The sequence below is a fragment of the Erythrolamprus reginae genome, chromosome 6 (assembly GCF_031021105.1).
Source record: "Erythrolamprus reginae isolate rEryReg1 chromosome 6, rEryReg1.hap1, whole genome shotgun sequence".
Taxonomy (NCBI): Eukaryota; Metazoa; Chordata; class Lepidosauria; order Squamata; family Dipsadidae; genus Erythrolamprus; species Erythrolamprus reginae.
Genome location: NC_091955.1, coordinates 80,426,345 through 80,570,523, shown reverse-complemented (window position 1 = coordinate 80,570,523; position 144,179 = coordinate 80,426,345). Strand labels below are relative to the sequence as shown.

The 144,179-nt window shown below is 41.4% G+C and overlaps 4 protein-coding genes across 20 annotated transcripts in view; 2 read left to right on the top strand and 2 right to left on the bottom strand.

Moving 5' to 3' along the window:
* The window catches only part of FGD4 (FYVE, RhoGEF and PH domain containing 4), a 160,056-nt gene extending 144,841 nt beyond the window's left edge, over nucleotides 1–15,215 (top strand). For all 7 annotated transcript variants that reach the window (XM_070756430.1, XM_070756433.1, XM_070756434.1 and 4 more), the window contains 6 exons: nucleotides 1,840–1,870; nucleotides 2,676–2,771; nucleotides 5,277–5,402; nucleotides 8,274–8,414; nucleotides 12,451–12,591; nucleotides 14,762–15,215. In XM_070756430.1, coding sequence (XP_070612531.1) covers nucleotides 1,840–1,870; nucleotides 2,676–2,771; nucleotides 5,277–5,402; nucleotides 8,274–8,414; nucleotides 12,451–12,591; nucleotides 14,762–15,031 — 805 coding nt within the window. In that variant the 3' untranslated portion in view covers nucleotides 15,032–15,215. The remainder of the gene's footprint in view (nucleotides 1–1,839; nucleotides 1,871–2,675; nucleotides 2,772–5,276; nucleotides 5,403–8,273; nucleotides 8,415–12,450; nucleotides 12,592–14,761) is intronic.
* Nucleotides 15,216–27,942: 12,727 nt separating this feature from the next.
* Nucleotides 27,943–73,851, bottom strand: DHX58 (DExH-box helicase 58). 10 transcript variants are annotated; one of them, XM_070756361.1, is made up of 13 exons: nucleotides 73,744–73,851; nucleotides 66,281–66,470; nucleotides 64,578–64,779; nucleotides 59,040–59,230; nucleotides 55,916–56,032; nucleotides 54,568–54,694; nucleotides 48,475–48,666; nucleotides 45,448–45,704; nucleotides 40,286–40,435; nucleotides 38,762–38,923; nucleotides 33,798–33,988; nucleotides 29,902–29,998; nucleotides 27,943–28,366 (listed from the first exon to the last, which is right to left on the bottom strand). In XM_070756361.1, the coding sequence occupies exons 2-13, from the start codon at nucleotides 66,446–66,448 to the stop codon at nucleotides 28,184–28,186; spliced, it is 2,037 nt and encodes a 678-aa protein (XP_070612462.1). In that variant the 5' UTR covers nucleotides 66,449–66,470; nucleotides 73,744–73,851; the 3' UTR covers nucleotides 27,943–28,183. The 10 variants fall into 10 exon arrangements, with proteins under 10 accessions (XP_070612462.1, XP_070612459.1, XP_070612460.1 ...); XM_070756358.1 differs by having other exon boundaries at nucleotides 73,714–73,815; XM_070756359.1 differs by having other exon boundaries at nucleotides 66,281–66,467; nucleotides 73,714–73,795.
* A 7-nt stretch (nucleotides 73,852–73,858) lies between these two features.
* DNM1L (dynamin 1 like) lies at nucleotides 73,859–129,049 on the top strand. 2 transcript variants are annotated; one of them, XM_070756370.1, is made up of 19 exons: nucleotides 73,867–74,170; nucleotides 90,228–90,375; nucleotides 100,841–100,887; nucleotides 103,706–103,777; nucleotides 106,357–106,443; nucleotides 108,395–108,557; nucleotides 110,835–110,955; nucleotides 112,164–112,295; nucleotides 112,608–112,814; nucleotides 114,415–114,535; nucleotides 115,406–115,561; nucleotides 117,614–117,703; nucleotides 119,214–119,306; nucleotides 120,218–120,274; nucleotides 120,495–120,572; nucleotides 122,642–122,809; nucleotides 124,307–124,416; nucleotides 126,087–126,246; nucleotides 127,753–129,049. In XM_070756370.1, exons 1-19 carry the CDS (start codon nucleotides 74,069–74,071, stop codon nucleotides 127,807–127,809), a joined length of 2,169 nt encoding a protein of 722 aa, XP_070612471.1. In that variant the 5' UTR covers nucleotides 73,867–74,068; the 3' UTR covers nucleotides 127,810–129,049. The 2 variants fall into 2 exon arrangements, with proteins under 2 accessions (XP_070612470.1, XP_070612471.1); XM_070756369.1 differs by lacking the exon at nucleotides 120,495–120,572 and having other exon boundaries at nucleotides 73,859–74,170.
* A 1,908-nt stretch (nucleotides 129,050–130,957) lies between these two features.
* YARS2 (tyrosyl-tRNA synthetase 2) lies at nucleotides 130,958–138,892 on the bottom strand. Its single transcript, XM_070756357.1, has 5 exons — nucleotides 137,987–138,892; nucleotides 134,440–134,607; nucleotides 133,567–133,722; nucleotides 132,412–132,582; nucleotides 130,958–131,401 (listed from the first exon to the last, which is right to left on the bottom strand). The coding sequence occupies exons 1-5, from the start codon at nucleotides 138,817–138,819 to the stop codon at nucleotides 131,230–131,232; spliced, it is 1,500 nt and encodes a 499-aa protein (XP_070612458.1). The 5' UTR covers nucleotides 138,820–138,892; the 3' UTR covers nucleotides 130,958–131,229.
* Between the last annotated feature and the right edge of the window lie 5,287 nt (nucleotides 138,893–144,179).

Sequence of the window (144,179 nt, the reverse complement as noted above, 5' to 3'; positions counted from 1 at the left end):
ACTAGCTGTAGTTAATGCTGTTAATTGAATTCTATTTATATTACATACCGTGGAATAATAGTTAATAGTCATGTTTGTTTATAATTAGTGGATTGCAGGATGCTTGTCTCTAGGATGTGAAGAATTTCTTTAGAGTCCTTCCCGTAGTACATAATCTCTTCTGTTTTTTAATGAGCACAAATAAAAATGCTAGATAAATATTTGTAACGCCAGCTGCATCTTCCTTCTTATGTTACTGAGTACACGCCTTATACTGATAAATAGTAATCTTCTTCATCCCCGTAAAAATTGCATTAGTTTGCCCTAAGGATTTTCTTTACCAGAAGAATTTGTCTTTGTTTGATTTCACTAGAGTGCAAATTGATGCTTGTGGTTATAAGGTGCATTTTGTTATAGAGATGATTGACTTCTGGTGATCTCATAGAGCCATTACTGCAACCCTGTGAGAAGAGGAGCTTAATATTTGATTAGATCTATTTATACAGTCTCTGTCTGTACTTCCGAGTCTTAAATTGCCCAGAGTATTACCTTACTAAACCTCCCATGTTCTGCCAGTTGACACAGATGATAAGACTGATTTTTCATCATGCAAGTAGTGATGGGCGAACCAAACCCACACAATTTGGGTCCGTACCGAATTTAGCAGTGTTCGGTATGTCGAACACGAACCCAAATTTTTTTCAAACTTCAGGCAAAGTTCTGAGTCGTGTTCGGTGTTCGAAGCTTTGACGTCACTAGCAGGTTGCTAAGGACTCCAAGGTGATCACTTCCTGGATTCCATGGAATCCAGGAAATGATCACCTTGGCGTCCTTAGCAACCTGCCAGTGATGTCAAAGCTCTGCCCCCAGAATCTCTTCGTGGGAGGGATTCCCCGTTCGGGTTCAAGTTCGGGTTCAAGTTCGGGTTCGGTTCGGGTTCAGCCGAATTCATCACTACATGCAAGGTATACCATCAAATAATTTAGCAACCAATTATCTGCCATGATGATTGGGTGAGTGGGCGTGGCCATAGAAGGTATGGCCAGGAGGTGTGACAGACAGCACTCTGCCTCCTACACCCCCTTGGGAACACAAATGGCTCATGGGGGGCACCCTCCACACATCCCTCCACTTTGGGCCTAGTCAGCCCCCCTGCAGCCTCCTAGGAGCAAAAATGGGCCCCAGGGGGTCCTGCCCCCCCCCGGACTCATTTTGGTCCTAGTAGACCTCCCTGTACTTACCTGCGAGTCAAAACAGGGCGCATGGGGACTCCTGGAAGGGTTGGGGAGAGGCTAGCGAGAAATTTAACAACCAGTTCAGCCGAAGTAGTGTGAACTGGTTGAATCCCAATTTCCTTTCAAATCTTCACATCCCTAGTAAAAAATCCTTTCATTCTGCAAACTTAGATAATATGGGAGCAATCGCTCGAGCCCAAGCTTACATACAACTTAGAGAGGAGACAGGAATGGAAAAGAAACTGCTAAGTGGCTTTTATGTAAATGGCCTGTTGATGAAAACTATGGAACTTCTTTGACAGATCTTCTTTTAAAAGCAATTTGTACTTAGACACTGTACATATTCATGAGGTTGGGTTTAGTTGTGAAGTTCAATTGGGCAGGAAAGTGTTATATGCTGTATGTGGTGACAATGTTCACTTCTCAGTACAATTCAGATCCCATAACTAAAACTTTAAATGACTTTATTTCTGGAGGGTTTAAGGGAAGATCAGAGAGGAGAGAAATCCAGCCCTGGATTGACCAGAACAATTTACTAAGTACCTTGCCATGTAAAATGGTTTTATAGCTTATGAAACAGTTTCTGGATGTGCTTTTAACCATTATCTCTAATTGTGTTCTTTAGCTCTGAACAAGACAAAGAAGAATGGATAAAGGTAAATAAACCGAGCTTTTCGTATCCAAATATGCCATAAATGTGCTATGATTGATGCAACTAGGCAACGTGGCTATACTTCGGCAGCTGTTGTCCCAATTCTTTTGAAATTATACTTCCAGTGTTTGTTCATTTAAAAAGCTAGTTCCTGGAATCAAGCATGCATTTATCTCTAGTGTTCATTTTGGTCTGTCATTCAATTATTTATTTTATTTTATTTATTTTATTACTTAGATTTGTATGCCGCCTCTCTCCGAAGACTCGGGGCGGCTCACAACACGTGGAAACAAATCATAAATAATCTGATAAATTTAAAATTTAAAGATTTAAAAAGACCCCATATACTAACAGACATAGACACAAGCATACCATATATAAATTAAACATGCCATGGGGAAGATGTTTCAGTTCCCCCATGCCTGACGGCAAAGGTGGGTTTTAAGGAGTTTACGGAAGGCAGGGAGAGTAGGGGCAGTTCTAATCTCCGGGGGGAGTTGGTTCCAGAGGGCCGGTGCCACCACAGAGAAGGCTCTTCCCCTGGGGCCCGCCAACCGACATTGTTTAGTTGACGGGACCCGGAGAAGGCCCACTCTTTGGGACCTAATCGGTCGCTGGGATTCGTGCGGCAGGAGGCGGTCTCGGAGATATGTATTATGTATTCTTCCATTACGTTGTTGTGAACCGCTCTGAGTCCTTCATGATTGGGTGGCATAGAAGTCAAATGAATGAATGAATGAATGAATGAATGAATGAATGAATGAATGAATGTTAAATTTGATCTTCCTTCTCCATTTCATTGATTCCAGGCTCTTCAGAGTACTATCGATGCTTTTCAGCAAAGAAATGAAACATTCAGAAATGCAATCGCAAAAGAATACGATGACATACCTATTGAGGTTTCTGTAAGTTGAGTGTAACTTTTGGATTGTGTATACAGTACTCCTATCTGTTCAGATTAAGAATCCATATCAGAAAATAAGTCATGAAACGTATTAGTTTGCCATTAGAATGCCCTTTCAGTCATGTAAATGCTCATATGGGCCTATTTTTATTCACTGTGCTGTAAAGTATCAATATGGATAGACTTGTCCAGTGATGTCTATCTGAGAGATGGTCAGATTTGCCAAAAGAAGGAGAAGAAAGGGGTGGAGGGATGCAGGCATAATAGAAGAAACAGGGATCTTGGAGTTCTAGTGGACAACCATTTAAATATGAGCCAGCAATGTGCAGCAGCTGCCAAAAAGCCAACACAATTCTAGGCTACACAAATAGAGGGATAGAATCAAGATCTTGTGAAGTGTTAATATCACTTTATAATGCCTTGGTAAGGCCACACTTGGAATATGCATTCGGTTTTGGTCGCCACGATGTAAAAATGATGTGGAGACTCTAGGAAGAGTACAGAGAAGACCAACAAAGATGGTTAGGGGGATGGAGGCTAAAACATATGAAGAACGGTTGCTGGAACTGGATATGTCTAGTCTGATGAAAAGAAGAACTGGGGTGACATGATAGCAGTGTTACAATATCTCATGGGCTACTACAAAGAAGAGGGAGTCAAGCTATTCTCCAAAGCACCTGAGAGCAGCTCAAGAACCAATGGATGGAAACCTATGAAGGAGAGAAGCAACTTAGAACTAAGGAGAAATTTCCTGACAGTTTGAACAATTAATCAGTGAAACAGCTTGCCTCCAGAAGTTGTGAATATTCCAGCACTGGAGGTTTTTAAGAAGATGTTGGATAACCATCTGTCTGAAATGGTGTAGGGTTTCCTGCTTAAGCAGAGAGTTGGACTAGAAGACCTCCAAGGTCCCTTCCAACTCTGTTATTCTGATAATAGTGTGAGTCAAATACATCAGGGCAAAGTGGCATCTGTCATCTACATGGCAAAGATATTTATTTATATATCGTTTCAATTTATGAGGCTGCCCCAACTTCAGACTAAGTTGAAGCTTTATTACATCTACCAAATTATTACTTCTAAAAATGTATTTTATAGGATTCCTATTATGTATGATCAAACAATTGGATTTTGTTATCCAGGGCTTTACCAACTCACTTCCTTTCTTCTCAAGCTGCCTAATCTTTTGGTTGCTTCTATAAACCAGTGTGCTCTGAAATAGATTACTCTAAAATTATATCTTTGATGCTCATATTTGCATGAATTCATATTACAAAGTCTTTGTCTTGAGTTGTATTTATTTCCCCCCTGCCTACTTTTTATACTACAGAATTATTCCCCAACTTAATTAAAATAGTTATTTTGAGCAAAGAACATTTCTTTTGCCCAAAGCGGGAGAGTTGTCATTTAAAAAAAGACCAGTTAAAGAAAGACAGCAAGTAGAGGAAAAAAATAAGATTTAATCTTTGAAATGCCTCTGAATATAAATGAATGGTGGGAATGGCTGCTACAAGGATTTTTAAATCGTAGCTATTATCAGAAGCTATTATCAAAATGATCATATACACAATTTCTCAGTGTGCACATGACTTTATTATTTGAGGTAAACGTCAAAAACCTGAAATCAGACAAGCATGTATTGTGCTTTTCTGCTGTTAACAGACACAAATAAGTTATAAATCTTTCGTTCCCATTACTGTTCAGTCACGATAAGAGTTAACAAGAGATTTGTCTTTTAAAAACTCTGTGTGACTTCCTGCTCAACATTTCTTATTCCTTTTTCCATTGCAGTTTTTTTTATTTAAAAAAAACTAAATCAAAGGATAATACATATGGTAATATTTGGAAAAGAAGCATTTCTTTAGGGAAAAAAATGAAAGAATTCCAGAGGGAGACATAAAGATAATCCAGAGAGGTACATACTGTAAGCCCAGTCTATTAATTATTCAGTCAACAAACACAACTTTAAAAACATTTAAATTTACACTTCATTTCTAATTATCATACAACATAGCTGCCTTTTTGGTTAATCCATTTGTCCTGATCTTTGCAGAAATTCTCTTCATCTCTCTTCTTCCACATATAAAGAGTACTGTGCTCATTTGAATATTTCTCCCTAGTTTAATGTCTACTGCAGTTGTGAGATTGAAGCCCAGCTGCCTGAAAGTTAGGATTCCAAATAGCTATTTCTTTTTTTTTCTTTTTCTGCAATTGCTAACGGAATTTGTATATGGCTATTTTAATCTTTGGCATTCCCTGCCTTTTCCTATCTCGCTGGATTTGATTATTGCTAGCAAGGGAAAATGCAAACTAATCTTGAGTATCTTTCAATCCTAAAAATTATGCAGCTGTTGTTTATGGTAGCACCCACACCTGTTATTTAGTTTTAAGATTAGCCTGTCATTCCACTGGAGAGAGTAAGGGGGTGGAGAGAGTAAGGGGGTGGAGGGAGAGTGTTAATTACCTTTTCTTCTAATAAGAAAATTTATTTTTTTCTTCCTTGGAGACTGCTGAGCTCGGGAAGAGAGCCCCAAGATGGATCCGAGACAATGAAGTGACTATGTGTATGAAATGCAAAGAGCCATTTAATGCACTAACAAGGAGGAGACATCATTGCCGAGCTTGTGGGCATGTAAGCACAAAGCCACATCTGCTGGTTAACAGTTGCTGAAGCTGCCAAAAACTTGTTCACAAACTCCATCTGGTGATTGCTTTTAAATGCTGTTTTGTTTCAGCTGACACTTGCCATGGCAGGAAGTCAGAATTTGTGAACCAAATCTGTGCCACCTCGTGGCCAACGCAGGAAAAGTTTCTGTAAATGGTTCCTTTTAGCAACTGGAAGGTTAAATTCATTTTACATTTCATTTTATTGCATTGCTGCTGGTGTCCTTTATAAAATATCTATTCTGAGCTGCCATAGGCTATTTGATCCTCTATTGCAGGGCTGTCAAACTCACGGCCTGTGGGCCAGATTCATCACTCATTGGCCACGCCCACGCCCGGTTTAGCGAAGAGGGGGAAAAAATCCCAATATGTCATGTTATGCCACTGTGACATGAGTGTGACACCCCTGCTCTATTGGAATCTCTAATCATTATCCTTTAATGATAATTTGCAATCATTCAGCTAGATTTAGGTTATCTTTAGAAATATTTTTCAGTATACCAATTTTAATCTCTACCCTGTTTCCCTGAAAATAAGACGTACCCCGAAAGTAAGGCATGTCAGAGGTTTTGCAGAATTTGCTAATATAAGGCACCCCCCGAAAATAAGGCGTAGTCAAGTTTACATACGGTACGGTGGAAAAACATATGGTACCATTCAAAGCTGTTCATAGCGGTACCGTAATAATGTGGCGGCCTCTTCCATCGCTTTGTACTGTCCAGTACAGCAGACACAGTCTGCTGCTGTCTCACCGCAATTACAGTCTCCACTACAGTGCGTAGACTGTAGTTCCTCTGGTGGCCGGAAGCTGCAATAGCGGGAGTATACTGTTGTACCATATAAGTGCCGTCATTTGTGTGTATGGGTGCCATACTGACAGGTACCGTACCGTAATCAGTGTACCATACGGTACACTTTCTTTGGGGGTGTCAGCTTTTCTGCCTGTGAATTTGTCTTATTTGAGAAATATAAGGCACCCCCCGAAAATAAGACGTAGCACAACGTTTGGAGCAAAAATTAATATAAGACAGTGTCTTATTTTCAGGGAAACACGGTAGTTGAAAGAATTTTATTTCAGATAGGTTTAATTGTGTAATTCATAGATGTTAAGTTACATATTCATATTATTGTGCACAGCACTTTTGAAATACAGTATTTATTTTGACTGCCCAAGTCTAGTGGTACTTTGGTGAACATGTTCTTATGCCCATAAACAAACCTGCATTCCTGTATTAACCACAATATCGATGTTCATGATATGTAACAAAATGAAATTCAATGGTGAAAAAAGTAAGGTTCAATATTCATGCAAGAAAAACAAAATGCACAGGTACACTATATGTAGTACCTTGCTCAATAGTTGTAGCGGTGAGAGGGACCTTGGAGTCCCAGCAGACAACCATTTAAATATGAGCCAGCCGTGTGCAGCAGCTGCCAAAACAGCCAACATAGTTCTAGGCTGCATTAACAGAGGGATAGAATCAAGATAACGTGAAGTGTTAATACCACTTTACAATGCCTTGGTAAGACCACATTTGGAATACTGCATTCAGTTTTGGATGCCACAATGTTAAAAAGATGTTGAGACTCTAGAAAGAGTTCAGAGAAGAGCAGCAAAGATGATTAGGGGACTGGAATTGGTTATGTCTAGTTTTAATGAAAAGAAAGACTAGGAGTGATGTTATAGCAGTGTTCCAATATCTCAGGGGCTGCCACAAAGAAGAAGGAATGAGGGCAGGGCAAGAAGCAATGGATAGAAAGTAATCAAGGAGAGGAGCAACGTAGAACTAAGAAGAAATTTCCTGACAGTTAGAACAATTAATCAGCGGAACTATTTGCCTTCAGAAGTTACGAATGCTTTTAAGAAGAGATTGGATAATCATTTATTTGAAATGGTATATGTTCTGGTTTCTGGTAGAAGTTTAGTAATTACAAATAACTCTCATTAAATGCATCATTTCATGAATAAAGCAACTCCATTTATTTCTCTGCTCTCCTGTTATTTTCAACACATTCCAGACATCACTCGGTCCGTTATCTCTCTCTTAGCCGCATTTCTCACATTCCTTTTCCTGCTTCACTGAGACAAGATTTATTTCCTAACTACATAGCTTTAAAAAAGACAGCAGCACTGACTAAATACAATACAAAATACTTGGCTTACTTTAGCGTGGCGAAAACACCTCCATATTTCCTTTCAGCAACGTTGAAACTCCACCCTTCTTCTCCACTAGCCGCCTGACGTGCCAAATACCTCACTACAGTATTTAACTCATTCCTCTCCTTAATATCTTCTTCCAGACCTTTGCTCTCTACGTTTCTGAATCCTTCTGAATTTAGGATTAACCCAGTGTGCGGCTGATTCTCCCTCACTAGATCCTAAACTCATAGCCCCATCCTGTGGCTGGCCTCCCACCTGTTCTACTACCTGTAACCCTGGGCCCCCCACTACTTCATAAACACTATCTGAATCTGAATCCTCAATATCTTCATCATCCTCCAACTGATCAAGCGTATGTACAACAGTATAGAGCCATGATGGTGAACCTATGGTTCACCATCAGTAGTATAGGGTTTCATGCCTAAGCAGGGGGTTTGACTAAAATACCTCAAAGTTTTCTTCGAACTCTGTTATTTTGTTATTCTTTGAGTGATGGTACTAAATACTTGAAGATTCCTATTTTAGAATATTGGATGGATTTCATGTGTGGTTACTATCATTGTAAAATAAATTAATCCTTTATTTAAAAAATCTCACCATGGCAAACGGTGTTTAGAAATGGTGTTTGGAAGCAAACTGATGTTTAAAGTAACTGAGTGTTTCCTTATTTTTCTTAAGGTGGTTTGCTGGAAATGTTCTGATTACAAAGCTCAGCTTGAGTATGATGGCGGTAAGCTGAATAAAGTCTGTAAAGATTGCTACCACATTATAACAGGCTGCACTGATAGCGAAGAAAAGAAAAAAAGAGGAATCTTGGAGGTAGGAAATTTAAAGAATTAAAGTGTAATGGGTCTTGCTTGTTTTATATTGCTTTTCTTACCTTGCCTGTCCTAATGTTATTAACTTAAAATATTTTAATAAAATGATTTATTAAATTAAAAGTAAGATCACACGTATTCTAATAGTGCATCCAGTTTTGATCAAAGTATCATAAAATGAACATTCTGGAAAGAGTGCAGAGAAGACTTACAAAACTTTTGCCAGCTCATCTGTTTGGAACCCATATCGCATCTCAGACATTAACACCCTTGAAAATGTCCAAAGATACTTCACCAGAAGAGCCCTTCACTCCTCCACTCGAAACGGAATACCCTATGAGACTAGACTTTCAATCCTGGGCCTAGAAAGTTTAGAACTAAGATGCCTTAAACAAGATCTAAGTATTGCCCACAAGATCATATGCTGCAACGTCCTGCCTGTTGGCGACTACTTCAGCTACAACCACAACAACACAGGAGCACACAACAGATTTAAACTTAATATTAACCGCTCCAAACTTGACTGTAAAAAATATGACTTCAGTAACCGAGTTGTCGAAGCGTGGAACTCATTACCGGACTCCACAGTGTCATCCCCAAACCCCCAACACTTTACCCTTAGATTATCTACGGTTGACCTATCCAGATTCCTAAGAGGTCAGTAAGGGGCGAGTACAAGTGCACTAGAGTGCCTTCCGTCCCCTGTCCTATTGCTCTCCTATCTCTCCTATACCTTTCTTCTATAACTATATCTCTTCTTCTATTCTTTCATTGATATGTTCTATTACTATATCTTCTTTTCTATTATTTCTTAGATATATTTTACTATGAGTATCTCCTCTATAACCTTCATCATGTATTTTACTATGTGTATATAGGTATATACCCACTAAAACCCATCATTGTATATTGGACAAAATAAATAATAAATAAAATAAATAAATAAAAAAAGACCAACAAAGGTAGATAGCAGGCTGGAGGCCAAAACATATAATGAACTAAGAACATAGGCAATATAAAACATAGAAATTCGTTATGTCCAGTCTAGTGAAAAGAAGGACAAGGGGTGTGTGTTACATGATGACAGCGTTCCAATATTTGAGAAGCTGCCACAAAGAAGAGGGAATCAAACTGCTTTCAAAAGCACCAGAAAACAAGATAAGAAGCAATGGATGAAAACTAATCAACAACCTAGAACAGGGGTCCCCAAACTTTTTACACAGGGGGCCAGTTCACTGTCCCTCAGACTGTTGGAGGGCCGGACTATTAAAAAAACCCTGCGGTTTTCTTAATGCCGCCGCCTTGAGGGAGGAGGAGGAGGTGAAGTGGAGCAAGTCCCCAACTCCTTGCCGAGTTTTCTCTTTCTTTCTCTCTCTCTTCCTTCCTCTCCTTTTCTCTCTCTCTCTCTCTCTCTCTCTCTCACCAGCATTCGTGGCGCGCGAGCGCGGCTCTTTCTTTCACCCACCGCCGTTGCCTCCAGCCAAGCCGGCAGCAGTCGCTGCAAGTTCCTTGGGCGGGTTCTGCCACTTTCTAATAATCTCTGCACTTTCTACGGCCGCCTGGCTGGGCTGCCCAGAGGGAGTGGCAGCTCCCACCCAAGGAACCTGCAGCAATGGCTGCCGGCAGGAGAAGGAAAGGGAGCTGCGGCCGCCCCCGCCTGCTGCGGAGGGGCGGGTGCCGAGCCTCTCGGTTGTGGCCTCTCCGCCCCCATCCCCCTGCCAGCCCACAAGGGGATGGGGAGTGCGCGCGCACGCGCAACATTCAGAATAAGAAATACCTTCACCATTCAAAAAAAGAAAAACTTTAGCCGGCCTCGCACTTTCGTCGCTCCCCGCCCCCAACTCCAACGCCCGGCTCCATGTAAAATCTCGTGTGCTGCCGCAGGCCGGATAAATTGCCTCAGTGGGCCGCATCCGGCCCCCGGGCCGTAGTTTGGGGACCGCTTACCTAGAACTAAGGAGACATTGCTTAAGGCTGAGAACAATTGACCAGTTTGCCTTCATAGTAAAGTTAATCCTTCTCTTATAATTTTAAGCATTCTAATTTCTATTTGTTAACCATTGATGAAACATTCTGTGTGTCCCTTCTCTTTAATTTCAAATGTTAATCTGTCCATTTCTGCACATTCTAGTATTTTTTTAATTATTATTATTATCATCTCTTCTGTAGGGATCTCCACACTTTTCCAATGTTATGTAAATAGAAACATAGAAGTCTGATGGCAGAAAAAGACCTCATGGTCCATCTTGTCTGCCCTTATACTATTTTCTGTATTTTATCTTAGGATGGATCTATGTTTATCCCAGGCATGTTTAAATTCAGTTACTGTGGATTTATCTACCATATCTGCTAGAAGTTTGTTCCAAGGATTTACTACTCTTTCAGTAAAATAATATTTTCTCATGTTGCTTTTGATCTTTCCCCCAACTAACTTCAGATTGTGTCCCCTTGTTCTTGTGTTCACTTTCCTATTAAAAACACTTCCCTCCTGGACCTTATTTAACCCTTTAACATATTTAAATGTTTCGATCATGTCCCCCCTTTTCCTTCTGTCCTCCAGACTATACAGATTGAGTTCATGAAGTCTTTCCTGATACGTTTTATGCTTAGGACCTTCCACCATTCTTGTAGCCCGTCTTTGGACCCGTTCAATTTTGTCAATATCAATACAATTCTAGCTGCTGTTAAGACATGTAGTACCTTTGCTACTGGTTCGGGAAGGTGAGTGCGTGGGTGCGCAATGCTTCTGTGGATGTGCAGAACCTTCTGCACATAAGCAGAGCATTTTTGCTGACACCTGGGCAGGTGGGTAGAGCTTATCATCTCTACCAGTTCACCTGATCCGGGGCAAACCAGTAGCAACCCACCACTGTATAGTACAGCAACAAAAATATTTCCGGTTTTACATCTATATGTTCCTTTATCATTTTTTGCTAGTATGTATTTTTGTCCAGTATGCTTTGGGCACGTCCACCACATGCGATAATAGACATAGCAACTTTCAAGAAGCGTGTCATAAGAAGCCAGAGGGAAGAAAAAGCCTTAGGGGTAGTGATTTCTGACAGTCTCAAAATGGGTGAGCAGTGTGGTCGGGCAGTAGGAAAGGCAAGTAGGATGCTTGGCTGCATAGCTAGAGGTATAACAAGCAGGAAGAGGGAGATTGTGATCCCCTTATATAGAGCGCTGGTGAGACCACATTTGGAGTACTGTGTTCAGTTCTGGAGACCTCACCTACAAAAAGATATTGACAAAATTGAACGGGTCCAAAGACGGGCTACAAGAATGGTGGAAGGTCTTAAGCATAAAACGTATCAGGAAAGACTTAATGAACTCAATCTGTATAGTCTGGAAGGCAGAAGGAAAAGGGGGGACATGATCGAAACATTTAACTATGTTAAAGGGTTAAATAGGGTTCAGGAGGGAAGTGTTTTTAACAGGAAAGTGAACACAAGAACAAGGGGACACAATCTGAAGTTAGTTGGGGGAAAGATCAAAGGCAACATGAGAAAGTATTATTTTACTGAAAGAGTAGTAGATCCTTGGAACAAACTTCCAGCAGACGTGGTTGGTAAACCCACAGTAACCGAATTTAAACATGCCTGGGATAAACATATATCCATTGTAAGATAAAATACAGGAAATAGTATAAGGGCAGACTAGATGGACCATGGGGTCTTTTTCTGCCGTCAGTCTTCTATGTTTCTATGTTTCTATGTTTTGTTTTAAGCTACTTGATGAGTTCCCTTTTGATGTCTTCTAAATGGCACTTTGAGTTAAATGAAGAAAATTTTCGCTAGAACTGATTGATTATAAAATATTTTGTGAAAGGTCAGCAACTCTTCCATTTCATGCTGTTTTCTCAAGATTACATTGCTTCCATGTCATGCTTCTTTGAGGAATAGTAAAAAGCCGTTCTCTTTCGTTTTTGTGACTTCATTTGCTATTGTTTTATTCCTCACCAATTGTTGCCTGAGAAATTATGAACAACTACAATGATCTTTTGGAATTCTTCAACCACTTTGCTTTTAACTCCGCAGATTGAATCAGCAGAAGTGTCGGGAAATAGTGTGATATGTAGTTTTCTGCAGTATTTGGAAAAATCTAAAACGTGGCAAAAGGCTTGGTGTGTGATACCTAAACATGAAGCCCTTGTTCTATATATGTATGGCGCTCCACAGGTATGTAAAAATGAATGGAAGCCACACCATAGCAAAGTTCGCTTCCCTCCTTAGATTGATATCTCCAGGACCGCCTTCTGCCGCATGAATCCCAGCGACCGGTTAGGTCCCACAGAGTTGGCCTTCTCCGGGTCCTATCGACGAAACAATGTCGTCTGGCGGGACCCAGGGGAAAAGCCTTCTCTGTGGTGGCCCTGACCCTCTAGAATCAACTCCCCCCGGAGATTAGGCTTGCCCCCACCCTCCTTGCCTTTTGTAAACTCCTCAAAACCCACCTCTGTCGTCAGGCATGGGGAAATTGATCCCTCTGGGCTGTTCCCGCTTTGTGTATAGTATGTATGAGATGCATGATTGTCTTTTATATTAAGGGTTTTAAAATGTTTTTAAGTGTTGGATTTGTATTGTTTCTGTTGTGAGCCGCTCCGAGTCTACGGAGAGGGGCGGCATACAAATCTAATAAATAAATAAATAAAATAAATAAATGATATTGTATGTACCTTTCGTTTACAATTTTGCAATTGATTCCTACTCTTTCTGAATTTACAGAGGGTGATATGTGATGCAAGTAGATGTTGCTGAAAAAAAAGTGACTTATGATCATTTTCCACACTTACAACCAGTAGCAGGTTCCTACTGATACTGTTGATGCCATCGCACTGGTAGTGAAAATTGAGCTGTGCACGCAGCTCTGAGCATCCGGTGTGCATGCGCACGAGAGTGAGATTTTGCTTCTGCGCAGGATGCAATATCTCGCAAGCGGACGCACATGTGTGAGAGATTTTGGGAATTTTTTCCTTCTGCGCATGCGCGGAATAAAAAAAAAAAGCCAAAATCTCTCTCTCACACACACACATGCCCCATTGTGAGATTTTGCTTCCTGTACATGCGCAGAAGCAAAATCTCTCTCGGATATGCGCATGCATGCCAGAAATGTGGAGCTGTGCACACAGCTCACTAGTAGCAGCCAAAGAAGCAACCGCCACCTGCTTACAACCATTGCAACATCTTCATGGTCATGTGATCAGAATTCAGACACTTCATATTTATGACATTTGTAGTGTTCTGGGATCATGTGATTCCCCTTTTGCGACCTTCTGACAAGGAAATAGTTCAACTGGAAGCCAAGCTCACTTAACAGCAGTGATGGGCTACCAAAATTTTCACTACCACACTGTGGGCGTGGCTTATGCATTTCCGGTAGCAAAATTTGGAGCTCCACCCGAGCACCCAATTTGCACTGAAAGATGTTGAAACAAAATGCATAAGCCACGTCCACAGTGTGGTACCGTGTTTCCCCCCAAAATAAGACACTGTTTTATATTAATTTTTGCTCCAAAAGTTGTGCTACATCTTATTTTCGGGGGCTGCCTTACTTAAGTCTACAGAGAGGGATGGCATACAAATTTAATAAATAAATAAATAAATAAATTAAAGCAGCTGCCGCAAGATCTGAGGGGACGGGTGAGATGGAATGGGAGTCGGGATCTGACCCGCCCCTCCTGGCCGCCAGCTTAACAGCCTCCCAGTCTCTACCGTCTAACCGCTCCAAGCTGCAGGAAGGGTAAGGCGGGCTGCAAACACCCGCAGCTTCGGGGGCTCCTTTCCTCAGCGGTTCATTTTGTTACCTCTAGGCAGCTGCACCAACGTTTTCCTTCCCGGCGGCGGCAATGGTGGCAGCTTCGGGGGCTCCTTTCCTCAGCCGTTCATTTTGTTACCTCTGGGCAGCTACACCAACTTTTTCCTTCCCGGCGGCGGCGATGGCGGTGGCTTCCCTTCGAGGAGCAGCAGCGTCGGGAACGTCACATGATGAAGGGAAACCGCCGGGAAGGAAAAGGGAACCGCTGAGGAAAGGAGCCCCCAAAGCCACCGCCATCGCCGCTGCAGGGAAGGAAAAAGTTGGTGCAGCTGCCTAGAGGTAACAAAACGAACCACTGAGGAAATGAGCCCCCGAAGCCGTATGTAACCTTGACTACACCTTATTTTCAGGGGGTGCCTTATATTAGCAAATTCTGCAAAACGTCTGACATGCCTTACTTGCGGGGTACATCTTATTTTCAGAGAAACACGGTAGTAAAAATTTTGGTAGCCCATCACTGGTTAAGATGCTTCCTTTTTGGGTCTCCTCTCAAACGTTGCCTTTTTAAAAGTGACTTCATTTCTGTTTCCATAGGATGTCAAAGCCTCGGCTACGATCCCACTTTTGGGCTACGCAGTAGATGACACCCCAAGAAGTGCTGATCTCCCGCATAGTTTCAAATTGACTCAGTCTAAATCTGTGCACAGTTTTGCAGCAGATAACGAAGAGCTGAAACAGAAGTGGTTGAAAATCATCTATTTAGCTGTTAAAGGTGAAACACCAGATTGCTGCAACGATTCACAAATCAGTTTGGAGGATCAGCAAGAAAACGCTGCCAAACTGGAATCCACCAATGGTCTGTAAAGCTGTATTTGTCCCATTCCTATTGGGGTTGACACTACTTCCTAAAACGAATCTGAAAAGACGCTAGCCTTTCTGCCATGTTTCTTAGCACTTTATGTTGGAAAAGAACAAAAGAGTCCATATCGTTTTAGAGACATTGTCCTTAACGTTTATGTTATTTCAATAAAATTAATGTACAGAAGCATTCCATATTTTCTTTTGATTCAATTAATGTCTTAGCCAAAAAGTCATCAATATTAACCTAATGCTGTTATTTCCAAGATTGTACAACATAATACTACTGGGGATGGTACAGCTTTTTCATAATGAAGTTGAGCTCTTGGTAATTTTCTATGAATCATATACATGTGTTTTTAGATATACCTCCACATTGCCAAATAGATGTGTAGTGAAATTTAAAGTTAGATTAGCTTACTGCATCTAAATTCTCGCACTATTTACACTGATGTGTATATAAAAAATATAATTTTTTTGTTTGTGAACCAAACAATATCCAGAGTATCTAAACATTTCAAATGATCTATTTAAAAAGCTAAATCTTTCCTGTTAATTTTTTTTATTGAACAACAAGAACATTATATACTGTTTGCAGGGTATGTTTTTACAGGAAAATGTACTATACTTGATTTTGATTTATCTCCATGATACTAAATCAGTGCTTGCCTATGATTTTTAAAAATGAAGCATGCGTCCTGTAGAATTTAAGCAGAGGATTCTGAATTTAAGAGACAATTGGTAGCTTGTTTATATAGAATAATATTGGTATTTTTATACATCAATACAGAACTGGAAAGAGTAGTAAAAGCATGTACTGGGTATATAGATTCTAGCTGTGGTTTGAAAAGCATAACTTCTCAGTTCTGTTACTTTGGGAAAGTGGTGCTACATTTCTAAAATTATAAGTGCTTTAGTCATTATCAGCTTAATCTTAAACATTGTCTTGTGATATCTCTTTTCCCTTCATGTTAGAATTTAATACAGAGATTTGAATATTATGAATCAGTTCGGACTTTGCACTAAGTCATGATTAAAGAAAATTAAATATGTTGTTCATGCATTACACTAAGCCATAAAGTAGTTTGTTTGTTTTATGTGATATGTAAAGCCAACTGTAAACCATGATTTATGGCTTAAGATGATGTGGGAACAAGGTGTACTCAATAAATTGTGGTTAAAACCTAACCATATCTTAAGAGTTACAGTCGAATCATGCTTTGTGCAAAGAAGTCATTTTAAATTAACAAAGCATAATTAAAACCATTAATATTCATTGAAAGACTAGTGCATTGAAAAAATGCTGAATAGACTAACTATGTCTTTATGTATTTTGAGGTTACACCAGTGGCAGGGGTTCTAGCATAATTACAACAGATTATATGATGATAAGATATTCCAACTGACCACTTAATAACTCCTCATCAAGCCATACACATCTCGCTGCAGTTAACCTCACTGCTATTATGTGTCCCAAAACTATAAAAATGGGAACCAGATTGGTTAATATGCACCACACTTACCATGCATGATCATATAACAGAACATGATTTTAAAGTTGTGCAAAGAGTAATGTTTCTGCAAAGCTGGAAAATACATGTTTACACCTTAAAATTTCCTGAAGAAATACTAACTTTATGCTGGAATTTCCCGTTTTTTCTTGGTACGTTCCTGCTTTTTTCAGATCAATCGAATGCCGATCTGCTGATCGACAAGAATTGATTGACCCAGCTTGTCACCCCAGCCTGGCATTTTGGCTGCAAGAGAGCGACTGGCCCAAAATCACCCAGCCAACTTTCATGGCTAAAGCAGGACTAGTTCTCTAATTTCTAGGCTTGCGCTTTAACCAGAAGACCAAACCGACTCCCACATCTTATGCTGTGTATCATATTCTGTGCTTAGGAGTTTTATTTAAAAACTTAGCTTTATTTAATTCAGTTGGAATTACTTCCTAACTAAAGATGCATAGACTTTTACTGCTGATTTAAGCTTTGCAATATCCAATGAATAATTAAGCTAATATATAATAACTGTTTTATTATACATTACTAGTTATTCAGAACATTTATCTTTCATTGCTGTAGTGGTATGCATGCAACAATCATAAACCAGTACTGTGGGTAGTTAAAACTTACTGGTGAAACAGCTACTGTCTAAAAAGACATACTGGTAATTAGTTGAAATTTTCCACATTTTAAAATACTGAACATATAATCATACTGATTATGATCCAAAGTTTTATGTGAAGATGTGTTCTGGGTTTCTACATTAGATTTAATTGTACAATCCCTTTTGCTGAGCATTGTGTAAAATGCCACAACAGATGTAACATAAACATGGCAATTCAGCATTTCTCTTGCATCTTTTCCAGATAACAATCAGTCAGTTTTTTAAATCTGGTGGCCCAGATGCTGATTGATAGCAATGCTGTTCCATTTTCCAACACACATTTTTGTGGGGAGGGGGAAGTGAGTGCAAATTTTAAACTACCTTTTTTTTCTTTAGCTGAAGTCCACTTTGAATCAAACACAATTTCTGTTGTCAAGAAAATTTTAGATGATCATGTCTATAAATTGCCATTTTTTGATTTTCATGAAGCTAATTTATAGCTTCTATTTGGGTTTTTTCCCATCCAAGTACTCTTAGCTTCTAAGATCAGACAAGATTGGTCAAATGCTTAATCCCTCTCCCTAAAAGTAGTCCAAAAATTGGCCTTCTCTTTAGGGTCACGTTGTACCCTTGTAGATAGGATTTGCTCCAATACAATACACGCTTGCTCTAATAAATAAAAACAGGGTTTGTTTTAATGTCGATTAAACGTAAAATTAAATGTATAATTAAAACACATATCCCCACAGCCAGGGTCTGTCTTTCTGAGTTTGGAAGGAAATTAACCAATTCAATGTTGTTTTGCTTTTGTAGATGGAAAAGATATAGCCAGGTTTTTTTTACTACTGGTTCTGTGGGCGTGGCTTGGCTTGGTGGGTGTGGCAGGGGAAGGATACTGTAAAATTTCCATTACCACCCAACTCCAGGTGAAGGATACTGTAAAATCTCCATTCCCTCCCCACTTCAGGGGAAGGTTACTGCAAAATCTTCATTTCCTTCTGATCAGCTGGGACTTGGGAGGCAGAGAATAGATTGGGGTGGGGCAGAAGGCGGTCTGGGGGTGGGGCTATTCCAAATTTCAGCTACCAGTTCCGAACTGATCCAAATTTCAGCTACCAGTTCTCCAGAGTTGGTCAGAAGCTGCTAAATCCCACCACCTCTGGATATAGACATACAGAAAATCTACCCTGGTTTATACTCTTGTGTAATTTGATGATCTTTGGTTTTACCATATGCCCAACACCAGAACTGAGCAATTTTACAGATCTGGGACAATCACGTAAAAATTAGTTTTTAGAGAAGCGAATAGTTTATATTCAATTTCTCATGTGCATGATTTTAAATGTTATTTGAAAATATAATCAAAACTTGAGCATATGACAGAAAGAAAATTGAATTTACTTTTCAACTCTTGAGCCTTTGGGGCCTATCTAAAGTCTTAAGCTCATAGTGACATTTCTGTTGCCCTTGAATAAAATTGTCCGCCACTCTTTAATTCAAATGTCCTTTTTTTCAAGGATATTCATAACTTTATGTCTTCTAAAGAATATTCAACAATGTTATATTGCTTATTAAGATACAAATTTTGTTTCCCAACAAATAATATATTAACCCAATGTCCATGGAGATCCTCAATCATCCAGGTCATAGTTACGTCTAAAATATTTTTCCAAAGGCAACTGGATTTTTTTGGTTTTTCTTTGAAAATGATTTGCTTCTCATCCAAGAAGCTTCTTCAGTTCTGATTTCAAAGAAAAATCAAGAAAGTTCAGTTGCCTTTTGCAAAGCAGTTTTGCGACATGCCAACCCAATATTCTTTTATTCTGCAAAAGAAAGGTTGTTTTTTTAAACAGCACTTACATACAATTATTTAATGGGGTTTACATGGAGCAAAATGCTCACACATATTCTATGTTGTAAAATAAATGATAGGCAACCCTTTGCGACCCAACCATGTATTTCTCCTTCCTTTGAAATATTTCCTTGATAGAAAACGTGCAGAATACAAAACAATTCTAACATGAGCTAAATGCAGATGTTAAAAAGCCCTCAATTACAAAGCTATAGTGGTTCTCAGCATTTGAACTCAATCTATGATTTGCCTGTAGCAACTGCATTCTATACGTACTTGTCTCAGAAAATCAACCTGGAGGGTGAACTTTGGGCTTCTAGTTATCTTTCAGGAAATAGGGTAGCCTGACTTCTGGGAATCATATTTGAAAGCAGGCTTTCTTATATTAAGATAAATGATCTCTTAGAATTCACATTGATCTCAGTTATGCAGCATACTACCTCACATGGGCTCCATTGGAACCCTTGAGGAGTGGATAAGGGAGAGATTTCCTTTAACCTCTCCCTCATAGATTAATAATAAAAAGCACATGATTAGCACTTAGGAGAGAGTAAAGGCTGTGTAGGCTTAAAAAAACAATGTAGAAGAAGTGCTTCGGAACTCGGGTGGGACAGTGGTGTGCTACTACTCCTAAAAAAAATACCCCCAACTTTTTTTCAAGCTTCTCATGAGTTTGAAAAAGATGTGCCGCAGCTTTAAGAGTTTCCTTAGCCTTAACCATGTTGGCTGGGGAATTCTGGGAGTTGAAGTCCACACATCTTCAAGCTTCTAAGGTTGAGAAATATTGCCTATTCCTTAAAGGAGCAGCACCCTTTTTATTTTTAATTTCAGGGTGAAGGCTGCAAAGTCAGTCCACTTTAATCAAGAGCTAAGAAATAGTGCATTTCTTCAAAATAAGTTTCAAAATGTGCATAGTCCTAAGAGAGAGCACTTTCTGGATGCTGAATTTCCTAAGCACACACTCGGAAAAAATGAATCAATGAGATGTATGGTACTTGAATGTTATTGCAATGTGATTGAAGTTGTTAGATTCTAATGTAAAGCACAACTAATGGTAATTTGAAATGAAGATATGATAAAGCTATAACCTAATTTTTGTAGTTTAATTTGACTCCAAAATCTTTTTGTGTTTCCCCCATCACCACCTGAAGTATTTGGAAAGAAATGAAGAGATATAATTAATATTGGTAATACAATAGTTGTACAATTCCTTCCCTTTTCTTGCCTGATTTTAATTTCTATATTTCTTTCTGCATCATATTGCTTTCTCTGAAAATAATGTACATATGTAAGTAAGCATTTAGAAAATGATCGATAATCCTATGCTTTTTTCTCTCAACAATCCCACAGGGTAAGAATTATTTTACCCTAAGTAGATATTGTATCACTAGGGACAACTTGATTTTCTATTTATTTTTATTGGTTGTGTCTTGTTGCTTTTTAAGTTGCTATTTCTTCATATGGAATCTGTGTTTAGTTCCTTCAATACAGTCATCTTGCAGGAGGACTTTAATAATAATAATAATAATAATAATAATAATAATAATAATAATAATAATAATAATAATTTATTAGATTTGTATGCCGCCCCTCTCCGAGGACTCAGAGCGACTTATGAATGCAGAGATGGGTCTTTGTGTGTATTAGCTAAGGCAGGGCTCTCTAAACTTGGTCACTTTCTGGGACTTGAAGTCCACAAGTCTGAAAGTTACCAAGTATGGTGACCCCTGAACTAAGGGATGTCTTTTTGGAACCAATTCTCTCTTGTTTTCTCTGGCTGCTTTTAAATTAAAGTGTGCATTAGCAGAAAAACCATTTTTTTCATAAAAATTCATTTGATAAACTAGCCTGGCTTAAAAGCACACATATACATTCTTTGCAACCGTTTCCAGATTAAAGTTCTTTTAAAATAGGTTGGTAAAACGCTTCAGCTTGTAATCATTGCCTGTGAAATTTCTATGAACTTGGTTTGGGTGCTTTTGCAGATTTGAGTTGCTGCTCTTTCTGTGAAATCCCCAAATCTCTCATTTTTTTAATGTAATAATCTATCATTCTGATATGTCTGGTATTTAAATGAGCAACCTTTATAATTCACTATACACCTTGGTCAACAGCTGAAAGAGATACTTTTAAGGTCCCTTTGCTTTCAGTTGTTAAGCATTTTATTGACATGCTGTGAATTGCAATTGAAGATCGAGCAGAAATTCCTCTTAATGCAGGAATGGAAGTTTGTCTTAATGGCCAGTGTGATACTGGAGGAAGGATCAGAAATGATTATAGTTTATGTCTGTAACACTGCTTAACAAGGCTAGTGGAGAAGGGGAGAACATGTTCCATGGAGTGACATTAAAAGCTGTGTCTGGCTCTCAGTTTGCTAATTATTTAGTAAGGAAACTTATTTTTGCATTGGCCAATTGCAGAATTTAGTATGAATTCCTGACTATTTTTATGCCAGCTACTCTGATGTTTAATAAATTAGTGTTGCATAATGAAAGGAAGAAAACCCAATATGAATTTATTTCAGTGAATGGGTTCCATAGCAGGTTATAGTAAGTTACCAGCAATTCTGAATATTTTCATTTTTTCCTATTCTCTTTCCTATTCCCAGCCCAGCCAATACAGCCAGTATAAAAATAGAACATTTCTAGAACATTGTTGATTATCACAGCTAATTATATAAAAAAAAGATGTGTGCATGTGGTATATGGTATGTGGTGGAGCATGTTTTTTAAAAATGCATTATTTAAACATTCCCTGCATTCGTGGAAATGTTTCTACTATCTGTTTGTTATTGCTCAAGCACAAATAAATTGCAAGATACATTATTTTTCTCTTTTCAATATGTTCAGTGTGAATCTACAGATGATATAATGATTTGATGTACGTTAAAATAAACACTGGACATCATTTTGACAAAGTTAGGTAAATGGCTATCAATGAGAAAGCCACTTTGGTTAGGTGCAGCGGCAGATTGCTCTTACCTGCAAAATCCTGCTATGCAAGCACACATATGCGTGTCCCCAGCGCGATTTTGCTTCCGCACAGGAAGCAAAAATGTGCCAAAATCTTGCAACGGGACACGCACATGTGCGAGATTTGGGCAATTTTTTGTTTCCGCGCATACGTGGAAGTAAAAAAACCCCCAAAATCTCACATGTGTGAGTGTCCCCTCTTAAGATTTTGCTTCTGCGCATGTGCAGGAAGCAAAAAATATCAGTAGCAACCCACCGCTGGTTAGGCCAGTCTCCCTGAAAAACAGCTTCTGTGTCACAAAAGTTATTAAAGCACAAGGCAGCGATGGGCTACAAGCCGGAACGCTAAATTGTGCTCACCGCCGTGGCTCATAAGTTTTTGTGGGACCAGTGCGATTTTGCTGCTGCACCTGTGGAGGTACCAAATTGTGCATAGAGCCGCAGGTAAAACCTCACCGAAACACGGGTGCAATTTTGCTACCTCCACAGGTGCAGTAGCAAAATCGCGCTATTTCCGCAAAAACTTACAAGCCGCAGCAGAGAACACAATGTAGCGTTCCGGCTCGTAGCCCATCGCTGCCACAAGGATTCCAAATGTGACTATCACTTTTAAAAACAGCACTTCTGTTCATATTCTCGGGTATAAATAAATAAAATGGTCTGTAATGCAATGCTTTTTTGGGATAGCTTTAGCACTATTGACTTATTATTCTTGACCTTTAAACAAAGTTATGATCTTAGTGGTACTGTTAGAAATTTTCATAATTATAGTTTTGATAGGTTTGTAGTAGTACACCACATTGCATGTAGTAGTACACCACATTACAATTCCTTTCCCCTCTCTGGAATAACCCCTTTTATCACAAGGCTTGATTTATGCTAATATTACAGAATCAAATAAACTGGAAAGTGAGTAACCAAAGCAAGTAATTGATTTGCCTGTAGAACGGACCATAGTTACAAGTGTCTCAAGTGCATAAAAAGGTAGACATGGGAGCCCAATATTCATTAATAAGCACTTAGATTGTTAATGTGAATGAAGACCCACCACTTGAGAATCAGAGAAGAATTGTTACATTTCATCCCTTTCATTTCATTCTTCATTCTTATAAACTGAAACATTCATGTGTGCACATACACATACATGCTGAGGTATCAATTTCCTTTTCTTTCAGGCTGTATTATAATTATTTGTAGAGAGATTGTGGGCTAGCTTTAAATGTTTTACATTTACAATATTTTTTGCAGCATAGTTTAACATTAAACAAGTCCCCATTGTATATATTTTCAGCCTCACTTTTAAACTTGTTTCAAGAGCTTGCTTAATTTGTTCTGCTCCCATCACTAAAGAGTAGAGGTGCAGTTTTTGCTAGTTCGTCGAAGGGGGAAAAATCATATATGGGGCTTTTTGTCTTTGATATGGGATTCTATCAGATGCGTACAATATTTGTGGTAAATCAGCAAATCAAGTAGATTTCCTAGCGAAAAACAGGCTGATAGTAATTTGTATTACCCACTATAGCAAATCTACCTTACCTTTTCAAAAAAAATGCTCAGAAGTATTGTGGCCAGTCCACATCCCGTGCAACTGGTCACAGATTCTGAGGATCAAGAGACAGTTGTGGCGTGGTACTATAGGGCCGTGAACCTGGTACCCAAAACCGATAGCGAAGAGGTCAGATAGGATTTGGTATTAGAGGCTAAAAGCCAACCAGAGCCTTCTGCATCACTGAGGTGCACAGGGGTGACTCAGGAGAAGAGGAGGAGCCTCTTCTTGATGCTAGGGCACACAGGGCTGCTAGAAGGCAGGAGGGGCTAAGCAAGAGGAGGTCTCTTCGTGAATAAATTTGTATGACAATTGGCCATGCCCTTAGACTATTTAAAGTTTAACCACATGATGCTTCAGTGCAGAAGACAATTTCATTTTGTTCCAGTTTTCGCTCGTCTCTTTCTCTCTCGGACATTCTTGTTGGATTACAATTTACAAATTGGCTAATGACATCCGGGCTGCCTGCCAAGCTATCTTAAGTTTCAGAGAAGGAGATCACTTTGATAAAGTAATGATTTGTTTGTTTTGTTTTGTGCTTGGACTCAGTTGTTAGGGCGCTAATGAAGCAGCTGGTTCACAGGCAAACTTATTTCTGATTTCCTGAAATTTTTAAAAATAAACCCCACTGCTAAAAAATATTAGTCATAGCAGTTTGATGTTTTAAATCAGTGTGTGTGTGTGTGTGTGTGTGTGTGCATATTACTTGGAGGGCTCATCAATGGGGCAGAACAAGAAGCTCTTCTGTTTATAAATTCACTATATTGAGTGACGATAAAGGTAAAATCCTAGATTTACAAACATTCGTTTGGTGACTCTTTGAAGTCACAATAGCACTGAAAAAAAGGACGTGTGATATTTTTCATACAGCCATGGTCACGAGATCGAAATTTAGGCATCTGGCAACTGGCATGTCTTTCTGACAGTTGTATTGTCCTGGGGTCATGCGTATCACAATTTGCAACCTTCGCATCCAGATTCCGACAAGCAAGGGGGAAGCCAGATTTGCTAAACAGCTACATGATTTACTTAAATTAACCACCATAGGGATTCGCTGAACGCAAAATGAGATACAATAACTGCCTCGCTTACTGACGAAAAGTTAGAACTCAATTGTGCTTGCAATTTGAGGACATCTTGCATGATAGTTTAATAGTTTACAAGATTTGTATGATTATAAGCAGGAAGGGCCTGGAGTGGGAGACTAGATGTGTATAAAAGTTATTAACTATCTTATTCCAAACTCACAGAGTATTGTAGGCCAGGGGTCTACAACCTTGGCAACTTTAAGACTTGTGGACTTCAACTCCCAGAATTCCTCAGCCAGTAAACTGAGGAATTCTGTGAATTGAAATCCACAAGTCTTAAAAGTTGCCAAGGTTGCAGAGCTCTGTTGTAGACTTAAAGGTAGTGGCAATTATACTTTGAATGCTGCCTGAATAATAACCAAGTCAAGCTTAGGTGACAGTATCATCATCATAGACAATGCTTGGGATATATGTCTATTTATTCAAAGAGTGATTTCTAGAAGGGCTTTTTCACTTTTTCCTTTACCACAAATAGATTCTAAAATATATAGGGGGGAAAAAAGAAAAGAAAAGGTAATATTTAAATGGTGAATGTGTTTAGCTTTACCAGTTGATAATATGTACATGTATGTAAAATATTTGCAGATATTTGTATACATTTCTGTAATATATGTATATTTGGTTAATAATGGTGGGAGCTGGACTACTGTAAAATTACGCACTTTAATTTCTGTTTGAAAATTTTAAAGAAATTTGTAATCCTGTAAAATAAAAGCAACAATCCATCAGTAAATGTTTTGCAAGTTTCATGTTGAGAAATTTGTTTATGATATTCTTTTAAAAAATAAGACTGATCCTATTAATGGTGAAAAAGAATCATGTGTAAACTGTAGGCGATGCTATAGTTTGTTTTCAAAAGCAAGGAATAATTTGGTCTGGGTAAAAGACAAAGAAATATCTTATTTCTTAAAAATATACTCTGCATAACAGCAGCCAATGCATAACAATTGGTTTTGGACTAAGACTGGGAAGGCCCATATTCAAGATTAACCTCAGGAAAACTCAACTCATAGAGTGGCTGTTGAGAGGACAAAAGATATGTTTCTGTCAAAAAATTTCAACTGAGATGCAAGAAGTTTTGACAATTATAAAATTACAAATTTGATCACTGCCCTGTTTTTCCTAATTGGAGCAATTTACATAGTTGTTTTTATTAAACAATGATTTACCAAATATGATTGAGTTGTTGCAAAATCTACTTTAGAAACCAAGTAAGTAGCAGATCATGCAATTAGGTCATTCTGTGACAGATGGGAAATATGTGTTACACCCATTCTTCACTTACATACTCTTTAGTACAGTAATACCTTGTCTTACAAACTTAATTGGTTCCGGGACGAAGTTCTTAAGATGAAAAGTTTGTAAGACGAAACAATGTTTCCCATAGGAATCAATGGAAAAGTGATTAATGCGTGCAAGTCCAAAATTCACCCCTTTTGCCAGCCGAAGCGCCCGTTTTTGTGCTGCTGGGATTCCCATGAGGCTCCCATGCATGGGAAACCCCACCTCTGGACTTCTGTGTTTTTGCAACGCTGCAGGGGAATCTCAGTAGGGAAATCTCAGGATCGCAAAAATGAGCGCTTCGCTGGCAATAGAAGTCCGGAGGTAGGGTTTCCCAGCGAAGGGAGCCTCAGTGAAATTGCAGCATCACAAAAACACCGAAGTCCTCGAAACCCCACCTCCAGACCTCTGTGTTTTTGTGATGCTGCGATTTCACTGAGGCTCCCCTCGCTGGGAAACCCCACCTCCGGACTTCCGTTGCCAGCGAAGCACCCATTTTTGCACTGCTGGGATTCCCCTGCAGCATCACAAAAACACGGAAGTCCAGAGGTGGGGTTTCCCATGGAGGGGAGCCTCATGGAAATCCCAGCAGCACAAAAACGGGTGCTTCGCTGGCAACAGAAGGCCTGGAGGCGGGGTATCCCAGCAGCGGTGGTGGGTTTGTAAGGTGAAAATAGTTTGTAAGAAGAAGCAAAAAAATCTTAAACCCCGGGTTTGTATCTCGAAAAGTTTGTAAGACGAGGTATCACTGTATTACCAAAATATAACCTAGCTTTCACAAATTTGTCATGGATTGCAAGGCCTCTGTTTGAAATCCAGGTAGAATCTCTGTTTATCTTTTTGTGGAGCTGCTCTGTATGAACCTTCTCTTCCTTGTCATTCTCCAAGCATTTCTTACTTGTAAATTGATTTTCCAAATCAGGAACCCTCCTCACTCAACTTCTAGTTCATCTTCCTTCCAGTAAGCTCCCAGTCCTGCGACTGAGTACAGTGGTACCTCATGATACGAACTTAATTGGTTCCAGGAGGAGGTTCGTAAGGTGAAAAGTTCGTAAGACGAAACAATGTTTCCCATAGGAATCAATGTAAAAGCAAACAATGCGTGCAAATCCTTCAGGAAAATCCCAAACTTTAGAAGGGAGGCGAACAGAGGGCAGGGAGGAGCAGCTAAAGGGGGCGGGTGGAAGAAACAAGGCTAGGCTAAAGGGTGAGTGGGAAGGAAGAAAGGCAAGGGGGGCGCCCCTCCCTTTTCTTTCTTCAAAAGACACTCTTTCAGTGCCTCTGCAAGCACGCTGTTCTCTGCAAAGTCTTTCCCCCTCCAAGCCGCCCCTCCCTTTTCTTTCTTCAAAAAAGGAGGGAAAAGAAACCCCTTCACCCCAGCAGCAGCGGCTTGGGTTCGTAAGGTGAAAATAGTTCGGAAGAAGAGGCAAAAAAATCTTAAACACCGGGTTCGTATCTTGAAAAGTTTGTTAGAAGAGGCGTTCGTAAGATGAAGTACTGTATTTCCAAATAGGGAGTGTTCAAAAGCAGCTATGGGTTTTAACCTCTCCATAATTGAGCTGATTTTTGAATCAGTTTCAGAACGACACAACCAGATTGATTTTCTGGTTGTCTCTGGACACTAGTTAAGTTCTGACAAGAGTGAGGACTGCTAATTTCCTGATTGTGACAATACTGTACTTCCCACCTTTCGTCCAGGTGGCAGTTTCAGCCTAAATTAAGGGAAATAGATAAACTGATAAAGAGTTTATCTCTTTTGTCCTCTCAGGAGAAAGCAGACATCCTAAATACCAGCTATCTGGACTTTTACATGTCTTGTGTAAGAGGCGATGGTTGGATTACTCTAATTATGACGTAAAAATGCTTCAAAATGAGTTCCAATTCTTGCAGCCCCAAAAGCATGAATTTTGTTTGGAACTTGCCATTTCGGTCAATGTTGCAAATGATAACCATGTTCTTTCAAGGCATTCCCAGAAAAAAACCCAGTTGCAAAGAGGATGCCACGTACACTTCCCAACTCAATTCAGAGCTTTAATATGAGAAAAATGATTATGTAGCCATTGCAAATATTTCATTTTGCAAATTATTATTATTTATTATTATTTAATAAATCAGCCTGCAAATACATTTAAAGAAAAAAAAGAAAAAAAAAATCCCAGCATTCAGGGTTGGAATTAGTGTGAAGAGGTACAAGCTGGTCTACTTCAAATTATTCTGAATGAGAAATTTGTCAATGGGATTGCTAATTTTCATTAGATAAGGATAAGGCTATATTTGTTAGCCAAAAGGGGCATGTTCCATTATTTTGAATTATTCTTCGCCAAGTTTAAACATAGTACTGCAATATTCAGTATAATCAAAGGCCTTGATTTCAAAAGTAACTTTGCTCCATTTTTTGAGTTTCTGTCGGCCAAGGGGAGTTTCCACCACAAAATTTTTAATGGACAACATTGGAAGTGTGAAATCCCGGTAGATCATTTCCATTCCCCAAATCTGCAGGAACAGAAATACAGTTAGCCTCTTTACCAGGTTAAGTAAGTCACAAGCATAGATTTCTACCTTTGGGGAAAATGTCAGTGAACTATAGAAAAGTTAATATTCCAGTGTTTGGCCTGCCCTGGTTTTACCAAAGTTTACAGGGATAACCCATCCTTCCTTCCTTCCTTCCTTCCTTCCTCCCTCCCTCCCTCCCTCCCTCCCTCCCTCCCCTCCCTCCCCTCCCCTCCCCTCCCAGAGCCCACAGATTCACTGCTAGAGATTCTCTTCAAGGATGCATAGCATTTAACAGGAGAGATGTGCTTTGCCCCTATCCCATTTTTTAAAATAGTCTGAGAGTTCATGTTTCTTGGATAAACTATAATTGCTGGGTTCACCGAAGATGACAAACTAAAATAAAATGAAATGCATTATGGCTGTAAGCATAATCTCGACAAAAGACAACCAAATAGTTATCTACCGAGTTCTTGTGCCAAGCTAAGGCGATGCAAAGCTTTCCTAAATGCACAACCATCAAGTTGTGGAAGGCTACCTGAGACCAACTGTGTTATATGAAAGCTTAGACAAACGTTCACTTCACATCCTGATTTCCACAGGTCAATAAAGACAGAGCCCACAGACTGCCTGCCTGTTAAATTCCTGTCCTTGATTAACAAGAATCCCCAAACAACAACGACTGAGTTCTGCCACGAAACAAATTAAGGTCTAATTAAGGAATGGAATATTTACAGAATCTGAACCTTGGGATTTCAGAAATAAGTTTGATTTTAAAAAAATAAATTCAAAATCTATCTGCCTAGTCCTTCCCATTGGCCGGCCACTTTCTCCTCTCTAACGTTATCTTTCTTCACGAAAACAAACAAAATACAGTGGAACCTCGGCTAACGACCACAATCCGTTCTGGAATGTTGGTTGCTAGCTGAAATGTTCGGTATCCGAAACAATTTTCCCCATAAGAAATAAAGGAAGTAGATTTAATTGGTTCCCAGCCCCTGTTGACTCACTATTTCCTTTATTTCTTATGGGGAAAATTGATCCTTCGTTTATCGTTCCACGACCACCCGCAATAAAGAATTTTTTTCTCTCCCCCCCACATACATTGTCCTTCACTCCCCCCCTCATTACCATTTTTCCTCTTGTCTCTCTGCCTTCGTCTCTCTCTGTCTTGTGGAGCAGCAAAGCGTCTCTTTTGAGGATAGCGGTGGCGCTATCCTCAAAGAGAAGCCGCCACCAGGATCAGCAAACTCAGAGCCTGCCTCGTCATAGCCAAAGTGACGCTTTGCTGTTCCCCTGGCGAGGAGATGAAGGCAGAAGTAAGGACAGGGAGGGGAGAGGGAGGGATAATGTGTGTAACATTTTGAATAACCACCAAAAATTTCTGTTCGGTATTCGAATTTTTGTTCGGTATCCGGTGCAAACTTTTAATAAAATTTTTGGTTGTTATCCGAAACGTTTTCTATCCAAGGCGTTCGTTAACTGAGGTTCCACTGTAAGTATATTTAGGGGGGTGGGAGTGAGTTCAAACTACTTACCTGTCCACATTTCTCACAACTGATGGAACTGCCCGGCTTCCAGTCTCTGAATTCGCGGTGAAGTGTCACACAATCGAGTGATTTTTTGTAATATAGGCTGCATGGAGAACAATTGGGCATATCTGTAATTTGGAGTGTGCAATTCTTAAAAAAACCCCCAAGCCCTGACATATAGTTTTTGGAAGGGTATTCTTTGCTGACCTTTCTCTTCCTATGTTGAGAGTAGTGTCTCTGTACACATATGGATTTACGTACAGGTAACATTTATTATAGTTGGCCTCAGTCAATCAGATGTATAGACTGTATTTGGCATTTTTTGTTCTGCCTGACGGGGCCGGTTGAACAGCAAGGAAATACAAACAGACTGGAGGCTTCCGAAACACAAAATATGTTGCTTTACAAATTGGCTGAGAGCCACAATGAGGGCAGAACAGGGTCTGTTTATGACCCAAAGGTCAGGGTTAATGACCAAGCCATAACAACTGTCTCAAACCGCCCCCAAGGTTTGTAAAGAATGCCTCCAAGCTCGGCTGCAGCAAAACTACTCACTCTATTGTTCAAGAGCTACAGTCTTTCGAAACACAAGTATCCAAAAACTATGTTGTTTTCCAAGGATGCAATACAGTGTTCCCTCGATTTTCACGGGGGATGCGTTCCGAGACCGCCCGCGAAAGTCAAATTTCCGTGAAGTAGAGATGCGGAAGTAAATACACTATTTTTGGCTATGAACAGTATCACAAGCCTTCCCTTAACACTTTAAACCCCTAAAGTGCAATTTCCCATTCCCTTAGCAACCATTTACATCATTACTCACCATATTTATTAAAGTTTATTTAAAAAAAATTATTAAAGGCAGATGAAAGTTTGGCGATGACATATGACGTCATCGGGCGGGAAAAACCATGGTATAGGGAAAAAACCCGCAAAGTATTTTTTAATTAATATTTTTGAAAAACCGTGGTACTGTATAGACTTTTCGCGAAATTCAAACCCGTGAAAATCGAGGGAACACTGTATGTTGGTTTAGAAACGAAACTCCAGGTCTGTTTCTTGTTCTCTGTTAAACCATGAACGATAACTTCTGCAAAGAGCTCTCCCACAAAACTTCCCCCTTTAAGCCTGCTTCAGCATTCCCTAATTACTCCCAGCTGTGATTAGGATCTTCTTCTGTGCCTGCGCAGCTGCTCCTGTCGTCCCATAATCTTGCATACCTGGACATTGATTAATGAGGAGGGGGTGATTAATGGGGTCATTAATCACCCCCTCCTCATCCAACCCAGACGAGGCTCTATCTGGGGGTTTCACAGGCATTGCAGGGGCCTCCACCTCTACTACTCCAGCACCTTCAGCTTCCATCTCTCCTTCCCCCTCACTGTCTCAACCCTCCGGGAGCCACACAGGTCTCCGATGCTCTGACAGACACAGCTCATCCGGTTCAATATCTGTTATCAGAGGAGGTGGCCGTGAACCAACCACAACATTTTAATGGACCTGAGGTAGGCAGATGTTGTGTTGAAGATATGTGAGCTGTTCCAAATAAAGTAAAGAGCCTTCTCTATGGCGGCCCCGGCCCTCTGGAACCAACTCCCCCCAGAGATTAGAATTGCCCCCACCCTCCTTGCCTTTCGTAAGGTTCTTAAAACGTACCTCTGCCGCCAGGCATGGGGGAACTGAAATACTCTTTCCCCCTAGGCCTTTACAATTTTATGCATGGTATGACTGTATGTATGTTGGTTTTATAATAAGGTTTTTTAACTGTTTTAATATTGGATTGTTATATGTTGTTTTTATTACTGTTGTTAGCCGCCTTGAGTCTACGGAGAGGGGCGGCATACAAATCCAATCAATCAATCAATCAATCAATCAATCAATTAAAAATAAATAAATAAATAAAGTTATCTTTTGCAATAGACTGGTGGTGATTTTGCCATTGCCAATGGTGTCTGTTTAATATAAATGGGGCTGTACACACATCTGATTAGATACTTGGATTGCAAGCACGTTTTCCCTCTAGAAAATTCCTGGGGAATCAGTCAACCAGACTCTTGACTGAACTATCTTCAGGGTACATAGCAGACGACCTCAGGAGGGCCACAGAAAGAAGGAGCTGAGGTCAGTTTATTTCCTAATTCTCTATACATTAAGCAAGAAATGTTATTTCTGAAACTGAAGCACAGGACTAGCTTTGCTCTTCAGACACTGGATAACAATTCTCATTTCTCCCAGCTCTCATTCATGACAGGCAATTCCATGATTTATTTGGAGGCCATTACCTTGAAGAAGGCTGCTGCAGAGTTGGGACAAACTTGTTACTTAAATGAAGAAAGCAAGCTATGCTTCCCTATAGAACTAAAAACTAGAACTTAAAACACACACACACACGTTACTAAAATGGAGAGATTAAGAAATGCAAAATACACACAGACACTGTTCTGTCTGGGTCACTCCGGAAGCTAAAACCAACCCAAAAAGATAAGCCAGACACACCGGTAAAAGGCAAAGGCAGTTTATAGAATTCAAAGAAAACACAGGTAACAGAAAATGTCCTTACAAACAGGAAAACGCTGGAACTTCAAAGATATACAGGATTCTTGCTGCCAACACAAAGCTGTAGATAGCAAACATACGCCTCCCACGAGTCTTCCAGACTGCTAGGCCACAAGCCAAGATCAGAGACGCCGAGAATCAAAGCAGGTCACCGCAACTCCAATTGATAACACTCCACATGGCTTCAAGGGCTTGCCTGCCTTTTAAACCCTACTGATGAGGACCACACCCCAGCCCAGCTGTTTCTCATTCAATGTTGGTAATATTTCTTTAACTGCTGCTTTCTTTGCTCTGACCGTCTCTGTCGCATGTCAATGACAGCTTGTGCATCATCACCTAATGATTCCAAGCTACTGGCTGGGGAGAGCCCCCCCGTGGGGCTCTCATGCTGTTGTTCCTCATCCCATTCCTGACTGTCCCCTCCCCCGTCCGACTGCTCAGCCCCCTCCTCTTCGCTGTCCTCCTCCTTCGGGCATGGAGCCAGCAGAAACGCAGCCGGTCCCTGAGTAGCCTCAGGCTGAATCACAACAGACACACATATACATAATTTCATAGTTGTTTACAGTAACCTCTAAGCGGTTTATAGAGTCATCATATTGTCCCAACAATTTTATCAGTCTTGGAAGGATGGATGGTTGAGCCACGGGGGCATAGTGGTTAGAGTGTAGTACTGCAGGCTACTTCTGCTGACTGCTAGCTGCAGTTTGGCAGTTCAAATCTCACCAGGCTCAAGGTTGACTCAGCCTTCCATCCTTCCAAGGTGGGTAAAATGAGGACCCAGATTGTTGGGGGCAATATGCTGACTCTATAACCATTTATAGAAGTCTGTACAGCTCTGTAAAGCAGTATTTTATTTATTTTATTTTATTTATTTATTAGATTTGTATGCCGCCCCTCTCCGTAGACTCGGGGAGGCTAACAACAGTAAAAAGACAATATGAACAAATCTAATATTAAAAGTAATGTAAAAAACCCCAATTTAAGAAACCTATCATACATACAGACATACTATGCATAAATTTTATAAGCCTAGGGGGAAGGGAATATATCAATTCCCCCATGCCTGACGACAGAGGTGGATTTTAAGGAGCTTACGAAAGGCAAGGAGGGTGGGGGCAACTCTGATATCTGGGGGGAGTTGGTTCCAGAGGGTCGGGGCCGCCACTTAGAAGACTCTTCCCCTGGGTCCTATTGCTATTGAGCCAACCTTGAGCAGGTCAGGCGTGAAGGAAGTTAACTCCACGGCATTTGGGAGAATTAGCCAGCAATACCGCATTCTAACCACTGCGCCACTGTTACAAATAGAGTCCAAAAGCACAGAGCAACTAGTCACTTCTACTTCCCCTCACCTGAAGTTGGAATTAATGTTGATGTGGTGCATATTCTCTACTTTGCGCAGGTCACTGGCGGAGCAGACGGCCTGGTTGCAGTTTACGCAAAAGAAAAGTACACTGTCTGGATCGTGTAGGTGACGCTGCTGCTCAAGTTTGACGTCCCGCAATTTCCTGCTGATCATGCCTTCATGCTGCAATTTGTCAATCTATTGGAAAGAATCAAGAATCCGTGTTCCATGCATATGAATATGTGGTATGTTGTGACTTGCTTCTGCAGGTCTCCAAGATTGCTTTGTGATGGCAGGACTAGTACCCTGTTTCCCCAAAAATAAGATGTACCCTGAAAGTAAGGCATGTCAGAGGTTTTGCAGAATTTGCTAATATAAGGCACCCCCCGAAAATAAGGCATATTCAAGTTTACATACTGTTCTGTCTGGGTTTTCCCAGACCTCCACACCCACTGAAAAAACAGCCAGACACTCTGGTAAAATCCAAAAGTAATTTATAGCAGGAAAAAATAAGCACAAAGGAAAACCTGTCTTCACAGCAGACAGGTTACAATACTTTACAACAGGGTCCTGATGTCCAGTCAATTCCAAAAGCTTCTTGCTGGCACCCCCCCCCCCCCCAAGGTTTCAAGAGTCCAAGGCACAAACCAGGATTGTAGCCACCAAAGTTCACAGACAGGTCTCACGAATCTCCAAGATAAAACTCCACAAGCCAGGAAGGGTGGGGCCGCCTTTTATCCTTTCCCAAGAGCACCACACCCAAACCCAGCTGTGACCTCTAATGCTGGAAATATCTAGCCAATTGCGTTCTTCTCTCGTTAGCTCTCCTCTGTCGCATATCTATGAAGTCACTAGCATCTTCCCCCAGGGAATCCAGGCTGCTTGCTGGGGAGAGCTCCCCCTGGTGGAACTCTGGCTGTCCTTCATCTTCAGCCTGGGATTCAGCTTCGTCGTCAGTCTGCCCCTCCTGGTCCTCAGCCTCTGAGCTGGACACCGACAGCAAATCAGCCATTCCCGGAGGGGTCCCAGGCTGAACCACAACACATACGGTACGGTGGAAAAACATACGGTACCATTCAAAGCTGTTCATAGCGGTACCGTAATAATGTGGTGTCCCCTACTGGCCCCTTCCATCGCTTTGTACTGTCCAGTACAGCAGACATAGTCTGCTGCTGTCTCACGGCCATTACAGTCTCCACTACAGTGCATAGACTGTAGTTCCTCTGGTGGCCGGAAGCTGCAATAGCGGGAGTATACTGTTGTACCATATAAGTGCTGTTGTTTGTGTGTGTGGGTGCCATACTGACAGGTACCGTACGGTAATCAGTGTACCGTATGGTATACTTTCTTTGGGGGTGTCAGCTTTTCTGCCTGTGAATTTGTCTTATTTGAGAAATATAAGGCACCCCCGAAAATAAGACATAGCACAATTTTTGGAGCAAAAATTAATATAAGACAGTGTCTTATTTTCAGGGAAACACGGTACTCCCAGTTACGATTGTTAAGCAACAATCATGGGTTGTTCAGCAAGGACCTCCTTGCAATTTCCTTCCAGCTTCCAATGAGCAAAACCAATAGGGAAGCCAGCAAGAAACTGAAAGTGCAGATAAAGAAAATTAGGGACTGTGCCGAAGCAGATATGCTGACGCTTAAAATCAATAATAAAGAAGATTCCGAATATTATAAAAGAATATATATATATATATATATAGATAGATAGATAGATAGATAGATAGATAGATAGATAGATAGATAGATAGATAGAAATAGATATAGATATAGATATTATATATATATATGTAGATTGTTCTGAGTTCGGATTTTGCCCCGTGTAATATTTTGAGTGTGTATGCGACGTTTCGGTGAAATCAAATTCACCATAATCAGGCTGAAGTTTTAAGCTTCGTGCTGCTGTATATATGGATATACCGTGTTTCCCCGATAGTAAGACACCCCCGATTGTAAGACGTATCGGGGGTTTCAGGGGGGTCGGCTAATATAAGCCGTACCCCGAAAGTAAGACGTATGTCTTACTTTCGGGGAAACACGTCCAACTTCCAAGAAGGCAACGGGGCTGCCTTTGGGCCGAGCTCCCCGACTCTTCTGCCCGCCCGAAGCAATTCGAAGAATAATTTTTGCACCAGAAACGAAGAAACTCCCGGGGGGGGGGGAATTACCCCGCCCCTCCCTATTCCAGAACGGTGCCCACCTTGGTCGTTCAAAGAAAGCTGCAAAGGACGAGGGGGGAAACCCTGGCCCCACCCCTCCTCAGCCTTTACATTAAGCAGGGACGGGGGTTTCCCGTGCTCACTCACCCCCCTTTTTAGTGCCCAATGGAAAGTCCGGGGGCAGCTCCCGCGACTCCCCTCCCGTGGCTGCTGTTGAGGCGGCAGCGGCGTCCACCTCCGGCGCGCGGCTCTCTCTCCATTCTTCTCTTTCCCCCTCTCGGGCTCCGAATGCGGCGGCGGGAAGAGGAAACGAGGCGCAAGGCAGCGGCGCATACGTCGCCGCGTCTGCAGGAACGGGTGGTGGGGCGCCATGAAGGGCGGCACTTGAAAGCCACCACGGCGCCGTTGTTGTCCTCACGGCGCAAAGCCACACAGTCCCGGATCGCTTGGTTCCCCGGCCAGCAAGCCAGCTGCCTAGGAAAGCAGCGCATTTGAAAAACGCTTTCCCAGGCAGCCGGATTGCTGGCCGGGGAACCGGGACAACAACAGCGCCGTGGTGGCTTTCAAGCGCCGCCCTTCGTGGCGCCCCACCACCCGTTCCTGCAGACGCGGCGACGTATGCGCCGCTGCCTTGCGCCTCGTTTCCTCTTCCCGCCGCCGCATTCGGAGCCCGAGAGGGGGAGAGAGAAGAATGGAGAGAAAGCCGCACGCCGGAGGCGGACGCCGCTGCCGCCTCAACAGCAGCCACAGGAGGGGAGTCAAGGGAGCTGCCCCCGGACTTTCCACCAAGCCCAATGCCGCCAGCCCACATGCCTGCCTCTCCCCGCGGCGGTGGCGGTGGCGGTAGTGCTGCCCAGCGCTCCGGCGTTGTCCGGGCTTCTCCCACCATGCGCAGCCCAGCAGCTCGCTCCGGCTGCCGAAGCTGCGCCTCCCTCTCTCTCTTTTTTCCCCCCTCACTCCGGCCGCTTCACCTGGAGGCTGAGCGCTGCTTTCCCGCCGCCGAGGGCTCTGGCATCGTCTGCGGGGCTCCCTGAGGCGCAGGGGGCAGTGCGAGCTCGGCGTTCAGTCCCGCTTTTTGGCCCTCGCCTTTTTTTAAGCCGGAGACCTCGGCTCGCTTTCAATTCGACGGCGCTGGCATGGAATCCCAAGTCGTGCCAGAAAGCGGGAACTTTTGCGGAGCGCTGAGCAGCGCTTCTGGCGGAGAGCGCGGGCGGCGTTTGGGGGGGATAAAAACTGCTCCCGGGTGGAGACTGGTCAGAGGCGTATCTCCCCTCCATACAAAGCCCGAAACTTAGGAGCCGGTTCTGTTATGCAGCGCTTCCGAAAGTCTGGAGCACCGCGTGGAGGGGTTCCTTGCGAACCAGGGCCTGGAAAGCTGCCCTTTCTTTCGCTGCTAGCCTGGCGGGTTTCTGCAACCGCCTATGGGAGCTTCCTGTGATTTATATACCGGCTTTTTCTCGAGTTCAGTTGTGAACCTTTTAAGTGCGCCCCGCGCAGCCGGGCTCTCAGGCGGTGTCACAGGCGGGCAGAGGAAGCGGGGCGCTCTCGCAGTTTGAACGCGGGAGTTCGAGATGGCGATTTGTGGGTTCCCCTGGCTTCGCTTGGCTTCCCGCCCCGCCGCACCTGCGGATGAGGAAAGCCCCCTCCCCTTCTCCCCCTGGTTCGTAACATTAAGCGGGGCGGGATTTGACCATCTTTGGCTGCTTTCTCCCGGCCACCATTCCTGTTCCCTTCCGATGGGGTCAACTGGCATACGTTTCCTTAAATAGCGATGCATCTACTGGGGATTTCCAGTCCCTTCCTCCGGGAAAGCGTTTTTCAAATGCGCTGCTTTCCTAGGCAGTAGACTTTGCTGGCCGGAGAAGGGAGCGATTCAGGACTGCGTGGCTTTGCGCCGTGAGGACAACAACGGCGCCGCTTAGAAGCAACAGTGGCCGGTGCCCTCCCACCGGGGCCCCAAAAGCTCACGCCATCACCGCTAGGAAAGCTCCAATATAAGACATACCCCGAAAGTAAGACGTAGGGGGGCTTTTGGGGGTAAAAAGAAAATAAGACGCTGTCTTACTTTCGGGGAAACACGGTATATATATGAAGTAGATATAAAATAAAATAAAAGGGATGAATTCATAAAAGTAATAAACTTTTTGAGACAAATTATGAATGATTTGATATATATGAAATGTGTTACTATCCTTTGATTGACTATAAGCGGTTGAAAATATAACAAAAATGTAAATTAGGTAAGTAACTGAAACCATTTTTTTCTTTATATTCCCGTCCGTATTAGCCATTGAATTAATTAAATCTTAAGATGTAAAATTTATTAGATTTGTATGCTGGCCTTCTCTGAAGACTCGGGGCAGCTCACAACAATAATAAACAGTCTACAATTCAATATTTAAAAAACAATTAAAAACAATTAAAAAACCCTTATAGTAAAAATAATCACACAATCCATTCAAACCGTAAACAAACCAAGATAGTTGGGGGATATGTCAGTTTCCCCATGCCTGGCTACAAAGATGAGTTTTCAATAATTTACGAAAGGCAGGGAGGGTGGGGGCAATTCTAATCTCGGGGGGAATTGATTCCAGAGGGCCGGGGCCACCACAGAGAAGGCTCTTCCCCTGGGTCCCGCCAGACGACATCGTTTAGTTGACGGGATCCGGAGAAGGCCAACTCTGTGGGACCTAGTTGGCCGCTGGGATTCGTGTGGCAGAAGGCGGTCCCGAAGATAAGAACTTTACACCACTGGAACTATCTAAAAGACCACTTTCTTGGCCTTTCCAGGAAGTTTGTTTACCTTTTGGCGGTATTCTTCCTCAGGCATCTTCTGCACCCATTTTATGGCACTCTCCATCAGGATCTCCAAAGTTTCATTCAGCCTCTCACGGGCCACCTCCTTGCTGTTGGTCTTGGCCAAAATGGAACAGATGCTGTTTGGGGCCCGGGCACGGCCTCTGGCCTTAAGAAAGAGAAAGAAGAGCATCTGCATTTAAAGCCAAAAGCATTCACCCAATACATTCACCCGCATTCAACTCCAAACCAGTGGGCTCCAATGGCCACTGGTGTGTGTTCCACTTGTCTTCAAGAACAGGGGTATTAAACTCAATTTCATTGAGGGCAACATCAGGGTTGTGTTTGACCTTGTGGGGTCGGGGTGGGTGTGGCCAGCACAATGTCACTCGTGTCAGGGGCACCTGTGGTAGCCAGAGCGCTCTGCCAGTGAAAATGGGCTCCCAAGCTTCATTTTTGCTTGCGCTGGCCTCCTGCAACCCTCTACCGGGGAAAAAAGTTGGGAGTGTCACCAGCGGCCCTCAGGAGCTCCATTTTCACTGGCAGAGGCATTGCGGGCCAGTCCTTCGCTGTTTTTTTCCCCCCAGGAAAAAGTTTTTTCTTTTCATACTAATCACATATGCAATATAATATATCATCAATCTTAAAGTACAATAAAGCCCTACATGGCATCAGACCAGAATACCTCTGGAACTGTCTTCTGCCGCACGAATCCCAGTGACCAATTAGGTCCCACAGAGTTGGCCTTCTCCGGGGCCCGTCGACTAAACAATGTCGGTTGGTGGGCCCCAGGTGGAGAGCCTTCTCTGTGGTGGCCCCGGCCCTTTGAAATCAACTTCCCCCAGAGATTACAACGGCCCCCACCTTCCTTGCCTTTCGTAAATTGCTAAAGACCCACCTATGTCTCCAGGCATATATGGTTTATGCATGGAATGATTGTGTTGCATGGTTTTAATGTTGGGTTTTTTAAGGGTTTTTTTAATATTAGATTTGTTATACTGTGTTATTTTATTGTGAGCTTCTCCGAGTCCACGGAGAGGGGCGACATTATTATTATTATTATTATTATTATTATTATTATTATTATTAATATTATTGTTATTATTATTATTAATTAGATTTGTATGCCACCCCTCTCCGCATACAAATCTAATAAATTATTATTATTATTATTATTATTATTATTATTATTATTATTATTAAAATACAATAATACAATTTTTGAATTGGGTATTCATAATCCGTCCAATGCTACCTCCTGTACATTTGACATTTGGATAAAAAATTAAAAAATAAACAGTTCTTCACTGTTTTCAGGGCAGTCCCGCATCCCAGATCTAAGCACCCGGGCTTTGAGTTTGACACCCCTGCTCAAGAACATTTATGGATCAGTCAAAAACTACCCTTCAGCTGAACTCTTATTTTTCTCAAGGACTAGCAACACTGCATTAACAACACTCTTCCTTTTCTTTCCCGACACATTCTGCAGGTGTCGTGGTGCATTTGAATAAGGTTCTCAAAATTGACTGACCTGCATCATGGCAATTTCATTCGTTAACAACCCGTAACGGATTATGATATTACACTCAGGGATGTCCAGCCCTTCCTCAGCCACACTGGTGGAAAGAAGAAGGTTGAGTTGCCCCTTTCGGAAGCGATGGAGAACATCTTGTTGTTCTTGCTGAAAGAAAAACCCAAGACAAAATTAGGCACCTTTTTTTAAAAAAAACCTGGAGTGAAACTGGGATGCTCAACCCCAGTAGGCAGAAGCGGGCCTCTTTTAAACACTTTTACCAGACCTTATTCAAATACAGTAATACCTCGTCTTACGAACTTAATTGGTTCCCGGAGGAGGTTTGTAAAGCAAAAAGTTCGTAAGACAAAATAATGTTTCCCATAGGAAACAATGTAAAATGAATTAATGCGTGCAAGAAACCCCCCCCTGCAAAAATGGCGCTCCGCTGGGTGCTGCCGCCCGGCTGTCGCCTTTTGAAACAGCCAGGGGGCTTCTCGGCGGCCTCCCGAACCCGAACGCCAAACCCGAACTTTTGCCGAACTTCCGGGTTCGGTGTTCAGGAGACTGCTAAGAAGCCCCGTCGCCCGGCTGTCGCCTTTTGAAACAGCCGGGGGGCTTCTCGGCGGCCTCACGAACGCCGAACCTGGAAGTTCAGCAAAAGTTCGGGTTTGGCATTCGGGTTTGGGAGGACGCTGAGAAGCCCCCCGGCTGTTTCAAAAGGCGACAGCCGGGCGGCAGGGCTTCTCGGCGGCCACCCGAACCCAAACTTTTGCCGAACTTCCGGGTTCGGCGTTTGGGTGGTGGGTTCGTAAGGCGGAAAAAGTTCGTAAGAAGAGGCAAAGAATTTCCGAACCCCGGGTTCGTATCTCGGAAAGTTCGTATGACGAGGAGTTCGTATCACAAGGTACCACTGTGCTCTATAGACCAGGGGAAGTATGGCTGGCTGGCTCAGGAATTCTGGGACTTGAAGTCCACAGGTCATAAAGGGGACTGGTATAAACTATATATAACAAGCCTTTCCTTTTTTCTTAAGGCATCCTGTGCCATAGGGTTTCACTGCAGTGGTACGTTTCTGTCTTGCCAAAAGAATAGCATGCCGAATTTGATTAAATTGTCCTTTTCTGTTACTGTATTTACTCTTCGTTTGCAGTAACCTAATAAAAGGAGCCGGGGTGGCGCAGCAGGTAGAGTGCTGTACTGCAGACCACTGAAGCTGACTGTAGATCTGAAGGTCAGCGGTTCAAATCTCATCACTGGCTCAAGGTTGACTCAGTCTTCCATCCTTCCGAGGTGGGTAAAATGAGGACCCAAATTGTGGGGGCAATAGGCTGGCTCTGTTAAAAAGTGCTATTGCTAACATGCTGTAAGCCACCCTGAGTCTAAGGAGAAGGGCGGCATAAAAATTGAATAAATAAAATAAATAAAATAAATAAAACAAATCAATACTTTCAATAGTATTGTATAGGAATATAATGCAGCATAGAGTGTTATGTGGCTGCACTTTGCTAAGATTTCCTCTTAGGAGCTGCCCAAGGAAACCTTGGTGGCAGTAGTGGGTTCCTACCAATACAGTCGATGCCATCAAACTGGTAGCGAAAATCTCGCGAGGGAACAAATGCGTGCACGATATTTTGCCAATTTTTTGCTTCCACGCATGTGCGGAAGCGAAAAAATCACTGAAATCTCGCATGCACGCACATCTTGGTGGGCAGAAAACCAGGTTTAAGGAATGGCTACCTCAAGAGGTGATGTGTCCCCAGCAGCATAGTTCCCTTTAAGCTGAGCAGTGAGCCCTGGCTCACTTAAAAATCATCATCAACTCAGAGTTTTTCAAACCTGCCCAGAAGCCGAGAGGGAAAGAGTGAGAGGGAAGGAGAGAGAGAGGCAGAGAGGAAGAGAGAGAAACAGATAGAAAAAAGAGAGGAAGGAAAAGAGAAAGAAAAAGAATGGGAGCAAGGAAAAGAGAAAGAAAATCAAAATCTAGTTTGAAACTAGCTCAACTAATTAAGTGGCATTTTGATACTGATAGAGTTGCCCTATTATGAGCTCGCTGTTATAGACACACAGTACAGTATTTTATTTTGAAATTCTCTGAGGCAAAACAGGGTGGGTTTTTTATTTGTTTGTTTGTTTGTTTGTTTGTTTATTATTTCTGTGCCGCCCAGTCCTGAAGGGACTGCCACTCAGACACTATACTTTCCTGCCCCCGCCCCCCCAAAAAAATTAGAGGGAACACTGCCCAGCAGTGCTTACAAATTAGGGCTGTGCAAGATTGCCAACTGACAGGCAAAAGGCTGTGCTTTAAAGTACGGGGAAGTGCAAATGTAACTTCTTGACTATGTTGCATCAAATGAAATCCTGTACATGTGACCCAATATTACAGATTATTTCTCATAAAAAGAACTTTCACCGCACATCACTTCTACAGCTATTATTGCTGCGGGAATTCCTTGATACAGTGTATTTAGCTACAAGGCCACAAACCATGAGAAATCAATCCATCCTGCTCTTTTGAGCATGTAGTGGTATGTGAAAATGACGTTGGGGGACTGGGCAAAGAGACCTTGCAAAAGGAACAATCAGATAACGAAACACCATAGCTCACAGCTGGATAGCGGATGAGACAAAGACCCTTTCTAGCCTGTGAAGAAGGAAAAATATACTTTTTAGACTCACAAGATTCTGTCACGGTAGCAATAAAGTAAAATTAATTCATCTGGTTGTGCTTTCTTATCCAGTCTGCCCTGCAAAGCCTGTTTTAGCTTAGCCATGAACTTCCGAAAACTACAGAACATATTTACTATATTGCTTTGGAAATACCCTGACAAAATTCCCCAAGTCATGTGTTTTCTGAAGTCCTAAATATTTTTTTCCCTGTTTAAAGAATGCAGAAATGAAATGTTTTAAGACACACCTTTTTCCTCTCTAAAACAGGTAAAAATTTGAGTGTGTCTTATACTGTTGAGTTTAGCCTTTTCAAAGCTTTTTTGCCCCAGCCCTAATTAGGTGCTAACAATCTTCCCAGCTCTTATCTCCCAGGCTCTTTCATTGTTACTCTATGCCAGAGGTCTTCAAACATGGCAACTTTAAGACTAGTGGACTTCAACTCCCAGAATTCTCCAGCCAGCCATGCTGGCTGGAGAATTCTGGGAGTTGAAGTCCACAAGTCTTAAAGTTGCAAAGTTTGGGGACCCCTGCTCTATGCTAAGAATGTTTTCCGAGCTTTAAGTCTTTGCAGGTTTTTTTTTTCATTGTTTTACTTGCTCCAAATGTTTTTTTCCATCCCTAACCAGGTGCTACCTGGTTGCCAGCTCTTTCATTGTTGTTCTCTCCAAATAATATTTTTTAAAGCCCTAACCAGGAGGTAAAATAATGTGCTGAAGCTGACCAGACGCTAGCCCCTATTTTCCTCCCCAAAAACTAACATGTGCCTTATATTCTGGTACATCTTATTCTCCGAAAAATGTGGCATTTACTTAACAGGGCTCTATTCCACATTAAAACAGTGAAGATTTCCCCCCAAAAAAGTTTGGCATGATACAGCATTAGACATGTCCCCATAGTGATTTTAGCATTAATTTCACTTTTAGAATTAAGATAAGGAGCAAAGAAAGAACAGATGCTAAGATGCTGAGCTTGTTGATCGATAAATCGGCAGTTCATCAATTTGAATCCCTAGCCTAACAGGGTGAGCTCCCATTACTTGTCCCAGCTTATGCCAACCTAGCAGTTCAAAAGCACATAAAAAATGTTTTTAGTTATACTGGCCACATGACCACAGAGACGTCTTTGGACAGCACTGGCTCTTTCATTGTAACTCTATGCTAAGAATGGGTCCCGTCGACTAAACAATGTCGTTTGGCGGGCCCCAGGGGAAGAGCCTTCTCTGTGGCGGCCCCGGCCCTCTGGAACCAACTCCCCCGGGAGATTAGAACTGCCCCCACCCTCCCTGTCTTTCGTAAACTACTCAAGACTCATTTATACCACCAGGCATGGGGCAGTTGAGATATTCCTTCCCCCTAGGCCATTACAAGTTATGCATGGTATGTTTGTGTGTATGTTTGGTTTTATAATAAGGGTTTTTAGTTGTTTTTATTATTGGATTGTTACATGTTGTTTTTATCATTGTTGTTAGCCGCCCCAAGTCTACGGAGAGAGGCGGCATACAAATCCAATAAATTATTCTTATTATTTGGTTTTGTAACGGAGATGAGCACTGCCCCCTAGAGTCGGGAACGACTAGCACATATATGCGAGAGGAACCTTTACCTTTACCTAAGGAGCAAAGGCTTTTTCTTGTCAAATTAGCTCTCTGTTTCAGACCAGATTCCTACCTTGGTCATACCAAACCAAAATTAAACGCAAATAATTTTTCTTGGCTGTTTTCTATACTGGATTTGGGAAATAATATTTACAAGATCAAATGGAGGCAAAGGGTAATGTTGCGGGATTCAATCACAGAGTTTAGTTCTTTCAAGATTTCTGACTTGGGCAGGAGCCCTGAGGATGGGCTCCGGCGTGAGTCCGAAAGGCTTGGAAGAACCAACCTCTGGTCCCAATAACCAGCTCAGATTGGATCCTGCAAAATCAAATGAAATTATGATTGTGGGATATCCTTTGTCCCCTTGCATACACCCTTATGAATTGGCTTTCAGTCTTTTCGGGGGGGTCTCATTCCAATTAGACTTACAGAAGACCTGGGAATGGGATACACTGAGAGACACTTCCCCCTAGGCCTTTACAATTTTATGCATGGTATGTCTGTATGTATGATTGGTTTTTATATAATGGGTTTTTAACTGTTTTTAGTATTGGATTTTGTTATATACAAATCAATCAAATCAATCAAATCAATCAAATCAAATCAATCAAATCAATCAAATCAATCAAATCAATCAAATCAATCAAATCAATCAAATCAATCAAATCAAATCAATCAAATCAATCAAATCAATCAAATCAATCAAATCAATCAAATCAATCAAATCAATCAAATCAATCAAATCAATCAAATCAATCAAATCAATCAAATCAATCAAATCAATCAAATCAATCAAATCAATCAAATCAATCAAATCAAACAAATCAATCAAATCAATCAAATCAATCAAATCAATCAAATCAATCAAATCAATCAATGATGGAGGATTTTCCACATTTTTTTTTTGTAAACTTACCTGCGTCATGTGTTTTGTCTGACTGCTGGAACCAGCCCCAGTCAGAACATCGGACTTGATCCCAACTTCACACAAAGCCTGGTTATCCAGGACCCACTTATGAAGTGAATAGGCACTCTGGCGTGTCCAGGTGAACACGATGCCCCGTGAGCTCTTCAGTTCTTGGAACTGATCTTGCAGGACTTGTTGCAGCTTGCCAAGTTTGGGGTTCTCGTAGCGACTGTCTTTAGCAAGGTCCAAGAGAGACAACCTGTTCTCTATAAACCAAAGGCATGGGGTGGTCTCAAATAAGGATGAGCAGCAGGAGAAGCATTCCTGAATCTGACAGGTATCTATAATAATTCTTATATTTATATCCTATATCTCAGTTAGCATTTAACTCAAATGGTTAACATACATGGTGTGTTCCAAAAGTAATGCAATTTTTTTTTTAAAGTAATTTATTGAACAAACACTTAAAATTCTTCAAATACTGTCCTTGGGCCTCTACACATTTTTTCCAGTGACTCTGCTATGCCTGGAACGCGCCTTGGAAGGCGTCTTTGGGGACCTCTCGCAAGGTCTTCGTCATGGCTGATTGGATCTCTTCTATGGACAAAAAACACACTACAACGCACTACGAGTCCATGAGTTCCTGGGCAAACATCAGCACTGATTTATTTATTTATTAGATTTTTATTACTTTGGGAACGCACTTTGTAGGAAGCAGTGAATAAGAAAATGGAAAGCACATGAACAACAACAAAGCATAACCTAATATTAATATAGAATGCAGTAGATTATATGACAGTAATTGCCATCACAAGGAGTCTGACTTACAACTACAATTGGAACCAGAAGGTGCTAAGCAAGAGGGTTAAATGTTTCGAAACCTATTTTATGACCTTTCTGCCACAGTTGTTAAGTGAATTATTGTAGGTCATAAGTGAATCATGTGATTATGAAGCGAACCCGGCTTCTCCCACTGAGAAGAATCAATCTTATTGGAAGCTGGCTGGAAAGATCACCAATGGTGATCACATGGCTCCAGAACACTACTGTAAATACATGCCAGTTGCCAAGAGTCTGAACTTGGATTATATAACAGTGAGGCTGCTATGACAGACCGGTCATAAGTTACTTTTTCCAGTGCCCTTTTAACTTTGAACAGTCACTAAACATATGGTTGTAAACTGAGGATTGCCCATAACTAAAGTGACCAGATTATTACCTTGGTAAAGCAGGACACCATTCCCGGGGGGGGGGGAGAACACAGATGGACAGACGGCGGCATGCGCCCAAACTCACGCAGGCTTCTGTTGCAGTATAGCAAATTATGTTAGGATAGGATTGTATTAAATCTGGATTTCTAGCATAAAAATATATATACTCTGCCTGACCCTGATTCTATAAAACCCAGGACAAGGAAGGGCAATAAACTCGCCTAATCTGCATTCCTGGGAAACGGGGCTCAGAATAAACATCTCACTATAAACAAAGCTTTCACAACTCTGGACAGGATATTATAGGATCAAAGGGGGAAATTTCATTGCCTGGAGCACACAAACAGCAGGGCAATTAAGAAAGATTAAGCCAGATAAAGAAGAAACCTTCAGAGAAATTAGGTGCGAATAAACATCTGCTTTTAGGAAGTTCCAAGGAGATTGTTTCTTGATATCTATGGGAAAGGAAGAACTCAAAAGGTTACGTTTGAAGCTGTATGGTTGATGTATCATTTTGACATGTATATGTAATTATACCCTATTTCCTTATGTTCCCAAATAAAAGGGAGCGCATGGCTCTACACCATGTCACTTCACCCAGAGAGAGACAATGTGCCCAAGCTTTCTTTCTAGGATTCGCGTTCGTGAGTGACCCCACTGGGTTGCTCTTAGCCTCTTTTGAAGGCATTGCTTTCATTAGGACTCAGCAGCATCCACAGGCTTCAACCGGGGCCCTGTTGTAAAGCAACCCATCACTACTTTTTGGCAACCAGAAAAAAGGTAGAGGTTTGCCCAAGCCCCGCCAGTCAAAAACTGTGACCGGGTTTGGTAAAAAGGCAAATTCAAAGGTGAAGATCACGGAAAGGAAGATCTAAACCCCAGAGGCTTCTTGGGCAGACTACAGGCAATCCCTACTGCAGAAGGCAAAGGGGTTGCCAGATGCAAACCGGCTGAGCAAACGCTCTGGAAAGTGCAGAGCGTTTAAGGGATCCCAGAAGGGGAGCAGATCCCTTCTGAATGAAGCCAGCTTGCAAAAAGCACCGATGCTTAGGCGAAACAATTGCTGGGAGAGAGGGGAAAAAAACAAACAAACTTGGAGGTCGGATCGGTTGTTTCCCGAACTTACGAGAGAGAGATTGGCGCTCGTTTAGTGGAGCTTCGCCTGCTTTCCCGAGATTGGCACTGGCAGAGGAGGCAAGAACCGAGCGAGGAGAAGGAGGAGCCAGGGCCACCAACCCAAGCCACTCCCATCTGCGGCGCTGGGAAGAGCTGCTTAGAGTCAGTCTTTCTTACGGTCTGGCCCCCCCTTGCTCGGGGAGCATGCTTGGAGCCCGGAGCTACCTCCTCGCAGCTCCAGGCGTTGGTCATTTTTAAAAAATTGGGCCTTTTTTTAAAAAAAACAGGACACGGGACAAATTGCCCAAAAGCGGGACTGTCTCGCCAAAAGTGGGACGTCTGGTCACTTTACCGATAACTAAACTGCAGGCAGTTCCAACAATGAAAAGTTCCTTCAAGTTTTTAGTTGTGTAACCAGCATCACCATGATCATCATTGTTGTTAATAAAAACAACAGAGTTGGAAGGGACCTTGGAGGTCTTCTAGTCCAACCCCCTGCTTAGGCAAGAAAACCTAAGCCACTTTAGACAAATGGTTGAATGAATGAATGAATATCTGGGCAACCACATTGTTATTTTTCAGCTAAGGGACAAATGGGTACCTAGGAATTCAGTCTGAATCAGAAAAATGACACCATCACATCCACCACAGTGAGGCTACCCCATCCTTTCTTTTTCCACTAGCATTTCCATGACTGACAGACACTTACCATCAAAGAGCTGGAAAAGAAATTGTTCGCTTTTTTGTGTTAATTTCTTAGTAGCACGTTCTATTAGGTAAAACTCATCCAGTATATTGAAGGCATCAATCATGCGCACGGTTTCGTTGATCATCAGGGCGTCATTGTATTTCCGAAGATGCAGGGCACAAACCCGGGTTTTGGGGCAACATTCTTTTGCTCCTTAATATCACAAAGAGAGCAAATGTCATGATAATCACTGTTCTAGCTAGCACAACTAACATAGGGCTAGAAGTGGGGGAAAAAATAAAAAAGATATTAAGTCTGTCTCTGAACATCTCTTTCTTCCAAATTCATGTATACAGGTAATCCACAACCTCAGCCCAAAATTTCTGTTTCTGAGACATTTGTCAAGTGAGCTTTCCTGCCAGAATGGTTAAGATTCTCAACAGCTGAATCATATTGTTAAGTGAATCTGGCTTCCCCATTGACTTTGCTTGTGAGAGTGCTGCAAAACCTGCTCACATGACTTTCAGGACATCGCAGCCATCATAAATATGAGTCAGTTGCCAAGCATCTAAATTTTGACGACATGACCAAGGGGATGCTGCAATGGTCATGTGAAAACTGGTCACAAGTCATCTTTTCAGTGCCGTTGTAAATTTGCAGAGTCACTAAATGAACTGGGTTTTTTTTTTAATAAAGTTTTATTGATTTTTATTTTTTTTTACATAAAACAAACATATAACAGTGCACAGTGCATGTGCCCATCACCTAACAATAACACACACCCCATCACCCCCGCCACCCATATAAGAGGATTCAAAAAAAATTTAATTATTTATCTGTTACTCCTTGGCTCTATCTTGCGTCAAATATTACTAAAAGAGTGATTTCAATTTATTTTTCGTATTTATATCACAGATTCTACTTAACATATAATCTTTTACCTTATTCCATCGCACCATCAACTTCTCCAATTTATTCTCATCAAAATTGTTTAATCTTATTTCCATAATTTCAAAATGTATGTGGTCCACCATGTACCAGTACCAATTTTTTAATGTCCATTTTGTAGAATCTTTCCAACCTAATACCATTACCGCTTGGGCACTTTCCAATGCTGCGGCTTTGATTTCCTTGAATTCTCCTAATTCCCTATATTTAATTAAAATTGCTATTTCTTTTGTAATTATCCAGTTAATGTTTAACATTTTGTTAATTTCGTTCTGCACTAAATTCCAAAATTTCTGAATTTCTGCACACTCCCAGAGCATATGTATAAAAATTCCCTTTTCCTGGCACCCATGCCAACATTTACCCTTCTCTTTCCCCTGGAAGTGTGCAATTTGTACTGGTGTAAAGTACCATTTATGTAAAATTTTCCTTCTCATCTCTCTAACTCTCGTATTTTTAATCTTATATATATTTTCTATTATTTCTTTCATTTCCCCTTCATTTATTAGTAAATCGTCTTGACAGCATCTTGTCAAACTTTTTGTTACTTCCTCTTCCATCTGCAATAGTATTCTGTATATATTGCCGGCTTGTGCTTTGCTCTCATTTATCTTTTCTCTTATTATTTTTTCTAAGCAATTTTCTTCTCGTAAAAAAGCTTCTTTATTCTCACTTTTATTTAAATATGTACTTATTGCATTAATCTGCAACCATTTCTGTTTACCAATCCACCATTCCAATCGAGTTCTGCTGACTCTTCCATCTTTCTCATATAATTGTTAAATTCTCGTTATCCCTTTACTATTTAATACCTTAATGATTCTACTTAAATTAACATCATCCCCTATATTCAATACATATAACGTTGATAGCCTGGATACCCTTATTCCACTTTTCCTCTGCCATTTATACCATATTTCTAAACATGCTTTAAAAGGATCACTTAATTTACTGGTTTCTATTCTACTCCAATTTTTAAATAATAATTCTTTGTTGTTTATATTATTGATTTCTTTTTCTAACTCTACCCATTTCTTTTCCCCCCATAACTGTAGTTCCATTAACCTTTCCATTTGAAACGCATTTCTATATAATACTAAGCATGGACTGCCCCAACCTCCCTCTTTCTCTTGTGCAAACTGCCAATGCTTCCTTATTCTGGGTTTTTTATCTCCTTCAATCCAATAACTTAATTTGTTATCCCATTCTCTTAGTTTTGCCTCAGGAAAACTACCTGGTAGAACCTGAAACAAATACATCATTTTTGGTATAATCATCATCTTAAGGGCCCTAATCTTGGCAATTCTTCCTAACTTTTTACCCTTCCAATTTTTTATCTGCTTCTGGATTTTTTTCCATATTAAATTATAATTAGCCGTCACTATTTTTATTGGATTCTTAAACAACCAAATTCCCAAATATTTCATTTTTTTGCAACCTAATTTCAATCCTGATATTTTTTGTATCTCGATTTGCTCTTTAGGGCCAGTATTTAAACATATTATCTCTGATTTCTCTATATTAACCTTAAGTCCAGATTGATCTTTAAATTCCTGGAGCAATATCATTATTCTTTTCATCATTTCTATTGGGGTTTCGGACATCACTATAGCATCATCTGCAAACAAATTTAATTTCAATTCAAATTTCCCTATTTGATAACCTCTCCATTCCTTATCATTTCTAATTTTGTTTGCTAAAGTCTCAATTGCTAATGCAAATAACATTGGAGATAGTGGGCAACCCTGCTTAGTTCCATTCTGAATTTTAATCGTTTCTGTTCTGTTACCATTTACTCTGATTTGAGCTATATTATCCTTATATATTGCTTCTATAATTCTACAGAATGAATCTCCCATATTTAAATCTTTACATAATTGAAATAAGTAATCGTGGTTAACTTTATCAAAAGCTTTATAGACATCTAATTTTAGAATACTTAATTTTCTTTTGGTATTGGTAGCATGGTGTAAAACATTGACCTCATTCCTTATTGGTTCATAAATCTTCCTTCCTTTAACAAATCCATATTGATCTTCTCCAATTACTTTCGATAGAATATTTTCCACCCTGTTTGCCAATATTTTCATAAATATTTTATAATCCTGATTTAATAAGCTGATAGGGCGATAAGAACCTGGGTCAGTTAAATCACGATCTGGTTTTGGGACCGTTATAATTTCTGACATTTTCCATGTCTGTGGAGTTTCAAAAGTCTCCATTACATTGTTAAACAATTTTTCCATATGCGGTAATAATACATTCATATACATTTTATAATATTCAGCAGTAAAACCATCTGGACCTGGGGCTTTAGCAGGTTTCAACCCTTTAATAACTCTAGATATCTCATCATTTGTAATTTTTGCATTTAGCATTTGTCTATCCTCTTCCTTTAATTTCTTTTTAACCTCTATAGTTTGCAAAGTAACATACTCTTTTTTGTATAAATTCTCATAAAAATCTCTCATTATTTTTTCCATTTCTAGATTACTACGTTTAATTAGGCCTTCCTTATCTTTTAAAGCAGAGATGTGGGATTTCTCTTTTCTTTTTTTCAAATAATGTACCATTTGCTTCATTGATTTATTGCCCCATCCCCTAATTCTATGTTTTATAATCATCTTCATTTTATTCCATCTTTCTTCGTCAAGTAATTGTAATTTCTTTTTCTTAAGTAATAATAGTGAATTCCATTCTCTATTTCTTGTAATTTTTAAAGTTTCTTGGATTAAATCTATTTCTCTCAATAAATTTTTCCTCTCAGCTTCCCAGGATTTCCTAATAAAAGCTTCTGTACTAATACAATTACCCCTCATAACAGCCTTATGTGTATCCCAGACTATTGTTTGTTTAATCTCGCCTCTTGAATTAGTACAAAAGAATCCATTCAGTTCCCTTTGTAATTTAATTCTATTCTCATCATTAGCTGAAACCAGAGGGTTATATCTCCATATCCATTATTTCCTACAGCTCTCTATCTCAATCACTGCCAGGAGAGGTGCGTGGTCTGATAACCAGATAGTTTTAACTTCCGCTTTCTTAAGCTTTGCCTCATCTGTCTTATTAATTAGCATATAATCAATACAGCTAAATTTATTGTGTCTTGCAGAATAAAAGGTGTCTCTGTTTACAATGTCTTCATGTAAATCTGTCATATTGATTTTATTTAAGTGTAACTTTTTCTTTTCCCCCATCCCTGCTGTTAATTCCAAGTTGAAATCGCCTGCTAAAATCACTATACCTTCCGCAAAATTGTCTAGTTTCCGTTTTACATTTATTATAAATTGTTTTGCATTTACATTAGGAGCATAAATTACCGCTAAGGTTACTAACTTATTTTTTATTTTCCCCTTAATAAATAACATTCTGCCATCTTTGTCCCTTTCAATATTAATTAATTGAAAGTGCACCCTTCGGTTAAACAAGATGGCAACTCCTCTTGAATTACTTGTCCCTCTCGACTCATAAACTTTCTGCCACTCACTATTTGTAACTAATCTATCTGTTTTTTCCCTTCCTTTATGAGTTTCTGATAAAAGTAAAATATCAATTTTACTGTCCCTAGCCAGCTTCATGATCCTAAAACGCTTTTTCTGTGATGCAAGACCATTTACATTCAACGATAATAACCCTATATCACCCATTTACACAATTTTAAATACATTTCCCCCTCCTGCAAAACAGAGCATACCGGAAAAATGTTTTTTAGTTACCATGAATCCCCACCCTAGTGCCACTCCCCTAAACCCCCCCCAGGGGGAGGCAACGAAAAAAACTTTCGTTATTGAGAGGCACTCTTGGATCTGCGTTCCACCAGAAAGCTCCCCCCTTTCTCCCCATTTTACAACGTATCAAAAGATTCCCCCCTCCTTCCCTCCTCTCCCTTTATTAGTTAGCGAAGAAAACCAAGAAAAAAAGTACACAAAAAAAAGATTAATAAGTTGAAAATCATGGTACCATATTAGCAAGTCAGCTCAGTTCAGTTTATTATTTTTTCTTCTGGTGGGTGACCCTTGGCTCATCCCTCTTCTCTTTCTCCTGGAGAGAGTCCAGTTCTTTTTGAAGTGCTGCGATCTGCTCCGCCCTGCTTTGTTCTGCTACACGGGTCGGTTGGAGCATAAACAGCTCACCCTCAGCTGCTTCTGGCCGGCTTTTCGATGTCTGTGCCTGGGACTCTCCATCCGGATTTAATCCCAACTGATGAAGTAAATTTCTTCCCTCTTCCAACGATCTCGCCTGGAAAGCCTTGGAATCTTTAAAAACAAATATTGTAGCTGGATAACGCCATGAAAATTTAATTCCATTTTCATAAAGTTGGGAGGTCACTTCTCTCATCTGGTTTCTCATCCTGAGGTTCTCAGCACACAAATCTTTTAAAACGCGTATTGGAATGGCTTTGTAACGTAAGTTTAAAATCTGCTTCAACTCTTTGAATATTTCTGCTGCTCTCCTTTCTGAGGCAAATCTTACGATAATGTCTTTTGAATCCCCTCGATTCCGGGATCCAAAAGCCCAATGAGCTCTTTCAAATTCTTGTAGGTCGCATTTAACCTTGTTTTCATTGAGCCACTGAAGAATTTCTTGAATAAGATGTTAGCTCTCCGCAAAGTCTTTGGGAAAACCCCTCAGACGAAGATTAGATCTGTGTTGTCTGTCCTCCAAGTTAATGATGCGGAGTTCCTGGCGAGACTTCCCCACCTCCAGTTTCCCAATTCTTTGATCTTGTGTTTTGGTTTGTTCTTTCAAGTCTGCCATTCCAGCCCCTACGACTGATAATTCCTTCTTCATATCTTGGAGCAGCTGTCCCATGTCAGCAAATGCTTTAAGCAACGAATCCATCTTTCCTTCCAACTCCGTAGTAGACGCCATCTTTCCTTTGTTCTCGCTTCTTCACTTACACACTTTAAAAACTATTGCTTGCTTCAACTTTTAACTCCTTCCCATAAGGTTTTCAACAGCCTTGTTCAATTCGCTTCCTCTCAATCCACTTTCACCAAGCTAGAGAGGGTTGTCAGGGGTTAACTTTTCCTTTTCCTTCTTCACATGAGGGAGCCTTCTCTCGGTGCGTCTATCTAGGGCGACGCATGCGCAGATCCCCCCACTAAATGAACTGTTGTAAGTCGAGGACTACCTTTATTACAAAGCCTCCTATGGGATACTCACCTTTCACTCCGAGCTCCACAATTTGCTGTTCAAACCACTTGGTACCAAAGTTCGCAGTAATGTCCGATACATTTAGGTAAGTATAAATCTGGGTCATTATCTCCTTGAGCTTTTCTCCAAATGGGTCCTGGAGATGATAAAACGAGAAAGGTGGAGTGGGAGAAATTTTAGCCTTTTCATTTACACCAGTGATGGCAAACCTTGTTTTCCCCAGGTGCCGAAGGAGTGTGGGCGTGCACTATCTCGCATGTGTGAGTGCCCAAAGCCATAATTCAATGCCTGGGGAGGACGAAAACAGCTTTGCCGGCCCCTGGAGGCTCTCGGGAGGCTGGGAATGGCCTACTGGTGGGCCCAGTAGGTTTGTGTTTCACCCTCCCTGTTGTGGTTAGCTCTGGCCCAGCTCCTGCCCCAAGGACTGTGGATGTGGGGGAGACATCCACATGCCGCAGGCCTGTTTTGCTCCCGGTGAAGGCTCCTCTGACCAAGAAGACATGAGTGACAGGGAGGCAGAGAGTGTGGCAGACAGCTCAGAAGGAGATCAATTATCTCTCTCCTCCTTGGATTCGGAACAAGAGTTAATGATAGAGCCACGCATGCAGAGAGCGATGCATAGGCAGCAACAACTGAGAGATTATTATCAAAGAAAATGAGGCCACCTGTGGTTGGGTGGGGCTGTGGTAATTAGTGAGGCTGCTATAAAGAGCAGCGTGTGGGTTTGGCCATTGTGGAGGATTATCTGATCGTTGTGTTTCGTGCCTGTCTTGCTGACCGACCTTGGTGTGTTGCTTTTTCCTCGCTTTGAAACTAAAGCAGAGCAAAGGGTGTTTCACTTTGTGAAAGAAGGACTGTGAATTGCCTCACAACTGCAAGCTAAGTATCTCAGAACTGATAAGGGACTTGTACCAATTACCAGTTTGTTTGGAGACCAGTGCTCTTTGCTATACAAAAAGAGGGCTTAGTTTAAATGAATTTTCATTATAAAGAATATTGTTGTGAATTTTCAAATGTGTTTGTGTCTGAAATTTGTACCTGTGAATTTTTGGGAGGATTCTACCAGAGAGCCCGACAGAACACTCCCCAGGCTCCAAATACTTCCCTGGAGCTGGGGAAGGTAAAAACGCCCTCCTCCATCTCCCTGGAGGCTTTCTGGAAGCCTAAAACACCCTCCCAGAGCCTCTGTGTGAGCCAAAAATCAGTTGGCCAGCATATACATGCACTTTGGAGTTAAGTTAGGGCAACAGCTCACGTGCCAGCAGATATGGCTCTGCGTGCCACCTGTGCCATAGATTCTACACTGTTCAAACATTTTTTTCCCAACAGTTCCTTAAGAGATTCCTAGTGATCTTACCTGCAACCTTGGTTCCGTCAGATCGTACTGTTTCTTGGGACATGGAACTTTGCCATCAAAAGAGGGATTCTGTTTATCGATTGACACAATTCTTTCAACGTCCAGGTTTGCACAGATCTGGAAAGAATGACCACAGCTGTGTGACGACTTCTGGAAATAGGCTTAAGCTGATTGGTCTTAAGTTAGGGATGTCAAACTCGATTGAGGGCCGCATCAGGGTTGTGTTTGACCTTAGGCGGCCAGGGTGGGTGTGGCTACCTCGGCATCCCTTGTGTCGGGGGTGCCTGGGGGGCCCTCCCAAGCTCCATTTTCACTGGCAGAGGGTTGCAGAAGGCGATCCCAGCCAAAAACGGAGCTCAGGAGGGTGATGGACAGCCCTCCAGAGCTCTGTTATCACTGGCAGGGGGTTGCAGAAGCTTTCTCAGCCAGAAACAGAGCTCAGGAGTCCCATTTTTGAACTCCGTTTGGCTAAGCAAAAGTTAGGGTTGAAAGGAGCCACCAATGGTTTCTTCCTTTAGTATTGCAGACAATACAGTGGTACCTTGACATACGAGTTTAATTCGTGCCAGAGCTGACCTCGTATGTCGATCATCTCGTATCTCGAACAAATGGATTTAGATTTGGTTTTTCGCCTGGAGATAACTGGAAAAAATGGAATTCTTGCACCACCTAGTGGACGCTCGGCTCGTATCCCGAATTTGAGCTCGGGTGTCGAACAGAAACTTTGCTCGCGTCGCAGCTCGTAACTTGAAATACTCGCATGTGGAGCAGCTCGTATCTAGAGGTACTACTGTATATTGAATATTAATTTCTGGGGAAGGACAAAGCCTGAGAACTTCCCAAATGTCCTTTTTGTGGCTAGCAGGCCTCCTTCGGTAAGATTCTTCTTATGGCCTCATTAACCGCCAAGGTTGCTGATCTATTTTAGAAGGTCCCAAGGAAAGCACTTTATATGTCTTAACTGTAGATGACAAGGCTATGATCTACTAGATACAAAGCATGTGCTTGTTTTTGAACTGTATTTTCCCGAAAATAAGACCTGGTCTTATTTTCTTTTGGGCCCCAAAGTAAGCAGTAGGGCTTATTTTTGGGAAAACACTGATTTCAGGGTGATCAGCCTGAAAGCTGAAAGAGCCGACAAGCACCCAAGGATCGATGATATCCAGGAAGAGCTGCAGCTTGCCAGTCCCTTGTTCGGCACACTCTGAGGCTGCAAAGAAAGGAAGGCATGGAGAAGAAGGCACCCCGATGTGGTGTGTGGGCTGCAGGCAAGCCAAGAGAAGCAAAGATGATTCTCCTGTGGCTGCTTGCTGCTCTAGCCCACCAATAGCTCACCATATAAAGATGTGTCTCCCAGGGCCACTCATCATTCTGGTCCGATGCTCGGCTTTCCTGCAGCCTGTGTGTTGCATCCGGATCGCCTTCCTCCCCCTCTGTCTCTGCCTTTGCCTGTTGCTTGCATAGATCAGTGTTTCCCAACCTTGGACACTTGAAGATATTTGGACTTCAACTCCCAGAATTCCCCAGCCAGCATTCGCTGGCTGGGGAATTCTGGGAGTTGAAGTCCAGATATGTTGAAGTTGCCAAGGTTGGGAAACACTGGCATAGATAATCAACTCCCCTGTGGTGCGCAGGCTATGGCTGCTGCCAGATACTTGGGCCCATGCTCGGTGCCTCCTATGCTGGCCACGCCCACCCGTCTTCGCTAGGTCTTATTTTCGGGGTAGTGCTTATACAGTGGTACTTCTATTTAAGAACATAATTCGTTCCGTGACCAGGTTCTTAAGTAGAAAAGTTTGTAAATAGAAGCAATTTCTCCCATAGGGATCAAAGTAAAAGCAAATAATGCGTGCAAACCCATTAGGAAAGAAATAAAAGCTCAGAATTTGGGTGGGAGGAGGAGGAGGAGGAAGAGGAGGAGGACAGTTGCTGCCCAAGGAAGAAGGTGAGGTGAATCAAAAAAATGCAAAACTTTAAGGCTTTTTTTTTTAAAAAAAGAGGGACTCTGGGGCGGCGAGGAGCACACACCTCCCATACACCTGGTGCGGGGCTGCCTCCCGCACACTGCGCCAGGGAAAAAAAACCCAGGCAGATGAGAGGGGGAACCCTGCCACTCCTTTGATTGAAAGGTGGCTGCTGCTGCTGCTGCTACCTGCTTCCTCTTCCTTCCCATGCTGAAGGGCTGCCCTCTCCTCTCGCTCGCTCGCTATGTAGCCAGTGCCTTTCCTTCTCTATGGTGACTCCTTGGTTTGGCTGAAGCCAGGTTGATCCGGACGGAGCGAAGTGCCCCCTTTTGCCTTTCTGCGCCTAGACGCTCCGGGAGGCAACCTCGTGCCGGGCATATGGGAGGCAGTGCAAGGGAGTCACCACAGTGAAGTGGTTTATTCCCTCTCCAAGCACCGATAGAAAGGAAAATGATCCGTTTGCCCTGGCCGGATCAACCCGGCTTCAGCCAAATCGAGGAATCACCACGGTGAAGGAAAGGCACCAGGTATAAAACGAGCGAGCGAGAGGAGAGGGGAGCCCTTCAGAATGGGAAGGAAGAGGAAGCAGCGAAGGGAGCATTTCTTTTCTCTGGGTGCTGGCAGAGGTTTATTCCCTCTCCAAGCGCCCAGAGAAATGAAAATGCTTTGTTCTCTCTGGACTGCTAAAGCCCCCTTAAGCGCCACCGAAAGGCTCCTCTAGCAGCCCAGAAAAGCCCAGAATGGCTGGGATTAAAGGGGGAATGGTAGGAAACCGGCCAGTCCTTCATGCCGTTCTCAAATTTCCTGAGAAATTTTTCTGGGCTCGGGTTCTTAAGTAAAAAATGGTTCTTGAGAAGAGGCAAAAAAATCTTGAGCACCCAGTTCTTATCTAGAAATGTTCTTAAGTAGAGGCGTTCCTAGGTAGAGGTACCACTGTATTAGGCACATACATAAAAACAGGCTAGGGCTTATTTTCAGGCTAGGGCTTATTTTCAGGGAAAACAGGGTATGCCCTTTGAAAATCCCACTATCAGTATGAAAGAGAACTGTACTGGCAATGCAGAACAGTACTCCAAACTTATGACTATGTGGAAAAAAGAGGAACCCATAATGCCACCAAACTTTCGATACTGGAACCAAGTGTCTTCTGTCAGACTCACCTCCAGGATGTGGCCCTTAGCTGCTTCCAGGTTATTTGAACTTCCAGTGCCTAGAGAGGCTGTGAGTCCCAAAATCTGAGGTAAACCTTGTTGGCCATTCAGTTTGCGGTCCAAATAGTTCTCCATAATCTTGTTATAAACAGTTCCTTTGTGAGTGTGGTGACACTCATCAATCACCAATAGAGAAAAATCTGCACAAGATATAGAAAGTGATGATCAACTTTTACACTAATAATAATAATAATAATAATAATAATAATAATAATAATAATAATAATTATTATTATTATTATTATTATTATTATTATTAATTAAATTTGTAACGTATTAATGTAACTTATATGCCGCCCAATCCCTGAGGACTCAGGGCGGCTCACAACAATAAAACTAACATCATATAAAACCAATTAAAAACATTATTAACAGTATAAAAAGCCCTTTAATCTAAACAGTGCAATCATACCAATCAAACATGCTTCGGACGGGATTTAACTATGTTGGTTCTCACAGCCCCCAGGCCTGCCGGTTTTTCAGGGTTTTTCAGAAGGCCAGCAGGGTGGGGGCAGTATGGACCTAGGGAGATAGTTGGTTCCAAAGAGTTGGGCCCACCACAGAGAAAGCCCTTCCCTACGGGCCCGCCAACCGGCACTGCTTAGTCGGCGGGACCTGGAGAAGGCCGACCCTGTGGGATCTAATCGGTCGCTGGGAGGTATGTGGCAGGAAATGGTCCCGTAGATAGTCTGGTCCTAAGCCATGTAGGGCTTTAGAGGTGATAACCAACACATTGAATTGTGACCAGAATCTCCTTTTGTGCCTTTCTGATTAGTAAGTCAATGTGGATGTCTAAGTCAGATTCACTTAACAACCGTGTTACCTACCAGAGGTTTGAGCCTCTGGAGACTGGGGAGGCAGTTTTTGCCCTCCCAGAGCCTTGAGGAAAACCTCCAGGGCCCCGGGAAGGCAAGAACGCCCCCTCGCCAAGGTGCAGGAGACCAAATAGGCCACGTCCACCATGGCCACACTTACCCAGCAACCAGGTAGAAAACCCCTTGCTAAAATGTTTGAAGCCCACCCCTGCTCAACACAGTTTGACAGCTGGAAATGGAAATAGACGGGAAGCTTTAGTAATGAAAGTCAAGGAGCACAGTGAAAAAAACTGGGACTAAAACACAAAGAAGGCCAAATTAATGCCGACTGGAACAGCAATTAGACTTGTAATTGACAGTGAAGAAGGAGATCGTATCTGCCTTTTAGAATTGATTGTCAGCAGTAAAGCACTAACAGTCAGGGAATAATACAGTGGTACCTCATCTTACCAACGCCTCTTCTAACGAACTTTTCGAGATACGAACCCGGTGTTTAAGATTTTTTTGCCTCTTCTTCCAAACTATTTTCACCTTACGAACCCAAGCCGCTGCTGCTGGGATGAAGGGGTTTCTTTCCCCCCCTTTTTTGAAGAAAGAAAAGGGAGGGGCAGCTTGGAGGGGGAAAGAGTTTGCAGAGAACAGGATGCTTGCAAAGGCACTGAAAGGGTGTCTTTTGAAGAAAGAAAAGGGAGGGGCGGCTTGGAGGGGGAAAGACTTTGCAGAGAACAGCGTGTTTGCACAGGCACTGAAAGGGTGTCTTTTGAAGAAAGAAAAGGGAGGGACGCCCCCCTTGCCTTTTTTCCTTCCCACTCACCCTTTAGCCTAGCCTTGCTTCTTCCACCCGCCCCCTTTAGCTGCTCCTCCCTGCCCTCTGTTCGCCTCCCTTCTAAAGTTTTACATTTTCCTGAAGGATTTGCATGCATTATTTGCTTTTACATTGATTCCTATGGGAAACATTGTTTTGTCTTACGAACTTTTCACCTTATGAACCTCCTCCTGGAACCAATTAAGTTCCTATCATGAGGTACCACTGTAATAGGCTAGTATTTGGTAGCAATGAAAGACTTGAAAATAACTGTCAAATGCTATATTGTGTCTATATTTAATTTAATAGCCCCCTGAGTCTGCAGAGAAGGACAGCACAGAAATCCAACCAACCAACCAACCAACCAACCAACCAACCAACCAACCAACCAACCAACCATTAATTTAATTTAATTTAATTTAATTTAATTTAATTTAATGCCATCCAACTCCCAAAGGACTTTGGCCGGCTTAGAACAGGATATAGAAAATACATTTAAAAGCATATCAGGGTCTGTGTGGGCTGTGGCCCACTATCGGGCTGTGGTCTCTTGGTTACTGGGCCACATAAATGGCCGGCCAGTGCCCTCATGTGTGGGTGTGTGCCCACACCCCACTTGTGCTAGCGTAGGGAGATAGCCATATTAAGTTCTTTGTGCCTTTTGAGTTAGTTTAACTCCTGGTCCCCACTTAGAAAATTTTCTTGGCAACATTTTCTGAACTGGTTTCTTATTGCCTTACTTCTAGGGCTAAGAGAAAGTAACAAGCCCAAAGCGACCCAGCTGGTTTCCTAGCTAAAGCAGAACTAGAATTTAGAGGTCCCCAATCCCTGGTCTGTGGACTTGTACCAAGCCATGGCATGCCAGGAACTGGGCCACACAAACAAATGAAGCCCCATCCATGGGACATAGGCACGCCCCTTCAATTCTTTGGATAAATTGCGCTCTATGGAACCCGTCCCTGGTGCCAGGGATGGGCTCCTTCGGGTACGGTCAGGAACGCAGTGCCGGTAGCAAAATTTGGAGCTCCACCCAAGAGCACCCAATTTGCACTGAAAGATGTTGAAAGAAAATGCATAAGCCAGGGCCCAGTGTGGTAGTAAAAATTTTGGTAGCCCATCACTGCCTGGTGCTTCTCTATCTGGACCGGGAGTCACTGCTCACAGTCACTCATGCCCTCATCACCTCGAGGTTCGACTACTGTAATGCTTTCTGTTCGGAAACTTCAGATCGTGCAAAATGCAGCTGCGAGAGCAATCACGGGCTTCCCCAGGTATGCCCATGTTACACCAACACTCCGCAGTCTGCATTGATTGCCGATCAATTTCCGGTCACAATTCAAAGTGTTGGTTATGACCTATAAAGCCCTTCATGGCATCGGACCAGAATATCTCCGGGACCGCCTTCTGCCGCACAAATCCAAGTGACAAGTTAGGTCCCACAGAGTTGGCCTTCTCCGGGTCCCGTCAACTAAACAATGTTGTTTGGCGGGACCCAGGAGAAGAGCCTTCTCTGTGGTGGCCCCGACCCTCAGGGACCAGCTCCCCCGGGAGATCAGAACTGCCCCCACCCTCCTTGCCTTTTGTAAAGTTCTTAAGACCCATCTCTGCCGTCAGGCATGGGGGAACTGAGACATCTCCCCCGGGCCTATACAGTTTATACATGGTATGTTTGTGTGTATGCTTGCTTTTAATAATCGGTTTTTTAGTGTTTTTTAAATTATTAGATTTGTTCTTACATTGTCTTTGTTATTGTTGTGAGCCGCCCCGAGTCTACGGAGAGGGGCGGCATACAAATCTAATAAATAAATAAATAAATAGATAGATAGATAAATAAACAAACAAACAAACAAACAAACAAACAAACAAACAAACAAACAAACAAACAAACAGCTAGCTAGCTAGCTAGCTAGCATTGGGAGGACTGCCAAGAGGCACAATGTCTCTACTGCAAGTGGATTGCTAAGCCTATGTTTGTGGCTGTCGAGATCCCCCTTGGCTGGGGCTCCAGTTTCTTGGTTTCGTTTTTTCTTTTTTTAGCAAAAAACAAAAGTCCATGCAGCTGTCTCTAGGCATAACAGAGCTTTGCAAGTGGTGTAACCACGGATGGGCTACTGCCTGGAAGGGGGGACGATGACGATGCAGTGGGGCAGCAAACATGGAGCTCTACCCCAGAGCACCCAATTTGCACTGAAAGATGTTGAAAGAAAATGCAGGGCGTCCTGCATAAGCCACGCCCACGGTGTGGTGGTAAAAATTTTGGTAGCCCTTCACTGGGTGTTACTTACAGTACTAACTCTAAAAAGCTACTTGGCAATTGGATTTAGAGAAGAGTAGACATATAATGTAACATGGAAAGGTAAATGGAGAGATTCCATTCCCAATTATTCTGGATCAAACTTTGCTAACCATGGAAAGAAATTAGTTTACATTTACTTTATTATCTGTTTTGCTTCCAAGAAAAATTAGGTCAGCTACTGGTTACAGAATTCTCAGTGAAGAGAATTCTGAAATATGGTTAAATTGAAATGTAATCTGTGTTCCTTTCTTTGCTAGGCTCTCAAACACTTGTAATATTCAAATATGATTCGCCTCCTTTTCTTTGATACTAGTGAAGAATTATCCCAAGATTGTGGAAAATTGCACAAAGGCAGTTTTGAACTTGGATTTTCTTTCCCTGCTCTCAGAAGGAAAATCTGCTAATTTCTGGGGGTTCCAAGTTGCTTTATCAGTGATCACAGGTTCAAAGATGACAATACAGACAATAAAAAACAACCAATTCATAAATACATGGCACAACATAGGAGAATAAACCCATCAAGACTAAATTCACTAGTCCATCTGGATTTAAAAGACAAAAACCACTCTTTTTTGAGTGGTTCAGAGAAACAGCTAATTCCACCTCTGGCTGGCCCCAAAGAGGGATGGGAATTATTATTATTATTATTATTATTATTATTATTATTATTATTATTAATTAGATTTGTATGCCGCCCCTCTCCGTAGACTCGGGGTGGCTTACAGCAATGATAAAAACAATATATAATGACAAATCTAATAGTTAGATTCTAAAATAACAATAATAACATTTAAAAAGTCTAAAAAACAAGAAACCCCAATATATAAAAACATACATAGTTATATCATACACAAAAAACTACATAGGCAGGGGGAGATGTTTCAGTTCCCTCACGCTTGATGACAGAGGTGGGTTTTAAGGAGTTTGCGAAAGGCAAAGAGGGTGGGGGCAGTTCTAATCTCTGGAGGGAGCTGATTCCAGAGGGTCGGAGCCGCCACAGAGAAGGCTCTTCCCCTGGGTCTCGCCAAACGACATTGTTTAGTCGACGGGACCCGGAGAAGACCAACTCCGTGGGACCTAACGGGTCGCTGGGATTCGTGCGGCAGAAGGCGGTCTCGCAGATACCCTGGTCCGGTGCCATGAAGGGCTTTATAGGTGATGACCAACACTTTGAATTGTGACCGGAAACTGATCGGCAACCAATGCAGACTGAGGAGTGTTGGTGTGACATGGGCATATCTTGGAAAGCCCATGACTGCTCTCGCAGCTGCATTCTGCACGATCTGAAGTTTCCGAACACTCTTCAAAGGTAGCCCCATGTAGAGAGCATTACAGTAGTCGAGCCTCGAGGTGATGAGGGCACGAGTGACTGTGAGCAGATTTTGTAATGTCCTTCCCCCAGGAGTGGGGAGGGAATGGAGATTTTGCAGTATCCTTCCTCTGCCACGCCCACCAAGACACACCCGCAAAACCAGTAGGGAAAAAATTGAATTTCATCCCTGCTCGGGCCCCATCACTATATATCTGCCAACCACAGTACCCTTCCCATTACCCTGCCATTGGCTACTCACCAGTCAGTTCCACATGCATTTCCTCCGCCTGGTTGTTGAGGGCATTATACAGGATTTGGGCTGTGCAGATTATCAGGTCATGGTTCCTTACTATCTCTGAGAAGAATAGCTTCTGGATGCTATCGCCAGAAACAGATGTAATTTGAAATTGACCTTGTAAGAAACAGAACTCATTCTTCAGATGTTGGTCAACCAGGGGTACCTGTGAGGAGACAGTTGCCGTAGTGAAACATTTCCCAGGGGATAAAACAGACACAGACCGTTAGGCTGTGTAAATTTTCAAAATGTTTTGGAAGAGGCATGTTTGAACTGGGAAGAGCACAACTCTTTTCTGTTAAAGCAACTCCTTTTCCTCGGATGTGCCTGAAGACAAAAAAGTGGTTCTACTCTGTAGTTTCTACTCCTAATCCAAAAACCTTTAACCTTAGATCAGTGATTTTCAACCTTTTTTGAGCCGCGGCACATTTTTTTACATTTACAAAATCCTGGGGCACACCACCAACCAAAATGACTCAAAATGACACCCTAAGACACTCTTCTCTCTTTTTCCATCCCTGTCTCCTCCCCCCCCGTGTGTGTGTGTGTGTGTGTGTGCGTATAGACACTCTTGAACCATTTCCAAAAATAGGTGAGGGCTGGGGTTTTTCTCTCCCTTATTCTTTGGGTGCTTTTATCATATGCTTTAAATCAAGAGTCACTTCTCTCTCTCTCTCTCTTTTGTTTCTCTCTCTTTCCTCTCTTTCTCTGTCGCAATCATTTTCTCATTTCTCTTTTTTCCTCCCCTTTTTTCTCTCATTTCTCTCTCTCCCTCCCTTCCTCTCCTTTTCTCTCTCTCTCTCTCTTTCTCTCTCTCTCATTCTTGCTTTCTCTCTCTTTGTTTTCTTTCTCTCTCTTGCTTTCTCTCTCAGTCTCACTCTCTTTCTCACTCTGCTTTCTCTCTCTCTTGCTTTCTCTCTCTCTCTCACTCTCTCTCTCTCAGCAAAAAGTTACGAGACCAGAACCTGAGCTTCCTTCTTTGCGGCACACCTGACCATGTCTCGCGGCACACTAGTGTGCCACGGCACACTGGTTGAAAAACACTGCCTTAGATTATCTACAATTGACCTCTCTCCCTTTCTAAGAAGTCTGTAAGGGGCGTGCATAAGCGCACCACTGTGCCTACCGCCCCTGTCCTATTGTATTCTTTTGTTATTTTTTATCATTACTTATCTAATGTTTTATTTGTACAAATTACCACCCTATAATTGCTTGACAAAACAAACAAACAAACAAACAAACAAACAAACAAACAAACAACAAACAAATAAAAAGCTGTTCTTTTGTTTTAACTTGTGCAGAAACCCAGAAAAGGGTGTGCTTTTAAAATTAACAGAGGTGTTGTACCCCTTTGAGGTCCAAAATAGCTGTTTGTAATCCAAGAAGCCATGGATTTTGTAAAAGGATCTTCTACCACCCTCTATCTACTGAAGAGATGGGTTTCAGCAGGTTCTGATCAATTCTGGAGAACCGGTAGGGGAAATTTTGAGTAGATTTGCCCCGCCCCCACCTATTCTCCACCTCCCGAATCCCAGCTGATCGGGAGGAAATGGAGAGTTTGCAGTAACCTTCCCCTGCCACGCCCACCAAGCCACGCCTTCCAAGCCACACCCACAGAACTGGTAGTAAATTTTTCTCAATCCCACCACTGATGTACTGGTACTTACTGTGTTAACTATCACAACCACCTTGTTCTTAGCTTGACTCTCCAAGTGCTTCTTGCAAACATAGACAGCTGCCCGGGTCTTTCCTGCTCCTGTGGGCAGCCATATGATTATATTCTTTCCTTCCAAAGCAGGCCCAATGACCTCCCATTGATAATCACGTAGCTCCATTGGATCCCTTTTAGAAACCCTACTGAAGTGTGGGATACAAAGAAACAGAGATAACCTTATTTTTACACTATTTTAAATATATTTGTAACTAGTAGTTACATTGTATTAGACAGTGATTATTAACAACATAAAGATAAACTCCTTTTTTCCTCTTCTACCATTTCTCTCTTTTTTTCCTTCATAGTTCATTTCAAGTCATAATTTTAAAATTTCTATATATTTTTAAATGTTTTAGATGATATATCTAAGTATTTTATAAATAATGATAGTTTATTTTTTTTATTTTTTGCTTATTATAAATATAAAGATGACTTCTACTTTGAGAGGAGCGATTGTTGCTCCACTAAACGTTACATATAATGTATGTTTTGTCTGTCTTTGCAATTTAATAAAAAATAAATTTATTTAAATTTATTTTACATTTAAATATGTTAAAGGGTTAAATAAGGTCCAGGAGGGAAGTGTTTTTAATAGGAAAGTGAACACAAGAACAAGGGGACACAATCTGAAGTTAGTTGGGGGAAAGATCAAAAGCAACATGAGAAAATATTATTTTACTGAAAGAGTAGTAGATCCTTGGAACAAACTTCCAGCAGACGTGGTAGATAAATCCACAGTAACTGAATTTAAACATGCCTGGGATAAACATATATCCATCCTAAGATAAAATACAGAAAATAGTATAAGGGCAGACTAGATGGACCATGAGGTCTTTTTCTGCCGTCAGACTTCTATGTTTCTATAAAAAATATTTTTTTAAAAAGAAGAAAACCTACTGAAGTAACAATTTAAAAAAAAAGAAAGGAAATTAATAATGAAGGTGTGCAAGAGACAAACCAATTCAGCCCAACCAATATTCTGACTTAATTTGTTTGCTGGGGAAAAAAAAAGCCATTTTCCATTATATAAACCCTGTGGCATGCAGAAGGGGCACAATCAAGTCCATTAAAAAATACAAAAGGAACTAAAGAATTAAAAATATGGTGAAGAGAAGGTGAAGAATACAAGTGGGAGTTCATTTTTACAGCTACCTGTGTAACTACTGTTCAACCACATACTAGTATCCTTTCAGTTAGTTGGACCCCTTCCCATTAAGTTGTCAAATTCTGACTAGTGGCAATAGAAATTAAACACCAGCTAGAGACCACCATATTTAATTAATTAATTAATTAGTTTGTTTGTTTATTTATTGTTAGAGTTGAAAGGGACCATGCAGGTCATCAAGTCCAACCCCCTGCCTGAGCAGGAAACCCTATAGCACCCAAGCCAAATGGCAGTCCAATCTATACTGCAGACAGATTAGTGGTGATATCTACTTACCTTCCCGACCGGTTCAGAAGTGAGTTTTTTCACCCTCTGCACATACACAGAAGGCCTTGTGCATGCACAAAGGGTTAAAAAAAGAAAAGGGCGGTGTCTGGGCAGGTGGGTGGAGCCTCGTGCTGCTATCGCTACTGGTTCTCCGAACCACCAGTAGTCGCTGCTACCGGTACACCCGAATTGGCCCGAACCAGTTCACCCCTGAGACAGAAGGCCTAGAACTGTTAGAAACCAGTTCCAGAAGATGGAGCAACTTTTACAAAAATAGCCTATTATTTGGATAAAGAACTTGCTTTTGAAACTCTTACCATCTAGTTCCCCTTTCTCTTAATTTACTAAATTGTACTTGCATGCCTAGAGTTTTCCACTCTTTGTACTTACAGTCTGTAACTTACAATAGTTTAATTACTATTGACATTCAGTAATTAAAGAAGGTGGGGTTTCTGTTTAGAGAAAGAGCTTGTTGGAGGTCTTATTTGGGGGAAAACATTTATTTATTTATTTATTTATTCATTCATTCATTCATTTATTGCATTTGTATGCCGCCCCTCTCCGCAGACTCGGGGCGGCTAACAACAGTAGTAAAACAACATGAACAATCCAATTAATAAAAACAGCTAAAAAACCCTTATTATAAAAAACCAAACATACACACAAACATACCATGCATAACTTGTAATAGCCTAGGGGGAAAGGATAACTTAACTCCCCCATGCCTGGCGACAAAGGTGGGTCTTAAGTAATTTACGAAAGACAAGGAGGGTATATACATACATACACACACAAACACACACACATATCCATAGTATAATATACTATAATGTAATATAATATAGTATAATATAGTATACAGTGATCCTTCATTTTTTCGCTGGAGATGCGTTCCAAGACCACCCGTGAAAAATGAATTTCCGTGAAGTAGAGGAAATATATTTTTTAATGTATTCAACAAGTATTTGGACTTTTAAAAACCACCCTTTGCATTAAACAGTCATTCTATAATGTTTCTCAGCTGGAACTACATGTGATATCCTACCAGTTTCTTTAATAGAGTACAGTAGTACTGTAGAAGAATTTTATGAATTTTCAATGGATTTAATGGATTTAAGCCCCCTTTGAAAACCCGTGAAATAGCGAATGATTATTGTAGTATGATATAATATAATATAGTGTAGTATGATATAATGTTGTATAATATATAATGTATGTGTACAAAATATGTATATTTCATTATGTTATATATATGTGTGTATATACACACACACATGAAAATAAACAAAAACAACTAAAAGGAATTATAAACTATCAATACATATTCATTAAATATTTAAAAGCACTGACATTAAAAGTAAAATGCTAATACTCAATTATTTTAAAAAGTCAGGAAATCTATGCAAAGGGAAAACATACTACATCCTTTTTAGACCAATAGGTAACATTTCCTTTTTGAACTAAATAAATTAAACATCTCTTGAATATCAGGATAATATTACATTCAGGCTTTTCAAAATATTCTCTTAGCAGCATCCAAAGGCCAATGTCATCATACCTCCTAAAACAATCAGTTTCAAAGTCTTTTAAATTATTCCAAAAAGTTGTCTTATGACTTTAAGTATGCTGTATCTAATATTAAACATAAACGGAAATAAAGAAACTCAGTTTATTATAACCCGTAAACAATTAAAATATTTACAAACCAGAAGTGAATGCACAATTCACTACAAACCATCTCAAATTATCTACCTACCCATTCAATTGCCTCACTTGGATACAATGGAAAAAGACTTCTGACATAAGAAGCCGCATTTACAATGTTTTCCGTGGCATAACTTTCTATTATGCTCAGTGAGAGCTTGAAACGAAACCAAAAATGCTCCAGTGTTTAGCTTGTGGAGCTCCAGCCAAGGGGGATCTCGACAGCCACGTAAATAGGCTTGGCAAACCACTTACCTTCCAGAAACTCAACTTTTGCACCACCTCCCCTCAATACTGCTAAATCCCAAATGCGAAGAGTCTGGTAGATTCTACTTTTTATTATGTTCTGGCTGACTTTATTCCTGTTTTTAAAAGGCAATTACCGGAACCTCTAAACAGGAACCCCACCTTCTTTGAATGTCAGTAATTAAACCATCATGACTTTTAAAAGGACAGGAGTGATTTGTCTCTTTGTTGTAACTTACCCTCAAATCAAACTATTTTCAGGAGAATTCTAATTGCAATACCCATTTGCCCATGGAAAGCAGAGAGATGTAGGGCCAGGGGCCCTGGCTCCACCGTCTGCAACTCCCAAAAGTCAGTACAGTGGAACCTCGACATACGAGCAGCTCTACTTACGAGCTACTCGAGATAAGAGCTGGGAGGGGAGCGACATTTTTGTTCGCCTCCCGAGCTCACATTCGGGATACGAGCGCCAAGGAGCTGTCTTGTTCGGCTTCAGGAGACAGCTCCTTGGCGCTCGTATCCAGCGTGTTTTAAAAGGTTGCAGCCGGCTTGGGGGGCTCGGGGGGGTGCTGGCAAGCCCCCCAGGCTGGCTGCAACCTTTTAAAACACGCGCGCCGCTTCGCAGCTGTCTCCTGAAGCCGAACGCTAACTTCCGCGTTCGGCTTCAGGAGACAGCTGCGAAGCGCCGTGCGTGTTTTAAAACGTGGCAGCTGGCCTGGGGGGTTCGGGGGCTTCCCCCCGAGCCCCCCAGGCCGGCTGCCACGTTTTAAAACACGCGCGCCGCTTCGCAGCTGTCTCCTGAAGCCGAACGCTAACTTCCGCGTTCGGCTTCAGGAGACAGCTGCGAAGCGCCGTGCGTGTTTTAAAACGTGGCAGCCGGCCTGGGGGGCTCGGGGGGAACCCCCCGAACCCCCCAGGCCGGCTGCCACGTTTTAAAACACCCGCGCCGCTTCGCAGCTGTCTCCTGAAGCCAAACGCTAACTTCCACGTTCGGCGGCAGCGGGTTTTTTTGTTGTTGCACGGATTAATTGACTTTAAATTGTTTCCTATGGGAAACAATGTTTCATCATACGAGCGTTCCGACTTACGAGCCTCCTTCCGGAACCAATTAGTCTCGTAAGTCGGGGTTCTACTGTATGTGTAGCAGTTGCGGTGCTGTATAAGGACTGGAGGAGAGATCCATGTCCAGCCTTGGCCAATTAGTTTTATCCAAGACTACCTCACAGAGATGTAGTAGTAGTAGTAGTAATAATAATAACAACAACAACAACAATAATATAATTATTATTATTAATAATAATATAATTAATAATAATAATAATAATAATAATAATAATAATTTATTAGATTTGTATGCTGCCCCTCTCCAAGTGCTCGGGTAACACTATTGTGATGCACAATAGATTTCTATGCTACCCTTCTCCTGAGGCTCATAAATGGGTTTTATATTGTCATCCTGTTTTATACTGCTCAAAAAAATAAAGGGAATACTCAAAGAACACATCCTAGATCTGAATGAATGAAATATTCTCATTGAATACTTTGTTCTACACAAAGTTGAATGTGCACAACAGTATGACCTATAAAGCCCTTCATGGTACCGGACCAGATTATCTCAGGGACCGGTTTCTGCTGCATGAATCCCAGCGACCAGTTAGGTCCCACAGAGTGGATCTTCTCCGGGTCCCGTCAACTAAACAATGTCGCTTGGCGGGACCCAGGGAAAGAGCCTTCTTTGTGGTGGCCCCAGCCCTCTGGAACCAACTCCCCCCAGAGATTAGAATTGCCCCCACCCTCCTTACCTTTCGTAAGCTACTTAAAACCCACCTCTGCCATCAGGCATGGGGGAATTGAGATCCTCTTTCCCCCTAGGCCTTTACAATTCTATGCATGGTATGTATGTATGTTTGGTTGGTTTTTATATTAATGGGTGTTTAATCGTTTTTAGTATTAGATTACTATTGTACACTGTTTTATTGTTGCTGTTAGCCGCCCCGAGTCTCCGGAGAGGGGCGGCATACAAATCCAGTAAGTAAGTAAGTAAGTAAGTAAGTAAGTAAGTAAGTAAGTAAGTAAGTAAATAAAATATGAAATTGATCGTCAGTGTTGTTTCCTAAGCGGACAGTTTGATTTCACAGATGTTTGATTTACTTGGAGTTATATTGTGTTGTTTAAGTGTTCCCTTTATTTTTTTTGAGCAGTATACAGTATATTGTTTATACTGCTTGTAACGTGTACTATTCGTGGAAAACAAGGTCCTTGCAAAAGTTGAGTGTCTGGAAGGTAAGTGGGGTTTATAGCTTGTTTATAGCTCAAGGGAAATTTATTTACAGTATTTGTCAATTAAGTACAGTCATACCTCGTCTTATGAACCTAATTGGTTCCAGGGGGAGGTTCGTAAGACGAAAGGTTCGTAAGACGAAACATTGTTTCCCATAGGAAACAATGTAAAGTCAATTAATCCGTGCAACCAAAAAAAAACCCCGCAAAAAAACCGCTGCTGCCCGGCTGTCACCTTTTAAAACAGCCTGGGGGCTTCTCAGCGACCACCTCAACGCCGAACGCCAAACCCGAACTTCCGCGTTCGGGAGACCGCCGAGAAGCCCCCAGGCTGTTTTAAAAGGTGACAGCCGGGCTGGGGGGCTTCCCAGCACCCCCCTGAACCCCGAACCCGGAAGTTCAGCAAAGGTTCGGGGATCGGGGGGGTGCTGGGAAGCCCCCCAGCCCGGCTGTGACCTTTTAAAACAGCCGCGCGGCTTCCCAGCTGTCTCCCGAAGCCGAACGCCAAACCCGAACTTCCGCGTTCGGCATTCGGCGTCAGCTGGGAAGCCGCGCGGCTGTTTTAAAAGGTCACAGCCGGGCTGGGGGGCTTCCCAGCAACCTCCCGAACCGAACCCGGGGTTCAGAAAAATTTTGCCTCTTCTTACGAACTTTTTTCGAGTTATGAACCGGCGTTCGGGAGGCTGCTGGGAAGCCCCGCCGCCCGGCTGTCACCTTTTAAAACAGCCGCGCGGCTTCCCAGCTGTCTCCCGAACGCCGGTTCGTAACTCGAAAAAAGTTCGTAAGAAGAGGCAAAATTTTTCTGAACCCCAGGTTCGTATCACGAGTTGTTCGTAAGACGAGGGGTTCGTATCTTGAGGTACCACTGTATAGAATTGTAGTTTATATAAACATAACACGGAAAGTAATGAGAAAAGAAGACAATAGGACAGTAGGATAGTAGGACAGGGATGGTAGGCACAATGGTGCACTTATGAACGCCCCTTACAGACCTCTTAGGTAAGGGGAGAGGTCAACTGTAGAAAGTCTAAGTTTGAAGATTTTGGGGTTAGGGGAAGAAACAACAGAGTTGGGTAGTGAATTCCAGGCATTGATCACTCTATTGCTGAAGTTGTATTTTTTGCAGTCAAGTTTGCAGTGGTTCGGTTGCAAGAACTGGGCATGGCTAGTTTAATGAAAAAAAGGATGGGGGAAGACAAGATAGCAGTGTTCCAGTATCTCAGGGGTGGCCACAAAGAAAAGGGAGTCAACCTATTCTCCAAAGCACTTAGGGTAGAACAAGAAGCAATGGGTGGAAACTAAACAAGGAGAGAAGCAACTTAGATCTAAGGAGAAATTTCCTGACAGTCAGAACAGTTGATCAGTGGAACATCTTGTCTCCAGAAACTGTGAATGCTCCAACAATGGAAGTTTTTAAGATGTTGGATAACCATCTATCTGAAATACTGTAGGGTTTCCTGCCTAAACAGGGTGTTGGACTAGAAAACCTCCAAGGTCCCTTCCAAACTCTGTGATTGTAATTTGTTTGTTAAATTTAATTTGAATCTATATTCCCAATAAAAATTGCCAATAATACAAACGTTTAAACGTCCATTGTGATGGTTATTCATAAATGATACCAGCAAAAAAAAAGAGAGATTAGAATACACTTAAAAACAGTCTTATTTTTAACTAAGCCGAAGCATAGCCGAAACCACTGATATAAAATAAGTGAACTAACTAACTTCAAGCGGGATGGATAAAGAAATACATACGCGCAACGGGCTGCCAGCCACGAGACCAACGTTTGGCAGGGATTTTTTTTTTGGCCGCCTCGGGAAAGGACCTTACTACAATACCCGCCATGCTTTGCGCCCGGCTCCCATCTGGAGCCGGGAGGAGAGAGCGCGCGCAGGGCCTGTTGGGGGAGCGCGCGCGGGCGTGTGCGTGTGTGCATGCGTGCTTGTCTCTCGGCTGCCGGGGAAGGTGGCGGAGAGCGAGCGCCCTTCTCCGGCGCCTTCTCCTCTTTCTCCCTTCCGCCGTCCATTCATTGCTGGCGCTGCGGAGCGTCCGCGCCCTTCCTTTCCGCCGCCCGCCGCCATGGAGGCATTGATTCCGGTGATTAACAAGCTGCAGGACGTCTTCAACACGGTGGGCGCCGATATCATCCAGTTGCCGCAGATCGTGGTGGTCGGGACGCAGGTGAGGCAGGCGGGGCCTGAGCCAGGGTGACCTCCGCCCGGGGCTGGAGGCAGACAGATGCCCTTGGGGGGACCCTCCGGCTGGGGGCGTGGAGTGGGGGGAGCTGAGCGTTTCAGTTGGGATGCGGGTGAAGGAGAGAGAGGGGCTTCCTTCCTGATCTTGGTGGGGGGAGCAGTTTGAGGGAAGGAAATATTTGGCCGGCCAGTGTAGGTCTTGCAACGTGTAGGGTTGGGAGTTGTGGTCTGTCTGTCTGTCTTATCTGTCTGTCTGTCTATCTATCTATCAGTCTATCTGTCTATGTCTGTCTATCACTATTATATTATATTATTATTATTATTATTATTAAATTAAATTTATATGCCGCCCTTCTCCGAAGACCCGTAACAGTATACATCGAAATAGAATTAACTAAGATTACAATTAAGAATTACATTTAAAAAACTAAAAAACCTATTTACACACATACATATCCATTCAAACAAACTCACCATATATTCATGTATCTACCTGTGCTGTCTACCTACCTACCTACCTATCCTATCTGTAAGATTTGCATTCCGCCCAACTCCAACTGGACTCTGGGCGGCTTACAATAATAAGTTGTTGTTATTCTCAGACTCTTAAATGTAATCTTTGATTACAGCTCATCTGTCTGGAACCAACACCGCATTTCGGACATAAACACTCTAGAAAATGTCCAGAGATACTTTACGAGAACAGCCCTCCACTCCTCCACTCGCAACAGAATACCCTACACAACTAGATTTACAATCCTAGGTTTAGAAAGCGTAGAACTATGTCGCCTTAAACGTGACCTAAGCATACCCCATAAAATCATCTGCTACAATATCCTTCCTGTCAGCGACTTCCGCTTCAACCACAACAACACATGAGCACACAACAGATATAAACTTAAAGTAAATTGCTCTAAACTCGACTGCAGGAAATATGACTTTAGTAACTGAGTAGTTGATGCATGGAATCACTATCTGACTCTGTAGTATCATCACCTAACTCCAAAACTTTACCCTTAGACTATCCACTGTTGACCTCTCCCAATTCCTAAGAGGTCAGTAAGGGGCGTGCATTAGTGCACCAGAGTGCCTTCCGTCCCCTGTCCTAATGTTTCTCTTTTACTAGTATCATGTGTATAAATATTATTATATCTTTGTATACCAGCAATACGTACTTGACAAAACAAATAAAATAATAGATAGATAGATAGATAGATAGATAGATAGATAGATAGATAGATAGATAGATAGATAGATGTCACCCAATTCCCTGCGAGTCTGGGAGGAGTGCGAAATAGTAAAAATGCATTTATGGATTCTTGCATTTGTGATTAGCATTGGCAGCTTTCCAAGTTGTAGAACTGGAAGTGAGCTTGATTGTAACTTGCATGGAAGTATTGAGAAGTTCTTGAGGTGTGGAGGGCTAAGTTTTATATCAATTAGCTAAAGTGGTGGTGTGTTTATTAGTGGTGTTAAGGAGCTGTATTGGCATAAAAGCTTTTTTCTTTTTTTGGAACTACATGCTATTCTCCTCCCAGAATGAAGTCACTCTCAAATAGGAAAACCATGCCAAGAGACTCTTTCCAGTCCTGATTTAATAATAATCCCCTTTACTAATATTATTATATTATTATGTTTTATTATATTATTATAATTCCCTTTACTAATATATTACTTTAATAATAGTTCTCTTTACTAGCAAATTAAGGGGAACACAACAGGCCTGACATCCTGAAGACTGCAAATAGGCAATATGCATTTTTGGCACCCTAAATCAGGAGTCCACTCCAACTCTTTCAGTTCACTGAACCCTTCAGATTGTTCATTAATTCCAAAACATTGTATGAAAAAACCCCCTATTTGAATAGCAATACGGTACTACTAACAATAACTCCTTGGATAGTGCCAACAATACTGACCACTTTGGGGAAAGCTGCATTAACACTACATTTTAAGGTTAGCATTAGCAAAAGGCCTCTGGTGGTTTGCTTTGTTGTTAAATCCTAAGAATGGGATTAGTCAAGTTTGTTAACCCATTTAACTAACATTTAAACTGAATGAGAAAAGATTCTTGGAAATAATTGCAATGGTGCTAAAAGTCAATGCATTTAAATGTTGAGCAGGTAAGCCCTGAGCTTGTTAAAGCGATAAGAAAAAATGGGAGCATTCTGTCTGTATGGATTAAGTAAGAGAAGTTTGTAGGTCTTTTGTATCTGGTTTAGTGTATGCTGTCTGTAACTATTGTGCCCAAAGATTTATCCTTGCAACAACAGTGTTCAAATAGGTCTGTATGTTGTCACTTTATAAATGAGGAAATGCACATTGTAAACACATGCATTGTATAGACAGTATACAGGTGCTATGGAGGGATTTGGAACTGATAATGAGAAATATTTTATTCAGAGAACAGTTTGGAGATGATGCTGTAAACAGGGATTATTCTGTCATTTGCTTGCAGGGTGAGTAGCTAGGAAAAATATGAATGCCACACCCTGTTCTAAAGAGGAAAACATGTATACATTATGATTGATAAATAAGGGTTAAAACTGTAGAAACCAGGAGAGATCAGATCTCAGTGGTAAGAATTCAGAGATATAATATTGTGAAAATTAGAGAATATGAAAACCAGAAGATTAAGTGAATATATTTTTTTAATTAAAGTTAGTTCTCAATCACATTTTCTAAAGTGATCCTAGGCAGCTTACATTTCATTATATACAGAAATATAAAAATTATAAATATAAAAACAAACTGACAAAGGAACTGACATGTCTGAGGGATAGCATTTTTTCAGGGGAAAAAATAACATTTCAGTTAACAAATTTGTATTTTTCCATATTATATTCAGGGCTAAATTTACTGAAATGTTGCTCTGGTTCTGCTAAACTTGTACAATCAAAAGTTGAAGATCTCAGTCTTCCTCTCTTATAAACTGAGGGCTTATAGTAGAGTAGAATTAGTAGAAACTTAAATGTCTAAATAAATATTATCAATCATCCAGGTCATGGTTGCCCAATAGGTGCTTTTCCAAAAGGTGGCAAGACTTGATTTTGTTTCCCCCTTGAAAATGTTTCATTTCTCATTCAAGTACCAACTTCAGAGTTCTTTGAAGGCTTGAAATTATTAAAAGTAATAATTATTATTTATTATTATTTATTAGATTTGTATGCCGCCCCTCTCCGTAGACTCGGGGCGGCTCACAACAATAACAAAGACAATGTAAGAACAAATCTAATACTTTAAAAAACACTAAAAACCCCATTATTAAAAGCAAGCATACACACAAACATACCATGTATATAGGCCCGGGGGAGATGTCTCAGTTCCCCCATGCCTGACGGCAGAGATGGGTCTTAAGAACTTTACGAAAGGCAAGGAGGGTGGGGGCAGTTCTGATCTCCGGGGGCAGCTGGTTCCAGAGGGTCGGGGCTGCCACAGAGAAGGCTCTTCTCCTGGGTCCTACCAAACGATATTGTTTAGTCGACGGGACCCAGAGAAGGCCAACTCTGTGGGACCTAACCGGTCGCTGGGATTCGTGCGGCAAATTAGATTTTAGATTAGATTAGATTTATTGGATTTATATGCCGCCCCTCCCCGAAAACTCGGGGCGGCTCACAACAATAATAAAAAACAGGAAGTAGATGCAAAGGAAGTAGAGAAAATGTTTCTCATTGATAGGCTAATGGTCCTGTCTGTAGGTAGTTCTTAAAAGAAATGAGTTCTGTATACATTGAATGTATTTGCATAATTGTTTAGAAACTATTTCACTTGTTTTGCTACGTTGCTAATTCTGGAGGAGGAAAAGAATATATTTCAGTGACTGTCATTTTCATTTGGTTTTGTTTAACTTCAAATTCCTTCAAGCCTAATTTTGTACCTACCAGGACAAGAAACTTGATTTTAAAAAAAGTTGGAATCTCATAAAAAAAGAGATCTAAGTACCTAATAACAACCGGTGTTTTTTCGTAGCATATACACAGGCTTTATGAGAAGTACCGGTATAATGTGTCATTTTTTTCAGAAAACCTCCCCACAGTTTAGAGCATTTCCATGTAATAGATTTATACATTTTTTCATAGTATATTCAGGACTACATTTACTGAGATCTTTCTCTATCGCAGCTAAACTTGTACAGAGAATGGTTGAAAATTTGCCTTTCACTCCTGAAAATTCAAGGGTACAAATTTAAGACACACACACACACACACACACACACACACACACACACACACGTTTGAAAATTCAAAACAATGTTCTTTGTCCCAAAATTCAAAATAAACTAAGCACTCTTTTTGTATTGCAAAGAGCATTCTGTACAATTAACCTTAAGCAGTCATTAAGTCGTTAAGTACTTAGCTAGCAGCTGTGAAGAAACTTTACACCCCTTCTTCCAAGGAAGTGACACACACACAGACACACACACACACACACACACACACGTTGCTCTGCTTTGTTTTCAAAGGCGTGAAAAATCAACAGCCAAACCCACACGCTGCTATTTATAGCAGCAGCCCTAATTACTGGAGCCCCACCCAAACACAGGTGGCCGCTCTTATCTCCTGTAATATGTCCTTACTTGGTCTCTTCTACGCATAATTCTGCACTTGCGTGGATCCAAAACGTCTTCATCTGAATCAATGGAAGATAAGGGAGATTGACTGCCTGGGCTGTGTGCCAAGCCCTCCTCTGCCGAGTCACTCCCACCTTCTTCTTTGTCCGAGGAAACTAAATTCTGAACTGACTCTGTCGGCAATAACACAGGCCTGTGACATGTTGAAGTTTCCCCTGCATCCACCTCCACATTCCCTGGGGCAGGAGCTGGGCCAGAGCCAACCACAACAATCAATATCTACAGTTGTCCATCTCAATCAATGATTCTGGGTGGCTTGCTGTTCAAAAATATATTACAGTTAAAACACTGAAAATATTTTTAAACAATAAAAACCAATGAAAACGCTCAGAATAAATGTACAGAGCACTTAATTGTTGCCAACTATCTTTCTTTAACTGGCACCCTTCCTTCATTAAATGTTTTCATCAATCATCAGTAAAGAACTCACCTTATACAACATTCTTAGTAGAGTAGTACAAGATGCCATTTAAGGTTTCAAGTACTGTATATCAATTGTATCATTCTCAAAGAAGCTGATAAAGATGGAGCTGTTGTCATTATGACTATGATGGATTGTGTAAAGGAAGACAACTTTCCACTACTCATTCTATCAAGTAACACCTTTCATCATATTCCACAGCTTCATTCCAAAGAAGAATTAGGCAATGGGATCAAACATACAAGACTGCCTCTACATGAAGATATCCTGGGTTTTCCGATTAGGCAATTTCTACCTATTTTCCAAAATTAATAAGCCAAGCATGTTAAACCAGCCCATTGTCTCAAGCAGTAGAACTATGATAACTAATACTGTATATAACTAAGGCTTGGGATCAGTTTATATGATGGACCGTCTCTTGCTAATCACGTCCACCTGACCCATGAGAACATGGAGGTAAGGAATGTTGCGAGTCCTGTCCACTAAGGAAATACATCTGCTATGACCCAGAAGAAAGGCCTTCTCCATAGTGGCTCCCTCCCTCTAGAACATCATCCCTCTGGAAATTTGATTGGCCCTCGCTGACACTCTTTCAGAAGGCCCAGAAGGTATGGTTCTACCAGAGGGCTTGGGAAACCCAGAGTGGGATGGAGCCCATTAAACGGCTGGTACGAATGTGTGTTGTCACCAAGGTGGGGGGATTATTATTTTAATTTTTTAATTTTATTTCTTTTACATTGTGTTTTTATTTCCTGTAAGCTGCCTTGAGTCTCCATGAGTGATTATGTGGCAATATAAATTTTCCAAATAAAATAAGGGTTCTGTTATGTAATGGAAAACAAGTTTACATGAATATAAATATATTTGATGAATATATATTTTTAAGGAAGTTATTGATGATAATTCCATGTCATGGTAGTAGTTCTGCTAAGTCACATTTCCCAAAAACCCTATCATCAGGGATGAATCATGAGCACTATTACAGTTGTAGGTCTGAATGTAAGTTCCACCCTGGATATAATTGGATATGTGGGATTTAATTCAATGGAAATACATTTTAACTGTAGGATGAATGTAATGAATAAATAAATGTGTCCGAAGCATACCATAAAATACAATTTCAGCTCTCTTGCTTTCTCTCGTCTTCTAGGGCTTGCAGAGTTAGACCCTTAACTTTGATTCCTCTTATCAATGGTACTTGGCTGCTTTGCTTTCTTCCTTATAGTCTTACTGTATTATCAAAACAAAAACAAAAAAACCACATGTAATTATTTCCAACATTGGGGGCAATGTTGGAAACATCCGGGACCGCCTTCTGCCGCACAAATCCCAGCGACCAGTTAGGTCCCACAAAGTGGGCCTTCTCCGAGTCCCGTCAACTAAACAATGTTGTTTGGCGGGACCCAGGGGAAGAGCCTTCTCTGTGGCGGCCCCGGCCCTCTGGAACCAGCTCCCCCCAGAGATTAGGATTGCCCCCATCCTCCTCGCCTTTCGTAAGCTCCTTAAAACCCACCTCTGCTGTCAGGCATGGGGGAACAGATCTTCCTTCCCCCTAGGCCTTTACAATTTATGCATGGTATGTTTGTGTGTATGTTTGGTTTTATAATAAGGGTTTTTAGTTGTTTTAGCATTGGATTGTTACGTGCTGTTTTTATCATTGTTGTTAGCTGCCCCGAGTCTACGGAGAGGGGCGGCATACAAATCCAATAAATAGTAATAATAATAATAATAATAATAATAATAATAATAATAATAATAATAATAATAGCTTCTAAATATTGTGCCACTGCCATCTTCTGTATCTTTCTCCCCTGCTTTGTAGTCTGTTCTGGAGCCTGGACAATCTTGGTTGTTTCTCATCCTAGATCTTACCAGGTCCAATTCTACCAAAGCTTTTTCTAGAAAACTGAAGATTGGCTAAGTTCCATCAGTTCTTATGATCTTATTATAAAGGCTGTTCATAAAATGTGTTGCAAGCATAGTAGTAACCTGGATCCAAAAGTTGATTTCTCCAAATATACCAAAAAGTAGTCCGAAGTGTGCCCAGCTGAGCAGCCTACAAATTTTGGACATTGAAGGCGAACACATTTAAATACGACCAGATTGGAGACAGATCGTTTTATTCAACAAATATTATTATTATTATTTTTATTATTTATTAGATTTGTATGCTGCCCCTCTCTGTAGACTCGGGGCGGCTCACAACAGGAATAATTTCAAGCAAGATAAAATTGGCCTTTATTTAGAAATTTCTACTGCTGTTAGAAAAGCATGGCACCATTTGTGCCTGTATAAATAGGAAAGCCCGACTTATCTTTTAATCTTATAAAGTAAAATTAGGAATAGGATTTGTAGGCCTCTGAGATATAATTTTAGCTGGGTGAGGCACTGTTAATCCTTTGCCAAATATCCCAGAGGTGCTTTTTTGGGAGGCAACTGAACTTTCTGGTTTTTCTTCAAAGACACTTCACTTCTCATCCAAGAAGCTTCTTCAGCTCTGACTGGATGGTGGGGAATAGAAGGATTTACGGTGGTACCTCTATCTAGGAATGCCTCTACTTAAGAACTTTTCTAGATAAGAACCGGGTGTTCAAGATTTTTTTGTCTCTTCTTAAGAACCATTTTCTACTTAAGAACCCGAGCCCGGAAAATTTTCCCAGGAAATTTGAGAGTGGCAAGAAGGCCCGGCCAGTGTCCTGCCATTCCCCCTGGGTTTCTCTCTCTGGTGCAGTGTATGGGAGGCAGCCTCGCACTGGGTGTATGGGAGGCACGTGCTTATCCTCACTGCCTCTCTCTCTTTTTTTTTAAAGTCTTAAACTCTTCCTTCGGCAGCGACTGTCCTCCTCCTCTTCTTCCTCCTCCTCCCCCCACCAAAATTCTGAGCTTTTATTTCTTTCCTAATGGGTTTGCACGCATTATTTGCTTTTATATTGATTCCTATGGGAAAAATTGCTTCTACTTACAAATTTTTCTACTTTAGAACCTGGTCACGGAACGAATTAAGTTCTTAAGTAGAGGTACCACTGTATATTCCTGGCAGAAAGCTGGTCATTTGCATGCTTTTTAGCGAATCCTTAAGGTTACCTGGAGGGTTATCTGTTGCCATCAAGGTCACCTGAATGGTGCAATTGGATGTGGAGTCTCCTGGGAACTGTTGAAAGGATTGTCCTGTAGACCAGAGATAAATGACGTCATATTTCTCCCCATCTGTTTGACAGATGACTTCTGACGCTGCTTTCAAACTGGTGGTCTTCTCTATCCAAAATGTGGACTTTGCTGTCTGCAAAAGAGAGGCCTTTATCTTTTAAATGCAGATGGACTGCTGAATCTAGTCCTAATACATTTGTTCTCCTGGGTGGTGTCCTGCATTTATGAAATGGTTGCTTTATTTCCCCAATGTACAGATCTGCACATGGCTCACTGCATTGTACTGCATACCACTATGTTTGTGTCTGGGTGTTTTATCCTTGGGCTGGACAAGCTTCCGCCATAGTGTATTCTTGGGTTTGAAATGTGCACATATCTTGTGTTGGCTGAAGATCCTCCTGAGCTTTTCCAATATCCCTGCAACGTATGGAATGTCAACATTGCTTCATTTATTGTTCTCTTCGTTGTCTGTTTTGTAAGAGCTCCTGTAGGATCTTTTTTGAGATTTGATGAAGGCCCCCTTGGGATAGCTACACGTTCTGAGGGTTTTCTTTATGTGTTTTAGTCATTTTTCTTACTTCTTTCTCCATAGACCTTTGCCAAATACGTTTTAAAATGGCTAAAGGCCAAAGCAATATGGCTTCTGTTTTATCGGGGGGGTAGAAGTACGCCCCGAGTCTTCGGAGAGGGGCGGCATACAAATCTAATAAATAAATAAATAAATACAAATCTAATAAATAAATATAGGTTTTCTAGATGTGCCCTGACATAAAAGGCGGGAGAGGGACAGCATGCAAATCTAATGAATGAATGAATGAAGGAATGAATGAAGGAATGAAGGAATGGAATGAAATGAAATGAAATAAACATAGAAAGTCAGCAAAGGCCTAAAATAAAGAAAATAGGGTAGATAAAAATGAATATTTTTAAAAAGTACTTATTTGATCAAAAACGAAAAAGTTTGTCGGCACACACTTGTTAATAAGTGTGTAAGAGGTTGTAGTCCTAGTAAAATTTAAGAACCAATTATAGTAACAGAAAAATGCCAGGAACTAAATTCAAACATCAGACACACTGTAGCGCATCGTTTTAATGAAGGGATTTTTTTTTAGGCTCCTTATGTATCCATGGAGAAAACCAAATCCATTGAAATCCTTAAGTGTTACATCAGTTGCCCTTTAAAAACGGAAATGCAAAGCAATGTATGTCAGTTATTTGAGTTAATTAGGATACATGCTTATTCAGAAAATGTGGGTAATGTATTACAGAATGGAAAATTGTTTGTTTATTTATTTGACTTCTATGCCGCCCAATCCCATGGGACCCAGGGCAGCTTACAACAATAATAATACTGTACAGTGTTACAAAAAGTCAAATATAATAATAAAAACAGTAAAAAAACACACCATTATACTAAAAATAAAAACCCTAGCAAACTTTCCAATCAAACACACATACATACCCAGTCAGTCACAGTTCGGCCGTGCCTGGATATTAAGTGTTGTGGTTAGCTCTGGCCCAGCTCCTGTTTTGCCCCCCCCCCAGGAATCTGCTGATGAAGGCTCCTCTGACCAAGAAGACATGAGTGACAGGGAGGAGGAGAGTGTGGCAGACAGCTCAGAAGGAGATCAATTATCTAGCTCCTCCTTGGATTCGGAACAAGAGTTAATGATACAGCCACGCATGTGGAGAGCGATGCATAGGCAACAACAACTGAGATTATTATCAAAGAAAATGAGGCCACCTGTGGTTGGGTGGGGCTGTGGTAATTAGTGAGGCTGCTATAAATAGCAGCCTGTGGGTTTGGCCATTGTGGAGGATTATCTGATTGTTGTGTTTCGTGTCTGCCTTGCTGACTTCGACCTTTGTGTGCTAATTTATTCCTGCTTTGAAACTAAACCAGAGCAAAGCGTGTTTCATTTTGTGAAAGGACTGTGAATTGCCTCACAGCTGCAAGCTAAGTATCTCAGAACTGATAAGGGACTTGTACAAATTACCAGTTTGTTTTGAGACAAGTGCTCTTTGCTATACAAAAAGAGTGCTTCGTTTATTTGCATTTTTGGTATAAAGAACATTGTTTTGAATTTTCAAACGTGTTTGTGTCTGAAATTGCATCTGTGCATTTTCGGGAGGATTATACCAGAGAGCTCGACAGAAAATGAAGACTCAGACCAACAGACCTGCCGGCAGAGCCAGGTCTTCACAGTCTTTCAGAAGGCCAGTAGGGTAGGAGCAGTAAGGACATCAGGGGTAGTTGGTTCCATAGGGCTGGGGCAGACACCAAAAAGGCCCTTCCCCACAGGCCCGCCAACCTGCATTGTTTAATTGACAGGATCAGAAGAAAGCCAACCCTGTGTGATCTAATTGGTCTCTGGGAGGTATGATCATTAAATCAGTGATCAAAGTATGTATTGTATTCAAATGGAAACTCAGTTATGATATTGATTCCTGCCTTTACAATTTTGATAAATAACTCAAGGTGACTAACATACCTGATATTCCTTTCTCTTCCTATTCATCCATCCTGGAGGAGAACCATGGCTTATCATTACAATTTTCTGATTCCAGCCTTTCCTTACATTAGTTCGATCATGCTAGTTATGATGGTGGAAGTTGTAACCTTACACATGTGAAAGTCAAAGTGAAAAAACCCCTACATTTTGATAGACAAAATTAATCACACAGAAGATACAACATTTTCTGGTTACACCCTAAATCTAATAAGTTACCAAGCGCTCTAACTAGATCAAGAAAACAATACAATAGTTAATACATAAAGTGGTTTCCTGGTCTTGTGATGTATAAGCATAATGTCCAAAGGTTCGTACTTTTCCCTCCCTTTATCAGAGATAAACCAGTCTCACATAAGAAAAACAACATTAAACTTAATTATTTGAAAAAAGAAAAATACAATGTGCCAGGTACCATTTATTTTTTTACAAATTGAGATTTGTTAGGATGTCTGAGAAGATATTAAATTAGTTTTAAATTAATGCTGCTGATTACAAGAAAATTGTATAAAAATCTAATCTCATTTATACAGGGCAGGAAAGGACTGGGGCAGGGGTCCCAAACTTGGCAACTTTAAGACTTGTGGACCAACTCCCAGAATTCTCCAGCCAGCTATGTTGTCTGGAGAATTCTGGGAATTGAAGTCCACAAGTCTTAAAGTTACCAAGTTGGAAGACCTCTGGACTGGGAGATATTCCACTTCGTTACCCAGAGTCTCTCTCGCTGATGGGAGTGTGCCTGTGTCATCTCCATCCAGAAAATTATTTCTTTAATGTGCAGAGAAGGAGAGGGCTCGCCTAGTGTTCTCCTAAAAGGGTTAAGATTGGAATAACCCAGTGCTTCTCAAATAGTGGGGCAGGCCCCCTTTGGAAGTGGGGGGAGCGATGCCAGGGGGGACGTGTAACCCTCGGAGAACTAGGGTTTTTTTTTTGCAACAAACGATAGCACAGAGCAGGAGATATGAAGTGCAGATAACAAACCCTTAAGAGACACCATGGAAAAGTATTTAACAGGGATGAAAAGAAAGAAGGAGAGTGACGGAGATAATGAGACAAATGTAAGTCTCCTGAAAGCTAACATGAGAAAATATGATTAAGCGTATGTAGCGCTTGGCTTCACTGGGACTACGGAGGGAGACGAGGAAAGACCGGGATGTTTTCTGTGTCTAAAAATGTTGGCAACGGACAGCATGAAGCCAAACAAATTAAGGCGTCATTTAAACAAATTACATCCCAATCGTGCTGATAAACCACTTGAGATCCTCCCCCCCAGCAAAAACGTGCTGAATATTGCAAACAATCATCCCTATGAAGAGTTATGGGGGGGGGGCGTGAAACGTGTACTTCTTCCCGAGTGGGGCATAACAGAAAATAATTGAAAAGCACTGGAATAACCCAAGGCCACTCTCTTTGGATAATATGTGCTAATTACCCATAGCACTGTTTCCAGTGACACTGGAAAGTTCTATACTTGGTCTGTGCAGGTGGGTCAAACTGGCTGCCTGTGGGCCGGATGCGTCATGTGCAGGCCACATCCACCCCAGCTCCGTGAAGGGAAAATGTGAAATGTCACGTGATGGCAAGGTGATGCTGTGAGTTTGATACCCATGTTCTATGGCAGTGGTGGCAAACCTTTTTTTCCCTCGGGTGTTTAAAGCACATGTGCATGTTCTATTGCGCATGCGCAAGTGCCCACACCTATAATTCAGTGCCTGGAGATGGCGAAAATGGCCTCCCCTGTCCCACCCGGAGGTCCTCTAGAGCAGTGGCTGGGGAATTCTGGGAGTTGAAGTCCAGATCTCTTCAAGTTGCCAAGGTTGGGAAACACTGCTCTAGAGGCCTGAAACAGCCCATTTCCCAAACTCAGGTGAGCCCGTTTGACCAGTTTTTCACCCTCTCCAGGCTCCAGAGGCAAAAATGCCCTCCCCCATAGACTCCCCAGAAGCCAAAAATGCCCTCCCAGAGCCTCTGGGTGAGATGAAAATCAGCTGGCCGGCACACACATGCACATTGGAGCTGAGCTAGGGTAACGGCTCGTGTGCCAGCAATCACAGTTCTATGGTATACTGTACTTAATGCAAACTGTTGCCAGTTAACTTTTTAAAAATGTCCACTGGTGTTTAGAATAGAATCAAATAGAATCGAATCAAATAGAATTCTTTATTGGCCAAGTGTGTTTGGACACACAAGGAATTTGTCTTTGGTGCATATGCTCTCAGTGTATATAAAAGAAAATATACTGATTGGTCAAGAATCATGAAGTACAACACTTAATGACTGTCATAGGGATCAATAAGCAATTAGGAAACAATATTAATACAAATCTTAATATAAGCAACAAATTAGTCATACAGTCATAAGTGGGAGGAGATGGGTGATAAGATATCCTTTGCTTTTTGAGACCAATTTCTCTCTAGTCTCTGATACCCCTATATTTTTGTCTTGGGGTTAGACATCATTTATCTAATCGAACTGGCTTGCCGTCCATAAATCCTTTGTCCCGAAACAACTGATTGGCGGGTTATTTTCCCCACCCACACCACTACACACACAATGGATCAGCACGGCTACTCTTATTTCTTAGGCAGAAGAAATTTCTTATTTCTGTCTGTATCTTATCTCTGCAACATAGCTTTGTTCCTGCTCTGGTCTATGTATTGAGAAAGAACAGATAAATGAAACGGACACTAATTAGTTGTTGATTCTTTACAACCCAGAAAGTACTGAATGAAGACCTTTGCAATGGATGCAGATAAATTGTGTTTAATATTATACTGTAGAGCGACCTAAGCTTTGCTTTGTTTTTCACTTGTTAAGCATAAATATTAAACACAAATATTTGTTTAGTTTATTACTTATGACATTAATGTGACTTCTGCTTTCTCTTTCTTTCTGGCATGGTTTCCTTACTAATTGTGAAATCTGCTTTTTGAAACTGGTTTTGTTGATAACTGTTTGGTGTTGATGAAACAATGGTTCAGCCATTCATGCTGCTTAAGATATATTATATGGTGGACTAGTGATTTTTCTATTTTTGCATAGTTGCAAGTGAAGTAAAAATTTAAAATTTAACAAGAATATTTAAAGGGGAGTTTACTCCGAGGAATTATATTTTCTTTTTTAAAAAAAATTTAATTTTTTTAAATTGAATATATACATTAAAAACAGGGTACAGAAAAGCAAGGGGAAAATATATAATGTACATTCTAACAATTATAATTTACTTATATAGTACACGTAGGTGGGGAAGGAGAAAAGAAGAAAGGGAGGGGGTTGGGGAAGAGGGGAAAGAGATATAAGGGGAAGAGGGATAGGAAATTGGAGCAAAAGAGGAGTAGTAAGAAGAGTGTAAAGGGCCAGCGTTAGAGCTGGGGCTTTCATGGTTTGTGGCCTGTGGTTTAAGCACATAGGTGGTGTAGATTTCCCTAAAGTTTTATCCATATGTTTTTGACGTAATTGTTAGTGCCAACACGTATCAATGGTTTAAGGGTTTGTTCATTCAGTTTCTTTGTAATTTGAAATTTGTGTCAATCGATGTTTACAGTTTGTCGTTTCAATTTGATATTATGATTTGTGACGTAGATTGCTGGTTTTACAAGTTGTTTTTGTTGGATATTTTTCTTGATGAATAATTTTTAAGTAATTTCTTTTTTTTAACCAATGGTACCATTTGTCCCATGCTTTATAGAAATCTGTCTCATCCTTGTTTTGCAATTCCATTGTTAGCTTGGACATTTCTGCACATTCCATTATTTTAATCAAAAGGGATAGAACGGTTGGGTTTATTTTCCTGTTTCCAGAATTGTGCATATAAAATCCTTGCGGCTGTAATAATGTGAATTATAATATATCTGTTTTCTTTATTAAAGTTTTGTCTTATGATTCCTAACAAAAATAGTTTGGGTTTTGCATGGATGATCTGGGAAGTGATTTGTTCTAGCATAATTTTGATTTTATACCAATATTTTTGGGTGGTTTCAATTATATTTTCAATATGTTACTTTTCTGTAACTAGAATGCCTGCACATGGCTCAAACTTTGCAAGTCATTTTCTCATTGCAGGTCCAGGCAAGAGTGATATTTAAACATCAGTGATAGCAGTAGGGAAGTTGTGTGCTTGTTTTTGTATTCTTATATTCCTGGCAGATTTCAGTAGACAATGCACACGTAAAAGTAGTCAAAGGAACTTGGTACAAGGCATATTAAAATGGTTCATATCGTTATAAAAATCAATCAATACAGAATCTCAAAGTCCAAAATATATTTACTTTTTTTCTTTTATACCTTGCCTTCACATCAATCAGGACTCTTTTACAAGCACTTGATTCAATAGATAATAGTTTTAGTTCTCCTCTGAAATTCAGCAACATAATATTAACCGTGCCCTACCAGGAATGTTCTGCAACCATTAGTTAGCAATAGATTCTGATTTGATATATTCATACTTTGTATGTGTATAGGTGTTCTGTCGGGCTCTCTGGTAGAATCCTCCCAAAAATTCACAGGTACAAATTTCAGACACAAACACGTTTGAAAATTCAAAACAATGTTCTTTATAATGAAAAGTCACTTAAACCAAGCCCTCTTTTGGTATAGCAAAGAGCACTGGTCTCCAAACAAACTGGTAATTTTACAAGTCCCTTATCAGTTCTGTGATACTTAGCTTGCAGCTGTGAGGTAATTCACAGTCCTTCTTTCACAAAGTGAAACACACTTTGCTCTGGTTTAGTTTCAAAGCTGGGAAAAATCAGCACATAAAAGGTCAAAGTCAGTAAAGCAGTCACTAAACACAACGATCAGATAATCCTCCACAATGGCCAAACTCACTAATTACCACAGCCCCATCCAACCACAGGTGGCCTCATTTTTTTTTGTGATAATAATCTCTCAGTTGTTGTTGCCTATGCATCGCTCTCCGCATGCGTGGCTGTATCATTAACTCTTGTTCTGAATCCAAGGAGGAGCTAGATAATTGATCTCCTTCTGAGTTGTCTGCCCCACTCTCCTCCTCCCTGTCACTCATGTCTTCTTGGTCAGAAGAGCCTTCATCAGCAGATTCCACCGGGGGGGGGGAGTAACAGGCCTGCAGCATGTGGATGTCTCCCACACATCCATAGTCCTTGGGGCAGGAGCTGGGCCAGAGCTAACCACAACAATAGGTATGTGTGTGTCAGCAGATTCAACATGAGCATCCTGCCCGCTTCACATCACTTCTCCCCAAGGACAAGTCCACTTCATTGGGAGTTGGTTTTGATGATTGCTTGAGTTGCAAGAAACTGTTCAAAGTTATTGGAAGGGTGGCACGAGAATTTAAGTCCTCTCTTCTTTTTTTCAGAGCAGTGGCAAAAGTTCTGTACTAGAAAGCCTGGTGGGGAGAGATCTGCTCCCAAGAGGCACTGGGGTTATTACTCGAAGACCTCTCATCCTGCAGCTGGTACATGTTACGTCAGAAGAAAGTCGGAAAACTGCTGGAGATGAAAACGGTAAGGCCTGCCCTCTGTGAGATTAATGGATATTTAAATGGGAATAGGTGATTGTAAGGCTTTTCTTTTTTTTTCTTTTTTTAAAAAAGTTTTTATTTACAAATATACAATGAATACATAAAAGATACATACAGTGATACCTCATCTTACAAACGCCTCATCATACAAATTTTTCGAGATACAAACCCGGAGTTCAAGATTTTTTTGGCTCTTCTTACAAACTATTTTCATCTTACAAACCTACCACCGCCGGATGCCCTGCCTCCGGACTTCCGTTGCCAGTGAAGCGCCCATTTTAAGGCTGCTGGGATTCCCCTGAGGCTCCCCTCCATGGGAAACCCCACCTCCGGACTTCCGTGTTTTTGTGATGCTGCAGGGGAATCACAGCAGCGCAAAAACGGGCGCTTCAGCTGGCAAAAGGGGTGAATTTTGGGCTTGCACGCATTAATCGCTTTTCCATTGATTCCTTTGGAAAACATTGTTTCGTCTTACAAACTTTTCACCTTAAGAACCTAGTCCCGGAACCAATTAAGTTTGTAAGACAAGGTATCACTGTAATGACAATTGACAGTTAAAACATGGCGCATTACATAGGCAGTAGTCGTGTGTTTGAACGATAGGCCAAAATATAAAAACCAAGCAATCAATGAACATACAAACTTACAAAGAAAAGAAAAAAAAGGGAAGAAGAAGAAAAAAGAAAGGAAGGAAGAATGGGTAGGTCTGCAGTAGAGCTGTGTTGAAAATATGAACTAGTTTTAATTTCAGCAGCTCATTTCCTTACATCAAAATTTGATAGTATGGGTAAATAAAAGCGGGTGTTGAATAAATCATGGTAGAGAGATTTTGAAAACAAAAGGTTCATTCCATTTTTAAATATCGATATCTCTTACAACTATTGAAAAGAAAGGGAAAAGTTTTATACCAGATTTGTATCTGTTCAAATATATACAATTCATATCATTTGTTAAGCGAGTTGTTCTCTATTTTTTAACCAACAGTAGAAAGGATCCCAGCAATTATTAAATGAAGACTCAGTTTCGTTTCTAACTGCCATAGTTAACTTGGTCATCTCTGCACAATATTTAATTTTCAATATTATTAAGTCGTCTTGGGGTATATCTTCGTTTTTCCACCATTGTGCGAAGGTTAATCTAGCTGCAGTCAACACAGAGAAGAAACAACAGTTAAATTTCTCCTGTGCTTTAGAGTTTTTTGGTCATTTTTCTCTCTTTATGTATCCTGATGCTAAAGTACAGGTGGAAAATTGCAACAGGAATTCAGTAATTTTATGTCTAACAGAGTCTATGTGTGAGTGATGGGAAAAAAGATCTAATGGAATATATTTATATTGTATAGGGGTTTATGAATGTGTTCTAAAATACGTTTATTTCTTTTTGGACGCAGAATGTTAGGAGAATTAAAACTGGGCTTAGTGTTTTAAAAATAGTTTAGATTCAGGGGTCTCGAATGGTGTTCGATGGCAGGCGTCTCCAACCTTGGCAACTTTAAGATTTGTGGACTTCAACTCAACAAAGCTGGCTGAGGTATTCTGGGAGTTGAAGTCCACAAGTCTTAAAGTTGCCAAGGTTGGAGACTTCTGGTCTATGGAACATGGCAGTTCTGTGAAAAATTAATGGGGGTTCTGTGCAGCTGAGAAAATTAATTTGGATGCCGCCAATTTTCTATCAGTAGAATTTTGTCTCCCGATTTGGGTTTTGGGAATGAATTTTTTTTAACATGTTCTACAGCCTGAAATAGTTGGAAACTCTTTCTTTAACATGTTCAAAATACTTTGACAACTTTCACGATATCTGATAGCACGTTAGGGTATATTTGTGTTAGTATTGGATTTACATGCTGTTTTTTATTACTGTTGTTAGCCGCCCCAAGTCTACGGAGAGGGGCGGCATACAAATCCAATAAATAAATAAAATAAATAAATAAATATTGTATTATATTCAGAGCTCCAGCATCTGGGAACACTTTTGGATATAAAGAGGACTGTATGTGTAAATTATCTCTACCTTCAGTTCATACAGATAGGAGGTTGGAAGTACAGTGATACCTCATCTTACAAACGCCTCATCATACAAACTTTTCAAGATACAAACCCGAGGTTTAAGATTTTTTTGCCTCTTCTTACAAACTATTTTCACCTTACAAACCCACTGCCGCTGCTGGGATGCCCCACTTCCGGACTTCCATTGCCAGCGAAGCGCCCGTTTTTGCACTGCTGGGATTCTCCTGAGGCTCCCCTCCATGGGAAACCCCACCTCCGGACTTCTGTGTTTTTGTGATGCTGCAGGGGAATCCCAGCAGTGCAAAAATGGGTGCTTCGCTGGCAACGGAAGTCAGGAGGTGGGGTTTCAAGGACTTTGGTGTTTTTGCGATGCTGTGATTTCACTGATGCTCCCTTTGCTGGGAAACCCCACCTCCGGACTTCCATTGCCAGCGAAGCGCTCATTTTTGCAATGCTGGGATTCCCCTGCAGCATCGCAAAAACACAGAAGTCCAGAGGTGGGGTTTCCCATGGAGGGGAGCCTTAGGGGAATCCCAGCAGTGCAAAAACGGGCACTTCGGCTGGCAAAAGGGTGAATTTTGGGCTTGCACGCATTAATCGCTTTTCCATTGATTCCTATGGGAAACATTGTTTCGTCTTACAAACTTTTCACCTTAAGAACCTCATCCTGGAACCAATTAAGTTTGTAAGACAAGGTATCACTGTATTGCCAACCTTGTTGAAGGTAGGATTATGGGCTCTGGCCCCTTTACATACAGCTGAACAAATAATTTTTGAAAGAATAAGGAGACTAATTTGCAAACAGTGATTAGTACTTTCTAAAGCTCCACAAACATTTCTTTACTATAAAAGCAGGAATTTGTCTTCTTGAATTATCCTTTGTCTTAATCTTTACATTTGGGTGCTTCAATGCCCCATGCTTAATCAGGAGATTAAGAAAGTATAATTTTCCTTTCCGGGGAAAATGATTTTAATTGGGCAACAGGGGAAGTGGAATATATAGGACCTGCTCTTATTGTGGAAAGAAAAATATATATCAAGAAGTTACTTTATTTGTATGACTAGTGTCTGCACTTTCCCCATATATTTATCTCGATGAAAAATACCACGAATAGTGTACTGAAATTGAAAAGTTAAAACGATGAAAGAAAGATAACATGTTTTTGCCGTCTTTACAAAATATATTTAATTGATTGGTGCTAGTTTGACAGCTGGAGGAAATGGTTTTTATAATAAATACATGTCCCATAGTAAATTTATTAGAGGCCCTGAAAAAATATTGTTTGCTTGTTGAGTTTATTACTTGAAAAGAGATAACTGGTGGGTCATAACATCTGCAGACAGTTGGGTTTTTACTAAAACCTCCTTTAATAACAACTGGGATTTGGGGAATTGTCTAGTCTGAATAAATACCTTTAACCCTCATTTAGAATAATTGCTGCATGTTTTGGGGTTTCACAAAATTCTTGGCTGAAATCAAGTTGTACCTGTTACTTTTTGTGTTGGTTTTTAAAGCCTCTCTAGTCCTGCCCTTTTTCATTACTTGGGATGTATTTGCTTATGGGCTTCGTAAAAAGCAATACCCCTTCCTCATCCAATTTATATATTCTTAAAATATTGAATACATTGGCTTTAATGGAAGCTTTTTAAATTGAAGAATATGAAATCACCGCAGTCTAGTTTCCTTTTGCTGTGCACTTAATGGAGAAGTCTTTGCATTACTCTGTTGTTATTAATCCTATTAGTGACGCCTGCAAAAGATAAGGATTACAGTTAATACTTGTGCCTCAACTCTGCTCCCTGGATAGCCCTAGTCTTTTCTGTTAATTACAGATGGAACAGTTTACCAAGTATGCATGTTCTCTCTCCTTATTTTTATTTAGACAGACAAGCTAAGGGCCAGAGACCTTACTCTATTGGTACATAAGCAGTGGTGGGATTCAGCTGGTTCATACCACTTCAGCCGAATTTGAACTATGATAGTAGCACTAGCGCTAGCACTTAGACTTCCATACACAGTTCTGTGTTAGCAAAAGCTTCAGAAGAGAAGGATTTAGGGGAAGTGATTTCTGACAGTCTCAAAATGGGTGAGCAGTGCAGTCAGGCGGTAGGGAAAGCAAGTAGGATGCTTGGCTGCATAGCTAGAGGTATAACAAGCAGGAAGAGGGAGATTATGATCCCGCTATATAGAGTGCTGGTGAGACCACATTTGGAATACTGTGTTCAGTTCTGGAGACCTCACCTACAAAAAGATATTGACAAAATTGAACGGGTCCAAAGACGGGCTAAAAGAATGGTGGAAGGTCTTAAGCATAAAATGTATCAGGAAAGACTTAATGAACTCAATCTGTATAGTCTGGAGGACAGAAGGAAAAGGGGGGACATGATCGAAACATTTAAATATGTTAAAGGGTTAAATAAGGTCCAGGAGGGAAGTGTTTTTAATAGGAAAGTGAACACAAGAACAAGGGGACACAATCTGAAGTTAGTTGGGGGAAAGATCAAAAGCAACATGAGAAAATATTATTTTACTGAAAGAGTAGTAGATCCTTGGAACAAACTTCCAGCAGACGTGGTTGATAAATCCACAGTAACTGAATTTAAACATGCCTGGGATAAACATATATCCATCCTAAGATAACATACAGAAAATAGTATAAGGGCAAACTAGATAGATCATGAGGTCTTTTTCTGCCGTCAGTTTTCTATGTTTCTATACCACTTCACAGTGCTTTAGAGCCCTCTAAGCGGTTTTAGAGTCAGCATCTCTCCCCCAACAGTCTGGGTCCTCATTTTACGCACCTCAGAAGGATGGAAGGCTGAGTCAACCTTGAGTCTGGTGAGATTTGAACTAGTGAACTACAGCCAGCAGTCAGCAGACGTTCCCTCAATTGTGGATGCTCATATAATCTGTCAATTTTCATTGATGACATCCTGTTTTCTCTCTCTCGTATATCTTGAGGCAATATTGATAATATGCCCATTTCTTATTTTGCTCGCTACAGCAATGTTATGGACTTCCATCCTAAGTCACTTTTTTTCAGTGCTGTTGTAACTTTGAATGGTCACTAAATGGTCAACAGAAAGTGTGGCTAGCCAAAGCTTTCATGCTAAGGGAAGACTGAAACTCATAATCTCCAGTTTCTAATCCACCACTGTAACTACTATGCTAAATTGGCTTTAGTGTTAAAAATGACTAAGGTTTAGTATATTGTGTAAATTGAAGCCACCAATTATTTAATTGACTTACCAGTAATTACATGGGTTGTGACAGTGGCATGTCTGTATCAATCATAGGATTCAGTCTTATATTGTAGCTTTCTAAGCAGGGAATTTTAGTGTTCCTAAAATATACAGCCGCAATTGAGCCAAAAATGTGCGTTGTTAATTGAGACATTTGTTAATAGAATAGAATTCTTTATTGGCCAAGTGTGATTGGACACACAAAGAATTTGTCTTGGTGCATATGCTCTCAGTGTACATAAAAGAAAAGATACATTTTTCAAGAATCATGTGGTACAACACTTAATGATTGTCATAGGGGTCAAATAAGTAATGAAGAAATAAACAATATTAATAAAAATCTTAGGATACAAGCAACAGGTTTTGCCCCATTGTACGACCTTCCTTGCCACAGTTGTTAAGTGAATCGCCACAAGTTGATAAGCCAGTAATACAGTTGTTAAGTGAGTGTGGCTTCCCCGGAGACCTCACCTACAAAAAGATATTGACAAAATTGAACAGGTCCAAAGACGGGCTACAAGAATGGTGGAAGGTCTTAAGCATAAAACGTATCAGGAAAGACTTCATGAACTCAATCTGTATAGTCTGGAGGACAGAAGGAAAAGGGGGGAAATGATCGAAACATTTAAATATGTTAAAGGGTTAAATAAGGTTCAAGAGGGAAGTGTTTTTAATAGGAAAGTGAACACAAGAACAAGGGGACACAATCTGAAGTTAGTTGGAGGAAAGATCAAAAGCAACATGAGAAAATATTATTTTACTGAAAGAGTAGTAGATCCTTGGAACAAACTTCCAGCAGACGTGGTAGATAAATCCACAGTAACTGAATTTAAACATGCCTGGGATAAACATATATCCATCCTAAGATAAAATACAGAAAATAGTACAGTATAAGGGTAGACTAGATGGACCATGAGGTCTTTTTCTGCCGTCAGACTTCTATGTTTCTATGTTTCTATTGACTTTGCTTGTTAGAAGGTCGCAAAAGGGGATCACATGATCTTGGGACACAGCAACAATCATAAGTTGCCAGGGATCTGATTTTGGGTCACGTGACCATGGGAAAGCTAGAAACGTCATAAGCGTGAAAAACAATCCTAAGTCACTTTTTTCAGTGCTGCTGTAACTTTGAATGGTCACTAAATGAACTGTTGTAAGTCGTGGACTACCTGTAGTCCCTGCTTGTCGACTGACTTGGTTAGGGGTGGTTTGACGTTACGATGGTGGGGGGAAAAATGTTGCAATCAATTCTTGCATTTATGAAAATAAATCTGATTTAAATTTTTAAAAAAATCTGATTTAAATTAAAACAAAATCCGATCTATATAAAAATGATTTCAGTCCATTCTGGCAGTTAATAAAGAAGTTGTCAATAAAATCATAAGTTGTGTGGCCATGTGATGTTTCACTTAACAACCAAAAGGGAAGCGATGTGGCAACCCTGTTTGCAGACACATGATTTTCCCCTCCGAGAACATGGTTACCGTATGATCTGTGGATTCTAAGTGAGGGTTATCTGTACAGAGTGTCTCAGACTGAAGGTAGCCTGTATTAGTTTCATGTAAACTTTTAAAATTGTATTTATATTGAATCATTGTACAGCTCCAGCAACGTGAGCATGTTGATGTCTATACCCATTAACCCAAATTGGAACATTAGCTCTGTATTCTAAAATGTGGATGGTTTTCTGTTCCCATTGTGACTGTTTTCTGGTGCTCAATTCTGCTTTTGGAAAATGGACCTACCTCATGGTATAATACAGAGGTCTTCAAACTTGGCAACTTTAAGACTTGCGGACTTCAACTGGAGAATTCTGGGAGTTGAAGTCCACAAGTCTGGGCCTAGAACGTTTAGAACTAAGACGCCTTAAACAAGATCTAAGTATTGCCCACAAGATCATATGCTGCAATGTCCTGTCTGTCGGCGACTACTTTAGCTTCAACCACAACAACACAAGAGCACACAGCAGATTTAAACTTAATATTAACCGCTCCAAACTTGACTGTAAAAAATATGACTTCAGTAACCGAGTTGTCGAAGCGTGGAACTTATTACCGGACTCCATAGTGTCATCCCCAAACCCCCAACACTTTACCCTTAGATTATCTACGGTTGATCTATCCAGTTTCCTAAGAGGTCAGTAAGGGGCGAGTACAAGTGCACTAGAGTGCCTTTTGTCGCCTGTCCTATTGCTCTCCTATTTCTCCTATACCTTTCTTCTATTCCTATATCTCTTCTTCTATTCTTTCATTGATATGTTCTATTCCTATATCTTCTTTTCTATTATTTCTTAGATATATTTTACTATGAGTATCTCCTCTATAACCTTCATCATGTATTTTACTATTTGTATATAGATATACTGTATACCCACTAAAACTCTCATTGTGTATTGGACTAAATAAATAAATAAATAGATTAGATAGATAGATAGATAGATAGATAGATAGATAGATAGATAGATAGATACAGTAGATAGATAGTCTTAAAGTTGCCATGTTTGAGGACCCCTGGAATAATAGTTGATTAGTCATGTCAAAGTCATTTCAAACTTTTAACCTCTTTGATGACAATCTGCTCAATGCCTACAGCTTTTCAGTTGAAATCTTGACTGCATTAATAATTTCTTAAGTCAACGCGTACGTCTCTCTGCATGCTGTGATTTTAGCAGGACTAATAAAAAACTGCAACTTGAAGTAACGCATAGTGATCTAAAAGGGGCAGGGGTGGCGGGGGGATGACAAAAGAGAAGACAACTCTCTGTAGAACTAAACCTTTGATGCTGTTTCTTTTTAACTGCAGACCCTGCAACATGGAAACATTCAAGGCACCTTTATAAAGGTTTCCTATTCACTTCTTTTCCCACTACACAGAATTTGCATGCTTATTTATGTAGCATAGTCACTGGCTTTCCATGTCACTTCTATTGCTGCCTGCTGTCTGTATTTGCACATTCACACGCTGGCTGCTTTGCTAAATCTCTGGTTTTGGTTGGCTGCCTTAATCTGGGCCTTTCCATCTCTCTGCCTGCATCTTTGTCAAATTAGAAACCTTAAATGGAAGTCTTTCCTTTTTCTGGAAAGTGGCATAATGCTTGAACGTAACTGTTTATAATTTTTCTCTTCCTTTTTTCCTTTAAGCTACAGTAGTGTCCATTTATTTGAAGTAGTAAATGGTGAATAATTGCAATAAGTAGTACTGTAAAAAGAACACTTGTCTAGTGTCATGGAAATATGACATAGGCGGTGAAAGAGCTAATTTGAGAAACCATCTCCAAGCAAGTTGTTTTGCGTATACCAATATTTCTGGAAGAGCTGCTTGGTCCCACAAGAGATCTGTGGGCCACCCAAATATTGGTTTCCTCTTTAAAAGTTGCTTTAAAGTAGAGTCACAAATGCAGCATGCTTTTCTTATGTAAATGAGATTCATCAAGTTAGGATGAAAGGTACCAGTGCTTCTAAGCTAGTGTTCTCCAAACAGTTTCTCTCCAGATGTTTGTATTATTTTATATGTATTATAGAATAGACATATTATTACATTTTTATTTCTAATATTTGTTTGTGCATCCAATTGAAAACTACTCTGGACAATTGGGATTATAAATCTCAGAACTGGAATTTAATTTGTTTTGACAATAAACAATAAAAGCTGAGAATTCTGCTTTGGACAAGAAGAGGTTTTTTTTTAAGGGATATCCATTTATGGATTAATCTGGATACTCGTGATCCTGTAAAGAGAACATTCTTAACTGTTATCCCAGGAAGCCACAGTTATGGACAATATAGTATAAGGATAAAACTGGGCGTAGAGTTGAAATTAATCAGGAAGTATGACATTCCTTGACAGAGGTATTGGCTGCCTTAGGCCATCTACTCAATACTTTTATAGCTACCCTTTTTAATGTTTGTCCCTTCATTGTACCTTTTCTTCCCTGGAAAGTTCATGCTAACATTCTTCTTGGCACATAAAACAAGGCACCGGTAGAAGATCCTGAATAGATAAATGGTTAACAGAAGCATTCTCTTGTATGGCTGCTTGTATAATGGCTCCAATTCAGTTGTAGTTGTTTATGACCATGTTACATATCGGGACCGTCTTCTGCCTCACGTATCCCAGTGGCCGGTCAGGTCCCACAGAGTTGGCCTTCTCCAGGTCCCGTCAGCTAAGCTGGTGGGACCTAGAGGAAGAGCCTTCTCTGTGGCAGCCCCGGTCCTCTGGAATCAACTCCCTCCAGATAATTGAACCACCCCCCACCTTCTTTCACAAGGTCCTAAAAATTCACTTTTGTCAGCAGGCCTGGGGCCGTTGAACACTAGCATCTCGCTCTGGTCGATGACATGAATGTAGAACTGTAGTTAGAATGAATGTGAATGCCTGGTTTAATAACTTTGGGGTTTCAGTACTAGTTTTATGTTTGAGTTTCCCTTTGATTTTGATTGATTTGATTTTTTTGATTTTTATGCCGCCCTTCTCCTTAGACTCAGGGCGGCTTACAACATGTTAGCAATAGCACTTTTTAACAGAGCCAGCATATTGCCCCCCACAATCCGGGTCCTCATTTTACCCACCTCAGAAGGATGGAAGGCTGAGTCAACCTTGAGCCGGTGATGAGATTTGAACCGCTGACCTACAGATTTACAGTCAGCTTCAGTGGGCTGCAATACAGCACTCCACCTGCTGCGCCACCCCGGCTTTGTTGTATCTTATATTTTACTCCTATTTTTGTAAGCAGCCCTGAGTCTATGGAGAAAGGCAGCATAGAAATCCAAACAAACAAATAAATAAATAAAATAAATATTAAGCAGTATTAGTTTTAAGGCTTTTATCAGCTGTCTCTTTAAATCAATTGAGGATATATTGGGGGGCATGCTCCCACAGGTGTACTTTCCTGCTGCGTAGCTGTTTCAAAGACTCACCAAAAAGGGATCTAAATAGAAGAAGCAATTATACACCAGGATCAGGATTCTTAGCCTTTTATGGTATTGCCAGTTCTCAGCAGAATGCAAAATATTACACAGGGCAAAACCCGAACTCAGAACAATCTATATATATTTGCTTATAATTGACTAATGCTGCTTGTTTTTAGTTTCATCTTGCATAGCTGAAAGAGCATAGCTCAAGAAACTATATGTTTATAGATAGACATCTTTTGTTTGTATTGCCCTCCTCTTTTCTCATGCCACAATGGTCTCTTTGCAGGGATTGAGGCTGAAGAATGGGGAAAGTTTTTACACACCAAAAACAAGGTAGGCCTTTGCTCTTCATAATGTGTGGTACCTAAAACGATGGCCAGCACCTGTTGTGTAAGATGGCTGAACGCTGTCATTTTGATTCCTCTAAAACAGTGATGGTGAACCTTTTTTTTTGTTGTTGCTTGGGTGCCTTTTTTTCCGGAGCCTGTAGATGGTGAAAAAAAGGGGCTCAACAGACCTACTGGAAATTCAGACCAACAGGGCTACTAGGAATTTGGAAACATGCGCACTGGAGCTGCCATAGGGCAACGCCTCGTGTGCCCTCAGATATGGCTTTGCTTGCCACCTGTGGCACGCGTGCCATAGGTTCAGCATCATGACTCTAGAATCATCCTTTAAGCATACAGGGGCATGATGAAAAAGAATATTGGGTGTAACTCAGAACAGCTTTTTGAGCATTGAAGGTGAAAACGCAGTTCCTTGAAAGCACTGGGATTTTCAAATTAGCCGTGTACCGTGTTTCCCCGAAAATAAGACACTTATATTAATTTTTGCTCCAAAAGTTGTGTTACGTCTTATTTTCGGGGGGTGCCTTATATTTCTCAAATAAGACAAATTCACAGGCAGAAAAGCTGACACCCCCAAAGAAAGTGTATCGTATGGTACACTGATTACGGTACGGTACCTGTCAGTATGGCACCCACACACACAAACGACGGCACTTATATGGTACAACAGTATACTCCCGCTATTGCAGCTTCCGGCCACCAGAGGAACTACAGTCTACGCACTGTAGTGGAGACTGTAATGGCGGTGAGACAGCAGCAGACTGTGTCTGCTGTACTGGACGGTACAAAGCGATGGAAGGGACCAGGAGGGGACGCCACATTATTACGGTACCGCTATGAACAGCTTTGAATGGTACTGTATGTTTTTCCACCGTACTGTATGTAAACTTGACTACGCCTTACTTTCGGGGTACGTCTTATTTTCAGGGAAACAGGGTAGTACATGTGTGCGGGAAACAGATTCTCAGTGTGATACTCAATGTAAATGTGATTTTTGCTTCACATGCAAAGGTGCTTCACACTGTGGTTTCTGATTCTGGCTGGATCATGATGTACAGTAACCCCTCGTTTTTCACGGGGGATGCGTTCCAAGACCACCCGTGAAAAACGAATTTCCGTGAAGTAGAGGAAAGATATTTTTTTAACGTATTTAATGAGTATTTGGACTTTTAAAACCCACCCTTTGCATTAAACAGTCATCCTATAATGTTTCTCAGCTGGAACTACATGTGATATCCTATCAGTTTCTTTAATAGAGTACAGTAGTACTGTTGAAGAATTTTATGAATTTTTAATGGATTTAAACCCCCTTTGAAAACCCGTGAAATAGCGAATCCCTGAAAGATGAACCATGAATTGGCGAGGGATTATTGTATACCCAAGCCATATTTTCTGGCTTCCTTGTGCCATAGATTTTTCATCTGTAGTTCAGATTGGCATAGCACTCTCTAGAGCAGTGTATCCCAACCTTGGCAACTTGAAGATATTTGGACTTCAACTGCCAGAATTCCCCAGCCAGTTGCTGGCTGGGGAATTCTGGGAGTTGAGGTCCAAATATCTTCAAGTTGCCAAGGTTGGGAAACACTGCTCTAGACAGAATGGGCCAAGGGGGCTTTGCCCAGATTAATATGGAGTGCCAATTGTGTTATTATCTGGAATAGGAGCCCCTTTTCACAGCCACTCAAGACACAATCCTCTTACATGTGGAATATTAAACATGCTCTTCATCTTGCAGATTTTCGCAATCGTTAAAATTCTTCAGTTGGTCCAGAATAGAACAGAGTGGGCAGTTTTGCCTCTCTGCTGCATGAACTCACTGGTTACTCTTCAGTTTCCTGGTGTGGGTTGTCACTTATAAAGCTTTGATGGCATAGCTAGAGGTATAACAAGCAGGAAGAGGGAGATTGTGATCCCCTTATATAGAGCGCTGGTGAGACCACATTTGGAGTACTGTGTTCAGTTCTGGAGACCTCACCTACAAAAAGATATTGACAAAATTGAACGGGTCCAAAGACAGGCTACAAGAATGGTGGAAGGTCTTAAGCATAAAACGTATCAGGAAAGACTTAATGAACTCAATCTGTATAGTCTGGAGGACAGAAGGAAAAGGGGGGGACATGATCAAAACATTTAAATATGTTAAAGGGTTAAATAAGGTTCAGGGGGGAAGTGTTTTTAATAGGAAAGTGAACACAAGAACAAGGTGACACAATCTGAAGTTAGTTGGGGGAAAGATCAAAGGCAACATGAGCAAATATTATTTTACTGAAAGAGTAGTAGATCCTTGGAACAAACTTCCAGCAGACGTGGTTGGTAAATCCACAGTAACTGAATTTAAACATGTCTGGGATAAACATATATCCATTGTAAGATAAAATAAAGGAAATAGTATAAGGGCAGACTAGATGGACCATGAGGTCTTTTTCTGCCGTCAGTCTTCTATGTTTCTATAGAACCATGTTTCCCCATTGTTTCTGCCCATCCAGAAAGATAAAACAGAAGTGGAAATATTCCAATGGTGCTCAATGGTACCCAGGTGGCGTGTCTCAAGTTACACAATACTTGCCCCCTGGAGCACTATCACCTGGAAATTTAAGTAGTACTGATCCTTTCATACTGTCAACATATTAGTCCCTGGGTTATGGCTTTCTTTGTTTTTATTGTACTGTATTGGATAGGGTTTTAACTTGTTAAATAGTTAGTAAAAGTTAAGTTGCCTGTAAATATCTAGATAAGTAGGCTGACAAGAATAGAGTCACTTGCAAAAGATTTTCAGCTCCTTTGACTTTTCATTATTATTTCAGCTCTATACAGATTTTGATGAAATTAGACAAGAAATAGAAAATGAAACCGAAAGGATTTCAGGAAATAATAAGGTAGGTAGTCACAGTTATTATATTTAGAAACAAGAATCATTTCAATGCATGAACTGGAAGATCAAATATCACACAAAGTTAATCTTGATGTTTGTGTTCAAGCTTTCTTTGTCCAGAAACCGAATGTGCCACTGATTATGATGTTCATAAAATCTAAGATTGTAGCTTGGGATGCCATCCCGGGCAGCTTAGTCTTGACAATCCAAAGTTCTGCACCGTTTTTCCTCTAAGCACTTTAAAAAAAATAATAGGGATTTTTGTCAGTCACATTTATAGGAAAATGGGACATGAGCCAAGTTTAGGAAAAAAGAACGTCTATTTGGAATATCAATAATGCAGGGGTGATATGTGAATATTTCCCCTACCGGTTCTGTTGGCGTGACTTATTTGTGGGCGTGGTTTGGATATCAGGTGGGTGCAGCTTCAATTGGGTGTGGCTTCAAGTGGGTGTGGCTTGGTGGTCAGTTGACCGGGTGGGCGTGACCAACTTGTAAAATGTGAAACTCGGTTAACAACGCTCTTGCCTATGACCACTCAGTTGTGGTCATAAGTCAGTCTTCCTTCCTTCCTTCCTTCCTTCCTTCCTTCCTTCCTTCCTTCCTTCCTTCCTTCCTTCCTTCCTTCCTTCCTTCCTTCCTTCCTTCCTTCCTTTCTTCGCAGCCCCCCAAGACATTTCCCTCGTTCCACAAGGAGCCCCCTCTGCTTGGTGGCCGATCTTCTCCCTCTCCCCCCTCCTGCCTTTCTCTTCCTTCTCTGCCTCCTCAAAGGCCAGCCGGCACCGGGAGGCAGCGCAGAGAAGGATGCCTCGGAACTAATTTGGAGGCAGCAGTTGGCGGCATTTCAGAGCAGCCAGGCAACTGGCGCTAAAGGGAACACCCAGGCTGGTGTCCCTATTGTTGCTGGACCTGCAGAGACAGTCAAGCTCAGCTTCAGCTGCAATTACAGCTGCATCGCCCTTGGCTCAGTTCGTCCAGTTGCCTCTTGCAGAAGCCCCTTTCAGACAGCCCTGACATGGAAGACAGCAAAGCGGATGCAGTCGGATGTTGAAGCCTACCCCTCATTCCCTGCCTGCATTTAGAGGGTCATTCCCTCCCAAGCCTGGAACAGCCCTCCTCACCCCATTGCTTCCAGGACACGTGCCTGCTCTTCCTTCCTGCACAGAGCTATCGGGATGCGGCCTACTGCATATGCAGTGCCGGGACATCTGCTCGCAGGGCGAGTGAGTGGCGAGTGGTGGACCACAATGGGGGCGTGGCCAGCCAGCTATCACTGGCTGCTCGGCAAGCCAGGAGCAGCCATCGCTACCAGTCTGCCCAATTCGGTCCGAACCAGGAAAATCACACAACAGATACAAACTTAAAATAAACCACTGCAAACTCGAATGCAGGAAATACAACTTTAGTAACCAAGTAGTTAATGCACTACCTGACTCTGTAATATCGTCACCTAACCCCCAAAACTTTACACTTAGACTATCCGCTATTGATATCAACCAATTCCTAAGAAGTCAGTGAGGGGCGTACATAAGTGCTCCAGCATGCCTTCCTTTCTTCGCAGCCCCCCAAGACATTTCCCTCCTCCCAGAGCCCCCTCCTGCCTGCCCTCTCCTAATGTTTCTCTCTTACTAGTATCATGTATATAAAAATTGTTATATCTTTGTATACTACCAGTTGGCTAAATAAATAAATAAATTTCACCCTTGCAATAATGTACTCAGAGTCCAGTGATCCCTCTATTATCGCGAGGGTTCCGTTCCAAGACCCCTTGCGATAATCGATTTTTCGCGATGTAGGGTTGCGGAAGTAAAAACACCATCTGCGCATGCGCACCCTTTTTTCTATGGCCGCGCATGCGTAGATGGTGGAGTTTGCGTTCCCCGCCGCCCACGCAAAGGGGAAACCCCGATTCGGCTCCTCGCTGCTGCTGCGCTACCGAGCAGATCAGCTGCTGGGCGGCCGAAGGAACCTTCCCTGGGTCTTCCCCCTCTTGCTGGCGGGCGGGGTGAGCGGCGGGCATCAGCGAGGAGCCGGGGTTTCCCCTTTGCGTGGGCGGCCGGGAACACCCAGGGAAGGTTCCTTCGGCCGCCCAGCAGCTGATCTGCTCGGTAGCGCAGCAGCAGCGAGGAGCCGCCCGCCGCCCGCCAGCAAGAGGGGGAGAGATAGAGAAAGAGAGAGAAGGAAAGAAAGAGATGAGAGAGGGAGGAAGAGAGTGTGAGAGAGGAAGAAGCAAGATAGAGAAAGAAAGAGAGAAAGAAAGATGAGAAAGGAAGGAAGAGAGTGACGTCATCGGGTGGAAAAATCGCGATACAGCGTTTCGCGAAGATCGAGATCGCGAAACTCGAGGGATCACTGTATATAAGCTTGTGTGCTACTTTATAAACAGCTGAACTCTAGAAGTGCAAACTGAAATAAATAAATACTATGGTTCAGATATCTTGGAATGACAATGTTCATAATTTTCAGCCATTGTAATCCCAGTACATCCAGTTGGAATCCAGTTGGTCGGGAGGCTTCTTTACCAATTAAACCCACCATTTGTTTAGAAATCATTCTTGGCTTCTTTTTTCCATTGTTTCATAGGGAATCAGTCCTGAACCAATTCACCTAAAGATTTTTTCACCTAATGTTGTCAACCTGACCCTTGTAGATTTGCCAGGAATGACAAAGGTAAGAATATATTAATTGCACTTTTGGGTTTGCAAAATCACAAGATAGCAAATTATACTATATTTCACTGACTTTAAGAGCCGAGGTAGAGCAGTGGTTGGAGTGCAGTACTGCAGGCTACTTCAACTGACTTAGCTGCAGTTCAGCAGTTCAAATCTCACCGGCTCAAGGTTGACTCATCCTTCCATCCTTCCGAGATGGGTAAAATGAGGATCCAGATTGTTAGGGGCAATATCCTGACTCTGTAAACCGCTTATAGATGGCTGAAAACTACTATGAAGCGGTATATAAGTAAGTGCTATTGCTATTTTCAAAATGATTCTTACCTGGGTCCTAGCTGTGTCTACATCATTACTTCTGTGGCAGTATTTCTTAACCTTAGCAACTTTAAAATGTGTGGACCTCAGCTCCCAGAATTCCCCAACCACATGCTGGCACACATCTTAAAGTTGCCGAGAAACATTTTCCTATGAAGCCTTTTCTTCTAACCCTGCAGCACAGATATCTTCAAAAACAGTGGTACCTCTACTTAAGAATGCCTCTACTTAAGAATGTTTCTGTTGTGGTTAGCTCTGGCCCTGCTCCTGCCCCAAGGACTGTGGATGTGGGGGAGACATCCACATGCTGCAGGCCTGTTTTGCCCCCCCCCCCCGGTGGAATCTGCTGATGAAGGCTCCTCTGAACAAGAAGACATGAGTGACAGGGAGGAGGAGAGCGTGGCAGACAACTCAGAAGGAGATCAATTATCTAGCTCCTCCTTGGATTCAGAACAAGAGTTAATGGTACAACCACGCATGCGGAGAGCGATGCATAGGCAACAACAACTGAGATTATTATCAAAGAAAATGAGGCCACCTGTGGTTGGGTGGGGCTGCGGTAATTAGTGAGGCTGCTATAAATAGCAGCCTGTGGGTTTGGCCATTGTGGAGGATTATCTGATCGTTGTGTTTCGTGACTGCTTTACTGACTTTGACTTTTTGTGTGCTGAGTTTTCCCCGCTTTGAAACTAAACCAGAGCAAAGTGTGTTTCACTTTGTGAAAGAAGAAGGACTGTGAATTGCCTCACAGCTGCAAGCTAAGTATCACAGAACTGATAAGGGACTTGTACATATTACCAGTTTGTTTGGAGACGAGTGCTCTTTGCTATACCAAAAGAGGGCTTGGTTTAAGTGAATTTTCATTATAAAGAACATTGTTTTGAATTTTCAAACGTGTGTGTGTCTGAAATTTTACCTGTGAATTTTTGGGAGGATTCTACCAGAGAGCTCGAAAGAACAGTTTCTAGATAAGAACTGGGTGTTCAAGATTTTTTTGCCTCTTCTTAAGAACTATTTTCTACTTAAGAATCCGAGCCCGGAAAAATTTTCCAGGAAATTTGAGAGCGGCATGCAGGCCCGGCTAGTTTCCTGCCATTCCCCCTGGGTTTCTCTCTCTGCCGCAGTGTATGGGAGGCAGCATCGAGCTGGGTGTATGGGAGGCGCATGCTCCTCCTCGCTGCCTCCCTCTTTTTTTTTTTAGCTTTAAAGCTTTGGATTTTTTTGATTCCACTCACCTCACCTTCTTCCTTGCAGAGCCTCTTCCTCTTCCTCCTCCTCCTCCCACCAAAATTCCAAGCTTTTATTTCTTTCCTAATGGGTTTGCACACATTATTTTGTTTTTACATTGATTCCTATGGGAAAAATCGCTTCTACTTACAAACTTTTCTACTTAAGAACGTGGGCACGGAACGAATTAAGTTCTTAAGTAGAGGTACCACTGTGGTTACCTTGCCGTCATTTCCCCAATTGGCAACCTTCACATTCCTTGAAGTGTAACTTTTATCATTGCAGCTATACTAGTTCAGGACTTGGGGAGTTTAAACAAACACTTTGAGTTTCTTATGTGACTTTAAAGAAAAAGATTCCTAGGGTTTCTTCCTACTTGAGTTGGTTTCATTTTTTCCCCTTCCTAGGTACCCGTAGGTGATCAGCCAAAAGATATTGAACTTCAGATCCGAGAACTAATCCTTCGCTTCATTAGTAACCCCAATTCAATTATTCTGGCGGTCACAGCGGCCAACACAGACATGGCCACCTCTGAGGCACTGAAAATAGCCCGGGAAGTAGATCCAGATGGTAAGTCTACAAGGTGTATTCCAGATAGTCTGTCTATCTCCAAGAAATAATATTTTAAAGCCCAGTTGATGGTTTGATGTCACCTTGTAATAACATCTGTTATTCTCCATTGGAATGAATCAATGAATCTTCTGATTGGAAGATTTCAGACAAAAGGTAGGGCTAAGTCCCATAAATTACTAAAATCCTCTGGGAAGGGATTCAGTTACTGTTCAAGGATTACTATAGAATTATATATAAAATGAGGTAGGCAGAATACTCTTCCCCCATGGCTCCCTGCTTGTTTTATTAACTTTATCGACAGTAACTATAGTACAGTGGTACCTCTACCTACGAAAGCCTCTACTTATGAACTTTTCTAGATAAGAACCGGGTGTTCAAGATTTGTTTTACCTCTTCTCAAGAACCATTTTCCACTTTCAAACCCGAGCCTCTGAAACTGTAACCGGAAAAGGCAGGGAGAAGCCTCCGTGGGGTCTCTCTAGGAATCTCCTGGGAGGAAACAGGGCCGGAAAAGGCAGGGAGAAGCCTCCGTGGGGCCTCTCTAGGAATCTCCTGGGAGGAAACAGGGCCGGAAAAGGCAGGGAGAAGCCTCCGTGGGGCCTCTCTAGGAATCTAGAGGGCCTCCACCCTCCCTGTGGTTTCCCCAATCACACACATTATTTGCTTTTACATTGATTCCTATGGGATAGATTGCTTCTTCTTACAAACTTTTCTACTTAAGAACCTGGTCACGGAACAAATTAAGTTTGTAAGTAGAGGTACCACTGTATCATGTTAAAGTTCACCAGTTCTGAGCCCTAACTTAATGCAATCCAGGTTTGACATGTTGAATGGTACCTGGGAGCAGAATAGAATAAATAACAGACTAGGAGGAATGCTTAGCCCTGAACCTTGTTTATGAATCCTTGTTTATGAAACCTAAAACAATTGTGTCAAATACCAATTATGATTATGTTTTTGTTTTGTTTTGTTTTAATCATTAAAGTTTTAGAGCAACAGAGTTTTGGTTGTCATGCTATGTTCTGTACAAACGTGCTGCAAATCACCATCATTAGCTTTTTTATTGAAACTTCTTTGAGAAAGAGAGGGGTGGTGGTGGTTTCTTTTATATTGTTCACAGTAACACATAGGAATTAAAGCATATCTTTGAAACAATATACAGTATACACAATGTACATCACCAAGTATCAAGCCAAAAAGGTCCCAGTTCAAATGCATTCAGGTTTCCTAGTTTTCTTGGCAGTTCGTGGTATTGGCAGAAGCCAAGAGGTGGTGATTCAGCAGTGAGTACATTAGCTGGATTATAGCCTCTCTTCATGGGGCTACCTTTGAAAAGTGTTCGGAAACTTCAGATCGTGCAGAATGCAGCTGTGAGAGCAATCATGGGCTTTCCTAAATATGCCCATGTCACATCAACACTCCGCAGTCTGCATTGGTTGCCGATCAGTTTCCGGTCACAATTCAAAGTGTTGGTTATGACCTATAAAGCACTTCATGGCACCGGACCAGATTATCTCAGGGACCGCCTTCTGCCGCATGAATCCCAGCGACCAGTTAGGTCCCACAGAGTGGGCCTTCTCCGGGTCCTGTCAACTAAACAATGCCGTTTGGCGGGACTCAGGGGAAGAGCCTTCTCTGTGGCGGACCCGGCCCTCTGGAACCAACTCCCCCCAGAGATTAGAATTGCCCCCACCCTCCTTGCCTTTCGTAAGCTACTTAAAACCCACCTCTGCCGTCAGGCATGGGGGAATTGAGATACCCTTTCCCCCTAGGCCTTTACAATTTTATGCATGGTATGTCTGTATGTATGGGTTTTGGTTTTTTTTGACTATAATAGGTTTTAATTGTTTTTAGTATTGGATTATTGTTATACGCTGTCTTATTATTGTTGTTAGCCGCCCCGAGTCTCCGGAGAGGGGCGGCATACAAATCCAATAAGTAAGTAAGTAAGTAAGTAAGTAAGTAAGTAAGTAAGTAAGTAAGTAAGTAAGTAAGTAAGTAACTACAAGTCAGAAGAACTCTGACTTAGCACTATGCGTGAGGCAGCTTGGAGTAACTTCACAATTTGCATTAAATCAGAGAATGGCTCAACCTTTAAATAGTGAATTTCCCTTCTGCGTGGCCTTGTTTAATGGGCAACTTTGCACCTTTTTCACCTTTTTTTCTTTTCCTTTTTTGTTTTTTGTTTTACTTTGGGTAGACATTTCCTAGGCTTGAAAAGTTAAATACATGACCAGCTTAATATAAATGACAGTTTTCCTGCCGCTCTGATAGGGCGGCGTACCCTTGCTGTGATCACAAAGCTGGATCTTATGGATGCTGGCACAGATGCCATGGATGTACTGATGGGAAGAGTAATACCTGTGAAGCTTGGCATCATTGGTGTGGTCAACAGGTGAGTGTGGAGCGGCCTGCGAATTGGATTCCCAAAGAATTCTTCTTATTCCCACACTTCTCAGACATTCATCCTTACATTTTGCCATAAAGGTTCAGAAACTATGGCAGATAATGGCTAACTTAAAGTTCTCAAAACTTTTATACTGTGAAAACTAGGGGTTTACGGTGGTTCTCAACCTGAGATGTTCAGAGACAGACTTAATATCTTTTTGATTTTTATTTCCACTTCTAACCCTTTGTTAGTTGTACTACCTAGTTGACCTGTGTGTCAACTGTCCAATCATTGAACCCAAAACAAGGAAATGCTCTTGAGAAAATTGGATTCTTAAAACTTTATTGGATACACCATGTTGGTACTGAAGAAACAAAGCCAGCTCTGGTTTCCCACACAAATGCTTGCCCAGTTAAACAGTGCTTTCTTCTTTTCCCCACCCCATATAATCACATTGTCCAATTATGAGATGCTATTTTGTTATGGGAACAGTCCATCTCTCTCTCTCAAGCACCTGCAGCAGCGACCTTGATGGTTCCATGCTCTTACAATCTCTGCATACATTATCCATGTTCCATTTCCCTTTCCCTCCCCCCCCAGTTCATTGGTAAATTGAAAAGTGTTAAGGATCCAAAGAAGCAAAGGAATTTAATCTTTACAACAGTGGTTCTCAATCTGGGGGTGAGGACCCCTTTGGGGGTCGAACGACTGTTTCACAAGGGTCGCCTAAGACCATGGGAAAAGACAAATTTTCCATGGTGTTAGGAACTAAAGCTTCTGTTCTGGAGTCTTGGAACATATTTTTACAATCAAACAAATCAGCTGTTTACAGTGGGAGTTTCGCTCTGACCTTCTTGCCAATCAGCTTAAAGCTCTGATGGAAGAATTGACACTAGCTGTGTGATTGGGGGTCACTACAACATGAGGAATTATATTAAGGGGTTGCAGCATTAGAAAGATTGAAAACCACTGGGTTAGGAGATATTGCTTTTCTGCAGTCATTTTGAAACAGGAAACAACCGCAGTTGTAAAATGGGTGACCAGGAGTGCTTTTTCAAGAGGCAACTGGACTTTCTTGTTTTTCTTTGAAGATGAAAGAAAGCTCTGAAGAAGCTTCTTGGATGAGAAGCAAAATATCTTCAATTAAAAACAATTTTTTTCAATTTACAATTACAGTATTCACAATAAGAATTTAACATTTCATTGACCTGCAGGAGTCAGCTGGATATCAACACTAAGAAGAGCGTGGCTGATTCGATTCGAGATGAATATGGTTTCCTTCAGAAGAAATATCCCTCTTTAGCCAACCGCAATGGGACAAAGTATTTAGCTAGAACACTTAACAGGTACAAGGTGTTGCTCTGATCTTAAGTTGCAACTTGATTTTTTCCTATTATTAGTATATTATGGGCATCTTATAACATTAAAATGAAACCATACTGTTAAATCTTTCGAATTCTATGTCATCTATTAAAATTAAAGTGTTTGAGGAATGGCCTGGAACATCTCAGTGAAATACTTTAACCTACCATAAATTCATAGCTTTTTCGTTCAAAAATCTGTTAATGGCCAAAATGTGGAATAAAAACTTGAACAGTTTGCATGCTTCAATCATCTTTCTAACACTTTCTTTCCCCCTCTCTAAACTTTGTTTTTAGGCTACTCATGCATCACATTAGAGATTGCTTACCTGAACTGAAAACCAGAATCAATGTTTTAGCTGCTCAGTACCAGTCTCTGCTCAACAGTTATGGAGAACCGGTAGATGATAAGAGTGCCACATTTTTGCAGCTCATTACCAAATTTGCCACTGAATATTGCAACACAATTGAAGGGACAGCAAAATACATAGAGACATCAGAACTGTAAGCAAATGTTACCTATTTTGCTATAGATCAGACCTGTCTAGATCAGGTCTGTCAAACTGGCAGAACATTGTGATACTTCACAATATGGCTCACAATGGGAGTGGGTTTGACACATACTTACCTACAATTAATTCTTGCTCAATGTCCGTTTGTTTGGTTACTGTTCTAAGTTAAGCAGCACTGGATGAGAGGTAATTACAGGTAGTCCTTGGCTTATAACTGGTTCCATCTAATCTATTTTATCTTATCTTATCCTATCCTATCTCATCTCATCCTATATCTGTCTGTCTGTCTGTCTGTCTGTCTATCTATCTAATCTCTCTCTCTCTCTCTCTCTCTAATCCCTCTCTCTCTCTCTCTGTTTATCTATCTATCTATCTATCTATCTATCTATCTAATCTCTCTCTCTCTCTATCTAATCTCTCTCTCTGTTTATCTATCTATCTATCTATCTATCTATCTATCCATCTATCCATCTTATCTCTCTCTCTCTCTCTCTCTCTCTTATCTATCTATCTATCTATCTATCTATCTATCTATCTATCTATCTATCTATCTATCTATCTATCTATCTATCTATCTATCTATCTTATATGCCGCCCCTCTCCATGGACTCGGGGCAGCTTTTACAACATTTCAATAAACAATACCATATATAAAACACTTCTAATCCAATTAATAGAAATAATTAATTTAAAATTATCTTAAAAAGCTAAACATTTAAAAATCAAACATTCATGTGCATACTACCACATCCTACACATTGGGCAGAGGCTAGGGTCTAGTTTAGACTTTCATTTTGATGGGGGGCGGGGTTTTTTTCTAGAAACTGCCATTTATTTCCAGTTTCTGGCCAAAAAAAATATGCCCATTGTAGAAATAGGTTTGCTTTACAACCATGTTTTTGGAATCCTAGTGGATAACCATTTAAATATGAGCCAGAAGTATGCAGCAGCTGCCAAAAAAGCCAACACAGTTCTAGGCTGCATTAACAGAGCGATATAGTCAGGATCACATGAAGTGTTAATACCACTTTATAAGGTCTTGTTAAGGCCACACTTGGAAATCTGCATCCAGTTTTGGTTGCCACAATGGAAAAAAGATGTGGAGACTTTAGAAAGAGTACAGAGAAGAGAATCAAAGATGATTAGGGAACTGGAGGCTAAAACATGAAGAATGGTTGCAGGAACTGGGTTAGGTCCCACAGAGTTGGCCTTCTCCGGGTCCCATCGACTAAACAATGTCGTTTGGCGGGACCCAGGGGAAGAGCCTTCTCTGTGGCGGCCCCGACCCTTTGGAACCAACTCCCCCCGGAGATTAGAACTGCCCCCAACCTCCTTGCTTTTCGTAAACTCCTCATCCCTGCAACACTTCGACTGTCATAAATATGAACCAGTTGCCAAGGATCTAAATTTTGATCATGTGACCATGGGGATGCCACAGTGGTCATAAGTGTGAAAAACAATCATAAGTCACTTTTTCCAGTGTTGTTGTAACTTTGAACAGTCACTAAATGAACCGTTGTAAATTGAGGACTCCCTGTACCTATAATACAATTTGGCTTATTCGTTTTCCTGTTTCTTTTCGCATCTTTTAGGTGTGGCGGAGCTAGAATTTGCTACATTTTTCACGAAACCTTTGGGCGCACCTTAGAGTCTGTGGATCCATTAGGTGGCCTTAATACCATTGACATCTTGACTGCCATTAGAAATGCTACTGTAGGTATTATCCCTTTATAACTACTCAGTGGTGTTCTGTCGAGCTCTCTGGTAGAATCCTCCCAAAAATGCACAGATACAATTTCAGACACACACACGTTTGAAAATTCAAAACAATGTTCTTTATAACGGAAATTCACTTAAAATAAGTACTTATCAGTTCTGTGATACTTAGCTTGCAGCTGTGAGGCAATTCACAGTCCTTCTTTTTTCACAAACTGAAACACACTTTGCCCTGGTTTAGTTTCAAAGCGGGGGGAAAAATCAGCACACAAAAGGTCCAAGTCAGTAAAGCAGTGACGAAACACAATGATCAGATAATCCTCCACAATGGCCAAACCCACAGGCTGCTATTTATAGCAGCCTCACTAATTACCACAGCCCCACCCAACCGCAGGTGGCCTCATTTTCTTTGATAATAATCTCTCAGTTGTTGCTGCCTATGCATCGCTCTCCGCATGCGTGGCTGTATCATTAACTCTTGTTCCAAATCCAAGGAGGAGCTAGATAATTGATCTCCTTCTAAGCTGTCTGCCACACTCTCCTCCTCCCTGTCACTCATGTCTTCTTGGTCAGAGGAGCCTTCATCAGCAGATTCCACCGGGGGGGGGGGGCAAAACAGGCCTGCAGCATGTGGATGGCTCCCCCACATCCACAGTCTTTGGGGCAGGAGCAGGGCCAAAGCTAACCACAACAAGTGGGATACCTTTTCTGGTTAAAACAGCTACTCTGTGGTCAGGGTGGTGGTGTTAATAATAGAACGATCTGATCAATATTTTCTCGCCCTATTCAGTATGATGGTAACAGTGTGGTGTTTTAGTGATAACTCAAAAACAAAAACGAAAATGTAATTGCTTTCCTTTTGATCAGGGTCCCCGGCCTGCATTGTTTGTACCCGAAGTTTCATTTGAATTGTTAGTCAAGAGGCAAATCAAACGCTTGGAAGAGCCCAGCTTGCGATGTGTGGAACTCGTTCATGAGGAAATGCAGCGGATTATTCAACACTGTAGCAATTACAGTACCCAGGTAAAAGAAGCAGCTGGCGGGTGAGACGTTGTTGCTGGGAGAGCTTGACATCATATGGGCAGTCTGGAAAGTCTTTGCCAAGTGCTATCAAAGTAATTCGTCTGTAAACTATAATCTCCTTGGAGATAAAGGAGAGCTCTTCTCATTACGGAAAAAAAATGTTAAATGAATCGGTGTTATAATAATAATAATAATAATAATAATAATAATAATAATAATAATAATAATAATAATGATGATGATGATGTTTGAAAACCATCGGAATTGACAAAATCTCCATCTGTCAATTGCAAAAGGCCGCTTTACTGGGATCGGCAAACATAATAACAACAACAACAAACAACAACAGAGTGGGCCTTCTCCGGGTCCCGTCAACTAAACAATGTCGGTTGGCGGGGCCCAGGGGAAGAGTCTTCTCTGTGGCGGCCCCGGCCCTCTGGAACCAACTCCCCCCAGAGATTAGAATAGCCCCCACCCTCCTTGCCTTTCGTAATCTCCTCAAAACCCAACTCTGCCATCAGGCATGGGGGAATTAAGATAATCTTTCCTCCTAGGCTTCTACAATTTATGCCCTGTATGTTTGTATGTATGATTGGTTTTTATAACAAGGGTTTTTAGCTGTTGTAGTATTGGATTTTTTACATTCTGTTTTTTGTCATTGTTGTTAGCCGCCCCGATTCCATGGAGAGGGGCGGCATACAAATCCAATCAATCAATCAATCAATCAATCAATCATAAAAAAAATAGAGTCTGCTGTGTGCAGACACCTATAGACATGCAAGCCAATGCTTTGCTTCGCCTTCCCTTACACATTGTAGTGTCCTAGATGATTCTGGACAAATTCCATAATTTGTCCAGCCTGGTTGCAGATACCATTGGCTGAAATTCAAGAGAGTATGGTCCAAAACGTCATAATGGGGAAAGACTGGTTATCTTAAATATCTGTTAGTATGTCTCGGTGTGAAATCTTCAACATACATAAAGCAGAGTTGTTGTGGGTGTAGGTAACGTGGGTTAGCCAGACAATGACTCAGACTTAGTATCAATGTATATACAACAATATTATTAATTACAAATATACAGAATCAACAATATAACACTAATAGTTTACAAACCGCACGCAGCAAGAATAATACAGCTCACTGGCAAAATATATTTCTAACAAAGTAACTCCCCCCAAAGGGAACGGTGTTGGCGCCCTCTTATGGCCAACCAGTAATATTTCCTTAAAGGTACAGTCTTTATATGTTACAGGCTAACATTGTTACTTACTTTATGGCAACACCCAAGTAGGTTACATACAATGTACTAACAAATATCTATCTAAAAAAGCATGAGAAGCATATCAAGTAAGAGTAGTGTCACAGAGGTTGTCTTCTACTTTTTAGGGGTAAGAGGATGAGCATTTCAGGAGGCATACTTCCATGTTTTACTCTGTTGAGATTATTAGAGGGAGTCAGAGCTTTCAAACTCAGCCTCATTGTGGGCCTCATCAGGGTTCTATTTGACCTCGGGGGGGGGGGGGGGGGCAAGGTGGGTGTGGCCAGCTCGACATCACGCGTGTCGGGCGCCTGAGTGTTCTGCCAGCAAATATGGGCTCTCGAGCTCCATTTTCAGCTGTGACGGCCTCCTGAAACCCTCGGCCAGCGAAAAGGGGTGGGCTGCACACGAGCCTTGTGAGCTCTATTTTTTCTGGCAGAGGCACCACTAGCCATTTGTTGTTTCCAAGGCAGCCCCACGAGCCAGATCTAAGCACCCCATGGGGCGATCCGGCCCGCGGGCCTTGAGTTTGACACCCCTGCTCTAAGTGGAACTCAAGCAAAACTCCTTTGGATTTGCTGTTCAAATAAAGTCCACAGCCAGGCGGGTAGAGATAGCTTTTGGAATTGGGATGGTCTTGGGTGCACTCCGTGGTCTCTGCTGATTTACGGGAATTGTATCATTAATGAAAACCAGCTTCTTCTGGAAACTAAATGTTCTAGTTCATTCATTTTGACCATTCTGTTTTTGATTATAGCAAATGAAATCCTGTGCTGTTTTGCTTGTATTCAGGAATTGCTGAGATTTCCTAAACTCCACGACGCCATTGTTGAGGTTGTGACCAGTCTTTTGCGCCGAAGGCTACCAATTACAAATGAAATGGTAATCAGGGCGGAGATTCTTGTTTTGTGACACTTTGGGTTACATGAAAGCATGAGACAAATATCATGAGATAATCACTATGGGGTTTGTTGCAGGGGGGGGGGAATCGTAATTAAATATCAGTTTTGTATGTGACACATATTATTTCTGAGAGATGTACATAAAATAAGCTTCCTTTATGGGACTTAAGCTTCAGTTTGTTACATATTTATTGTAAAGGTTCTGTTGTGGTTGGCTCTGGCCCAGCTCCTGCCCCAAGGAATGTGGAGGTGGATGCAGGGGAAACATCAACATGTCATAGGCCTGTTTTATTGCCGACAGAGTCAGGTAGTGCAGTTTCCTCAGACGAAGGTGGGGGTGACTTGGAAGAGGGGGGCTTGGCACACAGCCCAGGAAGGCAATCTCCATTATCTTTGGTCGATTTGGATGAGGAAGTGTTAGACCCATGCATGCGCAGAATTATGCATCGAAGAGACCAATTGAAGAAATATTACAGGAGATAAGAGAGGCCACCTGTGTTTGGGTCGGGCTAAAGTAATTAGAGCTGCTGATATAAATAGCAGCGTGTTGGCTTGGCCGTTGTGGAAGATTATCTGATCGTTGTTCTTCAGCACCGTGCCTTGCTGTTTCCGGACTTTGTTTGTTGATTTTTCACGACTTGGAAACCAAAGCAGAGCAAAGTGTGCGTGTTTCACTTCGTGGAAGAAGGAGGGCTGTGACGTTCCTTCACAGCTGCTAGCTAAATATTTAAGGACTGATTAAGGGGATTGTACAGACTGTCAGGTTGTTTTGGGACGAGTACTCTTTGCAATACAAAAAGGGTGCTTTGTTTCTTTTGAATTTTTGTGATTAAAGAACATTGTTTTTGAACTTTCAAGTGTGTGTGTGTCTGAAATTTGTACCCTTGAATTTTCGGGAGACTCATACCATAGAGCCCGGCAGAACAGGTTCAAGTTAACATCCAAACGTAAATCAGAGTCCAAGTCAAAGTATTCCTCAATATAGAGAGATAGAGATAGATAGATAGATAGATAGATAGATAGATAGATAGATAGATAGATAGATAGATAGATGATGGATGGATAAGGGAAAAGATATAAGTTTAAGAATAGCACAGATGTTGGTATGAAATTAGTGTTTGAATTGCTTCTCTGTTAACAATAAAATAGAGGGGGGGAATAGGAAAAAGGGAAGAGATGGAGGGGAGTAGTATGAAATATAGAAGGAAAATAGACGGAAGAAAAAAGTATACAAGGTGCAAAATTATGATATTTGTTTATGGCATTTTTGGGCAGAGATGTACAATTATGTATGTTTTGATACTATGGTATAGGTATGGAAGTTTATGTAAAGATGTTGAAAAAAATTCTTTAAAAAAACATAATATGAAAAATTTGCTGAGAAAAGAATATTTTTGTTCTAGATGCAGTGTTCAATGCCAGCTGAATTTTGTTGTTTTTCGTTGGAATTAAAGTTTTGATTTGTTTTCCTCTCGGTTACTTTCTTCCAGGTTCACAACTTAGTAGCCATTGAGTTGGCTTATATCAACACCAAGCATCCAGATTTTGCAGATGCTTGTGGGCTAATAAACAATAATATAGAGGTAAAGGAGAAAATCTCATCTTTTCAAATGTTTACGATATATTATTAAACTTACTAGAGTTTGGTATCAACTGCTGAGGATGGATTCTTTGTATGCCTGATTGGGAATATTAGTGTAAGCATAAATTATCCACTTGACTGTGTGACAAACATCTGTGCCTCCAATTCTTGGAGATAGGACGGGTTGCAAAACTTCCTTTAATTAGGACAAGGGTAGGCAAAGTTGGCTCTTCTATGACATGTGGATTTCAACTCCCAGAATTCCATGACTGGCTCAGGAATTCTGGGAATTGAAGTCCACAAGTCATAGAAGAGCCAACTTTGCCTACCCCTGCGTTAGGAGAACCTGCTGCACTCATCTTTAACTAGTGAGAATGCAGTATTGCAGACTAACTCTGCTGACAGCCAGGAATTAGATGCTTACCGGCTCAAAGTTGACTCACCCTTCCATAAGGGAGGACCCAGATTGTTGGGGGCAATAGGCTGACAGTGTAAACCACTCAGAAAGTACCATAAAGCATTATTGAGCAGTATAGATCTAACTGCTGTTGTGATTGCTATTAACTCATCTTTAACATCTTTAACTCTTACCGAGTTTGCCAAAATTAGGCATAGATAAGCGTGTGTGCCTTTGAGTCAGTACAGATTCCTGTAGAGTACCAGGACTGGTCCCTACAGTTTTCTTGGCAAGGTTTATTTATTATTTATTTATTCGATTTTTGTGCCGCCTTTGTCCTGAGACTCAGGGTGGCTAGGTTCTAGACCTAGGAGAAAATGACTGGGGCAAGGTTTCGTCTTTAAGGCAAGACTAGAACTTTGAGTCTTCCAGTTTTCTATCCTGATGCCTTAAGAATCAGGATTTGATTGCTGTTTGACAGCTAATTTCTAATCCCACGTTTCTTTTTCTCAAAGGAACAAAGGCGGAACAGGTTAGCGAGAGAGATGTCTTCTCATGGATTACGGGACAAGGTGAGTATGTGTCTGATATTCTTCAAAAAAATCAACTTTTTATAGGTGCCAACAGCTTGCTTTTTTTTTTAAGCGATCCAAATTGCTGTTTAGTGTACCTGTATTTCCAAGATTCAGCAAGTAAAGGGGATAAAAGAGCCTGATAAAAGATAAAACTTAATGCACAAAGTATTGTCAAGCAATACTGATACCCTTCTCTGCCCTTCTTGCCTTTTTTTAGTCCATTAAGCCTCCTGGTGTTATGGCACCATCTTCTCAGGAGACTGCTGGTGGTGGTTCTGCTGAGGTTGATGGCAAGGTCTGTCTTTCTTTCTTCTAAGCACTGCATGCTTAGCTGTTTTGTGCTGTATCTTGGTCAATTGAGCATGGCTCTCAAAAACAGTTGATGCGATGGTTCAGAATTCATTGTTCAGGTCGATTGTGTGTCTTTAGGGGTTAGCTTATTGAATGGCCTTAGGGCAAAGGATTTCATCTTCGTTTCTAGGCAGCCCTGAGTGTTTAGTGGGTTTAGATAAGAACTTAATTTGTTCTGTGACCAGGTTCTCAAGTAGAAAGGTTTATAAGTAGAAGCAATTTTTCCCATAGGAATCAATGTAAAAGTAAATAATGTGTGCAAACTCATTAGGAAAGAAATAAAAGCTCGGAATTTGGGTGGGAGGAAGAGGAGGAAGAAGAGGAGGAGAACAGTTGCTGCCGAAGGAAGGTGAGGTGAAAGGAATTTAAAAAATCCAAAATTTTAAGGCTTTAAAAAAAAAAAGAGGGACTGTCCAGAGCAAAGGGAGTGTTTCTTATTTCCTCTACAAGCACCCAGAGAAAGGAAAATGCTTTGTTTGCTCTGGACTGCCAAAGCTTCCTTAAGTGCCACCAAAAGAGTCTACGGAGAGGGGCGGCATACAAATCCAATAAATAAATAAACAATAAATAAATAAAAGGCTCCTCTGGTAGCCCAGAAAAGCACGAGATGGCCAGGATTAAAGGGGGAATGACAGGAAACTGGCCGGGCCTTCATGCCATTCTCAAATTTCCTGGGAAATTTTTTCAGGCTCGGGTTCTTAAGTAGAAAATGGTTCTTAAGAAGAGGGGAAAAATTCTTGAACACCCAGTTCTTATTTAGAGAAGTTCTTTAAGTAGAGGCGTTCTTAAGTAGAGGTACCACTGTATTTGAATAGGAGGTTATTAGAAAAACACGAAGCCTCAGACTAAATTAGGGAGTTAAAAAACAAAATAGGAAGCCTGGAATATGAAACCACTTCCACATTGATGTCAAGAAAATTACATGGATTGTTTCTAGGCTCCAGAAGTTGGTTCTGATTCTTTACCCATTTACCGTTTACCTCAATGTCTACCTCAGAGTGAAGTCCTTGACCTACAACAATAACTGAGTCCACAATACCTATTGCTAAGCAATGCATTGCTAACTGAGTTTTGCCCCATTTCATTACATTCAACCAACTTATATATTTCTAATAATAATACACATTTATATTAAGTTATTGTCATTATTTAATTATTCTATGTTTTCTGTTGTTGCTTTCATTTTATTATGTAAAAATGTATACATTAATATTCAATGTTTTAACTGCTATGCTTTTTTGACTTGCCTCCCATATACCTCTCTTGAATCTTTCTCTATCTGCGTCTACTTCTTGGCCATTCAATCTAAGCATTCCTCCCATCGCTACCCTCTTCCACTGCCTGGTTTCCAAAATTTCTGCCCAAGCCCTTATCTCCTTTCCAAAAGTGTCTTCCTGTATTTCTAATTCTCTTTTCAACTCTCTTAAAATATTTCCCCCCTGGTTTAATTCATCAATCACAGTTATTTTCATTATTATCTCCTTCTTGTTTTCTTTTATTTGCCAGTTCTTTGGTTCAATCTTTCTCCCCATTTATTCTGTTGGCTCCTCCCTGAAAAAGTGGGCCAAGAAAAGCCTCAAAAATGGTCTGAAAAAAGCCTCAAAAACAGGCCGGGAAAAACCTCAAAAATGGGCAAAAAACCCCTTCAAAAATAGGCAGAAAAACACCTAAAAATGGGCTGAAAAAAGCCTAGAAAACTGGGAGAAAAAGGCTAGAAAATGCCCGAAAATGAGGTACATGGAGGCCAAAAACCTGTAGTTGTTGTTTTCCTCTTCAAAATTTAGGTGTATCTTATAGTCAGGTGCATCTTATAGTATGAAAACTATGGTACCTGTCAGAATTAAAAGGGTAAAATAATAGAGGTACTGGGAGAAAACATATGCCTTACATTCTTAGTGATGGAATAAGAAAATTGAATATACTGACTAAATGAAATTGGAGGAAATGTTCAGATAAGCATTTGTCTCACAAATAAGGAATTGAGTTTTCATATTCTATTTTCCCTCAAATTAGGCATTGCTTGGTGCCGGAGAAACAATTCCAGAATCTGGAACTGGCAATTGGAGAGGAATGCTGAAAACACCCAGGACGGAAGAGATATTAGCAGAGGAAAAATCCAAACCAGTAATGATTCTACCCTCCAGCCCCCAAAAAGGCCACGCTGTAAACTTGCTCGATGTGGTAAGTGCCTAGAGGAGTCTGACTGAGCAAAGATTAGATTAGATTTATTGGATTTATATGCCGCCCCTCTCCATAGACTCGGGGCGGCTCACAACAATAGTAAAAAACAATACATAGTAACAAATCTAATATTTAGCAATCTAAATTACAGTTTTAGGTTAAAAAATCCAAAAGAAACCCCAATATATTAAAAAAAAGCACACAGTCGAATCATACACAGAAACTGCATGGGCAAGCGGGAGATGTTTCAATAGCCGCATGCCTGACGGCAGAGGTAGATTTTAAGGAATTTCAAAAAGGCAAGGAGGGTGGGGGCAATCCTAATCTCTGGGGGGAGCTGCTTCCAGAGGGTCGGAGCCGCCACAGAGAAGGCTCTTCCCCTGGGTCCCGCCAGACGACATTGTTTAGTCGACGGGACCCGGAGAAGGCCCACTCTGTGGGACCTAACCGGTCGCTGGGATTCATGCGGTAGAAGGCAGTCCCGGAGATATTCTGGTCCGATGCCATGTAGGACTTTATAGGTCATAACCAACACTTTGAATTGTGACCGGAAACTGATCGGCAACCAGTGCAGACTGCGGAGTGTTGGAGTAACATGGGCATACTTAGAGAAGCCCATGATTGCTCTCGCAGCTGCATTCTGCACGATCTGAAGTTTCCGAACATTCTTCAAAGGTAGCCCCATATAGAGAGCATTGCAGTAGTCGAGCCTCGAGGTGATGAGGGCATGAGTGACTGTGAGCAGTGACTCCCGATCCAGATAGGGCCGCAACTGGTGCACCAGGCGAACCTGGGTAAACACCCAACCTCGCCACAGCTGAAAGATGTTTCTCTAATGTGAGCTGTGGAACGAGGAGGACGCCCAAGTTGCGGACCCTCTCTGAGGGGGTCAATACTCCCCCCCCCCCAGGGTAATGGAGTCGTCCTTGGGAGCCAAAACCCACAGCCACTCCATCTTATCCTGGTTGAGTTTGAGTCTGTTGACACCCATCCAGGCCCCAATAGCCTCCAGGCACCGGTTTGGTAGAAGACGAAGAACCAGTTTGGTAGAAGACGAAGAACAATTCAACAATTTGTTGAATACAAGTATTCTTTTACAATGAAGAGTGCTCATCGTTTGAACTATTTCTAAGATTAAAACTGTAAGTTGCCTGGATTCTTTCTGATTTGGCAATTTTATGAACCAATTATACTAATTTGTCACAGAAATGTGATTTGACAAATTGCCCATCGGTCAATTGCAAAAGGCAGCTTTACTTGGAACAGCTTACATTCTCGATGGTATCTGTCACACCATCTGCCTATCCCAGATCCTTGGACAGGATTTGATAAGTAGACAAAAACAGAAAATTTGGCTGACTCTGCAAAGAACAACAGCAATAATAATAAATAGTAGAATCCTATTTTGAAAAATCAGGTTAGCGTTTGTTTACCAATGTTTAATCTACTACATATAATGTATTTGCGATTTTTGTTTTCCTATTACACTCTTTCTAGCCTGTCCCCGTTTCACGCAAGCTTTCAGCCCGAGAACAAAGAGATTGCGAAGTGATAGAACGTCTCATCAAATCCTATTTCCTAATTGTGAGGAAGAACATTCAAGATAGGTAAGGTATATTAAAAGCCCAAGAAAGAAGCTTCAACTGTGACAGTTGCAGCTTGCATCCGTGATGACATGGAGGTTCTGATGGCAATCTTTTTCTGCAGACTCGGATGCAACTGGATTGATTTGAATGTGGGCCTCCAGCTTGCTTCCATTTTAATTCTTTGCGCCAACTCAGAATTTAAGCAAAGAATGATTCAAAAGCAGCAGTAAGGCAATCTTTAAGAGAGTCAGCAGGGAAAGCATTTTGAGAGCATTTATATTGCTGCCACCCTTTGACTTCCCCCCCACCCCGAGCAGACATTTAAAACAAGTACTCATCTGCAGCCTCCTGCCTGTTTTAGCTTCTTAAAAAGTCTTCAAGGAGCTTGTTTTGAGGCTCAGAAACCTTGCCCTGCTGGAGGCTGGCGCTTCATTTTACAGCATGTCAGATTCTATTGCTGGGCACAAGCCCTTATTTAAAGGGCATAATGTAAATTCAGTCGCCAGGTACATTGAATTAATACATAAAAATAGAATCTTAAAGCAACTGCCGTGTTTTGTTTTGTTCTGGCTCACACAGTTGTCTTCAGCAGCTTTTATAGGATTCCAGAAAAATATGTATTTAAAGAGCACTTTAAAAAGTCCCTGGCTGGTAAGATATGCACGCCAGCAGAAGCACCAATCGTAGTTTGCCTCTCAGATCTCTGGATTGCTGCACAATTCTTAACGTTTTGGTTTTGAAAAAGATAAAAGATAAACTGGTGCAGCCAGTTGGAAGAGTGAGGCAAGGAATACACCGTCTTTAGGCGAGGATGTCATGTTACTGCAGCGCCATGCTTGCCTTGACTTCAACTCTCCCCACTTGGCTATTTTATTGTACTCGCTCCCCTTCTTTTGGCCAGGTTGCGCTTAGTTGCCCTTGCTGTCCCTAGCTGATCTTTCTCTCTTTCTTTCTTTCTTCCTTTGATTTTTTTTAATGCCGCCCTTCGCCTTAGACTCAAGGCACGTTACAACATATTAGTTTAGTTTAGTTTAGTTTAATCAGATTTGTATGCCGCCCCTCTCCGCAGACTCGGGGCGGCTCACAGCAATAGCACTTCTTAACAGAGCCAGCATAATATTGCCCCCACAATCCGGGTCATCATTTTACCCAGCTCGGAAGGATGGAAGGCTGAGTCAACCCTTGAGCCAGTGATGAGATATGAACCGCTGACCTACAGATCTACAGTCAGCTTCAGTGGTCTGCAGTTCAGCACTCTACTTGCTGTGCAACCCTGGCTCTTCATCATCTTCGTCCTTCCCCTGGCAAGATAGCAGCTAACCTGATGATGACATACCGCATCATGGAGAAAGATGGGAACTGCAGGTGGTGGAGCACAGGACAGCCAAAAGGGCAGAGATGGAGAAAGATGGGCAGGTGGTGGTGGTGGGGAGTTGAAGCAAAGCCTGAGGCCATAACTATGGTCAAATTGCCAGGTGCCTGATTTTTTATCATCTGGCCACAGAACTGGAATGGCCACAGATGACATCTCCGACTTTTCTTGTGTTTTGATTGTTCGCTTCTTGGAGTGCAGGAACACACACAACTGTTTAAAGAGAGATTTCCCCTTCCCCACCCTTTCCCAAGCTTTAAAGCAACTTATCTACAGAAAGGTGCAGTCGTATGCTTGAACTGTTGCTGTTTGCTTTCAGTGTGCCAAAAGCAGTGATGCATTTTCTGGTGAACCACGTGAAAGATACTCTTCAGAGCGAGCTAGTTGGACAGCTGTACAAAGCTTTATTGCTGGATGATCTTTTAACAGAATCAGAAGACATGGCTCAGCGCAGGAAGGAGGCAGCTGATATGTTACAGGTAGAGGCCTTTTGCTGAAGCTTCAAATTTAAATATACATTTTGTTTTGTTCTACGTACATTCTAGATCAGGGGTGTCAAACTCAGGGCCCCTGAGCTGGACCCAGACCATGGGGGGGTTAGATCTGGCTTACAGGGCCACCCTGGACACAGCAAAAGACTGGCCAAGGTGCCTCTGCCAGTGAAAATGGGGCTTGGGAGTGCACATGGCCCCCTGGGTTCTGTTTTTGCTGGCAGAGAGCTGCAGGAAGCCTTTGCAGCAGAGAACATAGTCCAGGATGGATGCGTGTGCCCCACCCCCTGAGCTCCGTTTTTGCAGGCGGAGGGCTAGAAAAGTAAATTAAAAACAAAACAAAACCAAAGGAGAAATGTTTTCTCTTTTGTATTTGAGCATGCAAGAAGGGATAGGAAAGGGGAAAGAGGAAAGACTAAGAAAATGAAGCGAAGGTGGGAAGAGAGCAAGGAAGGAAAAATAAGGTAAGATGGGAAGGAAGAATGAAGAGGGAAGGAAAAAGAAGAAAAGGAAAGGAATAGCAGTAGCTTCTTTAAAGTAACCTAAATAACCCAGTTGAACATTTGAATCTATAATAAGAGTCTATACTAGAGGACAAAGTCTACAAAAATAGTGGGGGGAATTTTGAGAGGGAGCATCTCTGCCTCCCTCCTTCCTTCTTTCTAGAGTTGTCAGTGAAGGAATCATAGGAAAAACCAGAGCCACAATTCTTGAAGCTCAAGCCTTTCCGTTATTTTACAATGTTTAATATACAATGATACCTTGTCTTACAAACTTAATTGGTTCCAGGACGAGGTTCTTAAGGTGAAAAGTTTGTAAGACGAAACAATGTTTCCCATAGGAATCAATGGAAAAGCGATTAATGCGTGCAAGCCCAAAATTCACCCCTTTTGCCAGCTGAAGCGCCCGTTTTTACGCTGCTGGGATTCTCCTGAGGTTCCCCTCCATGGGAAACCCCACCTCCGGACCTCTGTGTTTTTGTGATGCTGCGATTTCACTGAGGCTCCCCTCGCTGGGAAACCCCACCTCCAAACTTCCGTTGCCAGCGAAGCGCCCATTTTCGCGCTGCTAGGAGTCCCCTGCTGGGATTCCCCTGCAGCATCACAAAAACACGGAAGTCTGGAGGTGGAATTTCCCATGGAGGGGAACCTCAGGGGAATCCCAGCAGCGCAAAAAACGAGTGCTTTGCTGGCAACGGAAGTACAGAGGTGGGGCATCCCAGCAGCGGCGGTGGGTTTGTAAGGTCAAAATAGTTTGTAAGAAGAGGCAAAAAACCCTTAAACCCCGGGTTTGTATCTCGAAAAGTTTGTATGACGAGGCATTTGTAAGACGAGGTATTCTTTTCCTAAAAAAAAATATTGCATCACTTTTACTGAGCAGAATGATTCAGGGTGTTCTAAGAGTTGTAAATTATTTCTTGACAAGAAGCTGCTTCTTGATTGATGCCCTTTGCACTAATTGGTATATGATTTCTTTCTCTTTTTTTCCCCCCAGGCCCTGCAACGAGCCAGTCAAATTATTGCCGAGATTAGAGAAACACACCTTTGGTGAACAAACAAGAGACTTGAAAAGGGCTAGGTGTTATATACTAATGAAACTCCATGTGTATCGCAGCATGTAAAGTCTGCTTTATATCAAGAAGTTTGGTTCAGTTGTCCATGGACAGAAAAGCATTGTATGCTTTGCAAAGCAAATAATATTTAATCATCATTATCCCCCAGCTGTTTTCTGATGCAAAGAACAACCTTGTTTGACTGAATTAAGTTAAAATTAAGGGGGGGAAAGGTAGGTTAAAATTCGAGTGCCTGGTTTGGTTAAATTAGCTGCCTGTGAATAGGATGAACAGTGTAGTATTGTGATGTAGCTTTTTCAGCTGCTTTTGCAATATAAGTTTTTAACCATGAAAGAAAGACCCTGCAATATTTAATTATGAATTTAATTGCATGCCCTTGATCTCAAGCAGATGAACAGTATAGGAGAAATATTGCCTCTTGAGCCGTGTGATATGTAAGCTCAAAGATAGTTGGTTTAAACTTCCGGTATTACTGAACTTTTCTTTGTTATAGAAATATGGAATATTTGATTAGTCAGCTGAGGAACAGTGGAATTGGCAAGAAATTTCCATTTACCAGTTTCCTCTGGATGGGACCAAAAACCAGGGACCGTTCCCTTAAAATACCAGGCTTTAAAAAAATAAGTGGAAATAGTATGAAATATAATGTCTCTCTTAATAATTTTTAAAAGAACACTAAAGTAAAGGCAGCTGTCCATCACATCAACTTGGATCACCAGAACATATTACTGCCTTTTTTTTAACCACTAATGATACAGCCAATTTGTTTGACTTCTCTACTATGACCAGCAAAAGCAATGGCATGCTGATTCCTGAATATTTTATTATTTTAAAGCACAACACATCACAGATTTTGTTTTTCCTTTTTAAAGGAAGTATATTAACTGTCTTGTTTGAAATGAATTATTTTTAGTTTCCTTTGAGCAGCACACGTTAAGAAGTAGGCACAGTGCTTTCTTTCACTCGTACCGGTGGAAAACCGAAGTTTGCTTGTTAGTGTCAACTTATCAGGCTAAAAAGAAGTTGACCTAAATCATTTGAGACTGGACATTTTTAATGTTCAGTAAGTTTGAAAGTATATGAGTTCCGCCCTTATTTTACACAGGAAGATAGTTGAATTTACTGCTCTTAAATGTGTCTCTGCGTTCAAATTTATTACAGAAATTCACACCCACATACAGGTTAATCATATGAAAAATAAAATTGTGTTTGAATCTCGTTTGTGGCCTTTGCAAATCTGTGGAAATAGATGGTCTTGAATTTAATAACTGCTATGCCAGGATTCTGGCAGAATTCAATGAATTGCACTAGTATATGAGTTACCTATAGTATTGTATCTCTTTGCCCAGCCATTACCCCATAAACTTAAGTACAGAAAACCCAGACTATTGTTTTACACAAGTGTCTGATAGCATAACCTCAACTCACCAACAAGCAATTACACATTATTCCATTACTCCTAGGATATGCCCAAATTAACCCCTGGGGAAATGATTCTGTTTTAGAGGAACTTCGGAAGAAATAGTTTGTTTATATTAATTTCTGATTGGATCCTGCCTTTAAGAGCTGTGGTAGCACAGTGGGGTTGAACGTAGTACTGAAGGCTATTTCTGCTGAGTGCCAGTTGCTAGAATTTGGCAGTTTGATTCTCAGCATACAAATCTAATAATAATAATAATAATAATAATAATAATAATCATCATCATCATCCTTCCAAGGTGTGTAAAAATTTTTCTGATGTTCCAAGTAAACCCCTTCTCTACCAGGAAAGATGGAATATTTCCCAAAATGTTACATTCCCAGTATGTTTTACACCAGTGTTTCCCAACCTTGGCAACTTGAAGATATTTGGACTTCAACTCCCAGAATTCCCCAGCCAGTGAATGCTTATTACTAGTCCAATTTCCATAATTTTCAATAGTTCTGGTACAATAGAATATAAAATGTATGTCAAGGCAAGGTGCTTTTTAGTATTATAGTGCTGAATCAGATCAGTTACCTTTCACATATATATTTCTTCTTTAATAAGACTTCCTGGGTCTAAAGCAGTGTAAACCTCATCTGCCATAACAAACATTGCAAAGATTTACAAAAATTTAAGATTATGCATAGACAATTTGTCAGTTTCTGTAAGTAATTCTGTAAAGTTGATAGTTTTTAACCAATAAATCCACCTTTTAAAGTATGGTCAGTTTTAATAATCACTTGTCAAAGCAGCTGAGTGAAGTTTCAGTAAATGCAAGCACTATTTTAATTGCTTTGAATAGAAGTACTGTAGTTGCTTAGATTTGTTTAAAAAGAATTATAGCCCAAATTTTTCTATTACTGTTGTTCAATCCTCATTTATTAATGAAGTGTCTGAAAAGGATAAATGCATGAAGTAAATACAATTATAACATAGCTTTGTGAAATCGTATTCTAGTAAATATGAAGCAATATATCTAATGTATTCGCAAGATGTGGTCATTAGCAATTCTGGCTCTTGTAAGTATGACAGTAAGGCCATCCAAAAAATATTTAATTGCAAGCATATGATTAGCACTTCCCATTATTATAGACTGGGCATGTCAAATTAAAATACAAATCTGATTCCAATTATATAAATGCAATTTATGACTACAGCCTTTAACTGATGGTGTAGAGCAATTTGATAGTAACTAGGTTCAGAGAAAACTAAGCTTTAAATATGCTGGGAAAGCAGTAAATGCAGCATTCTTGTCATTACAAAATATCTGTAATATCTAACTTGGAAAGCTTAGGGTATATAAAGTTTTTGTTTTTGATAATATAAAAACAGACTTTTCAGTTAGACCTCAAAGTTATAATAAAATTAACATTTCTCACATATCCCAGTATTTATTTCGAAGCTGAAACTACTGATGTTTCAATAATAAGCCACCTCGCTGCATTTTTCAAGGCATTCTAACATTTTTGTCCAAATTATCCACACCATAAAATGACACTAAATAGAATTCCCTATTGGCCAAGTGTTATTGGACACACAAGGAATTTGTCTCCAGTGCATAAGCTCTCAGCATATTATCTTTGAAAATACTGAACAAAATTATAGTGTTTAGAATAGGCCATTTTACCTAAAGCTTGTAATTCAAATAATAATGCAATTAGTAAATTTTTGAAAAGTCACTTTAATGTCCTTACTGCAGAGAATATTTCCACAATAATTTATACATTTAAATTCCATTGTAACTGAAACTTATTACATGTATTTCATAAAACCTCACCCATTCTCCAAATGATTCTGTAGGTAAGCAGGTCTCACTTGGTGAGAAAAAACACTATACACAACTGCTCCACTGTCCTTGATGTGTACTTCTGTATGTTATGCCTGATATCTTTGAAAGGTGACCTTTTATAACTTACTACAAACCTTAATATGGTCAAGTTTCATGTGGCAACTGAAGCCATTTTATAATATAATAGTTCTTCTTTCCAATCCTCAGTAGCGATAAGCCATTACTGAGAATATGTTGTCCAAGAATAAGTACAGCTTCGGGATTAGTTTCTGTAATATGGTTTATAGAAACCGCACCAACTGTTATGTCACGGTATCTGGAGGAAGAAATTGTACAGATGGACTTAAGTGCTAATAGATCTCAGATAGTTTAGAAATAATCAGTTTTTGTCAGGGATGTTATGCAGGGCAGATTTGTTATTTTTAAAACTTGAAAGCAAAAGAAACCGCATATTCTGATAGAATTGCAAGTACAGTGATACCTTGTCTCACAAACTTAATTGGTTCCGGGACAAGGTTCTTAAGGTGAAACGTTTGTAAGATGAAACAATGTTTCCCATAGGAATCAATGGAAAAGCGATTAATGTGTGGAAGCCCAAAATTCACCCCTTTTGCCAGCCAAAGCACCTGTTTTTGCGCTGCTGTGATTCCCCTGAGGCTCCCCTCGCTGGGAAACCCCACCTCTGGACTTCCATTGCCAGCAAAGTGCCCATTTTTGCACTGCTGGGATTCCCTTGCAGCATCAGAAAAACACGGAAGTCCGGAGGTGGGGTTTCCCATGGAGGGGAGCCTTAGCAGCGCAAAAACGGGTGCTTCGCTGGCAACAGAAGTCCGGAGGCGGGGCATCCCAGCGGCGGCGGTGGGTTTGTAAGATGAAAATAGTTTGTAAGAAGAGGCAAAAAAATCTTAAACCCCGGGTTTGTATCTTGAAAAGTTTGTATGACGAGGCGTTTGTAAGATGAGGTATCACTGTATCTCCTGCTCACATATGACCATCACTTCTGCCAGTCTCCCAGGCCTCCCCCAAGTCCAAGAATCTCCCTGTCCTCTCCCATCTATGACACCCCTTCACTCTTTATCTGGGACTCATAGTTTCCCACTTAATGACTCCTATGTCTTAGGGTTACGACAGCAACCAGGACTGCTATTGTTAAGCCATGTGATTAGGTGCTTTGCCACCCTTTCACTTAAGCAACAGCAATAGCCATTGTAACCTGAGGACTCCCTATATATAGGATTCTTGGAAAGTAACTTCTACATAAGGCTATTTATCGTGTAACCTATAGAAAGCAGGAGTACAAAGAGAACAAAACACGTGCTAACTTACCCCTTTGGCCCATCTGCAATTGCATTAGCTTTCCGACATAAATCAAGTAGTGTTGTTCCAGGTTCAAGTAGCATTTCAATGTAAGGTGCTTCTCTAAAGAGCTCCTGTAGTTCTTCATCGGACAAACTTTCTAATGCATCCACATTGCTCTTATAAAAGGCCTTTGTACATCTGGTAATAAAGAAGTCGGTATCAAAACACCCATTGCACCAATATTTGCTATACCAGTTTTTCTCAGTTTCGTATACTTCAAAGTGGCTCTACCATTTATAATCATCCTGCTAGAAAAATACCATGAACGATGACAGTTTTATGTCTTCTCCCCCACTAAATAATAAACATCTGCTGCTCCCAGTAGGAGAAATTCTTTTCATTTTGATGATAAAGCAGGTTTAAAGGACTGGAAAGGCTTCAGTTCCAAAGTTCCTCTGCACCAATCATGTACCCCAACATCCCTGCGCACCATTTGTGAAATAAATGATGAGAAAGTGTCCTTAGCTTTTCCTTTCTTGCTTAGAACAGGGGTGTTAAACTCAAGGCCCCTGGGGTCAAATGTGGCCCACAGGGTGCTTAGTTCTGACCCACAGACCCCTGGAAACAATGAAGGACTGGCGCGCACTGCCTCTGTCAGCTAAAATGCCGAGCTCTGTTTTAGCTGGCAGAGGGTTGCTGGAGGTTGTTGCAACCAAAAACAGCTTGTGAGGCCACGTGTAGCTCTCCCTAGCTCTGTTTTTGCTGGCAGAGGGTTACAGGATGCCATCACAGCCCAAACCAGAGTTTGTGATGGCTCCATGCAACACTCCCAAGTCCGTGCTCGTTGGCAGGAGGTTGCAGAAGGCTGGATGCAAGAATGGAGTTTGGGAGTCTTTTCACTGGCAGAGCACTCAGGCCACTACAGGTGCCCCCGATATGAGTGACGTAGAGTGGGCCATGCCCACCTTGGCCAACACAGCCCAGCCCACCCCCCGAGGTCAAGCACAAACCTGATGAGTTTGACGCCCCTGGGTTAGAGGTTTCCAATTTGGGATGGAGAAATTAAGAGGGGAAATCCACAATTGCCTCTCCTGTTGCCATGTGTAAAGCTACAGCCCTTGCTTATATATCCATTAACTTTTGTCCAGCAAATGAGACTTAACAAATTCAATATGTCTTTACCTCTTGGCAGATTCCAGGCCATTCCTGCCATGAACAAGCTTAGTTACTTCAGCAGCAAGCCGCTTCTGAGGGCCCCGCTTCTCAGGTGCTTTAGCATGCACTTGCATGATATGATCAATTTCCATATCAGAAAGGAAAGTAAAAAGCTTCAAGTACCTTAAAGAGAAGATAGAATTATTTTGCTTCAGTGTCACTTAATACAGATGTTTTTTTAAAGGGTACATAATTTAAAAGTGGGACAACTACATTGTTTCTTTTTCTAGAAACCTCACAGCAGTAATTATTTCTGATCAGACAGAAACTAAAATAATATGACAAACTAACCACAGTAAATGTAGAAACCTTCAGCTCTGAAAATTGAGAGGCTGTTTTGAAAATAATGTATTATTTGTATTGTAATTTATATAGCAAGCAGTGGAGCTGTTAACCTTTGTTATTCATCAACCCATAAAATTGAGGGTGTGTTTTAAGTTATTTAATTTTAAAGTTTATCGAGTATCCAATTGATCAGTTAGAACACAGCTTGGTGCTTTGAATGCCAAAAGTACTACTTCTTGACGTTTGAGATAGCACAAACCAATTGTGAGGAGTCTTTTTTTTTTTAAACTATCACATAATTCTAACTTCTAGGACATTCAAGATGACTACTTTTTCTCTCTCCAACTTTATTATCACAACAATCCCGTGAAGAAACCAGTTAAAGAAATGCAGTCTTCTGCCCTTTATATACCAACATTATTTAAAATGTAAATAGAAACAATTAGAAAGCATCCGGGTATCTTCATAATCCAGCATCCTACAAGGCATCATTCTAGCAAACTAGTCATTTCGTGCTTAGCAGGAAAATAACTTTCCCTGTAGAAATAGACTTGCCTTTCAACAGCGGCATCTGGCTGTCTGACAAAGAACTGATACAGTTCAAAAGGAGAAGTCCTATTTCTGTTAAGCCAAACTGCATTCCCAGATGATTTTCCCAGCTTATCTCCAGTAGTACTTGTAATAAGAGGCACAGTTATTCCATATACATCTTTGTCAGTTACTCTGAGAACAAAACCAGAAATGTTAAATTATTTGTCAATAGAGCACAACATACATTTGATAGTATTTAACTGATCACACCTAACACTGGACACAACATGGACAAATTCATGCGTATTATTTTCAGAAGTGGTATGCTGTTGCCTTCTTCCAAGGCCTTTAAAACCTGATTAAAACTCAAGTTTCCCTGCTCCTAGACAATGCCTTAACCACTAGACCAGTGATTGAAAACCTTTTTTGACTCGTGTGCCAAAAGGGTGTGTGTGTGTTAGCATGTGTGCAAGTGCCCACACCCATTCCCTCCCCTCTATACATGCGCAACTCCCCCTGCGCTGCCCCTGTGCACAATCCCCCCTCCATCCCCACGCATGTGCACAGGCCTCACTGAAGCCTGGGACAGTGAAAAGAACAGTCAAACCAGAAGTTTGGAAAAATGGACTTCCGGTTTGCCCATTGTGCTGTTTTTTGCACTCCAGAGGCTTCAAAGAAGCTTTTTGAAACTCCAGAGTGTGAAAAACAGCCCAACGTGCAAGTTTGGAAAATGGACTTCCAGTTTCCACATTGTGCTGTTTTTTGCACTCCAGAGGGTTCAGGGAACCTTCCTGAAGCCCTGAAATAATAATAATAATAATAATAATAATAATAATAATAATAATAACAACAACAACAACAACAACAACAACAACAACAACAACAACAACTTATTAGATTATTTGTTTCTTCGGAGTCCAACAACAACAACAACAACAACTTATTAGATTATTTGTTTCTTCGGAGTCTTTGCCCCTCTCCAAAGACTCCGAACAAATGCAAAAAATAGCACAAGCAAACCGGAAATACATTTTTCTGAACTTCTGGTTTGCCCATTGGGCGTTTTTTTGCGCTCCGGGGCTCCAGTGAATTTTCCCTAAAGCCTCCGGAGGGTGAAATGGCCTTTCCCAAGGCCAAAAATCAGCAGGCTAGCACACACATGCATGCTGGAGCTGACATAGGGGAACGCCTCATATGCCCTCCAATATAGCTCCGTGTGCCATCTGTGGCACATGTGCCATAGGTTTGCCATCATGGCACTAGACCAAACTGGCTCTTAAGTTCTTAGGTCATATTAAATGGCCAGCACATATTTTTAAAAATCCAACTATTTACAAACCAAATATATTTTAAGTTTTATAAGTGTCCCTCAGCCTGATATCATCTTGATATATAGACAACTTAATACATCAAACTACAACTTGCTTTATTTTATTTTCAATCACCTATGTATAAGACAGCAGTTATACTCCAGTATATTGGATGCACATTAGGTTGTGGAAGGAATATAAGATAAGAGCTCAAGTGGCAAAGTGGTTAGAGTGCAGTGCTGCAGTTCATATCTTACCAGCTCAAGGTTGACTCAGCCTTGAGGACCCAGATTGTTGGGGGCAATATGCTGACTCTGTAAACTGCCTAGAGAGTGCTGTAAAAGCAGTATAAAGTGGTATATAATCTAAATTCTATTGCTAGTCCAAACAAAGACAGCCTACTATTTTTCAAATATTCTGGACCAACTCCTATCAGCTTTGTCTAGAATTTTGAAAAATGCTACCACTAATAAGAGTTCCCTCCCCAAAAGATACTGGGAGACAAATAATATTTAATTATTTTCTTATGGTTCAAAAATGTATTATTGGCCAGAGCAGACTTGAAAAAGCTCAAAAAAGCCCAAAGGGGAAGGAGACCAAAATGAAATTGTGGCCCTTTTTCTAATGTGAAAGGAGACATGAGTACAATGAAGGACAGAAAAGGACAGATCTAAAGGAAGAACACCCAGAAAGCCCAGTTGTCTCTTGAAAAAAGCACCTTTAGAACAACTATGACCCAAATGACTGAGAATCTCATAGATATTTAGGAAAAATAAAGGACATTGTTTATGTTTAAAATATGCTTGGAGTCTTTATGGAGGCTCTGGGTGAAACTCCAGTAAGGGCATCCTATAGCATTATCAAATGTTACAATCCAGCTACAAAGAAGATCTGATTTACACTGCTTTCTTAGCCAATCGGCCAGTTCTGGAAGTAAACTCTTGAAGAGTTTAGGATTCTTTTGCATTCTTGTTGCGAAGAGATCACTGTGTGGAGGATAATAAAATATGCTTTATTACATCTACATCCAAACATTTTTGGTTCCTTATTTAAGGCAGGCATTTTCACCTAGTCAAATTAAAGCAATAGCATTCAGACTTATATACAGCTTCATAATGCTTTTACAGTCCTCTCTAAAGGGTTTATAGAATCAGGAAGGATGGAAGGGTGAATCAACCTTTACTCCCATGGAACCCCCAAGAGAGAGACCAAGGCAGCCAAATCACCCCCCCCCCCAAAAGTGTGACATCCTCACACAAAATTCCATGACTTACATATTTGCACCAGATAGATTTTGTGTGATGACATCGCTTATATACCATAGACTTAGATACTGCTTCAGAGTGCTTTACAGCCCTCTGTAAATGTATACATGACACATGTAGTATATATATAACACCCCAACGGTATGTTTACAGCATTCCCTGGGTGGTTTGCAAAGTCAGCATATAAAGCCCTACATGGCATAGAACCAGACTATCTCTGAGACCGCCTTCTGCCGCACGAATCCCAGCGACCGGTGTGGTCCCACAGAGTTGGTCTCCTTAGGGTCCCGTCGACCAAACAATGTCGGCTGGCGGGACCTAGGGGAAGAGCCTTCTCTGTGGGGGGCTCAGCTCTCTGCAATCAGCTTCCTCCGGAGATTCGCACTGCCCTCACCCTCCTCGCCTTCAGAAAGAGTTTAAAAAACCCCTGACCAATGAATGCTTTAGTTTTATTGTTGAATGAATGATATTGATGATTTTTCTTTTTAATTAGAATTTTAAAGACTGTTTTTTTAAATGTATTAATTGGATTGTTATTATTCTTGTTTTTCTGTACATGCTGTGAGTCGCCCCAAGTCCTCGGAGAGGGGCAGCATGCAAATCCAATTAACTAAATAAATAAATATAAATAAATAAATATTGCCCTCAACTATATGGGTCCTCATTTTAGTGACCTCAGAAGGATGAAAGGCGGAGTCAACCTTGAGTGGTCAGGATTGAACTCCTGACTGTGGGCAGAGTTTGCCTACAACAGTGTTTCTCAACCTTGGCAACTTGAAGACATCTGGACTTCAATTCTGGGAGTTGAAGTCCAAATGCCTTCAAGTTGCCAAGGTTGGGAAACAGTGGCCTACAATACTGCATTCCATCCACTGGCATTCGCTGGCTGGGGAATTCTGGGAATTGAAGTCCAAATATCTTCAAGTTGCCAAGGTTTGGAAACACTGATCTAGTCCAACCTCTCCTCCCCCCGCCCCCAACTACTTTCTGTCTTACTTAGAGACAAGGTCGTATCCAGACATAATATTGCCCAACTGGTCGCCTCCGCCCAGCTGAACCAGGCAGCCGTAGCTACGGTACAAGTGCAGGAAGTCGTAAGCCTGAAGGGCGGGGTAGAGAAACTCGGCCAAGCCCATGCCTTCGGGGCTGCTCAAGCGGGCCTTGCAGCTCTGCCGGCTCAGCAACGTGCCCATCCGGAGGTGACCCCCGACGCCGGCCAGGAAGCCGATCACTGACTCGCTCTCCAGCCAGCTGGCGTTATCCAGGAACTGGACATCGCCCAGGCGCTCGCCTTCCTCGGCCGGCCAGAAGAGCTCGCGGTGGTTGTAGAAGAGCCGCTGGAGCCCCTCGCGGAGGCCCCCCGCGCACTCCTGCACCTGCTCCGCCGTCAGCTCCTCCCGCGCTTTGGTGCGGCCGGTGGGGTCCCCCAGCCGCGCCGTTGCACCGCCCACCAGGGCGATGACGTTGTGGCCGGCCCGCTGGAAGTGCAGCAAACCCAGCACGGTCAGCAGGTGCCCGACATGCAAGGAGTCGGCCGTGGGGTCGAAGCCGCAGTAAGCCGTGACGGGCGGGCGGCCTGGCTGGAGGAGCGCAATGAGGTCCTCCTCGGCGGGCTGGGGCGGGAAGACCTCCTGGAACAGACCGCGCCCGTATTGGGTGGCTAAAAGCCCCTTCGCCACGGGGGACCCCGGCGTCGGACGAGCCTCGGGCTGATGGCTGTGACGCTGACGCCGCGTCTGCCAAACCGGGAGTCGCGGCGGCTTCGGCGCTGCTGCCCTCCGAGTCGAAAGAAGCCATAGATGGCCGGCCCGGAGCGTGGGCGCCGCCATCTTGCCTACGGAAAGTCCGCTGAGCGCTGAGCGCGAGGCATGCCGGGAGGAGGGCGGGGCCAAAGCGTCCCATCTCTCTGCTCTGCTGGTGGTGGCGGAGGGTGGGTTGTTGTGGGGGAGGGGGAGAGAAATCTCCGCCTCCAGAATCATCCGGATTGGAACGTCGAAGGGGCCTGGGATGCTTCCTTGACATTCCCACGTTTCCAGATTTGCTGGCTTGAAGGTGAGGGACTCGTCGCTCAAAAATAATAATAACAACAATTTATTAGATTTGTATGCCGCCCCTCTCCTTTAAGCCAGGTGTCTCCAACCTGGGCAAATTTTAAGACTTGTGGACTTCAACTCCCAGAAGTCCTCAGCCAGTTTCAGAATAGGCTGCAGCCTACTTCCATCTCCTGTCTGATAAACTTCCACATTGGTTGTGAAGAGGGAGTATTGGCTGCTACACAGTATAGCAGTGTTTCCCAACCTTGGCAACTTGAAGATATCTGGACTTCAACTCCCAGAATTCCCCAGCCAGCATTCGCTGGCTGGGGAATTCTGGGAGTTGAAGTCCAAATATCTTCAAGTTGCCAAGGTTGGGAAACACTGTCGTATAGGATGTGAAGAGTTTGGGATAACTGCACTTTGATGCCTCTGCATCCAGAACTGCTTACATTCTGGAGCAGTGCTTCTCAACCTTTGTAATGCCGCGACCCCTTAAATACAGTTCCTCATGTTGTGGTAACTTTAGGATGAGGAATAAGTTAATATGAATGCTAAAAGATAAGGCAAATGATTATAACAGTTAAGAGATTATATACAGTATTTGTGTATATGTGTGAGAAATATATATAAAAAAATAAAGTATAAAAAAGGCATACTTTTAAGACCTACCTACTTTCACAATGAAGACTCAGAGCATGCTTCATCCCAGCTTGAGCAATTTATTTATTTAAGTCTTAAATTGATAATATAAGTCCACCTCATAATCTAGTAGGTTTGAATCCGCTCAGTTCGCCAGAATCTGTCTTTGCATGATCAGAATAGACAAGTCTATCTCACTGAAGGTCAATGATCCAACGGCTACTCTCAGCCTGGTTTGGCTGCCTGTTGGAAGTGTTGCCCCGGGTATGGCCTGTGTGCATGTTACAGCTACTGGGTGTCACGCTGTGTATTGCCAGCACCAGAGACATTCAGTAATTAAATAGTTAACTCTGTTTATGTTAATTTAGCTCCGCCCATTATGATGTAAAATCCTGCCTGGACTGCCAGCATCACTTCCTTTCTTCTTGGGAAGAATCCTTCTTTTTCTAAGTCTTCAACAATGTAAGACACATAGAAATTGCCTGGGATCAGGCATAGCTATTTTTCTTATTTTCTTAATAAAAGTAACTTCGTTTGAAAGCCGTTTCTGTAACTTACTCCATCACCTCCATATTTGATTTATTATAGCTCAAGCGGGCTGTAATTTATCTACTAAATCTGACACTGGGAGCCACAGGTGAGAGCTGAGTGACAGGTGGGGGCCAAAGGTGAACACACTGCCCTAATAGCTGCCCTAAAATGACAGCCATGAAGGCGGCCTATGCAAGCGATGTGGTACACTAAGAATCTAGCAAGGCACAAAAGACACCCTGGTCAACCACTGCGCCCAGCCCATCTCCAGTTGTCTCTACTCTTGTCTTGCTATTGGAGCAAAATGGAATCTGGGAAGAGAGTGAGATTAGATTAGATTAGATTTATTGGATTTATATGCCGCCCCTCTCCGTAGACTCGGGGCGGCTCACAACAATGGTAAAAAACAATACATAGTAACAAATCTAGGTTCGACTACTGTAATGCTCTCTACATGGGGCTACCTTTGAAAAGTGTTCGGAAACTTCAGATCGTGCAGAATGCAGCTGCGAGAGCAATCAGGGGCTTCCCAAGGTATGCCCATGTTACTCCGCAGTCTGCATTGGTTGCCGATCAATTTCCTGTCACAATTCAAAGTGTTGGTTATGACCTATAAAGCCCTTCATGGCATCGGACAAGAATATCTCAGGGACCGCCTTCTGCCGCACGAATCCCAGCGACCGGTTAGGTCCCACAGAGTTGGCCTTCTCCGGGTCCCGTCAACTAAACAATGTCGTTTGGCGGGACCCATGAGAAGAGCCTTCTCTGTGGCTGCCCCGACCCTCTGGAGCCACCTCCCCCCAGATATCAGAGTTGCCCCCACCCTCCTTACCTTTCGCAAGCTCCTTAAAACCCACCTCTGTCGTCAGGCATGGGGGAACTGAAATTTTCCCTTCCCCCTAGGCTAATAGAATTTATACATGGTATGCTTGCATGTATGATTGGTTCTTTAAATTTGGGTTTTTTAGATTATTTTTAATATTAGATTTGTTCACATTGTCTTTTTTATTGTTGTTAGCCGCCCCGAGTCTTCGGAGAGGGGCGACATACAAATCTAATAAATAAAAAAAATAAAAATAAAAATTAATATTTAGCAATCTAAATTACAGTCTATTTAAGCAATTTAAATTGAGGCTGACTATGTGCATCTCTCCCTCACTTTAATCCAATTCATGCGCAAATCTTGACATCCCCTTAATGTCAAGGCCCTCTTCGAAAACAATGGACCAACATCGCCTCATTATGACAAAGCACTAGCGATGCAAAACACTGATCTTAGAGAAATACCAACTTCCAAATCACTAAAATCTCTCTTACCAGGAGGTGGCAGTATTGTACTTAGCCTCTAATTACACCAGCATAATTTTAATGGACTCTGATCAGAGAATTTATTATATATATATTAATTTCTATTAATCAGAATAAGAATTGGAAGGTCTTCTAGCCCAACCCCCTGCTGTAGCAGGAGACCCTACCCCAGTAATGGCTAACTTTTCTTTTGTGGTGTGCAGAAAGTGCGTACACATATTATTTTTATTTAGACTTTTATATCGCTTCATAGTGCTTTTACAGCCCTATCTAAGCGGTTGACAGAATAAGCGTATTACCCCTCCAACAATCTGGGTCCTCATTTTGCCCACCTTGGAAGGAGGGAAGGCTGAGTCAACCTTGGGCCAGTGGTGAGATTTGAACTGCTGAACTACAGCTAGCAGTTAGCTGAAGTGGCCTGCAGTGCTGCACTCTAACCACTGTGATAGCTTGTGCATGTGCCGGCACCCATAATGCAATGCACGTATGATACCCTCCCCCCCATGCTTCCTACTGCGTTCCCCCTGCCCTCCTGCACATGCTCGTGTGAAGCCCTCCCCCCAACCTGTTTTGGACCTAGCGTGGACTAAAAACAGACTGCCTGGGGGGACATTTCACACACCCCCGCTCTGCCACCCCACGCATGTGCATGCAACTCCAATATGTGTGCACAAGCCTGCGCATGCATGCCCTCTATGCATGCACGGCACTTACCCAAAAATCGGCTGGTGGGAGGTGAATGCACATCCATGGTGGAACTGAGCTGGGTGATGGATCATGCGCAGCAGGGAAGCATGGGGTGCTATCATGCGTGTATTGTATTATGGGTGCTGGCATGCACACCAGCTGTCACAAGAACCGGGGTGGCGCAGTGGTTAGAGTGCAGCACTACAAGCAAACGTGGCATAGTTTCCCAATCACAGCCCTATCCCATTTCAGATAGGTGACTGTCCAGTCTTTTTTAAAAAACCCTCCAGTGATTAAGCACCCCCAACTTCAGAAGGCAAGCAGTGTCCATTGGTTAATTGTCCTCGCCGTTAGGAAGTTTCTTCATAATTCCAGGCTGTTTCTCTTTTTCCTTAGCAAAGGCAAGATCCTTCTTTCTTTTTTTTTCCCCGGCAAAGAATTTTTTTATTTTTCTCTCCAATCACAATAAAGTAAAAAAATACCAATATCAGGTTGCTTTACAATAGATCAATTTTACAAATTATGGTATGCAAAAACCAATGCTACCTCCTTGACTTTTGACATCTGGATAAAAAATAGCTGCTCAGTTTTCTTATATTATACAGATATGCTATTAGCTAAAACCTCCTTTAAGCTGTTCCACATTTTAAATATCTCAAGATGATTAGGCTGTAAAATTTCAAATTTCTCCATATGTCTTCTATATCAATTTTCATGTATATTTAAAAACCTTTTTAGATAATAAATGCCCATTAATAAGAAATTTCTAAAAAAAACACCCCAAAACTTCCAATGACAGACTCAAGGGGAATAAAATCAAAACCAAATGATATCTTTTTAAAAAATATATATATAATTTTATTGACTTTTTAAAATTTTTACAAAAAGCAAAAACATAAAGCATAAAAGTGTACCAACACCAAACAAGAAAATAAAAATCCCCTTCACCAGGGAAGATTCAATTCTGTATCGTTCATTTGCTTTATCTCTGGATTACATTGTTCATTCTTTCTAAAGTGATTGAATTTTATTTTTTACATTTGCATCGCTTACTGATATTGTTAATATATAATTCTTAACCTTCTCCCACCGCCTCATCGTTACTATCTCATAGTAATGCCCAATTAGCCAAATTATAAAACCTAATTAATAATTCCTTTATATAGGAATCATAAACAAATAAAAATAACTAAAACAAAGGAAACAAAGTTTAAAAGTAAGAAGATAGGATAATGAGAAAAAGGCAAGATCCTTTGAAGAAAAGTTGATACACGCAAATGTGAAGATAAAACCTTTTGTTAAGGGCAGTGACTTCAGTCATTCACCCTGAGAAGTAGAAGGTATTTCAAAAACTAGAGAAAGAATTGTCATTCTAGGAACTGGACAGGGATGGGCTACTGCCCAGAGGTGGAACGCAATGGGGTAGCAAAAATGGAGCTCCACCCTAGAGCACCCAATTTGCACTGAAATATGTTGAAAAAAAAATGCAGGGCAACTTGTATCCACGCCCACAGAGTGGTAATTCTGGTAGCCCTTTACTGGAACTGGATAATCAGAGTGTCAAATGTCAACATTATTGGGACTACTTGGCATTTTCAGGTACATAACCTGGATGATATAGTTGAGATTTGAAACAATCTGAAAGCTCATAGCTAATTTTTTAAAAATAGAACATATTCAAGCTAGTTTCATTGACTGTATTTAGGGCCATTCTATTGATAATAGTAAAGTCTGAATCATGTGCTCAAAATGATAAGATTTCCATTTTTAAAAAAAGGTCATTAAAAACTGAAAATAGATTTTGGGATTAACTCTGCTGGCATGTTTTCATTTTGGGTGCAAATGCAAGATCCTTTTCCTTGAAGAAAAGTTGATATGTGCAAATGCGAAGATAAAACCTTTTGTTAAGAGCAGTGATGTCAGTCACTCACCTTGAGAAGTAAAACAAATTTCAAAAACTAAAAAAAAAACACCCTATAAAAAGCCAT

Excerpts from the sequence above, each read along its gene's own strand:
- DHX58 (XM_070756362.1), bottom strand. The coding sequence starts at position 69,574 with ATGCGGCTTCTTATGTCAGAAGTCTTTTTCCATTGTATCCAAGTGAGG. Across the intron at positions 56,033-59,039 it reads CTAAGGGCCACATCCTGGAG|ATCTGTGCAAACCTGGACGT; the intron begins GTGAGTCTGACA and ends CATTCTTTCCAG. Across the intron at positions 48,667-54,567 it reads TGTGGAGCTCGGAGTGAAAG|GAGCAAAAGAATGTTGCCCC; the intron begins GTGAGTATCCCA and ends TGTGATATTAAG.
- YARS2 (XM_070756357.1), bottom strand. The coding sequence starts at position 138,819 with ATGGCGGCGCCCACGCTCCGGGCCGGCCATCTATGGCTTCTTTCGACT. Across the intron at positions 133,723-134,439 it reads CCAGATGCCGCTGTTGAAAG|GTACTTGAAGCTTTTTACTT; the intron begins GCAAGTCTATTT and ends CTTCTCTTTAAG. Across the intron at positions 131,402-132,411 it reads ATTGCAGATGGGCCAAAGGG|ATACCGTGACATAACAGTTG; the intron begins GTAAGTTAGCAC and ends TTCTTCCTCCAG.
- DNM1L (XM_070756370.1), top strand. The coding sequence starts at position 74,069 with ATGGAGGCATTGATTCCGGTGATTAACAAGCTGCAGGACGTCTTCAAC. Across the intron at positions 106,444-108,394 it reads ATTTGCCAGGAATGACAAAG|GTACCCGTAGGTGATCAGCC; the intron begins GTAAGAATATAT and ends TCCCCTTCCTAG. Across the intron at positions 112,296-112,607 it reads TTAGCTAGAACACTTAACAG|GCTACTCATGCATCACATTA; the intron begins GTACAAGGTGTT and ends CTTTGTTTTTAG.